Source organism: Schistocerca serialis, chromosome 6 (assembly GCF_023864345.2).
Source record: "Schistocerca serialis cubense isolate TAMUIC-IGC-003099 chromosome 6, iqSchSeri2.2, whole genome shotgun sequence".
In the NCBI taxonomy this organism is placed as follows: domain Eukaryota; kingdom Metazoa; phylum Arthropoda; class Insecta; order Orthoptera; family Acrididae; genus Schistocerca; species Schistocerca serialis.
Window position 1 is genome coordinate 213,862,477 of NC_064643.1, and position 144,179 is coordinate 214,006,655.

At 40.5% G+C, this 144,179-nt stretch overlaps 1 protein-coding gene across 3 annotated transcripts; it reads right to left on the bottom strand.

The window, feature by feature from the left end:
• Positions 1 to 8,044: 8,044 nt before the first annotated feature.
• On the bottom strand, positions 8,045 to 100,433 carry LOC126484327 (uncharacterized). 3 transcript variants are annotated; one of them, XM_050107772.1, is made up of 8 exons: positions 100,166 to 100,302; positions 75,686 to 75,827; positions 72,006 to 72,252; positions 62,011 to 62,141; positions 61,812 to 61,925; positions 20,423 to 20,541; positions 9,598 to 10,180; positions 8,045 to 9,450 (listed from the first exon to the last, which is right to left on the bottom strand). In XM_050107772.1, exons 3-8 carry the CDS (start codon positions 72,089 to 72,091, stop codon positions 8,519 to 8,521), a joined length of 1,965 nt encoding a protein of 654 aa, XP_049963729.1. In that variant the 5' UTR covers positions 72,092 to 72,252; positions 75,686 to 75,827; positions 100,166 to 100,302; the 3' UTR covers positions 8,045 to 8,518. The 3 variants fall into 3 exon arrangements, with proteins under 3 accessions (XP_049963729.1, XP_049963728.1, XP_049963726.1); XM_050107771.1 differs by lacking the exon at positions 75,686 to 75,827 and having other exon boundaries at positions 62,011 to 62,138; positions 100,166 to 100,433; XM_050107769.1 differs by lacking the exon at positions 75,686 to 75,827 and having other exon boundaries at positions 100,166 to 100,433.
• Positions 100,434 to 144,179: the final 43,746 nt, after the last annotated feature.

The window sequence follows — 144,179 nt, forward strand, 5'->3', positions numbered from 1 at the left end:
TACTTTAAAACCCCTATCAGGGAAAATCACAGAACAACCAAGAGCATTCCCCTGCTGGGATCCATCTGTATCAATAATGATAAAACTATGGTACATACTTAAAATAGACGAAAACAAAGTTGTAAAAACCATATCTGGAGTACAATTTTTCGGATACTGCATCAAGCTTAAAAGCACTTTGAGCCTCCGAAGACACCAAGGCAGCAGTGCGTTCCATCCCTAGGTGTGCATTTTCATGCCCGAGAGATCCAGATCCTTGAGGCAAGCCGTAGCGCGTATACCAAATAGGTGGGTCGCTTGGGGCCGATTCCTGAATAGTCGTTCGAAGGCGGGTTGGATCACTGAACTAAATGCTGATGACTGGGGTGAAAGGATACGTCGCTGAATCCAGAGTGGTGGTTCACCAGCCTCTGCACACAGACTCTGAACTGGGCTGATCCGAAAGGCTCCAGTTGATATCCGAATGCCCGCATGGTGGACAGCATCTAACATTCGGAGGTAGGAAGGATGGGCCGATCCATAGACCACGCTGCCATTGTCTAAGCGTGATCGAACAAATGCCCTATAAAACTGTAGGACCTGTCAGCTCCCCATGTTTTTCCACCAAAGCATTTCAAAATGTTCAACAACCAAAAGCCCTTTCTTCGTAGGTCTTTCAGGTGTGGGAGCCACGTTAATTTCGAGTCAAATAATAAACCCAAGAAGCGCACTGTGTCTTGAAAAAGTAAAATACGGTCCCCCATTGTAAGCTCTGGTTGGTTAAAACTTCAAGGGGCACAATTAAAATTGACACACACAGTCTTCTCAGGTGAGAACTGAAAACCAGTCGTCTGGGCCCAGATTTCCAGCCTCCTAATGGTCAGTTGTAGCTACCTCGTTGTCGTCGTAAGTTCAGAGGAACAGTGGAAGATTGCGAAGTCCTCCACAAACAAAGAGCATTTGACAGGGCTCCTGACTGCAGAGGAAATGCCATTGATAGCGATGGCAAACAATGTAACACTGAGGACACTGCCCTAGGGCACACCATTCTCCTGAACATAGCAATCAGATATGGCATCGCCAATGCGATAACGAAAACACCTGTCCTTGAGAAAAGACTGGATCAGAAGCGGCAGCCGTCCACGTAGTTCCCATTCATGAAGTTGGTGAAGGATTTTGTACCTCCAAGTAGTGTCATATGCTTTTTTGAGGTCAAAAAACACACAAGCTAAATGGTTTTGGCGTAAGAAGGACTCCTGTATCGCCATCTCCAGTAGAATTAAGTTGTCAAGAGTGGAATGGTAGCCCCTGAAACCAGACTGGGAGCGGCTCAGGTAACCTTGGGATTCGAGCAGCCACACGAGGCGGCGGTTGACCATTGGTTCGAGAGTCTTACCAATACAACTAGTAAGGACGACACTCCGATAACTGTTAGGGGCGCTCCGGTCCTTACCTGGTTTCCAGCATGGAATTAAGATTGCCTCCTTCCAAGTCGTGGGGTACTGTCCATCAAACCAAACCTGATTTAAACAAGAGAGCAGCTGACCTTTCGCTTCAGGGCACAGATGACGAAGCATGGTATAATGGATCTCATCAGGTCCTGTAGCAGTGTCTTTGTCTGCAGATAAAGCTGATTCCACTTCCCACATGGAGGATGTAAGGTTGTAGACTACTTCATTACACGAGAAAAAATTGAGCTTCCTCATCTCTGCAATCCGACAGAATACCTGAATAGCAGGAGCTTGTCTGGATGACTTAGTAACAGTAAATAAGTGTTCCGCTAAAACGCTCAAGCCATCTCTTCTGGCGTGTCCACCAAGACCCCATTATTTGACAAGGACGTCTTATTGATTCCCAAACCTGCGCAGTGGAAGTGGACCGATTAAGGCAAGTCATGAATTCCCTCCAGGAAGCCCTCTTCCGTTCTTTGATCACTCGCCTTGCATGTGCTCTCAGAGATCAGAAGACATGAAGATTGTCTGTAGTTGGTCACCATTTGAAGTTCTGAAGAGCTGTCCGTCTGGCCCTGATTGCCAATCGATAGTCGTCATTCCACCACAGTACAGGCTGTCGTCCAAGGTGGTTACTAGACCTGGGGATGGAGTCTGCGGCAGCCCTTTGGATCTCATGAGTGATAGGGGCCACCGCCTCTCGTGCACAATCCTTTTGTTCAAAAATAGCCTGTGCGCAGTGGCTAGCACACTGGACTCGCATTCGGGAGGACGACGGTTCAATCCCGCGTCCGGCCATCCTGATTTAGGTTTTCCGTGATTTCCCTAAATCGCTTCAGGCAAATGCCGGGATGGTTCCTTTGAAAGGGCACGGCCGACTTCCTTCCCCGTCCTTCCCTAATCCAATGAGACCGATGACCTCGCTGTCTGGTCTCCAATCCAAAAATAGCCTGTCGGCCTTTGTATCATCCACCTGCATGGTCTCCTGCTGGTCACTGTCCTAGGCGGCAGATGAATCCACACTGGGAGGTGGTCACTAGAATGTAAATCTGGAGCCACTTCCCACTGAACTGAATCTGCAATAGCTGAGGAGCAAAAGCAAAGATCAATAGCTGAAAAAGACCCAGTAGCTGTGGAAAAGTGAGTCATCTGACCCACGTTCAGAAGGCAGATATCCTCAGAATGGACGAGTCGCTTGATCAGCCGACCCCTGGAGCAAGTAGTACCCGAGCCCCACAGCACATTGTGGGCACTGAAGTCCCCCACAAGAGGGAATGGGCGTGGGAGTGCCTGGAAGAGGTCTGCCAGTGCATCCGCATCCGCCAGTGCGTCATTGGATGGGGGGGGGGGGGGGCAGGTACAAAGAACACACTGCGATAGTAAACGGCGAGAAAACTTTCACAGCAATTGCTTGGATGGTCGTGGCAAGAGGGACAGCAGAGGAATGGTACCTGTCATCAAGGAAACTAGCCACTCCACCTTTTGCCCTGCCTACAGTAGTGTTGTCTTTCCTGTATATGTGGTAGCCCCATAATGTAGGTGTGTCTGTGACGTTAAAATGCGTTTCTTGTAAGCAGATGCAGAATGGTTTATTCTGGACCAGCAGCTGCAATTCTTCCAAATGTGAGCGATATCCATTCAAATTCCACTGCAATACAGAAGTTCCTGTGGAAGCCATTGGTTAGCGATGGTGGTTCTTTCCTTTCTCCCTCGTAGGCGATGATTTACTGGGGAGGTCAAGAGGAATGATAGCCGGTTCCACGTTCTCTAGTTCTTCCGAATGGAATCCCATATCTTCAAGAGCATTGTCACCATCAGAAAGGGAGAGCGCTCGTCGATCCGAAGGCTTACCTATCGCTTTCTTGTACTTAGAACTACTTTTAGAAGAACTTTTTACTTTACTTACAGGAGGAGGAGGCTGCCTGGGTTGCTGGGATGGCTTAGGTGGCTTCTGAAGTTGGGGAGTGGTATGTGGCTTAGGTGGTAAGTCTACTGCTGCTGGCTTCCGAGCGACATCAGTTGCAAGTGGGGCGTTTCCCCCACAGGTACAGCGACAAGTGCATGTGCTTGTACTTGAATCTGTGGTCTGAGTTTGTGTGAAGGCATCACACTTAGCTATTGGTGTTTTAAGGGCTGATGCAAACGAAGTTGCAAAAACCGGTGGTTGCATGGCTTTGTTAGCCTCTTAAGCTTCACCATAGGGTATGCGTCTCTGTACTTTCAACTCTTGAATTTCTTTTCCTCGTTGTAAACCCCACACTTTCTGCTCCACACTGGGTGACCCCCAGAGCAGTTAACACATTTCAGAGGAAGTGTACAAGAAGTCACTGACCCGTGAGCGGAGCCTCCACAATTGCCACATGTAGCCTTCCCGTTACATCCCATAGTGGTATGGCCAAATCTTAAGACATTTATAGCAGCGAATTGGGTTAGGAACAAATGGGCGAACCTTAAGACGGATATAGCCGGCAAGGATATATTCTGGTAATTAAGGAGTACTAAACGTTAGAATAAATGTTGCCGATTTTTCCAATTTGTCATTGACTCTCCTCATATAATTCTGCACCTCTTTGACGCCCACATTCTTCCATTCTTCACGCAACTCCGCGGGGTCCATCTCCATTATATCGGAGCAGGTAACCACGCACTTACTACGGTTAAGGGTGTTAGGCAATTCAGCCTCGATTGGGTAGTCACCTAAGGCATTACATCCCAGAAGCTTAGATATTTGGGTGGAATTAACAGTTTCCACCAAAAGAGTTTCATTACATAGTCCTTTGACACTTTTCAGAGGCCCAGCAATACCTTCCAATGCCTTGTTAATAAAGAAAGGGGATATCTTCTCAAAGTTGCCCCATTTTGCTTGATTACAATGAAAGTGTTATGGCACACTAATGCCCTGTTACTATTACATTTCCATAAGGATACCATGAGACGCTAGGGAAACAACCGTCAACCCAGGCAGAGCCCTGCATGTCTGATTCAACTGGGGTGCAGCAGGTGCCCCAGAGGTTGCTCGCTAAAGACTGTTTCACCTCAACAGCCATTTACCTCCTCAGCAAGTAGCACACCTTGAGGTTGAGGGGTATTTCATAGAGGTGGGTACCTTCCTTGCAGTCCAGGCTGTGAGTTCAAGACCCCGTTCTCCAAAACACACAACATTCCACCGCTGCGCCTCACGGTGGTCGTTGAAGTATGACCAGAGTTTACGGTGACAGAGGACTGGTGGCACTTGCCAGTTCCCAGCTCAGGAACCCCGGGTCGCCAATCCCGTACTCAGCAAACAGATGCTGCGCCCCTGAGGAGTTCTGAATCTGTGTTGGTTATGTATCAGTAAGTCATTTCATAATGTTCCATTACAGTATATGCTCAAAAATCCTACGGAAAATTGAAGGTCTAAAAATTGTGTGTTCTCAATGTATGATACACCAAAATGTTTAGCAGAGACTAAAGTACACTACAGAATATAAAACAGAAAATATCAAATTTCATCTAGTTTGACATACAATGCCCCCATTAATAAGGGTTCAGCAATGAAAGTTACTAACCTCTTCTGGGGATAAACATGTGGACTTATGGGGTACTTCACTCAAAAGAATTTGGAATTCAGGAATCAACTGAGCCTATGTGTACACTTGTGAGAACAATATGTTTTACACAGATGTCCAGTCTTTTTCATCATTTAATATTAAATAAATAAACAAACAACAGCTATATTGCCTCAGGTAATTAGTAATAAACCCAAACCAAAAATGCCATAAAGTAACAAATGTAACTAAATTTAGTTGTATACTTTTCGTAAATAAATAAAATTCATACTATATTGTGCCAGGCATGAGAAACATTGCATCACTACAGCTTCCAGATGTCCTGTACCCTAAATGATATAACCTCCTCCCACGTTGGGAGCATTGATCCATTTTAATTCTCCTTCTCCTATTAGTGGGACAATCAAAACGCCTCTCATTACAGAACAGAACACACCTGCCGTAAGTAGCAACCCACTATAACCAAAATTTATTTCTTTTATGGATAGAAAGTTGAACACAATAGCTTATTCACTCCATCTTTATAATGTGAGGCTTCCTTCACCCCAGTGTTGCTGATAATCACTTTCTTATTAAGTTGTCACTTGTTATTTTATAGTACTTCCCATTCTGGAATTCCTTCTGGAGTTCCACAGTTTCACCTAGAGAATTGGTGGTAGTGTTAGCAGATTCAAATTTCTCTAGTACTTTTTGTACCATTAGCTCCATGAGATAATTCTCCAAATTAGTCATAAGTGTTTATGGCAGTAATTATTTCATCATATTCTTCGTTCTAATGCTTGTGCTTGGCCTTGCATACTGAGATTTGATTATGTACATTTTCCAATTCACAGTTTAAAAATTCCTGCCTTTGTTGCATCCTATCATTTACCTTTTTAAACTCTTCTTGAAGTTCACTCCTGACTAAATCACATTGTTTAATTATCTTCATTTGTAACTCCTCATGCAACTTTAATTAATTCACTTCTATCAGTACATTAGTAATTTTATCTACTTCTGTAGCTACCTTCTGTAATGCTTTTCCTGGTTTGTAAATGCTATTAGAACTCTACTTTGCTCGTTTTAATGTTATTACATAACTCATCTAATTTCTTTAATATTTCTGGTAAACCGCCTTCTGTACTGTGGGTAGTAACTGGCACACAGTATTGACAAAAAATCGCTGATTGCAGAAACAACACTAGTGCAAAAAAATTATATATCAATGATTGCAGAAACACCACTAGTCATGGATTCTGAGTTTGAAAAAAATTTGTTTCCCAGAGTATTCTGTTTTCTTTGTTAGTTCAATTCTTTTTGTGAGATACATTTTCAGGTAATATTCAAACACTATTTTCAATGATGTTATGATTAGATTATACAATGATTTTAATACTTTAAGTTGGTAGACGTGTTGTCCCTGAAATCACTTGCTTTCCACAAATATAATTCTGTGTTACTCCCCGGTTTATTTTAAAATTTACTGATTTCAACAGAAAAACTGTTATAGTGAGGTTCACAATATTTTCTGCACATCAACTTTATTGTTTCTCAATACCAAAACTGTTATTTTAAGTTTACTTAACAGCTTCTGAGCATCAACTTCTAACTAATAAACACAATCAATTTAATAGTGAACTTTATGAAATATTGCTTGTCCCCATGTTTCTTATTCACTATCAGGCCCTTTACTGTCTATTGAAGGCCAGTTGCAGAGTGCTGTACAAAATGGGGAACCCTATACGTACCTTTTACTGCTAAAAAAGTTATTTCCAAATTTTACACAATCTTTTTAATGTCCCTTGAATGGTGTGAAAGTGGAATTTCACTTTATTTAATACACGAGCTAGCAATAAGTTCCAGTGTGCACACACCTAGTGTTAACTTAAAAAAAAAAAAATACCCTTCTCGAAATAAGCTATATTGTTTGCTTAAAAGCTTAATTTTTCTTCCCGACCATTGCATTTCATATGTATGCAGCAATCCACAGAGTTAGTCTGGTGAGCCTTTTGGGAGTTAATGGTTTTTTTTTATTTGGATTTATTTTTTAATGGAATTATGCAACACAACTTTTCCACTTACAACAGAAAAATACATTTTTATGTACATAGACTGAAGCGCAACTCAAAATTTGTACCAAGCCCGGAAATCAAATCCGAGTCTCCTGCTTACTAGGCAGGTGCGCTAGCCACTAAGCCACCGTGGTACAGTGGTTCGCACAACTGCGCGGATTACCCTGGCATGCATCCCTCCTTGTGTGTAAGGGCAAATTTAAATTAGACTGGGACAGCAGTGAGAATCTGGATTGAGGAGAAAGGCGTGCCAGGGTAATATGTACAGTTGTGCGAACCTCTATGCCAAGGTAGCTTAGTGGCTAGCACATCTACCTAGTACGCAGGAGACCTGCGTTTGATTCCCAGTTTGGTACAAATTTTCACTCGCCGCTTCAGTCCAAATACATAAAATCATATTTGTATGAGACCAGTAAAGTCTCTCGAACAATGTCATTTCATTTAGATAAATATGTACTACATCAAATTCACATGATAGTTGAAAGCATTACCTCTCAGAGAAACATGTATATTATTCAAAAGTTGAAGCTGGTGGGATGGTCGCACAGACGGGATGGTGCAGAGTGTGACTGTTGTTGGCCTACATAGTAAACTGAAAATAAAATAGGATTGAGCTGCTGATCCCTGCCAAACTGAGGATATACCATAAAGCAGGATGCTCACCTCTACCATAGAGATCCTCAAAATCTTTTGCAGCAAATTGTTCAGTATGTAGAGGACTTTTAACTAAGGGTAATCTTTTCCATCACAATATAATTTTCTAAGGCTGAAAATAGAATTAAATACACCTTGCATTATGAATATCAACTACAATAAATTTCACATTTCTGACTGTTTTGTGTAATTTTGTAATTTTCACAAATGCAATATGTGGTTCAAAAAGCTGCTTTCAAAGCCAATGAAATACTTCTGCTAACAACTTGTACAATTATTTTTTAGAATTAGTTTGCATTTTATGGTTTATTTATGTTAAAGACAGAAAAAAACACTAATTATGATGAAACACTCACGATACTGAATTTCATTTCTATGTTTATTAATTTCTTTGACAAAAGCTAAACATGTATAATTTGTTGGAATTCCACTTTGGTGGGGGAAAAAACCATTAAAGAAGACTGTGGAAATTGGAAAACGAAATTTGTACAACTGAATAGCACAGTACATGTCTAATTCATAGATTTTCATGCATACATTACACCTACAAGACATTTATTTATTTACTATTATTAATTTTTTTCCTGTGGAACAAAATGCTTGACAATGCGTGGGACCTTCCACCAATCAGTGAAATATTCTAGAATAGTAGACATTAGCAAACACTTGCTTTTGATTGCACACAAAGAGAAAGTAATAAACAAAATGATTGTAGCAAAAAAAGTTTTATGTAAGTTCCATAATAAATTCACAGCCTTTCCAAGTCCAATACATCACTTTCCACCTTAAACAGAAATGCAGATCACAGGTTTTTTTTTACATTGTCCATATAAGTTCATCTTGAATTTGTCGTTTCATTACTACTTGCACTATTATTGAAACTAGTTTCTGAGGAGCTGGTGCTGCAGCTGCAAACTTCACAGTTGAGTTTCTGATACTCATCCCTTCGCACACTTGATGGAACTTGCTCTCCCGAACTACAGTTTCCAGAATTAGTAGTTTCACTTTCATGAATGTCTTTGGCTGCATCAATATCCAAGCTATTCTGATCAACTTCACTGTATTCTGATGGAGACGATACATTTCTGGCAGTTTTCTGTACTTGGGTGATACCTGTCACTGCCTCAGTTGCAGCGGATTCATTATTGCAAGGATATAAGATATCTTCATCCGAAGAAGAAGTAGTAGGCATTAATGGGAATGAATTACAAGAGATTGGTGGATGCCGGACAAACAAACAGTAGTCAGAGTCATCATCAACATCTTCATCATAGCTGTCACTTGCGTACGTCATGTCAAAGTCTCCATCATCAACAATATCCCAAAATTGCTCTGTTGATCCCTCATAAGACATTCCTTCCCAGTCTACCATGCTCCCCACATGTTCATATGTATACATGGAAGCACCAAATTGTAAACGTGCAGCTTCAATTTCAAAACGAGGAACTAACACAGTGGGAAGGTTTAATACAGATACAACTAATTCGTGAATGACAGAAGGACACAGCTTATGTATTAGGTTCCAATGATCCTTTATCAAATTTGGATTTACACCACAGTATTCTTTGCTACATTCTGACAGATCAGAATTTACGTCATCTGAACTTGATTCAAAAGTTGGACGAGCTTGTACAGTATCAGTTTCAATTAAGTCATCATCCCAATTTTCTATAGCATCTACAGCAGGCACTGTGACTGCGGTCTTCATTTCTTCTTTTGTTTCATCTTCTGCGCCTTTTAAATTTGTAAGCAACTCAAATGCCTGAGCTGAAAGAATAAATTGTACAATCACTACAGTGGCATGAGTATAATACATGGGAATATCTGACATCATTTTGAACATCTAGTCATGTTACAACAATAATCTGATACATACCACAAGCAACTACAAACAGAATATAATGTAATACTTACCCAATGGTTTCTCGAATAATATATGGTGCAAGATCTGCCGGACACACAATTGTTGCAGTCCTGCCTTTACATGTCCAAACAACAGTAGACCTATTTCTTGCATTGTTATTCCCTTAAGCAGCATTTCTTGTGCATCAAATTTAGTTTCACTAGACAGCAATTTCTCCAATTCTTCAAGTACATTTGGAGTGAAAAGTTCTGAGGTGTATGTATTATCAACAACAGGGTAAACAGCACATGCCATAACTTTATTCATCAAATTAACATTGAATGGCAGAGGTCTTTCTATAGATTCCAGTCTTGAGTGTGTGAAAACTGATGAATGATTAATGTATGGAGATGACTGCTGCAACAAAGGTGCATAGAGTGCAGAAACACCATTTGAGGTCGCCTCCACTCCAAAACCTCTGTTAGTTTGGTCTGCTGAAGGTAGTCTGTGCCATCTAGCAGCATACACTTTTGCGCGATGTCCTGGATCAGCACCTCTGTGTAATAAATCCATTGCCAACTGAGGAGAACCAGCCAGCATAGCACGCCACAATGCAGTTTCATTTGAAGAGTTCTGTGACTCTAATGAGGATATCTGAAATCATAATTTTGAACATTTGTAAGTACGTTATAGAACAATGATGCAGTAATAAATTGTTCAAATGGCTCTGAGCACTATGGGATTTAACTGCTGAGGTCATCAGTCCCCTAGAACATAGAACTACTTAAACCTAACTAACCTAAGAACATCACACACATCCATGCCTGAGGCAGGATTCGAACCTGCGACTGTAGCGGTCGCGCGGTTCCAGACCGTAGTGCCTAGAACTGCTCAGCCACCCCAGCCGGTGTGCAGTAATAACTGCAGGTAATTGACAAGAGGGGACAACAACATATGGAAAAGATAGACTACTGCTCACCACACAGAGGAGGCAATGATTTGCAGGCTGGCACAATGAAAAGGACTGCAAAAATATTTAAGCTTTCAGATAAAGACCTGCTTCCAAAACAGAAAACATACACATTTGCACAAAATATGTGGACACTGTCTCCAGCTGCTGTGTGAATGTGTGTGTGAAATCTTATGGGACTTAACTGCTAAGGTCATCAGTCCCTAAGCTTACACACTACTTAACCTAAATTATCCTAAGGATGAACACACACACCCATGCCCGAGGGAGGACTCGAACCTCCGCCAGGACCAGCCGCACAGTCCAAGACTGCAGCGCCTAAGACCACTTGGCTAATCCCGCGCGGCAGTGTGTGTATTCTACTTCAGAAGAAGCACTTCGTCTGAAAGCTTAATTTTTTTGCAGTCTTTTTCATTGTGCCTGTCTGCGACTCATCACGTCTATTTGGGAACAATCTAGCCTTTCCATATTGTTAATATGAGTGGTTGAGGAATTTTTCAATGAGTAATGGATACAACATTTTAAACAAAAAGTAATACAGCCAAGAACAGTTTAATATCCAAATTATATTCTCAAAAATGATTACATACACACTGCATAAATTATCAGTAATACCCTTATTTACCTAAACTTTGCTAGTCCATCAAAAATGCATCCACCAAATGAAGTTACAGTAATATATACACAATTTATTGTCTTCTCTTTGAAAAGAAATAAAAATGTATGGAAAGTATGAAAATTGTACTATATTACTGATTTGTAAAACTGTACTTGTGAATACAGCAGATTTGCTAATCTGTGTGAAGTATTACACCAACAGCTTAATGACAGATTCGTATAACATTAAAGTTGCTCATGATATCATTTACGTGCAGGACAGGAGCTTAATTTGAAGACAGTTTCTATAGAGTAATTGTTTCGGTGCTTTGGAGAATTTTTAACATTAGTGGGGCATATACCACATGTTCAAGTATGAAATGCGGATTTCAGACAACAGATGTTGCACCAATGCAGTTTCCGCTCTAAAGTTTTGACACTGCGTCATTTTGTTATCTCATCAACAAGTGACAGATGTGTAGGAGTGATAAATATGGGAAGTGTATGCATAGTGTTGCGTTGTTGTGTTCAATATGTTGAAATTTATGTCAAACAAAGATCATCTGCAGACAGGATTAAGTTTTTGTTTTTATTTGAAGAAAACTGCTGCTGAATCATTCCGATTACCTCGAGAATCTTATGGTGAACATGCTCCATCGCAAGATATGTGCGAACAATGGTTTCGGCACTTCAAAAATGGTGACTTTGATGTTGCAAACAAGGAACAGGGAAAACTGCCAAAAATATATGAAGATGTGGAACTGGAAGCATAGCTCAACAAAGATGATTCGCAACCACAAAAACAACTTGCTGAGCAATTGGGCATTAGTCAACAAGCTGTTTGCAATCAGCTACAAGAGATGGGAAAGGTTCAGAAGACTGGTAGAAGGGTACTACATGAGTAGAACGACAGGCATATGGAAAAGCACAAAAAACCGTGATATTTTGCTCACTCGGTACAAAAGGACGTCTTTTTGCATCATATAGTTACAGAGAATGAAAAGTGGATTTATTTTGACAATTGCAAGTGCAAGTGCAAGTGCAAGTGCCACCACTCACATCAACCGCAAGACCACATTGCTTTGGCAGGAAGACGATGCCTGTGTTTGGTGGGGCCAGAATGGCCTGTTCTATTATGAACTGTTGAAACCTGGAGAACGGTTATTACTAAATGTTACCAACAACAACTGACCGACCTGAACCATTCGGTGCTTGAATACAGGCCACAATACTGAAACAGGCAACACAAAGTCATTTTTCTTCATGACAATGCACCTTCACATGTTGGAAGCACTCAGCTGGGAAGCTCTACCCCATGTGGCTTACTCACCAGATTTTGCTCCTTCCAATTACCACTTGTTTCCATTGAAGAGTCATGCACTTGCTGAGCAGCACTTTCCTTCATATGAAGATGTGAAAAAATGGCTCAATGAATCGTTCACAGAAAAAGGGGAAATTTTTTACTGGTGTGGTATTCACAAATTGCCCAAAAGATGGGGAAAATGTTTAACAATTTTTTAAGACTTAAATCACTTAATAACAGCAAGTCTTCTGGTCCAGACTCTGTATAACAATTACACTCCTTTCAGCGTACACTGATGCAACAGCTCCATACTTAACTATCATATACAACCGCTCGGTCAATGAAAGATCTGTACCCAAAGACTCGAAAGTTGCACAGGTCACACCAATATTCAAGAAAGGTGGTATGAGTAATCCACCAAATTAGAGGCCCATATCATTAACGTCAATATGGAGCATGATTTTGGAACATATATTGTGTTCAAATATTATGAATTACCTCAAAGAGAATGGTCTATTGACACAAAGTCACTATGGATTCAGAAAACATCATTCTTGTGAAGCACAACTAGCTCTTTACACACACGAAGTGTAGAGTGCTATTGACAAGGGATTTCAAATTGATTATGTATTTGTAGATTTCCAAAAGGCTTTTGACACTGTACCACACAAGCGGCTTGTAGTGATATTGCATACTTATGGAATATCGTCTCAATTATATGGCTGGATTCATGATTTCCTGTCAGAGAAGTCACAGTTTGTAGTAACTGACGGAAACTTGTCGAGTAAAACGGAAGTGATATCTGGAATACTATAAGGTAGTGTTATAGGCCATCTGCGTTTATTATCGATATAAATTATTTAGAACACAATTGATCAATTGTTTTAGGTTGTTTGCAGATGATGCTGCCATTTATTGTCTTGTAAACTCATCAGAAGGTCAAAACCAATTGCAAAACAATTTAGAAAAGATATCTGAATGGTACAAAAATTGGCAATTGACCCCGAATAATGAAAAGTGCAGTCATCCACCTGAGTCCCAAAAGGAATCCATTAAATTTCAGTTAAATGAGAAAGCAGTCTAATCTAAAGACCATAAATTCAACTAAATACCTAGGAATTACAATTATGAACAATTTACATTAGAAAGAAAACAGAAAATGTCATGCAGACGGCAAACCAAAGGACTGTGTTTTATTGGCAAAAAACTTAGAAAATGTAACTGATCTACAAAAGAGACTTAATTTTGAAGGCCTCGTTGTCTTCCTTGTTCTGTCTTCGGTACATCTGTACTGCTCTATGTACTTGCCGAGGCAAAAATCCATTGTTCAAGATGACAGTCTGTATGTGTTCCAGTTTCGTTTGCAGGCTATCTGTCAGCACCTGGTATGGTATGGGCTTGGTGGATCAAGGTCTTTAGAATGCCATCATTTGTACAGGATGGTGGCAGCTAGTGGATTGGTCAGTATGAGTGGCCTTTTGAAACATTGAATGCCCAACTGTGCCATCACTCTTACATTGCAGAAAGATGTCTAAAAACAGCACGGAACCATCTTTGTCCACCTCCATTGTAAATTTTATTTCATCTTTGTCCACCTCCATTGTAAATTTTATTTTTTCATGTGTGGACTTCAGATCTTGAAGGAACTTCTGGAAATTGTATAAACCATGAGGCCAAATTATAAAGTTGTCACGAACGTATTCCCAAAACATCGTTGGTTTTAAAACAGCTCAGGTGAGAGCTCGCCCTTCAGATACTTCCATAAAAAGGTTGCTATCTTGAAAACAAAGGAGCCCCATGCTGACAGTCAGATTGTTCAAAACACGCATTGTCAAATCAAAAGTATGTCAAGGAGAGATGATGCTGAAACAGCACTGTAATGTCAGCTTCAAACCTATTGCCAGTGAGATGCAATGTGTCCACCAATTGTACATTTGTAAAAAGTGAAACAACATCAAAACTGACCAACAAATCGCTGATTTCTATCTTGAGTGACTGGAGTCTGCTGATAAAATAACACGAATTTTGTATATGACGGCACTTGCCTACAATGTGTTTAAGCAAATGTTGTAAAATTGTAAGTGGCTGCTTCCAGTTCTGCTCACTATTTTTTTATCAGCAAACTCCAGTCACTCAAGCTGGAAAGCAGCGAAACCAACTGTATTTGGCGATACTTTGTTGACACTTTTATAATTTGCCCTCAAGGTTCGGACAGTCTCCAAGAGTTCCAACATCAGAACATAATAGAAAAATAAAATTTACTATGGAGGTGGAGAAAGATGGTTGTTTGCCATTTTTAGACATCTTTCTGCAACATTAGAGTGATGGCACAATCTGACATCCAGTCTTTCAAAAGGCCACTCATTCTTACCTTAATTTACAATCTACTAATTGCCACCATTGTGCACAAATGAGGAGGTTCTACAGACCTTGATACACTGAGGTTGTGCCATCTCAGATGCCAACAGCCCACAAATGGAACTGGAACACCGGCAAACTGTCTTTTTCAACAATGGATATTTGTCTCAACAAGTACATAGAGTACTACAGATGTACAAAACACAGAACAAAGAAAAGGATGAGGCCTTCAAAATCACTGCTTGTCTATCTTTTATTGGAAATGTTTCAGCTAACATAGGCAGAACACTAAGAAGACATAAAGTTAAAGTAATCTTTCGACCGCCTTCCAAAAATATCAGCGTTTGTGGGATATATTAAAGACAACTTAAGACTTGTGTGAGGCTAATCTTAAGACTTGTGTGAGGCTAATCTTAAGACTTGTGTGAAGCTAATGTTTACAGAATTCCATGTGAATGCAGCAAATCTTACACAGGGCAAGATCGCATTACAGAATATCAGTGGCATATTTGTCTTCTCCAAGCAAATAGGTCCACTATCAATGAACACTGTTTTTCCACTGGTCATTCGATGAAACATAACGAAACAAAAATTGTGGCCCACATACATCAAACTTTTGGAGTCAATCATCACTGAATCGGTGGAAATACGACTGTCTGAATCCCTTTATGAATTGAGACAGCAGTTTTCAATAAAATTCTGCATGAGGCCAGATTATAGAAAAACTTAGTGCTCTGCATAATCTGTGGGTCTTTCTGTAATCTTACCATCCGAAGACAATCATTTTGATACCGGAGAGGCGGGCTTTCACGATGGAGGGCACATGGAGCAGTGCACAGACTTACAGCAGGAGTGCATGTGCTTAAGCAGTTCTTTTGAAACTTTATAGAAAAATACAAACAGTCCCAATGCTGCTCATGCCAACAGCCATAACCTTTTGATTGGGTTACAGAGTTTACCATTGTTGTTGTTGTTGTTGTTGTTGTTGTGGTCTTCAGTCCTGAGACTGGTTTGATGCAGCTCTCCATGCTACTCTATCCTGTGCAAGCTTCTTCATCTCCCAGTACCTACTGCAACCTACATCCTTCTGAATCTGCTTAGTGTATTGATGTCTTGGTCTCCCTCTACGATTTTTACCCTCCACGCTGCCCTCCAATGCTAAATTTGTGATCCCTTGATGCCTTAAAACATGCCCTACCAACCGATCCCTTCTTCTAGTCAAGTTGTGCCACAAACTTCTCTTCTCCCCAATCCTATTCAATACCTCCTCATTAATTATGTGATCTACCCACCTTATCTTCAGCATTCTTCTGTAGCACCACATTTCGAAAGCTTCTATTCTCTTCTTGTCCAAACTGGTTATCGTCCATGTTTCACTTCCATACATGGCTACACTCCATACAAATACTTTCAGAAACGACTTCCTGACACTTAAATCTATACTCGATGTTAACAAATTTCTCTTCTTCAGAAACGCTTTCCTTGCCATTGCCAGTCTACATTTTATATCCTCTCTACTTCAACCATCATCAGTTATTTTGCTCCCCAAATAGCAAAACTCCTTTACTACTTTAAGTGTCTCATTTCCTAATCTAATCCCCTCAGCATCACCCAATTTAATTTGACTACATTCCATTATCCTCGTTTTGCTTTTGTTGATGTTCATCTTATATCCTCCTTTCAAGACACTGTCCATTCCGTTCAACTGCTCTTCCAAGTCCTTTGCAGAGTTTACCATACACAAATTTATTCACATGTAGGAGTCTGAGATAGAGAATGAGACATTTGGTGAACAGCATGAACGTTCTACAGTTCACATTTCAAGTTCCCCCGCCCCAGTTCTACAACTGCCAGAATACTTTTGTCAGCAAGAGTGTTGCCCTGAAGGGAAATGATTGATTTTAAAAGATTTTTTTTAAAGTGATGATATGCTGATGCCTGATTTCTTCAAATTGGTGTACAATATTGATGAGTTTTTGTTTTCCCTTTGCAAAGTAACAAAGAAGATGAATCTCTTTTCCATTTCACACTGGTTATAACCTAAGTGGCAGGTGGAAGTGAACTCATCTCGTTTGGTACATGGTTTCCAGATAACAACAGCTGACTTGACTGTTGTTTTGCTTCAAGTGTGCAGTGATGGAACTATGTCGTATTCAAAGCAAACAGTCATACAGATCAGTTGCATTCTCCTTGAAAAGTTCCTAACATGGCTGTGAATTTAGTTTTCACTTTTACTTTCAGCCAGAATTCAACAAATGCTGTGCCATTTTGTATAAAATGTTAATTCTCCACGTGGAACATGTACCACACTCTGATATGCCTATTGCGTCAGCTATTTCTTTCACTTTTTTAAGACTTGCTTTATATGGATCATCTTCAAGAGATGCACAACACATCTGAATTCAGTTATTCATTTCATAACTGTTAAAAATAAAGAAGCAGAGTCCTTAAAACATGGAAGAAAGATCAACAACTATGAATGATAAACTGCAAAAAGAGAAGGGGAGGGGGGGGGGGGGGGGCGAGAATTTAATGATGTACTAGTACTTCAATTTATTTAAATGAAACCCTGACACCCATCAACTTTATTGTATAACACATACAGAGATAAGAAAGTTGTTTCATCATAGATTTTCCATTGCTTGAAAACATAAATTTCACTGATATCAGTGCCACTTCTGTACCTGGCTGACGGATTTTCATGTTTTCCTGGTACACGTGGTTTGTTTGGGTAATCCTTTGAACAATTAATCTGTGCTGCACTCGAAATCACATTTGCTGGATCATACTTTGATTTACAGCAGTGAAAGTCATCGATAAATGTTTTGCTATTAAAATCTTCCATTTCACCAACATGAATTCTACTCTTAAAATGACCTAACAGAAAGCAATCAAATGGGATGATACACACAGAACCACATCCAAAGCTTGTCACGTGACATGCTCATAAGGACAAAGAGCAGATTTCTGGAAAAGACTATTTCACTGCAAGTTCTCCAACTGCACAAAGCATATACCATAAAGTCAAAACATGAAGAATAAGTATGTGAAATGTCCAATACCTATATTGTATGAATGCCACATCAAATGACCATTTTTGGGATGTCTTTTATGTTTTATATGACACTTCAGAGAAGTTTGAAATCATGAAAGCAGGTTGTATATGTGGAAGAGACGGCGAGATAGCTCACACAGTTGTAAGACAGATTTCGAAACCAGATTTTAAAGTGCAAAACATTTTCAGGCATTGAGTGGACTCTCAGCATAATTTATGAATTGGAAATTAAAACTGAAGAGATTGCAGGAAGGTATTAATTCAAAGACATGGAACCTTGACACGAACTGCAAGGCTGCAGAAACATACACGACTAGAAGAAAGACAGGTTCTAGCTATAGGAAAATTAGAGACACCTTTGGAAAAAAAAGGGTAGTAGCTGTATGAATACAAAGAACTCAGATCGTAAATCAAAACTAAGCAAAGAACGGAAAGCTGAAAGGAGGAAGGAATAAACAGGATGGCTATCCAAAGGAAATGAACTTGAAGACAGTATTATAGAAATATAAGAGGAAATAAATGAAGATGATTTGGGATATACAACATGGTTAGAAGAATTTTACAAAGACCTGATTCAAAACAAGGTCTAAAGAGCAGGTGACAATCCTTCAGAATTATTAAGATTATTCCACTTGATGTGCAAGATATATGAGACGTGTGAATATTACCAAACCATCAGTTTAATAAATCATGGTTCCAAAATGGTGATACAAATTATTTACAGAAGAATGGAAAAATTGTTAGCAGCCAATATCGGCAAAGATCTGTTTGATTCTGGATAAAGTTAGAACACGTAGAGCAATACTGTCTCTATGACTTACCTTTGAAGATAGACTGAAGACAGGTGAACCTACATTTATAGTATTTGTAGACTTTGCAACCGCTCATGGCTCTGTTGACTCAAATACACTCTTTGAAATTCTGATGTTAGCAGGAGTAAGATACAGAGAGTGAAATATTATCTTGAGATGAAGGGAAGAAAAGGAAAACAGCAGTCGAGGAGAGAGGGGTATAGGATTGTGACTTCTCCCTGATGTTATTCAATCTGTACATTACTGCTTGCTGAAAGGAAACCAAGGAGAAATTTGGAAAGGGAATTAATGCTTGGAGATAAGAAATAGAAACTTTGCAGTTCGCCGGTAACATTCTAACTCCATCAGAAATGACAAAGGACTTGGAAGAGTAGTTGAATGGAATGGATTGTGTCTTTAAAAGAGGTTGTTAGATAAACATCAACAATAATTTAACAAAGGTAGTCAAATTAAATCAGGTCACACTGACAGAATTAATCAGGAAATGATACACTAAAAGTAGTTGATGAGTTTTGGTATTTGGGCAGAAGAATAAATGATGACAGCCGAAGTACAAAGGATATAAAATGAAGAGTGGCAGTAGCAAGAACAATGTTTCTGAAAACAAGAACTCTGTTAACATAAAATGCAAATTTAAGTGATAGGACGTCTTTTCGGAAGATATTTGTGTTCAGAATAGCATTGTATGGAACTGAAAAGTAGATGTCTACAACATAATTAGGCATAAAGATTTCATCTCTCTAGTGGATCTTGTTTTACTCGGGCAATTCTGTCGCACATGATGTTCTCTACTAATCAATTATGTTGTCATTTACTTCATCACTTATCTACAGAAATTCTGCATCCACTCTTCATTTCTAAGTGTTCTACAGTGTCCCCTATAAGAAGTATGAAATATTTATATATCATTTATGACTTTAAATTTTATGGCAACCAAACTTCATATAGTGAATTGTGTTTGTATGAAAATAGCTGGGCATCTCTAAAATTTGAAACACACTGTATATGTTCCTTCAGTTCACTACTTCCAATACAGTTTCTCTCAAACCACAATATCCAGGCTGCACAAGTCAGTCTTGAAGAGTTTCATGGCAGTCTTAAATTTCAACAGATCAGAATTCATTGCAAGGCTCTGTGGGCTGAAACTGCTTCTAAAGGCTAGTTAAAAATGGGTTTTAGCAGCCAATGTCGTCATCTTTATCAGGCGTTACTGCTACAGTTTACGATAGTTGTGGTGGCAACAGAAGTGAGTATAGTTTTCAGAGTTAGGCGTTAACATAAGTCACTTTGTACAATAAGCATGTGCTGTCAAAGAATTCATCTGATTACGGTTAGTCAAACAACCATCACAATGATTTTCCCTGTAGAAGATAATGTCATCTCTCTAGTTCCCTATCTAGAAGCCTGCCTGGGCAATTACAATAAGGTCCTACAATATGGAGGGATAACAGGAAGGACCTGACAGTGACAAGATATTAGGGAAGACATTATATCATTCTTCATATGGGATCCATCTAACATGTGAAATGCAGACCATTCCACCTACAGAGAACGAGTTCCATTAAACATTTCAATATCCCAACAGAAATGGAAGTACATCAATAACTGAATGTTACAGTTAAGGTGCTGCTTTTTTCATTTTTCCTTGGAGGTTTCTGTTTTTGATCCCACAGCATCCGTAAGTGTTAAGTGTGTATAGTGAAGCTTTCAGTAGTTGTGAAAACAATAGGGGCATACAAAGTTGCAGTATTATATTATTGACGTTCACTTAAATGAAAATATTGAGAAGCAAAGTACTCACATCAGGATTTTTGTCCCAAATTCTCTGCAGAATATCAAGAGCTGCATCACCATCAGCATATGATATTACGTCCATTAAGGGTGTAGTACCATGACCATTAGGAATGTTCAGGTTTCCACCTAAGTGAGAAAACACCACATAAATAAAAATTGTACTGTAAGGTTTCAGTAAAATATCTGTGTTCACATGGCAGCAGAAGACAAAAATTTTAAATTTCCATGTATTAATAAAGTAAAATATCAACTATATTCAACAATAGGAGTTTAACATCAATCTGATCTAGGACTTTTGGGTGATGCATCTCAATTTTTGTCATTAAAATGGTTGTGTAGATGATTTATCATGCACAGAAAGCATGAAACGAAAGTTAGCAACTGAATTTTTTTCGCATCTTTCCAGTGCCAGCATGTTTTGTAGTACTTTTTCCTTCTTCTGCACCTTTACTCCTTTCCCACAAGATACCCTTTCCCCTGCTTGAGAGCTACTGCAGAATGTTTGGTTTCTGGCTGGAGTGAGTTTCTCATGTAAGACACAAAATAAAAAGTTTCTGTAACATTTTAGTTTTTGAAAAACGGTAAAAGAGACATACATCTTACTAAACTTCAAGTGAGCTATTTTGCAGAAGAGCTAATTCTGAAAATTTATGTTATCTTAAGAAAATTAATATTGTTGATCACTGTTAACAATCCAAAAAATATCAATAACATTTCACTGTCAGATTTTCATGCTTTGTTTGCACTTTTTTTTGGTAGAATATTGTAAAGCACCCACATATACCCCAAATTAGTTTCCAGTGCAGAATCTTTCTTCTTTATTACATCTTCAAAGCAATACCATGCCTCCAGGCATTTCAAATAAATTGTCACACCATTGAGGTTATGTCTACTTCTTAGCTTCTTTGCCTGAAATGCTCATACATACCTTCTGGGTATCTTCAGCTTCACTGGACACGCCATTTTACACTTGTTAGCATAAGAGATCATCTTTTGTCACCTCTTCTAACACATGTTCACTGAGAGATTCGGAACTTTGATTATCTTTCTAGTGATTTATTTCCACTTGGAAACTTATTGCTTACATATCAGCTGTCGACCCAACATGGTACAACAATACTTTCTACAGAAATGTTTTGGTACTTGTATTGTACTGAATAAGTCAATCTTACATTAAATAGTTATTTACAGGAACAAATTTTGAAAATTGTAAACCCCCCCCCCCCCAACGCACACACACACACACACACACACACACACACACACACACACACACAGTGCTCAATGACCTGTGACTACAGTTCTGCAGGTTGACTGCAAGGGAGGGTTGTGTCAAGTAGAGTGGGAGAGGGGAGAAAGGAAATGGGGACCAAGAGGAGGGATTGGGGAAGGGTGGATATCAGCACAGAGGATGGCAACATTGGTATGGCATAGGAATGCAGGAGGGAGCTGCAACAGTTATACGGGATAGGAATGTGACCTGAACATTGGCACCAACGAGTTCATGCAGCACACAATGGCAATGAGTTAGAATAGATTGGGAAGCGGGTGACAGAACAGAGGAAGGGGAGTCTGTTAGCAAGCAGAGGAAGGAGAGTCTGCAGGGAAGCAGAGAAAGGAGGGGGGATGGGGGTGAGCAGAGGTGGTAGAGATTATTTCAGTGACAACATAGTAACCAGCTGAGGGGGCATCTGGGACTGATGGGTTTATTAATTTTGAGAATCACGAAAAAGGGGTGAGTGAGGGGTCAATACCCCAAACCATCTTCCTCCCAAATAAGGCCAAGAGAGTTCTTGTGTTATATCTTAACACCCCCTTGGTCCTCCCACCAATTCCAAAAACTAGCTGCAAAAGAGCACTTTCCTCTTCACCCAAGTATCATCCTGGAAAATCTTCATCAGAACTTGCGCTACCTATTATTGTGCATGGCAATGGGGAATAATCCACCCACAATCCTCCTCTCAGCTCCAAAAGCAATATCGCATTGCCCACTCAATCTAACAAAAGTCTTGGTCCATCTCTATGCCACCACCACCCCCAAGTCATATGGATCATATCCCTGTGGAAGACCCAGGTGCAAGACCTGACGTATTCACCCATCTTGCACACTCCACTCTAGTCCTGTCAAAAGTTTGTCCTATCCTATCAGAGACAAGGCCACATATGAAAGCATCTATATCATATCAGTTATGGTGCAAATTCTGCACAGCATTCTATGGGGGCATGACCAGCAATCATGCTGTGCACCTGAATGAGTGGCCACTGTAAAATTGCCAGCAAAGTCAAAAACTTGGTGATCGATGCTGGACACAATATGCTAGAGTTCAATGGCTGTCATCCCCCCCCCCCCCCTCCCACTCGAATCCAGCCAAGAGTTGTTGCAATACATCCTGCGTTCCTGTTATCCTCCATGCCTCAATCTCACTAGCCTCCTGCTCCACAACCACCTCCACCCTGCTCCAAGAAACAAATTACACCAAGCCAGCACCCACATTCTCTCCTTCTGTTCTGTCACCTCCTCACAATCCACTCTTTCCCGCCACTGTCTTCATGTACCGCACAAATCCACGGTGTTGGTGTGGGTGTGTCACATTCCTAACCCACTGAAAAGGTGCAGAAATTTTGAGACTTAAAACCCTGAACTACACATCAATGTATCACGCTAAAATTTCTGCCCCCTTGATGACGTATTTGAATGAGTAAACACGCAGAGTTATCATGTGATTTCTGGTGCTGATTCATGCTATACGATGTTGTTCTGCAAAACCATTCACTTATGCACTGTAGATATTTGTCTCTGTTTGGTTTTGTGCACGTTCTGTTTGAGGTGTTCGTTGGGCTACAGGCAATGTTGGAGAGCAGCAGCTGATGGTGTGACATTATTGCCATCTGCAACTCCAAGGAATATGCCAGACAGATGATTCCTGGAACACTAATGAACAATGCTGAAGAAGAGGCTGTCAAGCTTGGATGTATATTTTAAGCAGTCTCTTGTACGAAATCTGTAGATGGAGCTGTTTTATGATACATCACAAGAGACGTCATATGATGGGATTGAGTCTGGATAAAAAGCAATTTGTTAATGAGAGTTACCAGTTTAAGTAGAATAGGTAAATAGCTGTTTCATGTGGTGTACCCCAGATCAAGAGCTGTATGAGAGTACTACACAAGTGTCACGGTCAAAGTTTAAGGCAGTATCACTAACAAAGTCGTGCTGTACCCCCGCACATGGCAACCATCATTCAAAGAAAAAAAGAAAAAGCAGCAAGGTTACTAATGATTCACAGCAGTAAAAAAACTTATACTTCAAGATAAATACAACAAAAAATTGTTATTACAAAGAAATAACATACAAAAATAATAGAAGAGAATATTTAAATGAAGAAGATCGGCACTAATAGAGCTTTGTGTTTGTATTGCAGTATCCAAGTGCAACAACTGTAAAATGTTAAAACATCAAGAGACATTACATTAACATCTAGAAAAGTGACATAAATAAACTTTAAAATAGAATAATACAGTTTATTTGATATTCACAAAATATTTGAAAGTTAAACCGAGAATAAATTTTACTTAGCTGCAAATAAACAAAATACTGCAACACAAATAAACACAGAGACATTTAACGATGACTTACGGATGGATGTTGAACTTAAAAAACTGGGAGCATTATACATTAATCTGAGGGGCTCCTATAAAAATATATGAAGAAATAACCCAGCGAATAAGAGTAGAGCTTGTGCTATGTCATTAATGTAAATCCACATCACTACAACACAACACAGCTTGCATTATGAGTAACTGAGCACAAGCCGGTAATGGGCAAGAACTAATATGAGGGGACGCTTCCAGCAAGCAGTGATAACAGCTACAAGAACAAAGGTTGACATGATACAGTGAGCTGCTACCACCTGCCAATGTCAGTTCAACGCCCTCCCTGCAATGACAGCTATGGTAGACACAACACAGCTAGCTGCCACTGGTAGCAGTTCAAGCTATGACTGACAATAGCACTACACAACGAACATCCACTAACAGCAGTACTATCCAGTGGGTACAAACGAAATTTTAATTTACAAAGTGAACTGTTGAAATTTTGTGATCATAGGCCTACAGACATTTGAACACGAGATAGAAAAATTCTGTACCTTAATACAACAAAGTCATTTGCAACTGCTTATCATCAAGACATATAGTAATATACACAAATAGTTATGACACACACACACACACACACACACACACACACACACACACTTACTACATTTACTTCTTTTCCAATATTTTAATGAAAAATTAAATAGCTTATGAACACGACTTCGGCAGGAGATAATGCGGCAATTGAAAAATTTATGCAGATGGTACTAAACAAATTTTTCAAGACTGACCACAGATTTGTTCAAATAGAACACAACTTTAGCATGATGAATAACAAATTTTTACAAACTGAATCTAGATTAGATACAGTGGAGTCCAGAAGAGGGCACGTGGGCACATCCATCTCTCATCCATCTCTCAATTAAATCAGGGTGGACAGGTAAGAGAAACGATTAGTTATGGGTTTTCAACATGTGGCAGAAACAGTAGGAGAAAATCTAGATAGTCAACTAGAACACGTACACACACGCGTACACATCTGAATAGTATACATTAATAGCAAGCATCGAAGTTTTAGAGAAAGAGATGCTGGAAACTAAGAATATTTTACAAAACTACATTAATAAAAATATAAATGCTCTTTCAGTAATTATTAATCAACTGGAGTCACAATTAGGAGAGAGAGTCAGAGAACTAAAAAATAATAACTCAAAGAATTCATTTGAAGATAAATCTTCATCATCAATTAACACAATACCATTAGATGCAGGCATATATTACAAAATAATAATAACAATTGAGTTTACTGTAAAGGCCACACACACTAATAGTTTAAACATAGAATATACCACAAAGGAAATTAGAAAAGAATCTGAACAACTTTCAGATCAAAATTTAACACACCCTATTAGCAATGATGACTTTAATACAATACTAAAGCAACAGATCAAACTACAAATTTCCCTTTGGCAGTACATCAACTGTCTGGAGACATAAACACAATATTATTTCTAAAGTCATTCAAAGGAATGGACATATTATAACCAAATAAGATTTGTGTTACGTTTCAGCTAGAAGATTTCACAACATATCACAATTCTGAGGTAGCATTTAAGTCAAAGTATTGGAGCACGGGTGCTCACAAGAAGTTGTGGTTACTAGGCTCCAAATTACACAACAGTGGTAATTGGAAAGGACACAGAGAATTCGTAGAATGGCATCTCAACAAAGCAAAGTATTCAGATGACCTAATTAGGAAAGAACATTTACATGAAGTACTCATTAGTAGATTACCTTAGAAGATCAAAGATAGGCTTCTACAAAAAGATTGGGGAAAAGTGTCACCATTATCAGAATACTCAAAGCATATCGTTATGTAGAACAGTTATTTGACAGATGGCAAAATAACAATGCCAATAACAGTAATGGTAAACTCAAAATCACCCTGCATGGATGAAATCCAAAATGATGATTATTAGGAATCCGCCTTGATTGCAAATAGAAACTGGATGTTCTCAAAATCCAAAATATCTACATCTACATACATACTCCGCAAGCCACCATAAGATGCTTGGTGGAGGGTACCCTGTGCCACTACACTACTTGTCATTTCACTTCCTGTTCCACTCACAAATAGAGCGAGGGAAAAACGACTGTCTGTACGCCTCCGTACGAGCCCTATTTCTCGTATCTTACCTTCGTGATCCTTATGCACAGCGTATGTTGGCAGCAGCAGAATCGTTCAGTAGTCAGCAAATGCCGGTTCTCTAAATTTTCTCAATAGTTTTCCTGAGGAGAGCACTGTCTTCCCTCCATGGATTCAGATTTGAGTTCCTGAAGCATCTACATAACACTTACGTTTCGTTCGAACCTACTGGTAACAAATCTAGCAGTCCTCCTCTGAATTGCTTCAATGTCTTCCTTCAATCCGACCTGGTACGGATTTCAAACACTTCACGAGTACTCAACAATAAGTCACACCAGCATTATATATGTGGTCTCCTTTATGGGCGAACCACTCTTTCCTAAAATTCTTCCAACTATTCGCCTCACCTACCACAGTTTTCACATGCTTGTCCCATCTCATATCCTTCTGCAACTGTACATCCAGGTATTTAAACAACTTGACTGTGTCAAGCAGGACACTAGGAATACTGTATCCAAACATTACACTCAACTTCGACACCTTACCGTACACCACAGCATCAACACCAAACAACTGCAGACTGCTGCCCACCCTATCTGCCAATCATTTATGTATATAGAGAACAGCAGCAGTCCTATCACACTTCCCTGGGACACTCCTGGCGATACCCTTGTCTCTGATGAACACTTATAGTTGAGGACAACATACTGGGTTCTATTATTTAAGAAGTCTTTGAGCCACTCAGTATCTGTGAACTTATTACATATGCTTGTACCTTCATTAACAGCCAGCTATGGGGCACTGTGTCAAATGGTTTCCAGAAATCTAGAAATATGGAATCTGTCTGTTGCCCCTCATCCACAGTTCTCAGTATATCATGTGAGAAAAGGGCAAGCTGAGTTTCGCACAAGCGGTGCTTTCTAAAAACATGCTGATTCATGGACGTAAGCTTCTTAGCCTCAAGAAAGTTTACTTATTTAAATTGAGAATGTGTTCAAGGATTTGGCAGCAAACAGAAGTTATAGTGTGTTTAAAAATAGTTACAACTTTTGACATTTGGCTGACCGCAGGGGGACATGACGCCGTCGCCCAAGTAACACCAATAGTGAGCCAGTTTTCCCTACCATGCTGCCAGCGGATTGGCTGGTAACGTGCAACTGTTGCCACACCATCAATAAACAGTACCACATAGCTTCACACATTAGATGCATCATCATTTGTCAGCTCTCGATGTAACGTCGTGTTTTCTGGTGTTGAAGTGTTTTGTAGTCATCAGGTATTGTGAACAAGTGTTTTGCATCGGTGTTGCATTAATAATAGTGCAGTACATCTGAATACTACATTCTCAATAAAAGTGTCCTCCGAAAACATGTTCATGAGTTGGGTAGATAATCTTCTGATGCAAAACATTCCTCGGAATTCTACAACAGTAACTGACAAAATGGGTTACCACTCTGTTGTGATGCATAAAGCTCCAACAATGCCGTGAAGGAAAGCGAATATTTTGCGGGTACAAAGAAATGTTCCTTGAGATAAAGTGAACCTAGCGTGTATAAGGTGAAAATAATCGAACTTGTAGAGCTGTATAAGCCATAACTTTACGCTACTGGGTCGACAAACTGGCTAACGATAAAGGGAACAGTTTAATCAGGCTTCCTCTGTATCATGCTCATTTAAATCCAGTAGTGTATATTGGCGTCGGTGAAAAGTAATGTGGCAAAAACCAACAAGAAGTGAAGTTGAAATGTTGACAAATGAAGCCACTGAAAATGTTGCACAATTGGACTGGTCTTGATTTATCAGCAATAACAAGAAGGCGGTTCAGGGGACATTGATTTATGAAGGACTAATGAGTTTTGACGAATACATAACTTGTTGCCATGTTAAAATCTGCTTCTTTTGTCAAAACACGGCAGAGTTTAGAAATATTTTTCTCACTAACATTCTAATGCAGTTGGAATTGCGACAGAATCCTGAAATAGTGCATTCTTAAACTAACAACTGAGTGGTAATCAGGTCAATAGTCTATGAAACAGCCCATTCTTAGTATAAAAATAAACTTGTAACCTACTCACTTATATTGTCACAAAACCCACAGCAATTCTCATTTCACCAGTTATTGATGGCTCTCAATAATTACATTATTCCATTGAAAAAAATCTGTGGTCGCTTGAATATTGCAGTAGATATGGATGTTTCGCATATTAATCGTATGGCAAAACATTCTCGTCTTTGCGCGCTATCATTTGCCAAAATCTTGTTTGGATATCTCAAACCATTTATGAGATACGAGTAATTTATGAATATTTTATTGTAGTTTTTTCACTGACGTACAAATTCGTCACCAAGCACTTTTTATATTCATTAAATTTTCTCAAAATTGGAAACAGATGGCGATATCCTTACAAGTTTAAAGAAAAATTCAATATATCATCTACATTTAATATGCACCAACATGTAACCTATCATGCACCAAATACAAATTCATAGCAATACACATTTTTCACTGTAAACTAAGAATTCCTTGCAGTAATTTACCTACTATCGAAGTATCACAATAACTATGACCATTAACGAAATGATAGACGTTCATCAACAAGCTGATGAATCAAACTATAAAATGTATATCTAAAAACAAAGATGATGTGACTTACCAAATGAAAGTGCTGGCAGGTCGACAGACACACAAACAAACACAAACATACACACAAAATTCAAGCTTTCGCAACAAACTGTTGCCTCATCAGGAAAGAGGGAAGGAGAGGGAAAGACGAAAGGATGTGGGTTTTAAGGGAGAGGGTAAGGAGTCATTCCAATCCCAGGAGCGGAAAGACTTACCTTAGGGGGAAAAAAGGACGGGTATACACTCGCACACACACACATATCCATCCACACATATGCAGACACAAGCAGACATATTTAAAGACAAAGAGTTTGGGCAGAGATGTCAGTCGAGGCAGAAGTGCAGAGGCAAAGATGTTGTTAATGACAGGTGAGGTACGAGTGGCGGCAACTTGAAATTAGCGGAGATTGAGGCCTGGTGGATAACGGGAAGAGAGGATATGTTGAAGAGCAAGTTTCCATCTCCGGAGTTCGGATAGGTTGGTGTTAGTGGGAAGTATCCAGATAACCAGGACGGTGTAACACTGTGCCAAGATGTGCTGGCCGTGCACCAAGGCATGTTTAGCCACAGGGTGATCCTCATTAACAACAAACACTGTCTGCCTGTGTCCATTCATGCGAATGGACAGTTTGTTGCTGGTCATTCCCACATAGAATTGCACACAAACCCAGTCTCTCCCAACTACTCAGTCTCCCACTTCCAGCTCCACTCCCTCCAAAACCTCAAAATTCCAAGCAACACAATCTGGCACCACAACACCCTAATTCAGTAGTTAACCTTTCCTCCAAACCTCTCTCCCAATCTGAAACCTCTGTCCTATCCAAAGGCCTCACCTTCAGCCCCACTCCCAGATTCAACCAAACAGCCCTCGTCAAAGATTTACTGTCCTACACTCGTACTCTCTGCTGGAAGTATCACTTTGCCACGAAGAAAAATGATCCTAATCCTACCCCTAATGACCCAACTCCCCAAGACACTATCCAAATTGAACCCTGCCTGGAACAGTTCCGTCCTCCGTCACAGCGGGACCCACCTCCTCTTCCTCAAAATCACCCTCTCCAAACCTTCCAGGAATTTCTGACTTCCAGCCTTGCCTCTCAATCCTTCTTAAAAAACCTTAATCCTACTCCCAACATCACCACTGCTGAAGCCCAGGCTATCCGTGATCTGAAGGCTGACCGGTCCATCAACATTCTTCCGGCGGACAAGGGTTCCACGACCGTGGTACTTGATCATCGGGAGTGTGTGGCTGAGGGACTGCGTCAGCTTTCAGACAACACCACATACAAAGTTTGCCAAGGCAATCCCATTCCTGATGTCCAGGCGGAGCTTCAGGGAATCCTCAGAACCTTAGGCCCCCTACAAAACCTTTCACCTGACTCCATCAACCTCCTGACCCCACCGACACCCCGCACCCCTACCTTCTACCTCCTTCCTAAAATTCACAAACCCAATCATCCTGGCCGTCCCATTGTAGCTGGTTACCAAGCCCCCACAGAACGTATCTCTGCCTACGTAGATCAACACCTTCAACCCATTACGTGCAGTCTCCCATCCTTCATCAAAGACACCAACCACTTTCTCGAACGCCTGGAATCCTTACCCAATCCGTTACCCCCAGAAACCATCCTTGTAACCATTGATGCCACTTCCTTATACACAAATATCCCGCACGTCCAGGGCCTCGCTGCGATGGAGCACTTCCTTTCACGCCGATCACCTGCCACCCTACCTAAAACCTCTTTCCTCATTACCTTAGCCAGCTTCATCCTGACCCACAACTTCTTCACTTTTGAAGGCCAGACATACCAACAATTAAAGGGAACAGCCATGGGTACCAGGATGGCCCCTTCGTACGCCAACCTATTCAAGGGTCACTTAGAGGAAGCCTTCTTGGTTACCCAGGCCTGTCAACCCAAAGTTTGGTACAGATTTATTGATGACATCTTCATGATCTGGACTCACAGTGAAGAAGAACTCCAGAATTTCCTCTCCAACCTCAACTCCTTTGGTTCCATCAGATTCACCTGGTCCTACTCCAAATCCCATGCCACTTTCCTTGATGTTGACCTCCACCTGTCCAATGGCCAGCTTCACACGTCCGTCCACATCAAACCCACCAACAAGCAACAGTACCTCCATTACGACAGCTGCCACCCATTCCACATCAAACGGTCCCTTCCCTACAGCCTAGGTCTTCGTGGCAAACGAATCTGCTCCAGTCCGGAATCCCTGAAGCATTACACCAACAACCTGACAACAGCTTTTGCATCCCGCAACTACCCTCCCGACCTGGTACAGAAGCAAATAACCAGAGCCACTTCCTCATCCTCTCAAACCCAGAACCTCCCACAGAAGAACCACAAAAGTGCCCCACTTGTGACAGGATACTTTCCGGGACTGGATCAGATTCTGAATGTGGCTCTCCAGCAGGGATACGACTTCCTCAAATCCTGCCCTGAAATGAGATCCATCCTTCATGAAATCCTCCCCACTCCACCAAGAGTGTCTTTCCGCCGTCCACCTAACCTTCGTAACCTCTTAGTTCATCCCTATGAAATCCCCAAACCACCTTCCCTACCCTCTGGCTCCTACCCTTGTAACCGCCCCCGGTGTAAAACCTGTCCCATGCACCCTCCCACCACCACCTACTCCAGTCCTGTAACCCGGAAGGTGTACACGATCAAAGGCAGAGCCACGTGTGAAAGCACCCACGTGATCTACCAACTGACCTGCCTACACTGTGACGCAGTCTATGTGGGAATGACCAGCAACAAACTGTCCATTCGCATGAATGGACACAGGCAGTGTTTGTTGATAATGAGGATCACCCTGTGGCTAAACATGCCTTGGTGCACGGCCAGCACATCTTGGCACAGTGTTACACCATCCGGGTTATCTGGATACTTCCCACTAACACCAACCTATCCGAACTCTGGAGATGGGAACTTGCTCTTCAACATATCCTCTCTTCCCGTTATCCACCAGGCCTCAATCTCCGCTAATTTCAAGTTGCCGCCACTCATACCTCACCTGTCATTCAACAACATCTTTGCCTCTGCACTTCTGCCTCGACTGACATCTCTGCCCAAACTCTTTGTCTTTAAATATGTCTGCTTGTGTCTGTATATGTGTGGATGGATATGTGTGTGTGTGCGCGAGTGTATACCCGTCCTTTTTTCCCCCTAAGGTAAGTCTTTCCGCTCCCGGGATTGGAATGACTCCTTACCCTCTCCCTTAAAACCCACATCCTTTCGACTTTCCCTCTCCTTCCCTCTTTCCTGATGAGGCAACAGTTTGTTGCGAAAGCTTGAATTTTGTGTGTATGTTTGTGTTTGTTTGTGTGTCTGTCGACCTGCCAGCACTTTCATTTGGTAAGTCACATCATCTTTGTTTTTAGATATATATTTTCTACGTGGAATGTTTCCCTCTATTAAAACTATAAAATGTGTGAGAATTAGAGTTTATTACTGAATAACTTGTTTAAAAACACTGAACAAAGATCGTAAATCAGTCAGCTTGGATGGCGTTCTGTTCACGCAGTCAAGTGAGTGTGACAGGTTCCACACCGAGTAGGCCTGGCATTATGAAACTGTCACCTGCCGACGCGCCCAGCACACGCTGGCAACCACGCCTCCCTCCACTCGCTCCATTCTGAACTGTAAAAAGTTGCAACATATTTTAAACGCACTATAGGGTTATTGGTCTGTGATTTTGTGGGTCCGTTTTTTTACCTTCCTTATACACTGAAGTCACAAGTGCTTTTTTCCGGGCACTTGGGACTTGGCTCTGAGCGAGATATTCACGATAAATGCAAGCTAGGTAAGGGGCCAGTGCTATAGAGTACTCTTTGTAAAATTGAGGCCTGGTGATTTACTTGTTTTCAAAATCTTTAAGTTATTTCTCTACGCCAGGTATACTTACTTCTGTCCGATGGTCAAACGGCAGTATGTTTGTATGGTTCTCCTGCGCAAACGATATCTTGATCGTGACATTTAAAACTTCAGCTTATGTTTTGCTATCTTCAACTGCGACATTGGACTGGTCAACAAGGGACTGAATGGAAGCATTAAACCCACTTAGTGATTTCAAATAGGACCAGAATTTTCTTGGGTTCTCTGCCAGATTTTTTGCTAATGTATGATGGTGATAGTTATTGTATCTGCGCGCATAGATCTTTTCACAGACGTACGAATCTCAACTAACCTTAGCTTGTCGCCATTTGTGCGTCCCCTTTGAACCTAGAGTGCAACAGCCTCTGCTGCTTCAGCATCTTACGAATTTCGTTATTAAACCATGGTGGGTCTTTTCTATCCTTTATCCACTTACTAGACACACAACTCTCCGGACCACAATTTACAATCTGCTTAAACTTTGCCCACAATTCCTATACATTCATCTTACTGGTACTAAGTGATGCCATTTCACTAAGTGAGACATTCTAGCTGCTCATGGCAATTTTCAGAAAATGTGTGTAAAAGTATTTCACATGACTATCTGAATGTACCCTCCGCAATGAATCTATATACATCTCAGCCTATACTTGGCAGGTTAAAGTCACCTCCAACTAGTATTTAATGTCTGAGTATTTACGCTCTGTTGAGTGTGGACTTTCTTTAAATGACTCTAGAACCAACACAGAATCAGGTGGCTGATAAAAACATCCAACAATTAACTCAGTTTCACCTACACCTCTTATACTCGACCAGGCAACTTCACTGTCACACTCAACTTTGATCTTAATAGAGAAAATATTTGTGTCAGCTGCAACGAAAACTCCCCCTCCCGTGGCCTCTAATCTGTCTTTACGATATACATTCCACTACTTACTAAATACCTCAGAGCTTTCCACTTCAGGTTTCAGTGAGCTCTCAATCAAAGAATAATTTGAGTGCGAGAACTTTCCTGGAGGGCAGTAGTTTCGGGAGCTTTAATATGAATACTTTGATAGTTTGCTGATAATATTGTGATGCTCGAAGTGTCTTTATTCTGAATGGCATTTCCCTTGCTGTGAATTGACTGATGAATGTTCCTCAGAGCACCTCAAACTACCGCCTAGCCTAAAAAACCCTCGTGTGCGCTCCACAAGTACTCTGCTACCCGAGTAGCTGCATCATTTGTGTAGTGCACCCCTCATCTATTAGGAAGAGCCCTACAAATTCCCACATGATAATGCAGATCCAGAAATCTGCAGCCAAGACTGTGTCACACAGTCGACAAAGCCTTTGGTTGAGACCCTCCTATCAGCTCCAAACCAAAGGATTCCGATCAACTCTGGGAACGATGCGGCAAATTGCGAACTCAGCTTGCACCCCGTGGGTGAGGCCAGCAGTCTTCACCACCTCTGTCAGCCACCTGTACGAATTGATGTATGCTGGGGTGAACGCAACATATCTGCGAAATGGGGTGGTGAGTGGCATATTACACCATGCTGCAATACTTGCTGTAGTAAGCAATTATTCCGTACTGCTTACGTCCCACCTAGGAGATACTCTCCAATCCACTGACTCCCCAGTGAGTAGTTGGAAACTTGGTTGTTGGCATCTCAAAGAAGGTATGTTGGTCATTTGTCAAAAGCCAGAATAAACATGAGACTTTGGAGAAGGCAATTGTTTTATAACTTTGAGTATAGGCAACAGTAAAAAAGTAATGAACTCATTTGCAACAGAAAGTGAATACATGTATGACAAAGAGTAAGAGACCAAAATAATTCAGCAATAACTGGTATCTGGTATTCCATAATGACACAGGCATCACAACAGAGAAAAATGAGTCTGAAGCCAATATACCTGGGCCACAGTACTTCTGCAACTACTTCCAAGTGGCGGAAGGTTAAGTTTATAATCTACAGTGAACATAAAACACACACAGACAGACCATCACACATACGATACATTGCATATGTGGACACCACAACAGGACGAGTGGACGTGTCTGCATCAGCAAGTAATAAAATTTGATTGAGAAGACAATAATAAATCACAACTAGAAAGAAATTATTGTTTTATGAAGAAATTTTTCTGCAGAACTGGCAGTTTTGTCCACAGCAACCAGCCAACAGCTCTGATTATTACTAGCATTGCAGTTAAAACAGAAAATTCGTGGGGACTCAACTACTGAAGAGCAAATATTAATTCACAATAGCTGAGAATAAGTCTACAGTTGGGAAGATTGACCGTTCCGTGTCAGCATTCTGTGTCAACATACAACCACTGGTTACGGTTTGGTCAGCCATTCACCAAGCGACAGCCTTGGGAGGAACAGCAGAATAGTAGTTCACCCACTGTGTCACATTAGCGTCTCATCAGCCGTGCTACGTGGCAACATCATCACATACTTCTGGTGAGCTGTGTTTCACTCAAACTGATTTTTGTTGTCTAGCTGCGGTGCTGGGGTGTAGAGGACAGATAATCAGAGTGAAATTGTGCAATACAGTTTGTCGGTTTAAGTGTCAACACTGAGGCAGTTGGCTGCAGTGAAGGTTTGGCAGCAGAGTGTCGTCGTAACTGCCGTCTGCGTCATGTCTGCTGCGCAGCGAGCTACGTTAATTTAAGTATTAACTGTGTTTTTCTTACTTGTCACTTCTTCTTCCATGTGTTTTTGCTTTTAGGAAGCTTTAATTGTCGAGTGCTAGTGATAGTGTTCCATAGATTTTGTGTTCGTTTTCGATACAGTCAGAGAGAGTCCCTTTAGCCAACCATAGTGCCAGTAGTGCTAGTGTTTGTTTTCGATACAGTCCAGAGACAGGTAGTGATATTTTCATTGTTTTCTACAAGAAGTGTCTGGTAACCACAGTTTAGTCAACTATCAGCCACCTTTAGTGAATTAGCAGTCTAGTTAAAAGTTGATTAACTCTCTACAGTAAATTAATTTCTTAGGATGGATAGGATGTGTGACTGCTGTGTACGGACACAGGAGGAGCTGGCCACTGTTCGCGAACAGCTGAACGTGTTGATGGCCGTGGTCAGCCGTCTTCATGCTGCTGCCTCGGAGTGTAGCGGCAGTGGGGAGTCTGATGCATCGCATGGTACACCCCGGGTGTTACATGCTTCACCCACTGTCCCTGCTGTCAAGATATCTTCGTGGGTACCCTCTCCCCAAGGGGAGTGGCGGGTTCAGCGGCGTTCGTGGCGGAGGGTCAATGTGGAAGCTGGTCGTGTGGCATTGCCCGCTCTGACTGTGGGTGGACATGTGGCCGCTCCTTCAGCAAGGTCCGAGCAGGCACACGGGGGTAGGGGTTTATTAGTTATTGGGAGCTCCAACATTAGGTGGGTGATGGAGCCCCTTAGGGAAATAGCGGAAAGGTCAGGGAAGAAGGCCAGTGTTCACTCCGCCTGCTTGCCAGGGGGTCTCATCCGAGATGTGGAGGAGGCCCTGCTGGCGGCGATAGAGCACTGGGTGCACCCGACTGCAAATTGTTGCTCATGTCGGCACCAATGACTCCTGCCATCTGAGTTCAGAGGTCATCCTCAGTTCGTACAGGCGGTTGGCGGAGATGGTGAAGGCGGAAAGCGTCGCTCGTGGGGTGGAATCTGAGCTAACTATTTGTAGTATCGTTCCCAGAACCGATCGCGATTCTCTGGTTTGGAGCCGAGTAGAAGCCTTAAACCAGAGGTTCAGACTATTCTGCAGAGATCTGGGGTGCAAATTTCTCGACCTCCGCTATCGGGTGGAGAAAAGTAGGGTCCCCCTGAATAGGTCAGGCGTGCACTACACGTAGGAAGCGGCTACACGGGCAGCAGAGTACGTGTGGAGTGCACATGTGGGTGTTTTAGGTTAGAGAATTCTCTCCCTAGGCCCGACAAGACACCTCCTGAGACGCGGCAAGGTAGGAGTAGGCAAAATGCAACAGGGAATAACAATATTAATGTGCTAATAGTAAACTGCAGGAGCGTCTATAGAAAGGTCCCAGAACTGCTCTCATTAATAAACGGTCACAATGCCCACATAGTACTAGGGACAGAAAGTTGGCTGAAACCAGACGTAAACAGTAATGAAATCCTAAACTCAGATTGGAATGTATACCACAGAGACAGGCTGGACAGTGAAGGGGGAGGCGTGTTTATAGTGATAAGAAGTGCAATAGTATCGAAGGAAATTGACGGAGATCTGAAATGTGAAATAATTTGGGTCAAGGTCATGGTTAAAGCAGGCTCAGACATGGTAATTGGATGTCTCTATAGGCCCCTGGCTCAGCAGCTGTTGTGGCTGAGCACCTGAAGGATAATTTGGAAAATATTTCGAGTAGATTTCCCCACCATGTTATAGTTCTGGGTGGAGATTTTAATTTGCCGGATATAGGCTGGGAGACTCAAACGTTCATAACGGGTGGCAGGGACAAAGAATCCAGTGAGATTTTTTTAAGTGCTTTAGCTGAAAACTACCTTGAGCAGTTAAACAGAGAACCGACTCGTGGTGATAACATATTAAGACCTTCTGGTGACAAACAGACCCGAACTATTCGAAACAATTAACGCAGAACAGGGAATCAGTGATCATAAAGCGGTTACTGCATCGATGATTTCAGCCGTAAATAGAAATATTAAAATAGGTAGGAAGATTTTTCTGTTTAGCAAAAGTGACAAAAAGCAGATTTCAGAGTACTTGACGGCTCAACACAAAAGTTTTGTCTCAAGTACAGATAGTGTTGAGGATCAGTGGACAAAGTTCAAAACCATCGTACAATATGCGTTAGATGAGTATGTGCCAAGCAAGATCGTAAGAGATGGAAAAGAGCCCTGTGGTACAACAACCGAGTTACAAAACTGCTGCGGAAGCAAAGGGAACTTCACAGCAAACATAAACATAGCCAAAGCCTTGCAGGCAAACAAAAATTATGCGAAGCAAAATGTAGTGTGAGGAGGGCTATGCGAGAGGCGTTCAATGAATTCAAAAGTAAAGTTCTATGTACTGACTTGGCAGAAAATCCTAAGAAATTTTGGTCTTATGTCAAAGAGGTAGGTGGATCAAAACAAAGTGTCCAGATACTTTGTGACCAAAATGGTACTGAAACAGAGGATGACAGACTAAAGGCCGAAATACTAAATGTCTTTTTCCAAAGCTGTTTCACAGAGGAAGACTGCACTGTAGTTCCTTCTCTAGACTGTCACACTATTGACAAAATGGTAGATATCGAAATAGACGACATAGGGATAGAGAATGCTCAAAAGAGGAAAGGCCGCTGGACCTGATGGGATACCAGTTCGATTTTACACAGAGTGCGCGAAGGAACTTGCCCCCCTTCTTGCAGCGGTGTGCCATAGGTCTCTAGAAGAGTGTAGTGTCCCAAACGATTGGAAGAGGGCACAGGTCATCCCCGTTTTCAAGAAGGGACGTCGAACACATGTGCAGAACTATAGACCTATATCTCTAACGTTGATCAGTTGTAGAATTTTGGAACACGTATTATGTTAGAGTATAATGACTTTTCTGGAGACTAGAAATCTACTCTGTAGGAATCAGCATGGGTTTCGAAAAAGATGGTCGCGTGAAACCCAGCTCGCGCTATTCGTCCACGAGACTCAGAGGGCCATAGACATGGGTTCACAGGTAGATGCCGTGTTTCTTGACTTCCGCAAGGCGTTCGATACACTTCTGCACAGTCGTTTAATGAACAAAGTAAGAGCATATGGACTATCAGACCAATTATGTGATTGGATTGAAGAGTTCCTAGATAACAGAATGCAGCATGTCATTCTCAATGGAGAGAAGCCTTCCGAAGTAAGAGTGATTTCAGGTGTGCCGCAGGGGTGTGTCGTAGGACCGCTGCTATTCACAATATACATAAATGACCTTGTGGATGACATAGGAAGTTCACTGAGGCTTTTTGCGGATGCTGTGGTATATCGAGAGGTTGTAACAGTGGAAAATAGTACTGAAAGCAGGAGGATCTGCAGTGAATTGACGCATGGTGCAGGGAATGGCAATTGAATCTCAATGTAGACAAGTGTAATGTGCTGCGAATACATAGAAAGAAAGATCCCTTATAATTTAGCTACAATATAGCAGGTCAGCAACTGGAAGCAGTTAATTGCATAAATTATCTGGGAGTACGCATTAGGAGTGATTTAAAATGGAATTATCATATAAAGTTGATCGTTGGTAAAGCAGATGCCAGACCGATATTCATTGGAAGAATCCTAAGGAAATGCAATCCGAAAACAAAGGAAGTAGGTTACAGTACGCTTGTTCACCCACTGCTTGAATACTGCTCAGCAGTGTGGGATCCATACCTGATAGGGTCGATAGAAGAGATAGAGAAGATCCAACGGAGAGCAGCGCGCTTCGTTACAGGATCATTTAGTAATCGCGAAAACATTACAGAGATGATAGATAAACTCCAGTGGAAGACTCTGCAGGAGAGACACTCAGTAGCTCGGTATGGGCTTTTGTTGAAGTTTCGAGAACATACCTTCACCGAAGAGTCAAGCAGTATATTGCTCCCTCCTACGTGTATCTCGCGAAGAGACCATGAGGATAAAACCAGAGAGATTAGAGCCCACACAGGGGCATACCAACAATCCTTCTTTCCACGAACAATACGAGACTGGAATAGAAGGGAGAACCGATAGAGGTACTCAAGGTACCCTCCGCCACACACCGTCAGGTGGCTTGCGGAGTGTGGATGTAGATGTAGATTTAGATTTGTTATTGTTTGGTGTATGGAGGTAGTCACTTGAGGTATGTCACAACCTGCACAAGGTATTAAAGGTGCTTAGGGAGAAAATGACTTCAGAATTCAATAAGGCAGCTGAAGAATTGAATACAGACAAAGTAAATCTTACTACTTCACTTGATACAAACATCGTAGATATTGGAACAGAACTATCTGCAATGAATGTGAACTTCGAAAAACACATAAAGGAATCTAAACAAGAAAACAAGGAAATGCAAAATACAATTTCTATCTCACAAACAATGATAATGCTAATAACAACTGAGTTAACTAGGAGTTGTGGTTGGAAATAACTAAACAATGAGATCTTTTAAAAAACGAAGTTAACGGCCAATTTCAAGAGGTTAATGATGATACAACGATACTGAAGTACATTAATCAATGGGAATTTAAAGCAATTCATCAACAAATCTCAAACACGGGAAACAATATGTGAAAACAAAATAAGGAGCTATCAGATGATCTGCCTTTGCCAATCTGAATCTTTGTTTCAAGATTCTTTTTCCTCCGTTGTGGATGCTTGTGTCAGTGTGGAAAGTTATTTCAGATACCAGCTATTGCTGAATAATTTCGGATGCTTCTTCTTTGTTACACATGTATTCACTTTCCATTACAAACAAGTACATTGCAACTTCCCGGCACAGTAAAACTGTGTGCCGGCCTGAGACTCGAACTCAGGACCTTTGCCTTTTGTGGGCAAGTGCTCTACCATCTGAGCTACCTAAGTATGACTCACACCCTGTTCTCACAGCTTTACTTCTGCCAGTACCTCGTCTCCTACCTTCCGAACTTCACATAAGCTCTCCTGCGAACCTTGCAGAACTAGCACTCCTGGAACAAAGGATATTGCGTAGTTATGGCTTATCCACAGCCTGGGGGATGTTTCCAGAATGAGATTTTCACTCTGCAGCGGAGTATGTGCTGATATGAAACTTTCTGGCAGATTAAAACTGAGTTTCTGTGAAGTTTGGAAGGTAGGAGATGACTTACTGGCAGAAGTAAAGCTGTGAGGATGGAGTATGAGTCGTGCTTTGGTAGTTCAGATGGTAGGGCACTTGCCCACGAAGGCAAACGTCCCAAGTTCGAGTCTCAGTCCGGCACATAGTTTTAACCTGCCAGGAAGTTTCATATGAGTGCACAGACTGCTGCAGAGAGAAAATCTCATTCTCGAGTACAATGCATTTTTACATGACTAACTTATCTTCTTAGAGACACCAACAACCAATCTTTCAACTCCCTCAGGATTCTGTAAATCATAGTGCATCTCCTTGTGGCATCAAAAAGAGAACCAAGAAGCCTCATGAGAGTCTCTAATTGACCCACAAGTCACTGCTGGCTTAGTACAGGCTCTAGGTCATCTGCCTTTGGTTTCAAACATTCATGTTATCTTTCTTGTAGCTTTACTCAAATATGTGAAATCATTAACCGTCATAGTAAAGAATCTAAATTTGCACATATTAATAGATTTCATATTGTTCTTTCCATAAGTAATCATTCCAATGAAACTCAGATCCCAAGTCATCTAAACTTAACCTCTTTGAAAGTATCAAATAATTCATTAAATGACACTAAAATTACCATGCACATTATACGACTTGGTGGTAAAAGTCAGTAGACAAGTTAAATACAGCCAGTCATTATGAAACTGATGACCAAATTCTGTTACTTATTTATTGTTCTGTGGGACCAAATTAAGGAGACGTCTCCATGGTCATGGAACGAGTCAATACATGAAATTATAACATGATAGTAGAAAGAGATAAAATGAAATACAAGAAACGTACTCAGGCGACAATTCGTAAGTTTAAATAAAGAAAATCAACAATGTAACACTGGAATTTGCTTAATTTTTCAGCTCTTCCAGGAGCTCCTCAACAGAATAGAAGGAGTGAGCCATGAGGAAACTCTTCAGTTTAGACTTATGCCCATTCTGTCTGATCAAAATATCAGTTCTTGTTGAATTGTGGGTTCGAAACTGTAAAAACTGAGTCTTACTGTGATTTAGCATCAAATTATTTTCCACAAGCCACGAACTTATTTCATGAACTACATTATTTGATAATGTTTCAATATTACATACAAGATCCTTCACTACCAAGTTGGTGTCATCAGCAAACAGAAATATTTTTGAATCACCTGTAATACTAGAAGGCATATCATTTATATAAATAAGAAACAGCAGTGGCCCCAGCACCGATCCTTGGGGAACGCCCCACTTAACAGTGCCCCATTGGGACTGAACATCACTACCACTCTCAATATTGTGGAGAATTACCTTCTGCTTTCTGTTCTTAAAGTAAGAGGTGAACCAATTGTAAGCTACTCCCCTTACTCCATAATGGGCCAACTTCTGCAGTAATATTTTGTGGCCAACACAATCAAAAGCCTTCGTTAAATCAAAGAAAACACCTAGCGTTCGCAACCTTTTATTTAATCCGTCCAAAACCTCACAGATAAAAGAGAATATGGCATTTACAGTTGTTAAACCATTTCTAAAACCAAACTGTACATTTGACAGCAAAGTATGTGAATTTAAATGTTCCAGTAACCTCGTATATACAACCTTCTCGATAACTTTAGCAAACACCAATGGCATGGAAATAGGTCTATAATTGTCAACATTATCCCTGTCTCCCTCTTTATACAGTGGCTTCACTACAGAGTACTTTAATCGGTCAGGAAACCGGCCACTCCCAAAGGAAAAGTTACAGATATGGCTAAGTACTGGGCTAACATGCATAGAACAATACTTCAGTATTCTGCTAGATACCCCGTCATATCCATGAGAGTTCTTGGTCTTTAGTGATTTAATTATTAACTCAATCTCCCTCGTCAGTATCATGGAGGAGCACTTCAGGTAACAGTCTCGGAACATTTTTTCTACGAGTGCTATATGATTCCCTGTTGGGACTCGGTTTCTATTTAGTTCACCTGCTATATTCAAAAAGTGATTATTAAATGCTGTACATATATGCAACTTATCAGTAACACGGATATTCCCACTACGCACTGATTCTATATCCTCGACCTGTCTCTGCAGACCAGCCACTTCCTTTACGACTGACCATATAGTTTTAATTTTATCCTGAGACTTAGCTATTCTATCTGCATACCACAAGTGTTCCAACAACTCAATTGTAACTGTGCATCACAATCAAATAATTTTTACGAAATCAACTTATTAGCAACTAGTTCTGGAGAAAGCTGCAGTGAGCGAATATTCCATGCTGCTTACATCTTGCCTAGGGGATACGCTCTGACCTATGCAATCCTGGGGGGGTTGGAAGCTTGGTTGTAGGCGTCTCTAGGAAGGTATGTTGGTCACTGGTTGAAAGCCAGAATACATGAGACAATGCACAAGGAAAATGTTTTATAACTTGGAATATAAGCAACTGTAAAAATACAATGTACTCGTTTGCAATGGAAAGTGAATACATGTGTAACAAAGAAAAAGGTTCCAAAATCATTCAGCAATAGCTGGTTTCTTAAGTAACTTTCCATGCTGACACAGGTATCACAATGGATGAAAAGGAATCTAAAGCATATGTCGCAACTTCCTCTTTTAAATTTGCAAAGGCAAATCCTGTGATAGCTGTCACCTCCTACTCCTTTCAATTGCTTTATATCATTATCAACCTCTCACTAGGCCACAGTAGTCCTGCAACAATTACAATTGCCAGACGGTAAAGTTTACAATCCACGGCAACCATAAAATACACACAAATGGAGCAATTACAGACACACAATACATCACAGTATGGTTAGTGTTAGATGCAATAACTGCAAATGAAATGATAGAAATAGAAAGACACACACCACCCATAATTGAGGAATTATTGACTAGATCTCTGGGAGTTAAAACATAAGCGCCATGGATCTCACTGCTGGATATTGGCAAATGTCCCATAGTAAAAGATTCGAAAAATATATACACCATTTCTTTTTGGGAGGAGATACTATCAACTCAAAGTACTACCTTTCATTTTAAATGTGTCTGTGTCTGTTTTTATAGGAGCACTATACGAAGCTACAGGACAAGACCTCAGAGAGAAAGGGTTAATCTATGACGATGGCATTATAGTTATTTCCAAAACATAGACCAAAAATTGTGAAACCTTAGAGCAACTGTTCAAGACTCGAACTGCTATGTATAACCATTAAATTGCCAAAATCTCTCAATTTGGCAAGGAGGAAGTCAAGTTCCTAGGATATATTATTAACACATATGGACTAAAGCCTCATCCAACTCAGTTGGATGCCATAAAGCTATTCCTGCACCAAGAAACAAAAAAGCAAAGTAATATTTTGGGATGACGGGCTTTTGCCTTTGGGATGACGGGTTTTTACCGTAAGTTCATGGCAAATGCAGTTTTGAATACACGAAATTTGTTAGTGTTAGTAAAACAAAATATGTCCTGGAAATGGATTCAACAATGTGAAACATAATTAAAAATATACAGGTAGTTTATTGCATGTGAAATAACTACACCATCCTCATTTTACCATCCTATTTCAGTTAGTAGCAGATGCATTGGATTATGGTTTGGGTTGTCAGATTTTCCAGCAAATTAATAATGAACATAGGCCAATAGCTTTTGTGAGTAGGATATTAACACAGCAAGAAAGGAATTATACTATAACAGAGAAGGAAAGATTAGCAGAAGTGTGATCTTTTAGGAAATTTAAATATTTATTAGCTGGGAGCGAGATGATATACATAGTGACCATACTGCAATATCCTTTCCATTAAGAAGCAGATTATTACATTGCAAACTAACGAATGGATTTTATTTTTACAGGAATTTAAGTTCTATGGAGAATGTAAAAGATCACAACAACATAGTACCAGATGTGTTATCATGATTACCTACAGGTATGGAAACAACCAGAAATACAACGGGGAGAGAACAGTTCATAGTCTGTTTCCTTCAAAATAATAAATACCACTGGGAGATAAGACAATTAGTGAATAATATAGTAACTAAGCAAAGAAAAGATATATTCTTAAAGGTTCATACTGAGAAACTTGAAAATATACACTCACAAGAAGACGATAAGTGGAAAACACAAAAGGATGTCTTATTCCATAAGAATAATAGAATTAATAATACGGTGATGTGCATACCACAAAGTGCAGTACACATGCTAGCATGGTACACACATCTAGGATATGGATATTTAGGGAGAAAAAATGTATACTGCATATTTAAAAAAAAAAAAAAAAGCTTTAAGAATAATATATAAAGACAACGTAAAAAGATTACTTAAAACCTGTATAATATTTCAGACAGTACAGTCATCAACAAGTGAATCATGTACAGAAAGAATTATGAGGAACTAGGCAGACTGTGCAGAACGTAATTCAATAATAGACATTCAAGAAGGCTTGAGATGATCAAGAATTCTGAAGTAATTTTAAACAAGTTACGACATTCAGTTACAAAAATGTCACCTACCGAAGTAATAGGCTGCAAATTAGGAGACCCATCACTGAAATGGATTGACTGGCCAAAAGAGAACATGTTAAAAGCAGGAAGTAGAAACTAATATTAAGGAATTACTAACTAAGAAGGAGAAAAAAGAAAAAGGAGCTGGGAAATAGGAAACTGGTAAAGTTCAAAGTACGAGACCCAGTGTTTCTAAGAAGTCACAAACAAAGCTCAAAAACTGATAAAATAACAAAAAAGTTCCGCCCGTTATGTAAGGGATCATTTATTATCAAAAGTATGCCTCATCCTAAGGTAAGTCTTTCCGCTCCCGGGATTGGAATGACTCCTTACCCTCTCCCTTAAAACCCACTTCCTTTCGTCTTTCCCTCTCCTTCCCTCTTTCCTCCAGAAACCTAGTTTAAGGAAGTCACAACTTATTGATGAAAAAGAGACTGTTGTAATGGAATAGAGAGAAAAGAAAAAGTTTCTCGGCAGCACAAGCTTGACAGGAGGCTGAAACAATACTCACAAGAGGGAGTGGGAAGGGGCGGGGGTGGAGTATAGTGAGCTGAGCACCTTCATTAATGCACCTGAAAAGGATAGATCTTGAGATACTTTAAGTAATTTTAAGGCAGTTGCTCTACTCTGTGATCCGTTTACAGGTATTGAAGGACTCCCTATCAATGAGATGTTAAAAAGATTCAGCACTTGATGAAGTGTATATGGGACATATTATACCATCGAGAAACATTAGGAATAACAAGGGTGAATAAATGACAAAAAAAATCTTAAAGAAGTGAATACGACATAAGAGTACGAATGTGATGGAATAAAAAAATCACCTGTATGCAAAAAAAGCAAATTGTTCTATTGAAATGTTCTTAAAAATGATCACCCACTGCATGTTACTTATGCTGCTGGAGAGAATATGTGGAAGGTATTGCCCCAATAATTTTAAATTCTCTTATCTTCTAACAAACTTCTGTCAGTATTCAACATCTCAGATTCCTTTAGCCTCCATGTATTCACATAAAAATGTATTGATCATACTTCAGCTGAAACAGTGAAATACAATATTTTATGCTCTAAAAAAAGATAAACTGAACAACTATATTCATTTTGAAACTTCCAATTTATGGCTGCCCCCTTCACTACAAGCTAATCCAAACAAGCAAAGCTTCATCATCTGGCCTTAGTGGGCAATGGGGACTGACCAACTGCCATGTCATCTTCTGCCACTAACATCATTAAATGCAATATGTAGGGACCTGAGGTTGGCACACTGCTCTCTTGGCTGCTATTGGCTTTCTTGACACTGGAGGAGCTACTTCCCACTCTAGTGGCTCCTCAATGGCCCTCATGAGGCTGAGTGAATCCCTTACCAGTCCTCCCACCAAGAAAAAGTCCCTGGCAGAATGAGAATTGATAGATCCTCTGCATACTGACAGATAAGGCAACCAATGAGCTACGGAGAGTGATGGACCTGTTCCAACCAATGTCCACAGTGTTCTTGTGCATAAAAGAAATAGACCCTACCTTAATTTTCGGCTTCAGTCACACTTTAGTTGAGTCTGACTCACTGTTACTGTTGCAAACTCCACATTTAGGTACATCCTATCTAGTGCTGAACTTCTCTGTCAGCCCATCTACTTATTTTAACTTCATTTGAAGGTGACACATCCCACCAGCAAGTTTGCAAATAAATGAAGGATTCCAAACTATGTAAATTTTTGCTATGGTATCCTCTGAATTTAAGCTTACAATGAGCGAGAATGGTAATTAAAACATCCAAGAATGAACATCAACATGACAGTGAAGTGAGGAGAGAAGAAAAAGGCTGCCAGTACAGAAGCTTAGCATTTAACTTAACACTGATGAAGTTATTGGAGATTGGATGCAAGCTAAGATAGGACAAGGAGAGGGAAGGAACTGGCACGGCCTTTTTCAAAGTGACCATTATAGCATTTGCCTCAAGCAATTAAAAAAAAAACAATGGAGAAACTAACTTCACCACCTCCTCTGATGGAGAGAATAGTTCACAGCAACAAACAGACTACTCTGTGTACTACAACTACCTGGTAACTATGAGAGGCCTCAGCTGGAAGTATATAACATACCACTGGAAAAGTTATCAAATTATACTTATTTATGAGTATTGGTATTGTAGGAAGAATAGACCACACCTATGAAGAGTAAATGGAATAATCCTTTGTTCAAGCATCTGTAGCTGAGTGAAATCTTCGACAACTGCTGATATTTTGATGGATGAACATCCTGTCATTCACAAGACACACATGCAATGAGAGACTGCTGCACATGATAACGTAAAACTGTTGGTGGACAGGGTGACATCAACCAGAAACAAAAGACGGAGTGTGCAGATAGAGCACATATACTGTAGACAAGTAGTACCACCACAAATTAAAGAACCGATGCCATACATTATAGATATAACTGGTGAAAGATGAAAATTTGTGCCGGACTAGGACTCGAACTCAATTTCCCACTTATCACAAGCGGTCATCTTAACCATTAGGTTATCTGTTCACGCACTCCAGACCAACCCAAACATCCATATGTCACACTGTCTACATCCCTATACTACAGTCTCCTACATTCATTACTAAATGCTTGGAGCTATATTTTATTTGTAAGACTTGCTAATTTAAATTTCAATAGCTTCTTTAATACCAGTATCCAAATAACTCTAAGGGCTAATCAGAATCTCTGTGTTGTTATATTCCACAGGATGGGCAGTACAAAGCGAATGATCTACAATCACAGATTTGCTCAAGTGTTGTAAGCATGTGGAATGCTTATGCTCTATGTATCAGTCCTCCATGGTCCTGATGGTCTGACATATGTTGGACATGCCACGACTGCATGGGATAGGGTAGACATTTGTCTTCCATAAAGCAAGATCATTTTTTACAGACCCTAAAATGGCCCCAGTGTTAGATGTTGGTTGAAAAACACATCTTGCACTGTGTTTCTGTAGAACACAACCAATCCTGTTGGAAATTCTACCTATGTAATACGCAAAGCTACAGACTTAGGTGCCACTCCATTATTTTCATCATTCACCTGATTCACAGTTGGTCAACAGCATAACACACATCTGAACTATCTTTCACTATAACCATCCCAGTGAAAGCCAAATTACCCAATAACATTCCTGTAACATGTGCAGATGAGGTCTTGCAAGATCCAGGATGATGAGCTGAAATCGGTCTGCAAATTTAAATACCTGGGGTTGTACATACAGAGGGACGGAAGACTGGAAAGCAAGATACAACACCGAATAAATTGCGGTTGGAACAACTGGAGGAAAATGAGTGGAGTGTTATGTGACAAGAAGGTGAACATTGGGTTGAAAGGGAAAGTGTACAAGTCCGTGGTAAGGCCTGCTATGATATACAGGGCAGAGACATGGCCAATCACAGTAGCCCAGGAAAGGAAGATGGAAGTGGCAGAAATGAGGATCCTGAGGTGGATGTGTGGGGTAACAAGGAAGGACAGGATTAGAAATGAATTTGTTACAGGAGCTGTTAAAGTGGGACCCATGGGGAAAAAGATACAAGAGAGCAGACTAAGATGGTACGGATACTTACAGAGAAAAGGGGAAGAGTATATCGGAAACAGAGTTGTAGATATAAAGATTTAAGGAGCGAGAAGGAGAGGAAGACCGAAGATGAGGTGGAAGGATAAGATATTCGGGGACCTAAGGGAGAAAGGATGGAAGAAGGAAGAGGCAATGGATAGAGTACTATGGAGAAGGATCCAGAAGAGCAACGCCGACCCTACGTGACGTGGGACAAGGCGACGATAAAGAAAGAAAGAAAGGTTCCTGTAACATGTGGGCCAACTTAGCTGACAGACTTTCAGGATCCGAGATGACATGGGCCCCATAAGAATAGGTATCAAATATCCCTTGACACGATGCTGCATGTCCAATACTATAGACGGTAGCAAGGCAAATGTTACTTTGAGAGGAGAGTGACAAAAATACTGACAGTCACAAAACAAATACTTATAGTGAAGTTAACATAAAAATAAATGAAGACTGGTATTTCTGTGCGATTTATCAACATTATGACATGAAAAATATGATTAAAAGTTCCCTATTATGCAGCAGACATTGTAGACTAACAGCTGAAGTGGTCTTATCTTCAAAAGAATAAATTTTTCTCCACTATCTCCCCCACCCCTCCCCATCCCCATCCTTCAAAGTATCAGAAGCAAAACTATAAGAAGGTGTGTGTGTTGAATATAAATCGGAAGAAAAGAAAGTTCAATTTCAATTCTGAACTGAAAATCAATGACGGTGAGGAGGCAGATTTGTTATCTTTCAAGGCGGTTGTTACTAAGTACTCAGGCAACAAACAGGGCCCACCACAATATATTTCTATTGTAGCAAACACGTTGGAAGAATTGAAGATTAAGATGTTCACTGATCCTCAACATTCCTTCTTTGAACAGTTAACTCAATTTTTTTTCCTTTAAATTTGAGTGATAGTGATGAGAGACAAGGTAAGCACTTGCATCAAGGCATAAAAAAAGTGTTGGAAAGATGGCATCAGGCCAATGGAATATTAATATAATAGAAGACTAAATCTATGAATAGTAACCTCTAATGAGATTTACAACTGGCAATAAATCAGAGACAGCAATATCAGTTGCTTCCGGAAAAAGAAAGAATAAATAAATAAATGGACACACAGTTCCCATGTAATAAAGATTATTCTTAAATAATGTCATTGTCCATCATTCAAATTCCACATGTTTTGCTAATTTTCTAGTGTATAAAAGTACTACTCTGACAAAACTGCACATGATAGACATTGCAATTAAGCTATTTCCTGATGGAAAGTAAACATGATTTTTTTTCGGTTGCTTGCATTACTGCTGATATGTTCATCATGTTGTCATCCTGAAGACACTGACCTGGATCTCAGAGGGTTTCTGATTGTGTTCAATAACAAGCATTCTTATCTCTTGAGCAGATCAGGAATTAACTTGGTAATCCATACCAACTACAAAATCCTAATAGGACTTACAGAGATGGAATGTAAAGAAACATTCATCCACATTACGAAATGTATGACATGACAAAGCAACCATTCACCACCATTATTTAACTAGTAGTTTAAAGAAGCAGTCTATGAGAGACAGGAAATTGAGCAGTAATAAAAGAGTGAGTGAAACAAACATCAATTTAAGATAATGATGACATGGCTGTTCTGCTAGGAAGTATGGGAGATGTGTCAAACTGAATGGAAAACATATTTAACACAGAGTATGGTTGGTAACCTCCCCCCATGAACCATGGACCTTGCCGCTGGTGGGGAGGCTTGCGTGCCACAGCGATACAGATGGCCGTACCGTAGGTGCAACCACAACGGAGGGGTATCTGTTGAGAGGCCAGACAAACGTGTGGTTCCTGAAGAGGGGCAGCAGCCTTTTCAGTAGTTGCAGGGCAACAGTCTGGATGATTGACTGATCTGGCCTTCTAACAATAACCAAAACGGCCTTGCTGTGCTGGTACTGCGAACGGCTGAAAGCAAGGGGAAACTACAGCCGTAATTTTTCCCAAGGGCATGCAGCTTTACTGTATGGTTAAATGATGATGGCGTCCTCTTGGGTAAAATATTCTAGAGGTAAAATAGTCCCCCATTTGGATCTCCGGGCGGGGACTACTCAAGAGGACGTTTTATCAGGAGAAAGAAAACTGGCGTTCTACAGATCGGAGCGTGGAATGTCAGATCCCTTAATCGAGCAGGTAGGTTAGAAAATTTAAAAAGGGAAATGGATAGGTTAAAGTTAGATATAGTGGGAATTAGTGAAGTTCAGTGGCAGGAGGAACAAGACTTTTGGTCAGGTGAATACAGGGTAATAAATACAAAATCAAAAAGGGGTAATGCAGGAGTAGGTTTAATAATGAATAAAAAAATAGGAGTGCGGGTAAACTTCTACAAATAGCATAGTGAACGCATTATTGTGGCCAAGATAGACATGAAGCCCACGCCTACTACAGTAGTACAAGTTTATATGCCAACTAGTTCTGCAGATGATGAAGAAATTGATGCAATGTATGATGAGATAAAAGAAATTATTCAGATAGTGAAGGGGACGAAAATTTAATAGTCATGGGTGACTGGAATTCGAGTGTAGGAAAAGGGAGAGAAGGAAACATAGTAGGTGAATATGGATTGGGGGTAAGAAATGAAAGAGGAAGCCATCTGTTAGAATTTTGCACAGAGCATAACTTATCTAACACTTGGTTCAAGAATCATAAAAGAAGGTTGTATACATAGAAGAATCCCGGAGATACTAAAAGGTATCAGATAGATTATATAATGGTAAGACAGAGATTTAGGAACCAGGTTTTAAATTGTAAGACATTTCCAGTGGCACATGTGGACTCTGACCACAATCTATTGGTTATGAACTGCAGATTAAAATTGAAGAAACTGCAAAAAGGTGGGAATTTAAGGAGATGGGACCTGGATAAACTGACTAAACCAGAGGTTGTGCAGAGTTTCAAGGAGAGCATAAGGGAACAATTGACAGCAGTGGGGGAAAGAAGTACAGTAGAAGAAGAATGGGTAGCTCTGAGGGATGAAGTAGTGAAGGCTGCAGAGGATCAAGTAGGTAAAAAGATGAGGGCTAGCAGAAATCCTTGGGTAACAGAGGCAAAAAGGAATACAAACATCTCTAAAATGAGATCGACAGGAAGTGCAAAATGGTTAAGCAGGGATGGCTAGAGGACAAATGTAAGGATGTAGAGGCTTACCTCACTAGGGGTAAGATAGATACTGCCTACAGGAAAATTAAAGAGTCCTTTGGAGAAAAGAGAACCACTTGTATGAATATCAAGAGCTCAGATGGAAACCCAGTTCTAAGCAAAGAAGGGAAAGCAGAAAGGTGGAAGGAGTATATAGAGGGTCTATACAAGGGCGATGTACTTGAGGACAATATTATAGAAATGGAAGAGAATGTAGATGAAGATGAAATGGGAGATACGTTACTGTGTGAAGAGTTTGACACAGCACTGAAAGACCCGAGCCGAAACAAGGCCCCAGGCGTGGACAACATTCCATTAGATCTACTGACGGCCTTGGGAGAGCCAGTCCTGACAAAACTCTACCATCTGGTGAGCAAGATGTATGAGACAGGCGAAGTACCCTCAGACCTCAAGAAGAATATAATAATTCCAATCCCAAATAAAGCAGGTGTTGACAGATGTGAAAATTACCGAACTATCAGTTTAATTAGTCACAGCTGCAAAATACTAATGCGATTTCTTTACAGATGAATGGAAAAAAACTGGTAGAAGCCGACCTCGAGGAAGATCAGTTTGGATTCCGTAGAAATATTGGAACACGTGAGGCAATACTGACCTTACGACTTATCTTAGAAGAAAGATTAAGGAAAGGCAAACCTACGTTTCTAGCATTTGTTGACTTAGAGAAAGCTTTTGACAATGTTGACTGGAACACTCTCTTTCAAATTCTAAAGGTGGCAGGGGTAAAATACAGGGAGCGAAAGGCTATTTACAATTTGTACAGAAACCAGATGGCAGTTATAAGAGTCGAGGGGCATGAAAGGGAAGCAGTGGTTGGGAAGGGAGTGAGACAGGGTTGTAGCCTCTCCCCAATGTTATTCAATCTGTATATTGAGCAAGCAGTAAAGGAAACAAAAGAAAAATTCAGAGTAGGTATTAAAATCCATGGAGAAGAAATAAAAACTTTGAGGTACGCCGATGACATTGTAATTCTGTCAGAGACAGCAAAGGACTTGGAAGAGCTGTTGAACGGAATGGACAGTGTCTTGAAAGGAGGATACGAGATGAACATCGACAAAAGCAAAACGAGGATAATGGAATGTAGTTGAATTAAGTCAGGTGATGCTGAGGGAATTAGATTAGGAAATGAGACACTTAAAGTAGTAAATGAGTTTTGCTATTTGGGGAGCAAAATAACTGATGATGGTCGAACTAGAGAGGATATAAAATGTAGAATAGCAATGGCAAGGAAAGCGTTTCTGAAGAAGAGAAATTTGTTAACATCGAGTATAGATTTAAGTGTCAGGTAGTCGTTTCTGAAAGTATTTGTATGGAGTGTAGCCATGTATGGAAGTGAAACATGGACAATAAATAGTTTGGACAGGAAGAGAATAGAAGCTTTCGAAATGTGATGCTACAGAAGAATGCTGAAGATTAGATGGGTAGATCACATAACTAATGAGGAGGTATTGAATAGAATTGGGGAGAAGAGGAGTTTGTGGTACAACTTGACTAGAAGAAGGGACCGGTTGGTAGGAGATGTTCTGAGGCATCAAGGGATCACAAATTTAGCATTGGAGGGCAGCGTGGAGGGTAAAAATTATAGAGGGAGACCAAGAGATGAATACACTAAGCAGATTCAGAAGGATGTAGGTTGCAGTAGGTACTGGGAGATGAAGAAACTTGCACAGGATAGGGTAGCATGGAGAGCTGCATCAAACCAGTCTCAGGACTGAAGACCACAACAACAATAACAACAACATGGTTGGTAAGATGAGGGGGATGTTGCATAGTAGAACCAACAACTTAGGTCCTAATAAAACTGAAAATGACACAGTAGCAGAAGTGAGAGAGTTCTCCTGTCTATGAAGGAAGAGTACACAGAAATAGGAAATGCAAAGAATATATCACAAGTAGATCTGTGGGGAAAATAAAATACAACTGTCCTACCAGTAATAAACACTGAGATGGAATTGAGAAAGAGGTTCCTGAAGTGTACATCTGGAGCAGAGTGTGTTATGGAAGACAACATGGTCCATGCTAATAAGAAACTGGAAACATGTGAATAGTGAAAAATGTTGAATATTTAGGAGAAAGGTAAGTTACAAAATGAAGACATAGTAGATAGGCCAGTTAATAAAAGAAAGCTACAGATAGCCATTACAGGGTGTCTACAGATTTTCAGAGGATCAAATTCATGCTCTTTTCCTAACTTTTCTCATTACTTCTTTAGTTATATTCATGATCACTTGAAAATATGGGTGGTGCAATGACACGTACAGTTTATTATAAACCTGAAAGCTGGTTGAAATAAAATCTATTAAAATACAAATTGTTTTAACATCGTAACATAGGAAAACTTACAATTTTCCTTAAGAATCTATAACAATTCTGAAGGTACAAAATTTATGCCAAATATTAAACTTTGCAGTAAAATATCCAGTGTTTAAGTTTCTTAGCTAAAACTTGAACTTTCAACATCTAGAACTTCACCTGCTTCTTTTGTATTTTCAATAATCATTCATTTTTTTAAGCTCTTTTATTTTTTGAACTGATCTCCTTTTAAGATTAGGCGTTTTTGATTAAGCTTTCTTCACAGTTAGTGTCACTGATTTTATTATGTCTACATTAAGTTGTTTCTCACTATTAAGTAAACAACCTAATGATTCTACTGCAATGTAAACACTTCTTCCTGCAACAATTCCATCTTCTTCTAAGTTTACAACTAAATCTTCTTTGTTAACAGAAAATACTCCATCAACTACAGCACTTCCACAAAAAATGGATAACAGTTTCTGCATGAACTTGATGAAGTGGTGGTCCACACTTTGCATAAAATTCATCAGAAAGTGATCAAATGTGTCCTTCTTAGGGCTGAATTGTTTCAGTTGGTTTTTAGAATAGTCACAAAATTTAAAGTAATCTCTCTTCACTACATCACTGTTGATGGAGCCATGTTTTTTTGACAAAAATTTGTTGATGGAGCCATATGTTTTTTTGACACAAATTTGTTGATGGAGCCATATGTTTTTTTGACACAAATTCTTAAAATGCAACAGTCACTCAAGAACTTCTCCAAATGGAGCTCTGTGTAACTTGGGGTGCTAAACATGAGCCACGTTTGACTATCTTTAATTTCAAAGGACTCATGTCAGCAATTAACAATGTGGGAAAAGACGAATTGCTACTTACTGTAAAGATGACGTGTTAAGCTGTAGACAGGCACAATTAAAAGACCCTTCCACATGGCATTCTGGCCCGAGCAGCAGGAGCTGGAGATCATACATGCATGAGGTGCGCTTAATTGTGTGAATGAATGGTGTGTGTTTCTCTTTTTCTGACAAAGGCTGTGACTGAAAGCTTATGTGTAAGTGTCTTTTAATTGTGCCTGTCTGCAACTTAATGTGTCATATTTACAGTAAGTAGCAATCTATATTTTTCTACATTATTGATGTTCCTACCTGGAGTTTCCATTGTTCAATTCTTCTCAGCAGTTTCTAGATACAGACTTTATGAAACACCTGTGCACTCATTTCCGAAAATAAGGATATCCTTTTCTATGGAGTTCATGCTACGAGCAGTGGCACCACACCCAATATGTACATGACGAGTTGTTTTATGATTACATGCTTTGGTAACATCAATAGCAAGTAATGTGCTAGAATGTGTCACCATTTCCATAACAGTATTCTTTATGAACTGAAAAGCAATGTTATACATTAAGCTGAACAAATATTTGTACAAATAGGGGAAAAGAGAGTCCTTTGACTGGTATTTACTCTTTAGTTCAAAACTCTTTTAAAGTTCAGTTGATAATGACATAAGAAACTCGAGTTTTGCACAAAGGAGTTTATCTTGTAAGTGATATTTTAATGTTTCAAAGTTTCTACTTTCAGGTGGTCTTTAATGTACTGGGTGATCAAAAAGTCAGTATAAATTTGAAAACTTAATAAACCATGGAATAATGTAGATAGAGAGGTAAAAATTGACACACATGCTTGGAATGACATGGGGTTTTATTAAAATAAATAAATAAATAAATAAAAACAAAGTTCACAAAATGTCCGACAGATGGCGCTAACTGCTACCGTGACGGGTGAGAGGTACGCCGATATGTTACAGTATCGTATCATCCCCAGCCTGGCTGATAAACACCTGCTGGAACGTACGATGTTTATGCAGGATGGCAATCCATATTGCTAGACGTGTGAAAGATCTCTTGCATGCATTGTTTGGTGATGATCATGTGCACAGCCGCCAATTTTGTCATGCTTTCCCTCCCAGGTCCCCAGACCTCAGTCCGTGCGATTATTGGCTTTGGGGTTACCTGAAGTCGTTAAGTGTATTGAGATCGACTGACATCTCTAGGGATGCTGGAAAACAACATCCGACGCCAATGCCTCACCATAACTCCGGACATGCTTTACAGTGCTATTCACAACATTATTCCTCGACAACAGCTATTGTTGAGGAATGATGATGGACATATTGAGCATTTCCTGTAAAGAACATCATCTTTGCTCTGTCTTACTTTGTTATGCTAATTATTGCTATTCTGATCAGATGAAGTGCCATCTGTCGGACATTTTTTGAAATTTTGTATTTTTTTGGTTCTAATAAAACCCCATGACATTCGAAGCATGTGTGTCATTTTTTACCTCTCTATCTACATTATTCCATGATTTATTCAGTTTTCAAATTTATACTGACTTTTTGATCACCCGGTACTTCAGCAACATACTTCTTCAAATGTGGAGTAAGTTCTACAGCTCTCTTCATGACTTCAATATTTCCAACCCATCTTACAGAACAAAATCTGAGAGGAAACTTGGAAAACTCAGTGATATTTGAGAATGTTGCTTTCCTTGAAGGAAAAATCCTTCACAAAGTACCAGATCACCCTAAAAAATTCATGAACATTCCAACCATTTTTGTTATGAGCAGTTTTCAAAGCTCCATTCACTATATGAAGTGAAAAAGTGCCACAATGAAATATTTGGGCTCGTTATCTTCTTCACTGATTAGAAATGCTTTCAAATCACGCAAAATCTTCGAGTTCACATTTGGACCATTGATTGAAATCTGAATTATATTCTTAGGTGACAAATTCAAACAATTGAGACCCTTCAGGAAACTTGACTGTAAATCAGAAGACGTGGTAGAATTAAAAAACATAGATGTTAAATATCTTGTGGATATAGGCTGATTTTGTTGATCCCAGAAACGAACCACCAAATCCATCTGCCCCTTCTGGACATCTTTGTTTAAACTCTCATCATTGACACACAAAATAATCCAACTTTCCTGAATATTATCTAGGAGATTATGGAAATGAGGACCAAGTCCATAAGTAATTATGTATGACACCTTATCCTTGTGTAACGATGTGACTTACCAAATGAAAGTGCTGGCAGGTCGACAGACACAAACAAACACAAACATACACACAAAATTCAAGCTTTCGCAACAAACTGTTGCCTCATCAGGAAAGAAGGAAGGAGAGGGAAAGACTAAAGGATGTGGGTTTTCAGGGAGAGGGTAAGGAGTCATTCCAATCCTGGGAGCGGAAAGACTTACCTTAGGGGGAAAAAAGGACGGGTATACACTCGCACACACACACATATCCATCCACACATATACAGACACAAGCAGACATATTTAAAGACAAAGAGTTTGGGCAGAGATGTCAGTCGAGGCAGAAGTGCAGAGGCAAAGATGTTGTTGAATGACAGGTGAGGTATGAGTGGCGGCAACTTGAAATTAGCGGAGATTGAGGCCTGGTGGATAACGAGAAGAGAGGATATATTGAAGAGCAAGTTCCCATCTCCAGAGTTCGGATAGGTTGGTGTTAGTGGGAAGTATCCAGATAACCCGGATGGTGTAACACTGTGTCAAGATGTGCTGGCCGTGCACCAAGGCATGTTTAGCCACAGGGTGATCCTCATTACCAACAAACACTGTCTGCCTGTGTCCATTCATGCGAATGGACAGTTTGTTGCTGGTCATTCCCACATAGAATGCGTCACAGTGTAGGCAGGTCAGTTGGTAGATCACGTGGGTGCTTTCACACGTGGCTCTGCCTTTGATCGTGTACACCTTCCGGGTTACAGGACTGGAGTAGGTGGTGGTGGGAGGGTGCATGGGACAGGTTTTACACCGGGGGCGGTTACAAGGGTAGGAGCCAGAGGGTAGGGAAGGTGGTTTGGGGATTTCATAGGGATGAACTAAGAGGTTACGAAGGTTAGGTGGACGGCGGAAAGACACTCTTGGTGGAGTGGGGAGGATTTCATGAAGGATGGATCTCATTTCAGGGCAGGATTTGAGGAAGTCGTATCCCTGTTGGAGAGCCACATTCAGAATCTGATCCAGTCCCGGAAAGTATCCTGTCACAAGTGGGGCACTTTTGTGGTTCTTCTGTGGGAGGTTCTGGGTTTGAGAGGATGAGGAAGTGGCTCTGGTTATTTGCTTCTGTACCAGGTCGGGAGGGTAGTTGCGGGATGCAAAAGCTGTTGTCAGGTTGTTGGTGTAATGCTTCAGGGATTCCGGACTGGAGCAGATTCGTTTGCCACGAAGACCTAGGCTGTAGGGAAGGGACCGTTTGATGTGGAATGGGTGGCAGCTGTCGTAATGGAGGTACTGTTGCTTGTTGGTGGGTTTGATGTGGACGGACGTGTGAAGCTGGCCATTGGACAGGTGGAGGTCAACATCAAGGAAAGTGGCATGGGATTTGGAGTAGGACCAGGTGAATCTGATGGAACCAAAGGAGTTGAGGTTGGAGAGGAAATTCTGGAGTTCTTCTTCACTGTGAGTCCAGATCATGAAGATGTCATCAATAAATCTGTACCAAACTTTGGGTTGGCAGGCCTGGGTAACCAAGAAGGCTTCCTCTAAGCGACCCATGAATAGGTTGGCGTACGAAGGGGCCATCCTGGTACCCATGGCTGTTCCCTTTAATTGTTGGTATGTCTGGCCTTCAAAAGTGAAGAAGTTGTGGGTCAGGATGAAGCTGGCTAAGGTAATGAGGAAAGAGGTTTTAGGTAGGGTGGCAGGTGATCGGCGTGAAAGGAAGTGCTCCATCGCAGCGAGGCCCTGGACGTGCGGGATATTTGTGTATAAGGAAGTGGCATCAATGGTTACAAGGATGGTTTCTGGGGGTAACGGATTGGGTAAGGATTCCAGGCGTTCGAGAAAGTGGTTGGTGTCTTTGATGAAGGATGGGAGACTGCACGTAATGGGTTGAAGATGTTGATCTACGTAGGCAGAGATACGTTCTGTGGGGGCTTGGTAACCAGCTACATTGGGGCGGCCGGGATGATTGGGTTTGTGAATTTTAGGAAGAAGGTAAAAGGTAGGGGTGCGGGGTGTCTGTGGGGTCAGGAGGTTGATGGAGTCAGGTGAAAGGTTTTGTAGGGGGCCTAAGGTTCTGAGGATTCCTTGAAGCTCCGCCTGGACATCAGGAATGGGATTACCTTGGCAAACTTTGTATGTGGTGTTTGTGTGTCTGTCGACCTGCCAGCACTTTCATTTGGTAAGTCACATCATCTTTGTTTTAAGATATATTTTTCCTACGTGGAATGTTTCCCTCTATTATATATATATATATGTGTGTGTGTGTGTGTGTGTGTGTGTGTGTGTGTGTGTGTGTGTGTGTCTGTGTGTGTGTGTTTTCAGAACTTCTTGCTGATGAATGAGAGATGACTTTATTCATAGACCATTTCATCAGTAACTAAAAAATGTTTCAACCAGTTTGTTTTGGAACTCTCTTCTGCTGAAGTTTTAGAGGTTGTAGCAGGAGCAAGTCATGGTAATTAATTACTGCCATTCAAACTCTGTTCAGAAGAAACTTGTGACCGTGCTGATACTGTTTTTACTACAGCAAAAGGCAAATTGTTTTGCTCCACTGAAACTAATCAATGTACCAATGCTGAATGATCTTTTCTCTTTCGTGTACCTTACACATGAAAAGCCTCTGGCACTAATTTTTCGCACAAAATGCTTGACAAATGCCAAGTTATAGTCCATGAGTAATAATAATATGGCATGGGAAACATTTCAGCTAATTAGAAATTGATTTTACTCTGATTGTTCTTAACACCTTAAAAAGGAGATTGAAATTAGCATAATTTTATATTAATTATTAAAAGCCTTCCAGGAAATGTCTTTCCAAAAAGATGCACATTACAGAGTCAAACAGAAGTGGGTGTGGACAGAATTAAAGACACAGTTGTTCTAACTGATAATCCTCCGGCAACATATGAGATGGCAACGCAATCATGGGTGGAGCTACAATCTATGTGTTATTTCTATTATGCATTTACACCACATATATACCTCAACAAAGCCACACCTCCAAATTTTCCCATCTACACCTACCCCTCAAGATTGCCAAAACAAAATTGATTACCACCCACATGATTTCATTAGCTTTTCATCACTTTCACTATCACCTGTTAATTTTCATTATTTTTCATGACTTTCATGACCTGTAGATACCCTACACACTGCCTACTTTCTTTTTATGACAATACAATACGAAATATTAATATCCAAAGCACTGAAATCGAGATTGCAATGGGCTTTTGTCAGCTAATTATAGCTCATGTCGTGTGATCTTGCCAGCCAGTGACAGCAGATATTCAAACCATAGGGCACATGATGTCATCAGCCAATAGCAACATCACTGTTACATAATATGAACACACATATAGGAAAAGTTAATGGCTTAAATTAACGTACATATAGTATGGTTACAAGCAAAGCTAGTTTTCACACGTAAAATTGGTCCTTTTTCGCATGTGCTGTCTTTTAAGATATATCAAACTCAGATGTACCAGCAAAATTTTAAATAATGGCATAAATGGCTGGTCTCCTGGGCCTAACATTTTTCTATGTGGTTGGTCCTCAAAGTGTTAAGTTTTGAATGAGAGTCAACCGCTCTGTGATTTATGAAATTCATCGGACAGTCTCACATGTGACATAATTCATCTTGCTTAAAAGAAAATTTGCTTTGAAAGTAATTCTTCTCAAACCACCATTTGGAATATTTTCTCATGACCCGTTAGAAAATGTAAACAGTTGTGACATCATGCTCATCTGAAACAATATGTTGTCACAAAGTATTGCATAATTTTTATCCTAAAGCCTTTGACACATTTTGTTGCCAGCAAACGCTTTTGTGTGTGCTGTGTTTAGTTGTAAATGGCACATTTTCTTTGCAATTTAACCTTCATTTTGGTGTCTCTCTCTCTATCATTTATGTTTTATTGCTGCTTTATTATTCTGCAGTAGCTGGATAAATAATCTTTGTTAGAGTATCACTTCATGTCAGTCAAAAATTTTTTAAAAAAGAAACAATACTGAAAACTAAAACAATGAAAAATTCCCAGAATTCTAAAAAATTCCCAGGTTTTTTCCAGTTTTCTCTCGGTAGAAAAAATTCCCAGGTTTTTCCTGGTTGCCCCAGACCATGTGGTACTGGAAGGTGTGTGTATAAGGGGGGGGGGGGGGGGGGGGGCGGCAGGCAAGATTGTGAGCATGTGTGCACATGCATGCATGCGTGTGGATGGGAGAATTGTAACCAAACACTAGACTATAGAAAATATATTTTAGGGGCTATCAATTTTAATCACTAGATACACATAAAAACATTAGCATAAGATAAAAAGACAATAAAAATGACATCAAACACATCAAAAGAGTGATTTTTTTTTAAAACTGTCCTGCATTTTAATATAAGCAGAATAATTATTACAGTAACTAACAGCTGAAAATCCAGGATGGAATAATGACAATATAATAAAAGGATAGTGCTACTTACCATATAGTGGAGTGCTGAATCACAGACAGGCACAAAGAAAGACTGCTAAACAAGTAAGCTTTCGGCCAAAAGGCCTTCTTCTGAATTTGACCTCTGACTCTCTCTCTCTCTCTGCCGAGGCAGCCAGAGACAGTGGTTGTGTGTGTGTGTGTGTGTGTGTGTGTGTGTGTGTTAAGAGTCTTTTTGTTGTGCCAGTCTGTGATTCAGCAACTCCACTTTATGGTGAGCAGCCATCTATCCTTTTCCTAAATACTGTCAATAAGTAACAGCTGCTGATCTCAAAGAGTTTAAGATGCTGAAAAAGGGAAACTGATATCAATTTTACCTGCTTCACACAATTTCAGTGCCACTTCCATATCTGGGTCATTCTCAGATAAAACAATGTGGAATAATGTAGAGTTTGCTATGCCTGTTGTTACATTAGGATCCCCACCATTAGCTGAAACATTTTAAATTTACTTATTTACAAAGAATATTACACACACGTATTTAGCACAGAGACCCAACTACTTAAAATTTTATACCTAGGAATACATCAAGAAGCATGAGGAGCTGTTCACGAAGTTCACTGGCAGATAATTTCTCTTCACCATTAAGGCCTATTGTTCGTAATGGATTAGTGATGTCCTCTTCCTCTTCTCCTGACTCTAGGCTGCTAAAAAGAGCCCCAGTTTCTTTAAAAAGTAAGCTGTAACTCACACTAAATGCTAGCACATAAAAATTTAATAAAATGAAATAACAACATTTCTTTAAGTCATTTTAGTAAAAATAAACTTATACAGAGAACTGAATTCTGTGAGAGTAAAATTTCAAACTGAAAAGTGCAATGAACAATATCACGCATAATGTAATTTAACAATTGCTGATAAGGAATGAATGTTAACAGGAGAACACACGCTGAATAATGATAGTGCATTTATTACTAAATGCTGAAATCAAATGATATGTTTATTACACTTAGAAAGAAAAGGGTTCCAAAACAAAACTAAATTGCAAACTGATGCAAAACTTATAAGTAGGACTGAATGCCTAGTCAAGAGAGACACAGCACACTTAAAGGGGTGATAAGGCAATGAAAGAACAGAGTGAAAAGTGGAGGGGAGAGACAAATAGAGGTACACCAAAACATGTAGAATCAGTGTAAGCTGAGTCCATTTTTGTAGTACAGATCAAACACTTGCTGCCAACTTCTCCCCTGAAAGTTCTCAAGTACTAGTGTTGGAAAGAACAATTCAAAGAGCTTGCATGGTGAAACCGGGCCAGAGATCCGAAATGTTCTAATGTAAACGATTATGTGTATTTACTTTCAATACACTGCCTGTGTGTGAGACTGGTAGCAACTAAGCAGCAGTTTTACAGTTGGTTCTGTCCATACATTGCTGAGTACTCACATTCGAAGGACAAGTCCTGAATGTCTGAGTGAGTTTTAGGCTGCAAGTTTAGGACTGCTACGTGTCATAAACAGTGCTTTACAATAGGGTACTGTATGTTATCAACAGAGCCTATTGTGCAGTTTCCTTTGCACAACCTTGGGTAATAATTTTATGTAGAGATACACTTGGTAGCCAGACACTGGGAAGCCATTTTCTGTAATGCTATTTCTGCTTGTTGCTAACTTTCAGAAGCAAATTTATGTAGTGGTGAATTTATTACATCATCCAGCTTGAGAAGTTAATCTGCGTCAATTATAAAATTATGAGACAGAATAGCTGGCCAATACTTACATTCAGGAGGCAAACTTCTTAGTAATACCAACAGAAACACACAAAATCAAAAGTAACAGTCCCTGATTTTGAACTATTAGTTCTTTTCTTAGTAAGGAAAGTCACACAGTTAGGGGTGGTTACAAAGAGAGGGCTGGTCACTCAGATCTCATACCCCTGGATGAGAGTGAACTACCTGTACAAGGCCCAAGAATATAAAAAACAATTAATTGAATAAAATTATTTAATTGGATAGCGCAACAGTCTTATATGTGCGTTCTGCTGCCACTTGGTGAGTAGATTTTTCATCTATCCAATTAAATAATTTTATCAATAATTAATTGTTTTCATTAATAAATTGAATAAGATGTAGAAATAAATACAAATTAAAATATAATAAAAAATAATAAGAAAAAAGACAATAATAATGAAAAATGAGAGGGGGAAGGGAGGGTTAAACACAAAGAGATGTTAAAGCCCAAAAGATGTCAAGATGCAAGAATATGTTCAAAGGCAAGTTCTAATCTCTTGAGTTCACGGAAACTAATGTGTGAGATCTGACAACAACAACAACAACAACAACAACTACATGCATTAGGAGTGAGAGTTGCAGGAACATAAACGGAGTGCACTCAAACCACTTTTATTTACAACAAATTTATCAATTCTGGACCATGACTGAATTGAGTGTAGCTGTCTTTTGCAGACTTATTTAATAATTTCCTGAAGCAATTAACTCCTTCCCATGGCGTACTAACATTACAGGCTATTACTGCTTTCTTTTAAATAACCAAATGAAAACAGAACACCCGTTCAAAAGACTGAGAGATGAGATGGTCAATTCCCGTTTTGTGGAACACAATTGGGTGCTGCCAGATCCACAACTGCACTCACTCCCACACTTTCTTTTCTGAACAAAACCGATCTCCATGCATCCCTTTCTTCAGCTCACCAAGGATGTGAAAATCACACAGTGAAAGTTCCAGACTGTACAGAGTATGTTGTTGAGTTTGCCAACCAAATTGCTACAGCACAGCTCTCGTCTGATTGGTATTGCGGGGGTGAACGTTATTGTGCAACAAGAGGTTTCCGTCCAAGACCATTCTTGTGTGTTTTGACTACATGGCACGTCACAGTTTCTGCAAAGTGTCTTCATAGCACTGTGCACTGATTGTGGTTCTAAGCTAGAGGAGCTCAGCGAGCAGAGGACCCTTGCAGTCATAGAAGAGGGTCATCTTGACCTTAGCGGAAATTGTATGAACAGCTTTGGATTTCCTTGTAAGGGGAGATGTGGGCTGTTTCCACTAATGGCTTTGGCATTTGCCTTCAGGCTGTCAGATGGAATCATCCTGTTGCATGGTAACACCCACAAGCACACTGCCAATCCGATGAAGGCTATTCTTCAGCAATGTGGTTGGGAAATGCTGGAACACCCTCTGTACAGCCCAGATCTTTCACCATACAATTTTCACATCTCTGGCAACATGGTTTTATTGTCCCAGCTGATTGAAGCAACAAGATCATGTTTATTTCACAACAAAGAAAAAATTGAGTTTAAGAGGTATGATTAAACACTTCTATTTAAAACGCCAAAAACAGATCAAAGCTGAGTTGGATAAAGTTTACAGCACATCTGTTCCTGTGTTCGCAGCTCTTAGCAATTGGGTAAATGAGTTTAAATGGGGTCGTGCAGCCACAAAAAATGAACAGCATTCGTGATGTCCCGTGGAAGTGACCAACCCTGATATGATTTACAAAATCCATGATATAGTTTTGAGTGAGTAACAAACTGAGGTGTTTGAAATAGTTCAGGCCACAGGTATATTGCAAGATTCAGTGTTCTCAATTGTGTACAAAAGAACTGGATGTGAAAAAAATTTTGGCCTGATGGATGCTGAGTTTGCTCTCAGTGGAGAATACGCGCAACCACGTGGTCAATCCTGAGGCTGTTTTGGCATTTGCTGTCAAAATCCTATTGGGTTTCTGCATCGATACATAACTGTCGAATGAAAGATGGATACACCACTACAATCCAGAGGCTAAGGGACAGTCAAAACAGCGGTGTTTTGAGGGCAAATGGGCTCTGAAGAAAGTGAACACAGTGAGGTTGGCCAGTTAGGTGATGGCACGGTTTTTTGGGATGCACGCAGAATCATCTATCTCAATTACTTGAAAAAGGAGCAAATAAAAACTGTGTAGTATTATGCATTGCTATTGCACCAGTGGAGTGAAGAAATCAAAGAAAAACATCTTCATCTGAAAAACAAACAGACCCTCTTCCATCAGAATGAGGCACGGGTGTACACACGCAGTTTCAATGGCTAAAATTATGGAATTAAAGTTGAATTATTGCAAAATACACTGTGTTTGTTAAGGCAAAAAGTCAAGTGCCAGCATGACAGTCCAGAACAACAAAGAAGAATAGGCTGTGAGAAGAGGTCAGCCGATCGCATGCTGACCGACCTCCCTTCCAGGATGACAAAGTGATAGCAGCGGCTCCTATGTGAAGACAACATAAACACCGCACCTGATTGGTGGCGGCCCCAATTCTATAGCAGCTTCAAGATTAGTGACTTGGATAGCAGCATCAATGTTAGGCAGATTGATAGCAGCTTTAACAGTAGCCACCTCGATAGCAGTTCAGGAAAGACTTCTGTCAGTTAGAGATCAGTGGTCACTGCGAAGAGTGGTTATTTCATATGCTGCCATTTGCTTGCGACGCATCTGTTTAATTGCCAAAGTTAAGTACTGAATTTGATTACTTGTAATAAAACTCTTTAATATGAGTTGTTTGACTGTTTGTCTAGTGAACCAAGTATGCAGGATTCCTAGTCCCAACAAGACTGAAGACGGGGCTGGACGTAACAGTATTCACCGGCTTTGGCCGGCTGTGGTATTTTTCGTTATTTCTGTACATGGAAAAATGGCCAAGTGGATGATAGATCACACTGAACGAGGAGGTCATTGTCCAAACAGATACCTATTTTACAACTCTACCAAAATCTTACTTTTTGAACGTTTTAAAAAAGTTGGAGATATTCTTGGAAAAACATATAGAGTTAACAGGAGACTAAGTTAAAAAATTAAAAAATAATAAATCCTGAAATAATTAGTTTTGCTAACTGTTTCTAAGGACTTACTGAATGAGACTCGTACAAAGGCCGCCAAGCAGTCACGAAGAAAAAATGAACACAGGCAGGATAGTAATACAGAATAACATGTTGTGGAACACATACCTGTACAACAAGGGAGGATCAGAAAGTAACGCACAATAATTTTATCTCTCCTGGTATTGCAGCTGAAAAGTCAAAATTTCACAAAGATATAGTTTGAAGTGTGCACTACAAAGGGAATTTTGTTTTTATGTGCAGCTGTACCGAGAGAAGTCAGAACTATGAAACAAACATGGCACATATGTTTCTGTTGTCAACTTGTGAAGGGCAGCGAAGAGTAGTTCAATATTTGAGGGGCCAAAGGGCACAGAGTGAAATTCACAGGGGCACGCATGGCATGTATGGGGATGACTGTATGGACCATAGAAATGTCTCCAGATGGTGTGCATTCTTCTAAGATGGCCATGTAGAGCTTAGAGATTCATTATGCTCCAGGCAGCTGGTAACAGCTGCAACTCTACAGAATGTCAGAGCCATTGAGGGAGCAATTTTGAACGATCAGCATGTGCTTATCCTAGCAGTTCAACATTTCTTATCATGCAGCGTACAATACTGTTCACGACACGTTGAAATTTCATAAAGCTGGTGCTCGCTGAGTGCCTACAACCTGACTGACAACCACAAGAGCCCGTGAATGATGACAAGCTTGGATCACTTAACACTTTACGTTGCAGAAGGGTATGACTTTCTGAAAAGAATAGTCAATGGTGACGAGTCATGGGTGTACTGCTACACATCCAAATCCAAGCACGCCTCTATGAAGTGGAAACATGCCAGTTCCCCACTATGTTCTGGGATATGTATGTGTGTTATTGGTTAACTTTGATGAGCACCAGACCACTGTGAATGCTGCAGCTTACATTAAAGCGTCGGTTAAGTTGCGTCATGCCCTTCTTGACAAGTGCCACAACACTAATGCTGACAGTGTCAAACTTCTTCGTGACAATGCTCGGCCCCATGTTGCTGCTCCTGTTCGTGAAAAATCACAAAATTTGGGTGGGAAGTGGCCCAGAATCCAAAGTACAGTCTCGACCTTGCACCCACAGACTTTCATCTGCTTGGTCCCATGAAGAAATTCCTGGCTGGTGAACACTTCGCGACAGATGCGGAAGTGAAATCAGGAGTCTACAGATGTCTATACTCTGATCAAATGGATTTCTACAAGCAGGGCATTCTGAAACTGTTACCATGATGGGAGAAATGTCCTGAGAACGTTGGTGACATCTAGAAACATGAGTAAAAGGTGTAAGTCCATTTGCGATTTTTTTTGTTTTGTTTTGTATTAAAACTTTCTGGCAATAAAATTATTGTGCTTTACTTTTAAATCTTCGCCCATAGAGCAATCATAACTTCAATGTTAACTAAGTCATGGGAGTAACATGGAAAACTGCTGGGACAAGCACTTCAGAACTTCATAGGGAAGAACTAGAACTAGTATTGCAATGCAAGCTTGGTTGTTGTCATGCACTTGGGTTCAACTAAAACGAGCCTCTAAAATTGTTTTCACTTTCAACATGGGCATTTTTCTTTTCTTTGAGTTTACTTACTTTTTCATTTTCCCTTTCAGTGTTACTGTATTGTGCAGTTTCTGTAGCATTATTTTATTTGGTTTCACTCCTTGTCTCCATCATTCTCCCAATTAATTTTTTTTGTTGCAATCTATCTCATTCCCAGTCTCTCCTCTCTTCATCTCTCAGTCATTGATAATCCTCTCCACTACTGCTTACATTCTGCATTTCACAAACATGTTGCTGGCATTCCATTGTTGATTTCTACACTGCTCCTGTTTGACTATGCTCTCATACATTTGGTGTAATGCATGACCATTTTAATTAACCCCCAAAAATTCTGTTATTAGCAACCTTAAACCTCTCGATGGGGGAACTACCATCCTGGAAACTAATTCAATACAGTACTTTTCCTCCTCCATGTTTCTTGCTGCTGGGTTGTGCATTTCAGACTTTCACCCGCACTACTGCAGGAACCCTAAGAAAAATTGACACCTCGAGGTGTCAGGTATTCTGCCAGATATCAGCATTGATCATGTACAAAATTTCAACAATGTACTTGTCTTCATCAGGCGCTACCTGACACTGTTGATCGAGTGGAATGTATCCAGTATTTACACCTACTGGTTCCCAACCCCCACCTACCCCCCCTTCCATCGGCCTCAGGTGTTCCATCTGCGATCTGTTCTTGCTAGAAGCATCCTCAGGGATCCTATCTTCGGCCCAGTATATGTACACGTTAGCTGGTGATCCAGTTTTTCCTGTTTGCCTCCATAGTCAGTTCTTGGGATTCCATCTAGGGTCTCTTCCCCCTAGAAATACTCTGAGACATTCTGTCTTCCACACCTAGTGTTCCATTTTTGGACCAGTACGTCTGACAGAGATCTGGCATTCTGCTCTCAGTACAGTGCTTCTGGTGCTGTGTCTGGGTTTGTTCCCCAAATCCACATTCTCACTTATTCTCTTAGTTGAGTTCTGCTGCTACCGCCATTCCGTTTTTAGAGACTCTAGAGCTTTATTCCTGGCTTTGCTGAGTTGGTACCAAGTGCAACGAATCATAAGTTTTTCCACCAACTCTATCTGTGCTGACACTCTTATATGACTGACCCAGTCAATATCTGTGGGTCTGTGCCAGAACCTTCATTTTTCACAGATCATGTCAAGATTAAGTTCCAGAAAGTACTCGGCAATGGCTGATTTAGTTGTCTGTCTCAGTTGGATGTGCTGATGTTCTTTGCCTCTGAAGTGCGTATCCTAGTTCTTTGTCCAAAGTATGATACGCCACACTGGTATGGTATATTATAAATTCCTGGTTTGTGTAGACCAAGGTCATCTTTCACGTTTTCCAGTAGTCCTCTAATTTTGGTGGGTGGACAGAACATACCCTTGATGTTACGCTTCTTGAATCCTGGTGACTTTGGCAAAAATAGATCCCACACAGGGCAGGTAAGCCACAGCCTTTGCTTATCTTGCACTTCTTCTCTATCATGTGGCAGAGAGGCTTCTTGAAAAGTCTTCTGCATGTGTTTGATCGTGTTACAAGTTTTGCAGAAGACTGAGAGTAGATGCTCTATTTCTAATCTCAAACTGTCTTGGTCTGTCAAGATGTGTATCCTGTGGACCAATGTCTTTAGAACTCAATTTTTCCCTGCAGGGTGATGGCATCTGCTAGCCTGCATGTATAAATCAGTGTGTGTAGATTTGTTATACAGACTGTGGCCCAACACCCCATCTGGTCTCCTCCTGACAAGTACACCCAGAAATGGCAACTCCACCTGTTTCCACTTCAATAGTCAACTTTATATTTTGGTGGTGTGAGTTAAGACATTCCAGAAACTCAATGAGCCTCTCCCTATCAAGAAGCCACCTCCAAAGGTATCACTTACATACCTGGAGACTGTTGCGAATTCATATCTAGCTGCCTCTATGTCTTCCTTCTCAAATTTATCGAAAAACAGATTGGCAACCGCTGGAGAATGGGGGCTGCCCGTGGCTACCCTTTCTGTCTGCTCATAATATTGGTTCTCACACAGAAAATATGCTGAAGTCAGCGTACATCTGAATAGAATCATCACAGCACTGTCAAATTCCTCAGTCGTCAGTTCTTGTGAACTTTTCAGTGTACCAAGGTACACACGGAGACCACATCAAACCTGACCATTGTATCAGATTCCATGATATGTTGTAGTTCAAGATGTTGCAAGGAGTCCTCCAAGTTGTTGATGTGTTGAACACACTTCACCACATATGGGCACAAAAGTTTCTTCAAATAGTTAGCTGCTGGATATGCTGATGTGCCATGTTACTGACAATTGGGCGTAATGGCACACTTCTGTATACTTTTGGCAGTCCATACAGTCTTCGTGGAACTGATGCCCTAGGTTATAGTTGTTTGTTGATGTTGTCAGGCATGCCTATAGCTTTCAAGAGTTCCACGGCCTTTTTGTCCATTTTGTCAGTGGGAGTACATTATTGGGTCTATCAGAAACTGAAGAACTTTCTGATCATGATCAGTCTGCTGCATAATGAGTCTGCTGGCAAAACCACACTGTTACAGTTTTCCTGAAGCTTCTTCATGCCAGTCTCAGCACTGGAAAAATTCAATTAAGGCGGTTTTCTCTCAGTGATCACCCTACAGGTCTCCTGGCAGATTTCTTCTGCCACATTTGGTGGAAGTGTGTTGGCAACTTGTCCCACCAAACTGATTAAACATGAAACAGGCAAATTCCTTGAAAGTTGAGGCACCATATCACATCATCCCCAGAGCAGCAAAAAAGATGAAACATAAGCAAGCATAGAATTTATGAGGGGCAGCATTAGGGATACGTGTCACAGGCTCGATTTGGTGGCCAGGGAGCATGTACAACTTTACCTTTATGTGGCAGCCTCCTTGGCAGGTAAAGACTAGGAATGTGTAAATAGTGCCATCTGGTCTCTAGCAGAATGCACCAGGAAGTATGCCTCTGTGTGCCAGTATGAAAAGTTTGCCTGTATGTGTAAAAAGGCTCAGCAGATGAAGGATACTTGCATTGTGATTAACTGAAGTGGCAAGCAGATTGACAAAACCACCTTCAAGTTACTCAGCAGGGGCTTCAATTTCACAAGTACTCCTAGGGAAGTATCCATTCCAAGTTTCATCAGTACAGTAGAGCAAGTTGCCACACATTTTCACCAAAAGTGGCACAAGAAATCTGCAGGAAGACCTGTACAACAACTACTAAGACGAAACCTCCTATTTCGAACATTTCCAGTGATGAGAGGTTGGCAATCAGGAAGCTATGGGAAGAGAGCAGCAGAATCATGACACAGGGTACCTACTCAGCAAAGCCTGGGATTCTGCACTAGAGCTACTAAAAACCCAATGTGGCAGCAGCAGAACTCAATAAAGAGAAGAACTGAGAATTTGGATACAGGGAATGAACCCCAGACAGGGCACCAGAAGCACCATGATGAGAACAGAACACCACCTTGCGGCCAGGGGCACCAGACCAAAGATGGAACATCTCAAGACACTTCCAGTGGAAGGACAATACGGGGTGGGAGGCAATAGGCAATAAATACTGGTCCCACTCTAGTCGACTAGCAGCCTTCTCAGGTAGGATATGACAAAGACAAACAAGTCACACTGTCAACATATTATGCATGGATGACACTGATATCAATTTGTCAACAGATCACCAGGAAAGCCTGAAGAATTACTAAAAAAACTTGTAATGGTATCCCACTTTTCCACACTGTGTTTTTATGTTAAAGATTCCTTACTTTACTGTAGTAAGTATATTAAGTGGATAAGGTGGTACAACCAGTGTAATCAGTTCTCATGTCTTCAGCCATTTTCTCCGTAATATAAAACAGTCACACAAAATATAAATTTCAATAACTGCTCTCAGTGTACTGCCAATGACTGCCCTCAGTGTACTGCCAGTGACTACAACAAAATATCCTATAAACTTGAGTACTGCCAAACAGCTTGCACAGACTGATTCTAGTACCATCTAAAATGGGTATACATTGTGATTTTTCAGCATGACAGTCCAGCACAGAGGTGCTCGAATCTGACAAAAATGTAAACACACATTATAATGTGTGTAAAGAAACTGAGTGTAGCTTTTGAAGTAACTGTTAACTCACTTACCTTGCACTCTGATCACTGGAAATGAACACACTTTGTTGTAATACAACATCCCTTGTGCTACTAAGTAGGTTTATTAAGTATTCCATAGGACTTGGACTTGCTCGCTGAAGTTCCGATGTTGGTATGCGTAAGTTAGGATTTGCTCCACGTTCAACTAGTAACTTTGCTAAACCCAAATGTCTTTGATGTTTTCTAAACTCTGGATCTCCTGATAGTACTAGTGCCAATGGTATTTTCACAAAAGGGCCTGAAAACAAACCAATTACTGAAGACTTCAACACTGGAGTGAAAAAACTTACAACTAACACACATTCAAATATGTAGTCACTTTCACACTTACCGTACACAAGTACACCCCCTATGTGGATAACACATGAGGGAGGAGATGGAAAACATGAGAGATAGTAACCAAACAAACACTGTAGGTGAGAAATTTAATGGTGGTAAACTTCTTTCTACTTCTAACAGAAATCTAATTCCCATTTAAGAAAGCTCAATTCAGATTAAAAATCTCTGACAAAGTTGATTACACTAATAACATGTGTTGCATCTTTTAGAAAGAGAGAACTGCTCCTAAAACAAATGGCTACTAGAAGCCTTAAAATTATACTGTAAAGAGTGTTGTTGTTGTTGTGGTCTTCATTCCTGAGGCTGGTTTGATGCAGCTCTCCATGCTATTCTATCCTGTGCAAGCTTCTTCATCTCCCAGTACCTACTGCAACCTACATCCTTCTTAATCTGTTTAGTCTATTCATCTCTTGGTCTCCTATAAAATATTATATTGTGATCTTAGAGGGGAAAATAAAAGTATCATAAAAAAGTGAAAACCATATGGAACATCACCAGAAGCAAAATGAACTGAAGCACCTTTCTTTTATAATAGGACAGGTCAGAGTGATCTCTACGATTCTGGTCTCCACGGGTTTTCACAAAGAATTCAATAAACCATTACTTGTATCCCAGCTGGATCAAATTAGTTGCTCCAATACCAATGCTGTTTGATCAAAGTCCCTATATCATGCCATAGCCAATGATAGCTGGTGTGCACCTAGATTCACATGGGAAAATCAGCTGACCCCAGTTTGCCATGTCGGAAAGGTACTGCACTTGGAGTATAGTAATAGAAATTGCTGTTTACTTCAAGGGACACACTGCTGGCATGGAATTTTAAGCTACATGGTTTACTGCTCAGATTAATTACTAATCTTATTATCACAAAAACACTTCACGGACTCTTTGGTTACCTGTTCTCTATCCTACCTGGGAGTAGTGTAGTTTCACACCACCATAAGCACTAGTGTCACCAGATTCACTTTAATTTTGTTAACTGCTGCCCATAGTAAGAAGCTCCTAGAGCAGGAAGGTGTTTCCTGCAGCAGCGGCAAAAACCAGTTTGTACACACATTTAGTTTAGTGCCTTTCTTACACGCTTCGGAGAAGATTTGACTAACTGTTCATTTATGTGTTTTTATCAATTTATTGATTTGTTTCTAAGTTTTGTGTATTTTGTAATTTTTAGTGTCCTGTGATCTGACTTTGTAGTGTAAATTTCAGTGCTGGTTTTCAGTTTTCTTGTTTATATTTTATGTGCATCAGAACTTTAGTAGAACAGATGTACTCTGCCTACAATACCACAGTTAGGTAACTTGAGCCCCTATTGTTGTCTGCTTGTACTTTCTCAATTAGTGTTATTGCTTGGTTGCCACAGTACATTTTATCTTGATTTTTATGTAGTTTCTGTGTGACAGGGTTAGGTCCTGTGCTTACTGCTAGTGAATGGCAAACTGGCCACTGCCTGGAAACAGCTACAAGCTGTGTTGGCCATGGTTGACGGGTTTCAGGTTGTCACAATACTCTGCAGTGATTTGGGGACACTTGTAGAGAAAGCTGTAGCACCTCTGGTACCACTGGAATCCACATTGTCACAGTGTCTTCTGATGCACAGCAGTGATGGATCTGCATATCCCAGGAGGAAGGCAAATGTGCAAACTGGTAATACAGTTACTGCCTAATGCCTCAGCAACAGCCAAGAACGAGGTGATGTCCTATTTTGTTAATACATTTCAACCATCAAAATAGTCTCATCTCCTACCAAGTCTCGACAAACACAGGGGAAGGGCATGCTGTCACTGAGAGCTTCAACGTTAGGTGAGTAGTAGAACCCGCCAGAAAAATAGCAGACAGGTTGGGAAAGCACGTAAGTGTGCTGACAGTATGCTTGCAAGAGGTTTTGTCTAAGATCTGGAAAAGACTGCTGGTGTGTACTGATCACATTGTGTGCAAATCATAAATTGTGTCAGCACGAATGACACATGTTGTCTATGTTCTGAGGTCATCCTCATTTCATATAGATCGTTTGTTGAATAGTAATGACAGCTAGCCTCAGAGAGCTTATTGCTAGGATAGGCCTGCTATCATTTAAAATGATAATCCCACACAAAAACTTTGAAAATCCTGGACATCTGAATCAAATTGGATTATTTTCCTGGACACACACACACACAGTCTATAGATCATAAGTTGGCCGATGGCCACAAGGTACCATGGGGAGCAGGGACATGAGAGGGGGAATGTTTCCTTGCTTGCATTTCAATGCTGATAAAGCCAGCGGGCACATGCCTCATCCCATCAGATATTCATTAATATACTACAGTAACGAGGATTCGTGAAAGTGCATTATAGAGACGTTCATGTTCAAACATAGTACTAATTTGCAGCAAGGAATATGAATGTAAATTAAATCAGTTTTAATATAGATCAATGAGTAGAAACCAAATGACATTTAAAATACAGTATTCAGGTGTCTGTCGAGTGGGGAGGTGTCACGGTTCTCAATAAAAAAGCATGCAAAATACAGTGTTTTCCAAAATGATCTTTACAACTTTGATCAGACATATTTCGGAAGGGGGAGAAATAGAAATGTGCACTTTGCAGCATAATGTTCATACACAACTAAGGTTCTATTAGCTGCCTAATAGAGTTTAGTGTGTTAAGGACACCATATTATCTAGACCCAAATTTGGGACACATTAAAAAATTTTAAAATTGAAAAAAAAATCTTAATTAAATGTGAAAATGTAAACTCTCACTTTAATTTGTTACAAAAAGTACAATAATATATATTTTGTTAGTACCTTCTAAGATGGAGTGGGAGCAAACATATAATATTTGTCAATGTCTTAAGTTTTCTTCAGCATGTCTATATTCTTCAATAGCATGTGAAAACATTCAACTCAAGTTTCATCACAATTCAGTTCAGTCACTAACATCGCTTTTGTAGTTTCTACAACAAACTGTGGGTTGTCGCAGCTCAATACACTTAGGGTTGCCATACCTAGCTGGGACCTCGTTGGGACACTCTGAGATGGTGTAGAAATTAAGTAAAAAAATTATTTAATACAATTACTTTTTATTTAGAAAACAATTACATGGAACTTGTTGCAGCAGAAGTAGTTAGTACACTATATTTTTTGGAAGATTTCACCTTTTTCAGCAAGTTCCTTTCCCTTTTGCATATTAATAACACTCCTTGCAAGTCAGCTTGCAGTTAAGCTGGCACTGTAAGATTGATTCCACAGTCCCTGGCAGCAATTGATTTCTTTCATCAGTCCTCTGGGCTGACATCAGTGAAAATATTTCCACAGTGGTGTTGTGTGATGCAATAGAAAACAAATACTCACATAATTTCAGCAGTTGTCATATGTGTTCAGGATTTTTGGTCTCCTTAAGAAAGTAAATTCACTTTTCTTCCACAGAGTGTTTACACTTCCATTCTTTTGAGTCACGGTTGGTTTCTAAAATGCTCTTCGCATACATATATTCCTGAAAACAAATGCTGCCTGAAATACTCACACTATTTTCAGTCAGGTATATAATAGTCTTTTCAATCATCACCCAATCCAGGATTTCAAATAGTATCACCCAATTAAATACTTGATATTTATTAAAAGAAATAGCCCATTTCTCTAAGTAATCAAATGCTATAGTATACAAAGGCACTGTCTCTTCCTCGAATTTAGAAATCAGATTAATTGTTACGTGGTTAGGATTCACATTCCTTAATTTGTTCAAATTTATCTTGGTTTGCATGCCAATAAGACTGGCAGTCTTCCTTTCATTCACACATCTGAATGCCGGTTGATATATTTCTTTATGCCATTATTGAGACACTATTCTTCCCCATGCTTTTTATATTTTTTTCACACAGAGCCAAGTTTGACTGCAGACACATGAAGTAAATTTCACTGATCAGATTACTGAAAAAAAAAAAAATACCTCAAATTATTTTAGGTGATCTATTTTCGGCATCAAAAAATTGTTTTAATGGAATCCTAAGATTAAGAATTCTCTCAACGGTGGGCATAAGCAACAGTGAGATAGAAGAGGCTGATGACCGTCATCAACAAATAAGCAGAACTCTTCCAGCTTCCCTGTCCTTACTGTGTATACTGAAAAATAATTAAATATTTTCATGACGATTATTTTTATGTCGACAGTTAAAACTTCAGCTGTACTTTATATAGTATCGTGGAGAATATGGGCAGGGCATCCAATGCCTTCTATGTTTTTTCCTTGTTCTTTAATTTGGTGAAACACTATTCTGATGGCCGCGTCGATGATGCCCTCCAAAATTGATATTGGTATTGTCTCCACAAAACATGATTTATTTATCTAATGGCATTTGCAGTTGCCTTAAAGTGACTAGACAAAACTTTGCAACTGTCTCCGATGTTTTGTTATTCAACGATCAAAATTCCAACATTACCTATCGGATTCTGTCAACTTCAGTAAAGTTATGAACAACTAAAGGAATCATCTTTACAGCTTTGTGTACCTATGCCTTAAAATGAAACTTCTTGCAATTTTTTTGTGCATTTGGACATGGAGTGTGGTGCGTGGATATTTTAAACAATCGCTGTAGCTTTGGTCCTGGCTGTAGACTACTTTCCAGTGACTTTGGAGTGAGGACACATTGCGGCATTCAGTTTTACAGTACAGCCAAGAGAACTGAAGGACAGATGTTGCTTGACAACATTATAACCTTCTGTTAGTTCTGCAGCAGCAACGAGCAGTTGTTTCTGGTTACTTCTTTGATCGTGAATGTAGAAATTGGCTTTGATATCAATACTGCTGCGAATCTATTTGTATGATTCTTCATAGAAATGTGATGCCTCACATCTGCCTCACCTACGTCGAGTTATTTAGATCAAGCAGCTACAAATCTCACAACGCTTCCTGGTCCTTACAGCCTTTCTTGACAAAAGACCACTCTTTTGTGTAATCATACAAAAAGTGACACTTTCTCTTTCCATCCTTTGGCATTTTCATAGGTTATGATAAGTTTATGAGATGGTTAACAGTCAACAATAACACTTTAGTTGTCGAAGTACTAGTCACTATACACTTTGCGCCCTATATACCAGCAGTAAACACTTCAAACATTATGTTACTTGTTCGTATTACGTTTAGAAAGTTTAGTCCTCTCAGATCGCTTTCAAATGGGAACCGCGTGATACTTCCTCCTCGTGCTGTTTAAACAGTTCCTGTTCCGTAGTATTGGAGAGGTCTAGAAGCTGCTTGCATCATCAATACAGGATGCAATGTCATCTGTGAGACGACTGTGAATACAAACTTGTTGACATAAATACAACTAACTGAGGCTGCATTTACATGCTGCGCTAACAGATGATATTACTTCAGGATTTGAGCCAAGCTCGTAACAGCATGCTCCAAAATTGGGTCTTGTTGGGATGTCGGGGCAAGAAGGTGCATAGCGGAGACAGTCCCGATATATCCAGACAGATGGCAACGCTACATACACAACTTATTTGAGAAAATACGCTATCAATAGCAGCATACTAATACAGGTGAAATGGAAATCTAATTCAGGATAAATCGTTACATAATTTCTGATAAATCCAGGAGAAATAGGTGTCCCAAATTACTTGGGAAAATATTCGAGGGCAGAGAGAGAAAAACCAAGACTGACACAAGGGGGGAGGGGGGGGATGACGACGACGACAGGGATGGCGGGAACAGATGTTAACCTTGATTATGTGCGCCATCTTTAGCACACAGGACATCAAAGTGATATTCCAGCTCCATGTCTAGCCTAACATATTCTCATTAACGTGTGCTGTAGCACTATGACGTGAGCTCACAGTTCCTGCAGTCCCGCCAAAGAAAAAAATGTAATGGAGTTCCACAGGACCAGCGTGTCAGATCTGGTCTGTACTAACCATTTCACACACTGTCAAAATTGTGGGAGTGGAGGGACCAGTAAAAAACTTGAATGAAAAAAAAATTAAAAACAGCCTTAGGTGTGTTTGAACATTATGAAGCAAACTGCACCTTTCTAACTATTCCCATTTGTGATATATACGTAATCAAAGAAATACAGATTATTTCTAACAACCTGTGTGTGTACAGGTGAGCGTCTAAGCGAGCTTGCCGCTTGGTTTTTAGTAGACTAAAACGAAGTAACCACCAAAGGGCCAGTTCTCATTTAAAGAATTTACCTAAGGTTTATTACAATCTATTTACTTCCAATCAATGGAATTTCAGCAGACACGAAAAAAGGTCCGGGTTTACTCGGACAGTTGTATAAAAATCCCTCCACTACGCCTCGGGAAGCCCTCCTCAATACCATGACCAATCCGGGGAAACCCAGACACACTGAAGACGTAGTTGGTAGTGCAAAACTGAACTTGATGGTTCCCTTAAGGATATATGAGGAAGAAAGCAACCTTGCCTCGTTTTAGAGACAGTTTGCATTCCACTTTATGGAAAATGTCCAAAAATTAAAAATAATTTTAATCTAGCCTGTAACCAATTATTCAACCATTTATTTGTGTGAAAGGTAAATAATTTGTACATAAAACTACATCACCGGCTACATACGTACAATTAACATCCACGCACACAATGCTGTTTATATTTCAAAATCTGTGGAGTATAAATAATCCATTAGTGGTGTAGCCGAGCTCACACCACTCTAGCACCCTGGGAGCGACAACTGGACTCATCAGAATGCAGGTGCATTCAATTCTTAGCAGTAACAACAGATCATTCTGGTGCTGTTAAATCTTTATTGTTAACCGCACTCTTGTTATCGCTTGCCGTCAGTAATAGTCATTCTCATATCTGCAGTTACTTCTAGTTCAGCCCTTCGTCGTATTTATTAATAGTGTGTTCGCGTTTGGCAGCAGATAATTCAGAGGGTGTGGCATTAAATGAAAATATTAAGATATTAGGGTATGCAAATGATCTAAACATCATTAGCGATACGAAAGAATCTGTAACAGAAACTGTGAATGCATTAATCAAGGCTAGTGAAGATGTAGGTCTAAGGATAAGTGAAGACAAAACTAAATACCTGGTTACTACTAGAATGCCGACAGCAGTAGATCAGGAAATGTTAAGAGTTGGAGACATGCAGTTTGAAAAAGTGAACACATTTAAGTATCTAGGCATGGACATCACTTCAAGAAATGAGATTGAATCCGAACTGAAGAAGAGATTACGGGCAGGAAATGCGTGCTACTTCTCACTTGAATAGATTACTTTCATCACAGATATTGTGTAGGAATTTAAAGATGAGAATATACAAAACTATTATACTACCAGTTATGCTGTATGGGTGTGAGACTTGGTCTCTCACTGTGCAAAATGAAAAGCCGTTTCGAGTATTTGAAAACAAAATTTTGAGGAAAATTTTTGGAGCAAAAAGGGATGACATTAGCAGAGAGTGGCGAAAACTGCATAACGAAGAGGTTCACGAACTCTATTCAAGCCCTGACATAATAAGTATTATTAAATCAAGTAGGCTGCGATGGGCAGGTCACGTAGCTCGAATGGATGAGGGCAGGGCAGCGCGCGGAGTACTGGTAGGGCACTTAGAGGGGAAAACGTCCTGTGGGGAGACCAAGGCGTAGATGGAAGGCCAATGTGAAGGCTGATTTGAGGAGCCTAGGTATTGAAGGTGAATGGAAGGAAATAGCCCAAGACAGGGACAGATGGCGAAAATACATTGCTGCGGTAATGGACTCTAGAGTCCGGTATGACCAGTGTGTGTGTGTGTGTGTGTGTGTGTGTGTGTGTGTGTGTGTGTGTGTGTGTGTGTGTGTGCGAGCGAGCGAGCGCGCGCTCACGCGCGTTGTACTGCGTGAGCTTTGTGTTTGCCATCTGGAACAAAATGCCAAAATGCTCAGATGGGTGGTTTTTTACACAAAAACTAAAAAAGATGTTGTGGTCTGCACGATCTGTGAAAAGGAAAAACGTTTTCACGGTTCATCCGTAATCTAATGGACCACTAGGAAGCACCATCAGTTCTCAAACATTGTGTCTCTTGATAATTCGTCAGAAGATGGAATTGGCATTGCTGGCGCATGTCTACCTCTACCGTCTCTATGATGTGAGGCTAGAGGTGGCAAAAAATAACTTGACCAGCAAAAATAACCGGTTACTGAGAAGTAGCAGTTACTATAATAATCGCTCATCTGATCCTAGCAATTATTCTAACAAGGGAACATCCCCATCACATCCCCCTCAGATTTAGTTATAAGCTGGCACAGTGGATAGGCCTTGAAAAACTGAACACAGATCGATCGAGAAAACAGGAAGAAGTTGTGTGGAACTATGAAATAATAAGCAAAATATACAAACTGAGTAGTCCATGCGAAAGATAGGCAACATCAAGGACAGTGTGAGCTCAAGAGCGCCGTGGTCCCGTGGTTAGCGTGAGCAGCTGTGGAACGAGAGGTCATTGGTTCAAGTCTTTCCTCGATTGAAAAGTTTACTCTCTTTATTTTTGCAAAGTTATGATCTATCCGTTCGTTCATTGATGTCTCTGTTCACTGTAATAAGTTTAGAGTCTGTGTTTTGCAACCACACCGCAAAACCGTGCGATTAGTAGACGAAAGGACGTGCCTCTCCAATGGGAACCGAAAACATTTGATCGCAAGGTCACAGGTCAACCGATTCCTCCACAGGAAAACACGTCTGATATATTCTATATGACACTGGTGACAGCACGTGCGTCACATGACAGGAATATGTTGTCGACCCACCTAACTTGTACACTTGGCAAATGGGTAACAAGATTCTTCTACCTTGCCTGATTTAGGTTTTCTTGTAGATGTGATAATCACTCCCAAAAAAGTGATGAAAACATAAGTGTTTGTCACATAAACTGAAAATAAAAAATTAAACTTTTCACTCGAGTGAAGACTTGAACCAAGGACCTCTCGTTCCGCAGTTGCTCACGCTAACTACGGGACCACGGCGCTCCTGCCCTCATAGTGTCCTTGATGTTGCCTATCTTTCGCATCAACTACTCAGTTTGTATACTTTGTTTATTTTTTCATAGTTCCACACAACTTTTTCCTGTTTTCTCGATCGATCTGTGTTCAGTTTTTCAAGGCCTATCCACTGTGCCAACTTATAACTAAATCTGAGGGGGGTGCGATGGGGAGGTTCCCTTGTAAGAACTGCCAACAGTGCGTTTACCAAAGTGCGTACTACGTTTTCGCATCGCCTCAGACCACGGATAAACGAACAGAGCTGAAGGACTTACCAAGTATTCTATAGCTCATGCAAATAGCTGACGAACTGTGCGCCATCTGCTTCTCAAGCTGCGTACTTTGTTTTCATGCTACCTTACAACGCATAGTGACCACTAGAATTCGTGGGACCATGGAAAGTGTAAGTTATTTTTCCGAGGCAGTTATCACTGTCAAGCGCGCGTGATCTATGGAAATAATCGTCAGTGGATGAGCGTACCTGTAAGTTATTTTTCTGTGGCAGTTACTTCTCGCCCAAAATCCTTTTTCTCTGGAAGTTAGAGGCTACTATTACAGGTAACCTGGCAGTTGACAATCCTGTCCCGGATTCCAGTAGGTCGTAGCAGACGATATTTCCGGAGAGGGCAGATACTGGAGTTACGGTGCGTCGACACGATGCCTTTTTCGTGTTCATGCATGCGCATTTGTGCCCGCGTAATTTCCCGGAAATTGTGGCCGTACATAAAGCGCATTGCTATCCACCTTCACCAGGAATCTTTGCGCTTTTTAGCAGACGACGGGTAACTGGGGTCCATACTTGTATGTGTGTCGAGGTTGTGCCATACAGCGATTTATGTTCAATAATGTCTGTTCACTGCGACGAAAGCAAGCTTAAGATGTTTATAGACGATTGCGGACTAAGAAAAAAAGTCGTGTTTAAAGCCACTTCTGAACATTATTTCAATAAAAATTCGAGATGTGTTGCCCTGAGCGTCACTTATTTGATAAAAAGTTCCCGATCGTATTTCTGTAAACAATAAGATATCGTAAATTTCGATATAAGAAACTGAGATGAGAAGAATAAGCTAAAAATTTATGAAATGTGTATATGAAAACCGTGGACGAATATTCATGCTACAGTGACTTACAAGCACAACAACTGAGGAGAATGACATGTGAACAAAAGAAGTGATGGAGTATGTGTAGCTCTCAAACAAACTACTAAAAACAGAAATGAAGTACACTGACGATGCAAAAAAAAAAAAAACGAGACTGAAAAACACAATCACCGTCCTAGTGGATTTCTGCGTCTATGAAATTCCCAAATTCGTCACGTCCGAGGACGCTAATCTACACATATTTCATGATTAAGTACAAATGACGCATTGAAAGCAAATTCACAATTACATAACGACTAAGAACCTCCCTTAAGTACAGGGTGAGGCAGTGAAACGGCACGATTTCGATAGTGGTTGTCGGGCGCGGAGGGGGGTTGCGAGAGTGGGGGAAGTGACCTTGGGCGTCTAGAGTGGTGGAAGTTTCAGTAGCCATGGAGCGTTGGTCGAGTGCGCAACGTGCATATGCCGTAAAGGCATATTACAAAAACGCGGATAGTGTGGTTGGTGCTCAACGCGCCTTTCGTCGTGAATTCAACCTGCCGCCACGGGCTCCCGTGCCATCAAGGAAAGCCATTCTCCTTTGGGTTAAAACCTTTGAAGCTACTGCTAGCACAACAAAGAAAAGAGGCGGCAGCACAAAAACAATCCGGACACCCGAGAACATTAATCGTGTGCGCGAAGCGTTGGGACGAAGTCCGCGAAAATCCGCGAGACGGCACAGCGCAGAACTTGGTCTCAGCAATCGATCAGTAAGACGGATTTTGAAGAGTGACCTTCACTATCATCCATACAAAATTCAGGTAGTGCAAGCCCTTAAACCTAATGACTACAATAACCGTATACGCTTTTGCCAGTCAATGCTTAACGTTATTGAACGAAATGAAGAAAGAGTGCATAACTTATGGATGAGTGATGAAGCCCACTTTCATCCTAGTGGGTACGTAAATAAGCAAAACTTCAGATATTGGTCCTCAGATAACCCGCACGAACGTCATGAAAAACCTCTCCATTCTGAAAAAGTAACAGTCTGGTGCGCAATGTCATCTCGTGGAATCGTGGGGCCCTATTTTTTTGATGATGAAGATGGCAACACAGTGACGGTAAACTCTGGACGTTATGCTGACATGTTGACCATTTTTGGTCTGCCTGGAATTGATCGACATGATCCAGATGCTGAAACACTCTTCCAGCAAGATGGTGCAACAAGCCATACTGCTAATGTCTCAATGGAATTGCTCAGACTTGCATTTCCACGACGTCTAATCAGCAGGAATGGCGATTTCCCCTGGCCTGCCCGTTCACCAGATCTGACGGCACCAGACTTTTTTCTTTGGGGCTACCTCAAGTGCAAACAAAGTCTTCCAGGAAAATCCACCAAGAACAAAAGAAGACCTGAAGGAGCGAATTCGACAGGAAATTAACAACATTCCAGTACAGATGCTACGAAACGTCATGGGACAATTTCATCTCAGGCTTAGACAATGTGTGCAAAACCAAGGACGACACCTCACTGACACCATATTTAAAAAATGATTGTTTTTAAGTTAAATCTTTAATTTCCACTCTTGTACTTGAGATCCATGTTCAACTATTATGATTTTACTTGTAAATAAATCTTTGGTGGTTTTACAAAATCGTGCCGTTTCACTGCCTCACCCTGTATTTCTCAGTTTCAGGAACAATCACTTTTATTTTTATTTATTCATTCGTGTTTCACTGATTCAGTAGGCATGGGAACTGCATGGATGCGGAACTAGTCACAATTATAAATGAGAGCAGTACACAAACAAAATATGCTAATAATTACAAGCTTAGGCATTTCCTACAGTGAAAAACAATCAAATAATAAATTACAATTATCCCACATACAAGTTAAAAATTTAAGAGCTGAAATGGTCTGTTTTGAAAGGAGGAATAAAAATTCAAACGAGAATATAAGTCGCCAGTTAGTAGATAACAAAATTTTACTGCCAGCCTTATCGCTGCAGTTTCCCAAGCAGAAAATCTAAAATGTCGTCGTGACCTACACCTGAAATTCGCATACAAAACGTTGTCACCGCTTTGAGTTTCTAGTACCTATGTTTTTTTTAAAAGCTTCTTTACCTACAGTTGCTTTTGCGGTTTGTTTTTTCTGTCGCCTTTTCATCACAATAAACGTAACGCAAGCTCACAAGCAATAAAGGAGATTCATAGCAGACTGCTTGCGCAATGAGGATACGAGAACGCCCATGCGTTCTTTCCACCAAGTTTTGTGCTTGCCCTTTTATTCAGTGCGTCTGCGCACGAGGAAAGAGGCATCATTTGAACATACGTAACTTTAACCCTCGGAAGGGTGCATCGGTCTGAGATACCACAGCTGACGTTAGGGGTTTCGAACGGCTACTGGGCAAAAACTCGTTGTCAGCGCATCATTGTTTCCCAGTCAGTAGATTTTTTTGTTACATTCTCATCCCGTTTAAACTGGGCTCCCAAAACAGGATCTCCTAAACAAATTTCCCAATTCTCTATCTGGGCAGTCACGTGAACACTTGCAAAATCGATTCCGGAAATCCGCTTCTGGTTGCCGGTTTACCAACTGCACGATCGATTTTCGCTCCCATGTAAACTCAGCCGGTTTTGGAACGTGCTTGGGCTGCCAGGTTTCGTCTTCTTTTTAAAAATTTTCGGCTAATATGGACGGAGTGGCTTGTTGTACAGTGAAGGATAAGTAGAAATATATTACTGAAACTGTTTACACCTAGTCGAACTGAAGAGAAATAGCGATTGTGCTTACTAATTCATACACTGTATTATCTGTTTTCCAGGCGCCATATTTAACTGGGCTGGCAAATCCGCTTAACATGTAAACACGACAGCGAAAAACGGTTTTCGAAATTTGTCTTCAGGAAGATGTGTCACATGTAAACGTAGTGTCGGTCTTTGAGACCGTGTTCCGAAAATGCGCTTTCTCTTCCCGGCCTGACAGCCCTGGTGATGATGATGTTTGGTTTGTGGGGCGCTCAACTGCGCGGTTATCAGCGCCCGTGCAAATTCCCAAGCTTTTCTCAATCCAATCTCGCCACTTTCATGAATGATGATGAAATGATGAGGACAACACAAACACCCAGTCATCTCGAGGCAGGTGAAAATCCCTGACCGCGCCGGGAATCGAACCCGGGACCCCGCGCTCGGGAAGCGAGAACGCAACCGCGAGACCACGAGCTGCGGACAAGACAGTTCTGGTGTCACGTATTTGTCGGTATGTCTGACCGATGTTCCACTCTCGAACGAGCTCTTTTTTCTTTATCAGAACATTTGATCAATTTGATTGCAAGTTTTGCTATCATACTACGTTTGATATTTTTGTATTCACAGATGATCGAAAAACATGTTATAACTCGCGTTTTACGTTTAAATTTTAATTATTCAGTTTGTCATACCTTTGGCAAACTAGTCAGGTAATAGAAATATCCTAATTAGAAATTCTTTAAAAGAAACTTTTCCTGTTTTTTTTTTTTACAGATTCACAATGAATGGCTCCAAATATGTTTCAAAGCGGTCGAAAATAATTGTAGCTCTCGCACTTTCTCAAAATTACCTTGAAGAATCCGACTCGGAATAGAATTCAGATGAGTCAAATTCCGGATGAGGACCTTAGTATCCTATACCCTAGTAATAAAACAGATACTAACGGTGACTCTCCAGACGATGATTTCCGTGATGATGAAACTTTTGAGAAATTATTCAAGTATAAAATAGCTAATTTCACGAAGAAAACTGAAAGCAATCACAGCCTGACATGTTTTAGGTTCTAGCTCATCTAAGCGTTTGGACGATGACAATCAAGATGATAGTGTCTTCCAGTTTCTCACTACGGAAGAAACAAATTTTTCACATGGTCATCAGTTCCCATACGCGATGCGAACAGCAGCATTCAAACAACCTAAAAGTAGAGGGTGTACATAAAGTCTGGGAACACTTTCAATTATTTATTGCACAAGAACCAAACATTGTACAGATATCTATGACATCTGTACCATGTTTAGTTCTTGTGCGCTGAAAGTGTTCCCGGACTTTATGTACACCCTGTATGGCTATCCAAGATATAAGGTTCTATCATGGTAGGAAAAAAACCAGTGCCAGGAGAAGTGTGCTGCCTTTTCTTTACAACAACATGACAGACGACTTTAAAACATACCAACGAAAATTTGGCGAAATTGGGTTCTGCTAATGAACTACAAGAAGGCATAGCTCACAAAGACACCACTGTAAAGGAAGTGAACGCTGTAGAGCACTTGACCGCAAAAGCAAAGGTCCAAAGTTCGAGTCTCGGTGCAGCGCACAGGTTTATTCTGCTAGGAAGTTTTATATCAGTGCACATTCTACCGCATAGTCAAAATTTCATTCAATGAACAATGTTACTGAAGTCGCAGTTCTTTGCAGTATATTCAAATCTTCAAGGGAGCTTATGACCTCGTTCTTTCCCCTTCGGTCTTGGGGGCCAATTATTTACACATCAATTCTGGCAGATAAGACAGGAATATTGCTTACAGCATTTCGATTCGATGAATTGGGCGGGAGGAAACAGAGGGAGAAATATGATCCAGCAGCTGCCAATATGGACATACTTGACAAGGTACAGCGAAAGGCAAAAGTCCCGAGTTTGAGTCTCCCGGCACACAGTTTTAATCTGGCAGGAAGTTTCATATCAGTGCACACTCCGCTGCAGAGTGATTCTGGATACTTGACAAGTTTATTGGGAACTGCCAGCAAATTTATAGCCCTGGAACACATGTGACAAAGCTGCCACACATGAAATTAAGGTAGTGGGCCTGGCAGGTGTACTTGATGCACATATTTAGAATGCCTACACCTACTTTGGTGAAGGCTGTGATGGGGGCCACACTTTCTGTAACAGAAAAAGTTCAGCGTTCCCACTGAATCTTTACTCCGTCTATCCAAAGAGCTGCACGGCGCAAACTTGACAACTTCCTTTAAATGCTCAGAAATGTAAAACTGTGATTTACAAAATGCACAAACGTAGTCAGTTGTGCTACAATTACAATATCAAGTATTCACAATGAGAATCACACAACCCATACAAATACCTGAGTGAAATGACATTTTTAGATTCTCATATTGAGTTTTTTTAAATATAGTAATGTTAATGTATTATCACAAAAAGAAATTTCTGATTTTCTTGCAGCTTTTTTAAGTACCAGTAGTTTCTGAAGTGGTTTTCCTCCTTCATACATTTAACACTTTCATGACTGATTTCATTTAACTTATTCTTGAAACTCACTGCTGAATGTTTGGGTTCTGGCCTGAAGGAATTTCTCATGGAAGACATGTATTGGGTTGTTTGTCCTTACTGTTTGTTTTTGAAAAACAGTAAGATGTAAGTCCCACTGGACTTCAATTGGGCTTTTACAGTATATTCTGAAAATTTACATTACCTAATGAACAATACATATGGTTGATCAGCAATATTTCACTTGTCTGGCAGAATATTGTCAAGCACCCACTTATGTCCCGAGCTGCTTACCAGCTGAGTGGCTTTCCTCTTCATTATATCATCACAGTATTAGTGTTGAGCATACCCTTGTATGAAAGTAAGACATGGACAATAAGCAGTTCTGACAAGAAGAGGACAGAAGCCTTTGAAATGTGGTACAATAGAAGAAAGTTGAACATTAGATGGGTACATCGGATTACAAACAAAACTGAGAATAAAAAAGCAGAAAAGAAAAGAAAGGTACAACTAGAGCAAGAGAAGGGATCACTTGATAGCATGTGAGGTGAAAAGAAACTGTCAATTTCATGATGGAACAAATGGGGGGGGGGGGGGGGGGGGGGGGGGGGGGAGAAAACTGTAGAGGGACATGCAAGACCTGAATACCAAATGCATGTTCAAATAGAAGTAGGTTGTTATACTTATGCACAGATGAAGAGCTAACATGCTAGCATGGAAAGCTGCATCCAAGTAGTCTTCGGATTGAAAACTTTACTAACAAATAACAACATCTTCAAAGTGATACTACATGTCCAGGCAAGCTGAGTAACTTCTCAAGATGTTAAGCTTAGGCCTACTGTTTTAGTTGCTGAATCTGAAATGCTGACACATTTCTACAGGAGATCTTCAGCCTTACTGGATGCCCTGTTTGGTAGTCTTACGACCAAAAGTTTATCTGCTATCTCCTCTTCTTATACATGTTCACTCACAGAAAGAAAGGAAATATTTTAGTAATTTTCTCATCCTTCTAGCAATTTATTTCTGTCAGAAAATCTACTTCTTACAGATAAGTTGTTGGTCTATCAGAAATAGAAAAGGTACCACAATATTTTCGCTGAAGTGAACTGACACCTGTCATACAGTCAAATAAGAAATGTAATTTGGCAATGCAAGACAGTACCGTGAGATCATCATAAAACAAACAGACTTTGACAGCCCATTGGTATTGACTGCCCGCCATGTCATCCTCAACCCTTAGGCATCACCAGATGCGGATACGACTGGCCGCCATGTCATCCTCAACCTTTAGGCATCACCAGATGCTGATACAGAGAGGCATGTGGTCAGCATACTGCTCTCCTGGCCATTGTCAGTTTTTGGACCAGTGCTGCTACTCCCTAATTGGCCTTGCAAGGGCTGAAGTGCACACTGCTTGCCAACAGCACTCGGCAGACCCAGACAGTGACCCATCCATGTACTAGCCAACCCCGACAGCACTTAACTTCGGCGATCCGAGGGGAACCGACATTACCTCTGTGGCAATGCCACTGGCTGTCAGATAATCACGAATAAATAAAATTAAAAAAAGTTAAGCATATATGCAAGAAATAATTGTTTTGGTTATTGTGGTCTTCAGTCTGAACAGTGGTCTGATGTAGCTATGCACGGTACTCTATCCTGCGTGAAAAGCCTCTTCATCCCTGAATAAATATTGCAACAACCTACATTCATCCCCCCTCCCCCCCAATGGTATCCTTACGTTGTCATGGTCGTGGGGCTTGTGTGGTCAAATGATCCTGAGAACTATGCCTGCAGTAGCTTAGCTACCGGTAGGGCCTCCAGAGCTGGACAGGTTGAAGGTGATGATCCAGACTTACCTTGGTCCTCCAGACTGGGGGTTGGGCGTGGGTCTAACAACCCCACCTCATAAAACCAGTCATGTTACGAAAGCTAGAGAGAAGCCTCTGACACAGAACAGACACCCAATACAACGGACTAAGCATAGAAAAGGGCTATGATTTGAAATATGGAATGTACAGTCCCTGTACAAACCTGGGGCAGCAATAACTTTAGTTAGAGAATTGGAAAAGCAGAACACGTCAGTGGTTGCCCTGCAGGAAGTTCGATGGGAAAGTACCGGGACACTAAACGAAGAAAATTACACACTATTCTATGGGGAAGAAGTCAAGCACAGTTTTGGAACTGGTTTCTGCGTTAACAAATACATTGTGCCTATGGTAAAGAATTTTACTGCAGTGAACCCAAGAATCTCAGTTCTAGCTTTATCAGTGAAAGCCTACCAACTTACCTTTGTGAACTGTCATGCACCAACAGAAGAAAGTGAAGATCAAGTAAAGGATATATTCTATGCAGGGCTGGAGGATGTTGTGGATTCCATCCCTAAAAACAGCTGCAGAATTCTCATTGATGATTTTAATGCCAAGACTGGAAAGGAGACAAGCTTTACACCCACAATAGGCCTTCATAGTCTGTATGAAAATAGCAACGACAATGGACTAAGCCTAATTATCTTTGCTACGTCCAAGGGCATGTTTATCAGTAGCACTAACTTTCCAGATAGACAGGTGCACAAAGGAACATGGGTATACCCAGATGGAGAAACAGTCAACCAAATAGACCACATAGCAATCAACGCAGAAGCCAGGAATTGGATTATGGATGTAAGAAATTCCCAGGGGGCTGAGTATGGTTCGGACCATTTCTTGGTTAAAAGTCAACTCAGAGTCACCCTGAAACCAAACCAAAGAAGTAAACTAAAGAAAGTGGCATGGTTAGAAGTAGAAAAAGTAGCACAGGAAGAAACCAGAAATGAACTTCAAGTTGAGATTAGGAATCGTTTTAACAGTACTGCCAGAAACAGAGGACTCAGGTGTAAATCAGCAAAGGGAAGAAATTAGAAATGTGGTTACAAAGGCTGCAGGAGCAGTCACTGGAAAAACAGTGGCAAGGTAGAAGAAATGGTTCAATGAGGTCTGTGAACAGGGGGTCATCAGGAGAAAAGAAGCCTGTGACAAGTGGTTACAGTCAGCAACTGATCAGAGCAGTAAGGCAGAATCTGACAGTCCGAAGAAAAACATAAGCCGCTTTGCAGAGAGAAAAGAGGAAGTCTGTGAGTGGGGCTATTACAGAAGCAGAAGAAGACTTCCAGGGAAGTAGGACGAGGAACATGTACAGCAAGGTCAATTATCTGAGGAAAACCTATAAACCCACAGAGAAATTCATAAAAAATGCCAAAGGAGAGATGCTAACAAATGAATATCAAATTGCAAAGAGATGGGAAGAATATGTCAGTGACTTGTTAAATTGTGAAGACCCAATGACACTCTTTAACTTCCCCCTACCACAGACAACACACCCTGAATACCTACCGCCAACTGTAGAAGAGATCAGGAAGCAGATAAAATGGCTTGAAAAGGACAGAAGCCCAGGAGAAGATGGCATCCATGCTGAAATAATTCAGGAATGGGGTGAATACCTTGTCACAAGGATTCACAAATTAATAGAGACCATTTGGAACACTGAAAACTTTCCAGAAGACTGAAAGAATGCACTAATCTGTCCCATTCACAAGAAGAATGACCGAATGGCATGTGAAAACTAACATGGTATCGATCTGCTCAATATTTGTTATAAAAAACTCAAACTGTCTCCTAGACTGAACCCAACAATTGGCACACACCATTATTGGAGAATATCATGGAGGATTTCGACATGGGAGATCTACTAGCGACCAAATCTTTGTCCTACGCCAGATCGTAGAAAAAAGGTGGGTGTTTGTCCAAGAACTACACATGCTGTCTATTGACTTCAGAAAAGCATATGACTGCATTCATCGGGAAAGTATGCAGAGGTGTCTGGAAGAGTTTGTTTTTGCCAAGAAACTGGGATGCTTCACAAAGGCCTGCCTGATGTATACTACAGCAAAGGAAAAAATTGGAAATAAGGTGACTGAAGCATTCAAAATAAAAACTGAGCTATGGCAGGGTGATGGACTATCACCTGTTCTTTTCAGTCTTGCATCAGACAAGATAATGCGAGAGATGTCATCTAATGAACTCAGAGGAGTCCAGACCGGGGATGTGAACATCAAGTACTTCGGACATGCCGATGATATAGTGCTACTATCTGGGTCACAAGAAGAATTACTGGAAATGGCTGACATTCTGGAAACAACAGCAAGGAAAATTGGACTTCAAACCAATTGTGACAAGACGGAATACATGGTTCTACACCGTAGACATAAAGAAACTCAAGAACCACTTCCACCCTTACATACAATTGAAACTTCGTGTCGTCAAGTCAGGGAGTTCAAATATCTAGGCACAGTATTTAGAGATGAACTATCCAGTAAACTAGAAATACAGGCAAGCCTACAGGCCTTAATGCCTGTTACCATGGCCTTAATGCTTTCCTCAAAACCAGAAGTTTGTCAAGACATTTCAAAATAAACAACTACAAAACACTCCTACAGCCAGTAGTATTATATGGATGTGTCACCTGGAGTACAACCAAGCAGGAACTGAACAGACTGATGATATTTGGAAGGAAAGTCCTTCGGAAGATTTTTGGACCATTTTATGATAACAAGACTGAAAAACGGAGGATTTGTCACAATACAGAGTTGTATGATATTTACAAAGAGCCAAACACCATGGCTATAATGAAGACATGATGACTCCAGTGGGCAGGGCATGTTGCTCGAATGCAGGACAACGGATGGCCGAAAACTGTACTCAACACCAAGCCAACCACCAGAAGGCCCATAGGAAGACCTAGGGGTCAATCCAAATGAAGTGGTCCAATAAAAATTAAGTTGGTTGCTTGACCATTTTCAAATATTTTATATGTGATTACCCTATAATTGAGAAGTTCAAAACAGTTTTTTTTAACTTACCTTTCACCTTTACTGAATGGCAGCCATTTTTGTTTGTAAGTGCGCAATGATGTTTCAGTTTAGAGACGTTAGCAAAAATATGAATATCTCTGCACTGGGTTAACTTACAACATTGCAACTGACATGACTGTTTTTAGAAAAGTGTCCTCCACAACATGGTCTAATACACAAAATACCCTAAACTCAAAAATAACCAGCCAAAATAACCCTCAAAGTTTGGTATCCAAATTTTCATAAATCCACTTTTTAGGCCAAAAATAACAAACAAGGAGTGCTTTATGAGAGTCTATTTTTTTACCTATAGTTAGATATCATGCACTACTAGCCTCATATAGAGCAAGAACACTTCCAAATGTTTCCTTAATTTTTTATGAATTTTTGAAATTTGAAAATTTTCGTTTATTATAAAGTTTAGGGTCAGTTATCTCCGCTGGGACTGAATATCAAAATATGATTTTTGCATAGTTTGTACACCTATATGATAACAATGTATCAAAAAAACTTCAACATTGACATTTGACTGTGAACAAAGGTATGAATTTTTGAAAATGAGGAGATAATTCACATTACTCTACAACTGATATTATGGCTGTTGCCTATTCATGTGTGATATTGGTGGGATATAATCAATTATTACTGAAGTAAGGTACTGAATTATATACAAAAAGTGAAACCTCTCTGAAATTTACATTTATATTATTTTGACATAGGCTACTTAAAATAAATATTTTCAATTAACGCTCTTTGAGATGCAACTGTTCCTAAACCTGGTGGTGAATGTTAAGAACACTTATTTCTTCAGACAGCTTCTGTGATATAGAATAAGACCTCCCAGTTGCTGGGGTAAGTTCAAGCACTGAAAGTCTCCTTAAAACATTTTTCATTAGTATCCAAATTATGTCACTAGGAGATTTCTTGAATGATGTTCTTGGGCCAGCAGGGTGGTAAAAATGCACAAAACATCATTGTTTTCCAAACTTATTCTTTCAACCTCTGCAAGCCACCACTGTCCATCATACACACATGCCACTACGCCATTCAACGTTAAAGATAGAGATGTATTTTTACTGACATAATGATCCTCATAAATTTCGGTTTTTGGTATTACACAGAATTGAACTAAGTTTTCTGCAATGCCAAGGAATTTGTGAAAATGCCTTGTTCCTTTTATTGCTATACAGTTTTCAAATCTGGTTTGAAGTGAATATTATCCTTGCAAAAGACATACATGTCCTGTTCTGTGAGAATTTGGTCTATGGTTGATCTTTGTAGGCTGGCTTTACTTACTTCACGTTTGGTTGTACCTTCTACTCCATCACACGCATTTTTACCATGGCAAGATGAAAAAAAGTGCCATTCAGCCTCCAACCCATAAGTCTATTTTGTGGTTGCACCGATTTGAAAAATTCTTTTTGTTCTTCTACTGACTATCACTTCCATCTGAAAAGTATATCTGCTTCTCAACCTTGGGAAAATTTTCTCTTATGAAATTTACTACATACTTTTGAAACACATGTACAGCCAAAGTGTTGTGCTTTAAGTAGTCACTTACAAAGCAAATTGAAGAACTGCAAACTTCATGTTTCTCATTTTTAACATAGAGAATAAGTGGATGCACTGTTGCCTGCTCATTGACCCAGTGGTACCCTTGTATTGCATCCTGAATCACAAATGTAAAATTTTCTGCAAAATCAGATAGCACTATGCATTCAGTTTCATGAAGTTGTGCTTTTTTGTCCATCAAAAATTCAAAAACTTACTTTGGATTTTAGAAACATAGTGTAGACTTTTCGAGTTTTTGTAAGTTATCAATTAAAGATTCCAAGTACTCTTCCTGAGATTTAACCACTGTTGTCATTTCTGTCCTGTCAGTTGTGACCCACTGTTTGAAGGTAATACTGTCTGGCATCTCATCATCATATTCGTGAAACAATTCATTAATGGTTTCCTTACCAGGGCATTTATTACACAAACTCATCATGCAGTCATAACTGTTAGTGCCACAGACCATTGTTTTGCACTTGCAATCATCAGTTTGACATTTTGATGTTATAAACAAACACATACGGAGTGTGACCCTGAGGATCCAGCCAAAATACACCACTTAGGGCAGAGGTCACAAAATGTTGACCTTCCAATTTTGCATTCAGGATGAGAATTTTTGAAAGCTACATACAGTTAATTTAAATTTGACAGCACTAGTTGTTTCTGCTTTGTTACTTTAACTCCATTTGTAACAAGTCTCTTGCTATCTTTGCAACCTGGGCACATTCTACTATTTCCATCATCTTCAAAAAAACTGCTGGATCTTTTTAATTGTTTCTTCACTTATACCTACTCCTTTCTTCTTTTTTAAAACTGGAAGAATGCCTTGCTCTTTCACTAATTTTCAGTTTAGTTTAACCAAACAATGAGAAACGTTGAATTCGTGAACTATATTTTCTCTTGACCATGAGTCAGGGGGCAAACTTAAAATTTTAACATTTTCTTCTTTAGATGTCACTGAACACTTAATTTTTAATTTCTCTATTAAGCTCAAATATTCAGTGTCAGATGATACTGGTGGTAGGTTTTTTTCTTCTTTAGAAATAATGTTGGTATCTGTATTATTAAAGCATGATTCCAAGTCTTTTCTAATTTTGTCTGAAATTTGTTGTACCTTATTTTCAATAGCAGCTTTTCTTTTTCTGCTACTTAATTTTATTATTTTCGAAGTAGGAGATATGTCTAACTTAGAACAAGCAAAATCCATATGCTAACAGCTTCCTCATTAGGAATATAAATGTCATTAACAAGGTTACATTATTCTGGTTCTGGATTCATAACAAATATTTTTGAGTAACAATTTGGGCACAGGGAATTTCCAGGAATCACATTACACTTCACTTGGGAAGCTGTTTCACTCTCACATAAGAAAGACAACAAGTTTTTTGAAACTGAACTGTAAACTGTTTTGTGACACACTTCACTTGCTATCTGTCCAACAGAGCAGTGTTCATCCACGTTATTGCATTCCAGTTAATCTCTCAAAATTAATTACAAATTACACACAGGACAAAGCACATAACACATTCTACACTCACGATGAAGTATGTACATCCACTCTAACAGAGGTTTCAGAACAAACTGACTACAACAATGCCACACTCAGCAATAACGTTCTTCTACCATGCCACACCCAGCAATAATTAACTTCTTTATTGACAATAAACCTAAATGTAACTGGGAATTTTTATTACCATAGAACAAAAGCAAAAGCTCCTATTGTTTAATATTGCACTATTAAAAATAAATAAACTAAATGAATATTGGGTGATAGTGTTAACTAAATATATGTCACAATTAAATTTTATTAGAATGAAACAATAAACCATTTAAACAGGCAACAGCCATAAGATCAGTTGTCGAGTAATGTGAATTATTTCCTCATTTTCAAAAATTCATATCTTTGTTCACAGTCAGATATAAATGTTGAAATTTTTACAGTACATTGCTATCATATAGGTGTTCAAACTGCAAAAATCATAATTTTATATTCAGTCCCACCTGCGATAACTAACCCCAACTTAACAATAAATAAAAATTTTCAAATTTCAAAAATTCATAAAAAATTTAGGAAACATTTGGAAGTGTTCTTGCTCTATATGAGGCTAGTAGTGTATGATATCTTAAGACTCTCATAAATCACTTCTTGTTTGTTATTTGTGGGCCTAAAAAGTGGAGTTTTGAAAATTTGGACACCAAACTTGGAGGTCAATTTGACTGGTTATTTTTGAATTTAGGGTATTTTGTGTAACAAACAATGTTGTAGAGGACCAGTGCAGAGATATTCAAATTTTCGCTAATGTCTCCAGACTGAAAAATTGTCGCGCGTCTACAAATAAAAATGGCTGCCATATAGTAAAGGTGCAAGATAATTTATTTTAAACAACTGTTCTGAACTTCTCAAATATAAGGTAATCACATATAAAAAATTAAAATATTTAAAAATGGTGAAGAAACTGTCATTGGACCACTTCCTATGGATTGACCCCTAGAACTTGATGGAGTGACTGCATATCCAAAGTCCTTCAGAGAGTGGGACTGCTGGAAGGATGGCAGAAAGGAGCTGAAGACAGGCTGAAGCGGAGGCAATCTCTGACCGTGTAAAGTATAAGTACCTACATTCATCAGAATCTGCTTACTATATTCATGCTTAGGCCATCCTCTACAATTTTTACCCCTCAGCCACATGCACCAACTTACCTCCATTACTAAAGTAATTAATATCAGATGCCTTAGAATGTCCCCTATGAACATTCCTTTCTTAAAGTCAAATTGTGCTATAATTTTCTTTTTTCCCCCAATTTGATTTAATACCTCCTCATAAGTTATTCAGTCTATGCATTAATCCATTTGGCCTCCACCAAGTGTTGTATTGTGGACTGCTGAGTAAAAATCAAGATCAAATCTTCAGCATTCTTCTTTAGCACCACATTTCAAAAGCTTCTATCCCTTCTTGCCTGACCTGCTTATTGACTATGTTTCATTTCCTTATACGGCTACAGTAACACAAATACCTTCAGAAGAACTTACTGCATTTTAATTTATATTAAATGTTAACAAATTTCTCTTCTTCAGGAATGCTTTTCTTGTTATTGCCAAACAGCATTTTATATCTTTTCTAATTCAGCTATTTCACTGTCCTAATAGTATTCTTTTCGGACACTATCCCTTCTGTTCAACTACTCTTTTAAGTCGTTCTCTGTCTCTGACACAATTACAATGTCATTGGTGCACCACAAAGTTTCCAAACTTACCCTTGTTTTCTTGTCCAATGTACAAATTGAATAACACTGTGTGTAGGCTACAACCCTGTCTCACTTTCTTCTGAACTACCACGTCCCTTTCATGTCCTTCAGTTCTTAAAACTGCAGTCTGATTTCTGTACAAATTGAAAATAACCTGTTGCTCTCAGTATTTTATCCCCAATACCTCCAAAATGTCAAAGAGTATAGTCCAGTCAATATTGTCATAAGCTTTCTCTAAATTTATAAAAGGTATGTAGATCTGGCTTTCTTCAACATGGCTTCTACAAACGAGGCTACTTACAAAATACTTGTGCAACTTGTCTTACAATATTGTTGAAGTGTGTAGGATCCATATCAAATAGGACTAACAGGGCCATTGAATACAAACAATAGTGGACAGCACTAATAGTGGCAAATTTGATCACAGAAATACTGAAAAATCTGAACCATCAGATACTTGAAATAAAGATAACACTATCCCACAAAAGTCTACTTTAAGAAGTTTTAAGAACTAGCACTAAGTGAGGAACTTAGGAATATATGAGGGCTATTTATAAATTAACCTCCAACTGGTTGTTTTAAAAAAACTTGATAAAATTTATTTTTATGCCTGCACAATATGTACTTAAAATCTGACATTATTTCACACAGTCACCACCCATCAGTTTCCTTATTCCTTCATCAAAGAATGGTGGCACCTGATGCTTGGGCCAGTTGCAGACTGCATTCCTGCCAGCCAGGCCTTCATCTTGGGGAAGATTCGTAGCCTGCTTGGTACCAAGTTCGAACTATAGAGAGAATGTTGAGAAACACTTGTTTTTCCTTTGTTCAAATTACAGTATAGGGTTGCACACTGTCATACAAGAGTGTGGTTCCTTTGGTAATCATCCCACACTGTTTGTTTCAGTTTGATCTTCAGAGTTTTGGAAGAACAGTTTCAAGAATACACATAAACTGCCCATGTCTCACTCCCAGTTATGATTCTGCTCAGGAATCCCTCCTCCTCTCCAAGATTGCACTATAAGAATGCCAAGACTGATACCATTCTTTCAGCTTTTAAGCATCAGTTTGACATCTTGGTGTCTGTGGAGCACAAAATTTATGTAACCTATCTCTCTATGGCAAAACCAATAAGCAAAGAGATGACTGATGTAGCACAACCTTCAAACTCTTCATTTTCAACCACACAAGCTCCATAAAGCTGAAAGAATTTTTAATAGCCTACCAGGGGTTAGCTTATAAATAGTACTCTCTTTACAACCCCTTGTAAGTCACTGCTGTAGGACAATTACAGTACACACACAGTCATCTGAAACATCATACACTCTTCCCATGCGAAAGCAACAATAAAAAGCACCAATGTGTGTTTTAATAGGGAGTATGCTCTTCCATGCACTTCACTATGGTTTGCAAAGAACAGACGTATGAAATACCTGTCAGTCATATATCTATTGTAACACAGCTAGTTACTCAGTTTTGCTTGATGGTAAAACAATGAAAATGACAGCAATGTGTGTTTTAATAGCAAGTATACTCTTCTGTGCACTTAGTTCGAGTCTCGGTCCAGCACACAGTTTTCATCTGCCAGGAAGTTCCATATCAGTGCACCCTCCACTGCAGAGTGAAAATTGCACTCTGGCTAATTATGTAGCTTACTTCAAAACACAATGCAGTGAGAAAAGCAATGAAAGGGGAAAAAGACTATATTTTCCTATAACAGCTCCCATCTTTTATATCAAAAGTGAAGTACCTTCCTATCCAGCTGAAAATGAAGCTAACATCTACAAAACCTAATCATGCAGCTTATTTCAAATCGCACTGCAGCACTGTGAAGCATATTATGCTTACCTGCAGGCCAAGAAGCTGGCCATTTGACATGCCTTCACTCCCTGTTTTATGGAATTATTTTCTGGAGGAATGTAACCAAAGTAAAGAAAACTCTGATTTAGCTTTCAGTACAAGCTGTAAGTATGGTGTATACAGTACACAGCCACGAATCATAAGCTGCCCCTTAAAAGATCTAGAAAATCTCTCACTCACTTCCCAACACAATCTTTTCTTAGCGATACTTGCTGCAACTAATAAAAAGCAGTATCAGACGTAATGTTGTTTCCACAATCACTGTAATTTAAAAAAAAAAACAAGTTCTTTACTCTGTAGGGCTCAGAGAGGTGTTCTGTATTTTGATGCAAATGCCTTCAGCAACAGCCAATCAGTCATAAAAAGAATAAACTGAGCATCATCATAAATTCAATAGGCGATTACAAAACTTACTTTGTTTAGCTTCATAAAACTTTGATTATCTAATATCTAGAACAGAAGATTTTTATAGCTGAATAACAAGTAGGCCTACCAATGTTTCTGTTCACATAGTGCTAATTGTTGTTTTATAATAAATATCAATGTGCCCATGTAGTGACTAGGTACGTAGCAATAAGTGACAATTAGAAATGACAGCTTCACGTTGATATCATCACACTATAAACTGTATTTAAAAACCGTAAAATACTTTGTATTACAATCTAAGACTAAGATGTGTCCGCGTTTACTTACAAAGCATCTTAATAACTAATATAGTTCGTACACTCTAAACGCTACACAGTAGAATATAACTGGGATCTACGAAAAACCGAGCGGACATAATGTTGGGCAGTAATAGTTCCTACTCTAAATTTAAAGCCTAGCAGAAATTTGTACCAACAAAACACAGTTCAACTCACAGAATACAAACTGCAAAACGGCGTGATTGTTATGTTGATCAACAAACACCAGTATGACAACAAAGTGAACTGGTTTGCATGCTATATTGACATACAAATGAGACAAGTATTTTTCAAACAATACCTTCATCAAGATAGCTGCGGTCCGTATTTTCGAGAATAAGTTGTTGGGCAAGTTTAAACTGCCCTTCTTCAAGAGCTCTCGTAATTGGAGTATCATTAATTCCAATCTGCGCGTGATAAACAGGTATGGCACGAAAAACAAAAGCGTCAACCATTTTCTCTAAAACACTACGTCTTATTCAAAGCTTTCCCAGATTACATGACACAACCACCACACTTTGTTGTTAAACTTCACTGCGGTTGCGGTATACGAAAACCAAAGATCCTCTCCAACAGTTCGCAGCTAATACTAAACACAAAGTATAGATTATATAATTAAACGTCAAATCACATTGCAGTCAATTTTTGAGTTAAATGCGGAGATGAAACATGTATTTGTCTGATTTTCCACAGACAACGAAAACTTTTACTTGCTTACTCTAATCATCCATCTGCCAGGCGACTGACTTGATTCACTGTCATACCAGCTGGCATGACAGTTCAAAAACAGTTGTAAGACATAACAGTAAAGCACTGCAAATCTCTACAGGATCCCTTTGCTGCAACATTCATCCATCTCGCTTAGCTTCTTTCTATCAATTCATCTGGTACTCCAAACCCCCAGAGGATCGAAATAGGTACGTTTAAGCAGTTTATTATGTTGAAACTTCCTGGCAGATTAAAACTGTGTGCCGGACCAAGACTCGAACTCGGGACCTTTGCCGTTCGCGGGCAAGTGCTCTACCATCTGAGCTACCCAAACACGACTCACGCCCCATCCTCACTACTTCAATTGCGCCAGTATCTCCTATCCTACCTCCCGAACGTCACAGAAGCTCTCCTGCGAACCTTGCATTCCGGAGCGGAGTGTTCGCATATATGAAACTTTCTGGCAAGTCTTGGTCTGGCACACAGTTTTAATTTTCCCGAACGTTTCATTTCAGTGCACACTCCGCTACAGAGTGAAAATCTCATTCTAGTATATTATGTTCCTTACCCTGTATGACGAAAACCGAATACGGCAGCAAGAACAAGTAGGGATCCTGCAGTAGTTGTGCACTATAAAAAATACTCAATATTACTAAGAAAAGTTATTAAAAATTCAAAGAACATGCTCATATGTCAGAAAACAGTACTTCCGACAACAGACCTGAGGCTGTATGGAATGTAGTTAAGTGAGAGACAAGACAACCAGCCACAAACCAACACAACAGCACTCTTGAATTGAATGGAAGGGCTACAAGAGATGAGTCACAGGTAACAAGTAATTAATAATCATTTCTTAAACATAGTAGAAAGCATAGGGACAAATAGTGCAAGAGCAAAATCGTAACAGCATTGAAACTGTAACTTTCATAAAATCCAGCCATATGAATATATCACCAACTTCTCTTTCTGAAATTAAGAAAGTTACACATTATTTCAAAAATAAAAGCTCATCTAGTTTTCCTGGTGTTTCCAGTACAGTACTAAACATTTATTCCCACGTAATAGGTCCAGTCTTATTTGAAATATGTAATGCATCAGTAATTCAAGGCATTTTGGCAGGTAGACTGAAATATGCCGTTGCTGAACCTGTCTTTAAGAAGGGTGATAAGCGAAATATCAATAATTACGACCTGTCTCCTTTCTGACATCATTCCCCGAAATTTTTGAGAAGGCGATGTATTCTAGAATAGTATCTCACCTCTACAACAATATTAGCCTTAGGAAATTACAATTCGGGTTTCAGAAGGGTTGCTCTAAAGAGAATGCCATTTACATGTTCGATAACCAGATTTTAGAAGCATTAAATAATAAAAAAGTATTTATGGTATTTTCTGCGACCCCTCTAAGGCATTTGGCTGTGTGAATCACAGTATTCTCCTAGATAAATTAACATTTTATGGAACTGATGGTATAGCCAATCGATGGATAATGTCATATTCAGCCAAAAGAATGCAGAAAGTTGTACTTAGTAATTCAAGCAATGTAGTCCAGGCACATAATTCTGACTGGAAAGAAGGTTCCATCTTAGGTCCACTACTGTTCTTCATATGTGTAAACGATCTTCCATCTAGTATACAACAAGCAGAATTAGTTCTTTTTGCAGATGACACTAGTATTGTAATCAGTCCAAGCACACATACAGAATCAGAAGAAATGGTAAACAAATTTTTAAAACTATCTTTGATTGGTTTTCTGCAAGTGGTGTCATCCTCAATTTTAAAAAGACCCAACATATTCAGTTCTGCACATTTAGAGGTACTACACCAATTATAAGTTTAACACAGGGTGAGGATATAATAAATAGGGTGGAGACTTCAAAATTTTTAGGGATCCATATTTTTACAATTTAAACAGGAAAAAACACATTTTGGAACTTCTAAAGCAGCTTGGTTCAGCCACATTTACACTTAGAATCATTGCAAATCTTGGGAGAGACAAATCAGTAAGCTGAAACATTTTGCATATTTTCATTCAATAATGTCATGCAGAATAATGTTCTGGGGTAACTCATCATTAAGAAAGAAAGTCTCTGTTATGCAAAACCATGCTGTGAGAATAACACTTGGTGCTCATCCATAATTATTTTGTACTCATCTGTTTTAGGAGTTGGGCATTCTGACTACTGCTTCAAAGTATATTTATTCCCTCATGAAGTGTATTGTAAATAATCCACTACAGTTCCAGAGGAACAATGAGGTATATAATTACAATACCAGGAGGAAAAATGACATTCTTTACTCCATGTTAAGAATGCCTTTAGCACAAAGAGGAGTGCACAATGCTGCAACAAAAATTGTTAATCATTTACCCAGTGATATAAAATGTCTGAATGTCTGACAGACAGTAAAATTTGATATATATATATATTAAGGGAGAGAGTAAGGAGTCATTCCAATCCCGGGAGCAGAAAGACTTACCTTAGGGGGAGAAAAGGACAGGTATACACTCGCACACACACACATATCCCATGTGTGTGTGAGTGTATACTTGTCCTTTTTTCCCCCTAAGGTAAGTCTTTCCGCTCCTGGGATTGGAATGACTCCTTACCCTCTCCCTTAAAACCCACATCCCTTCGTCTTTCCCTCTCCTTCCCTCTTTCCTGATGAAGCAACTGTTTGTTGCGAAAGCTTGAATTTTGCGTGTATGTTTGTGTTTGTTTGTGTGTCTATTGACCTGCCAGCGCTTTTGTTTGGTAAGTCTCATCATCTTTGTTTTTAGATATATATATATATTATTATTATTATTGGTGTTTTGCCCTTAAAGAGCGCATTTGGACTAAACTACATGGCCAGTTCCTTTTGCTGCCTTCCTCGCTGCCCAAACTTCCCTCATTCGGTCGCTGTGTTTCTGTTTCCGGTCCTCTGTCCATGCTTCTTGTCGGCTTTGTGTCTTCGGCTTCATCTTGATTGCCTTTTTGGTTGCCCATATTTCTTTCATCTTCTGGCTGTGATCTTGCTTGCGTTCTTCGGTCCATTTTATGCCTGTTCGTTTGTCGCATTGTATCTCATGTAGTTTACTTTTCTTAATGATGTTTCTGAACTTTATTCTGTCGTTTATTGTGTCTGCTGTTATGTTGAGCTGGTTCAGTTCGTTTTCTACCTCTGCCACTCATTTGTTGTTTCTAGTGGTTACCCAGTCAAAGATCTGTTTGGTCAGCCTGTGTGATGGCATTCTGTATAGGTGTCCATAGAATTGTAGTCTGCGTTTTCTAATCTTTTCTGTGATTGTCTCCGTATGTTTGTACAGATCCTCTGTAGGTTTCTTGATCCATATTCCATTGTTGTTAGTTGCGCCAAATATTTTCCTAAGTATTTTCCGTTCTACTTTTTCTAACTGTCTGATACGTGTATGCCCTAGGATTAGTGTGGTCTCTGCTGCATATAGTGCCTTGGGGAGCACCACCGTGTCGTAATGGCGTAATTTGGCTTTTTGTGAGATAGACTTCTTGTTGTAATGATTCCACACTACTTTGTATGCCTTGTCCAGTTTAGTCTTTCTTTCTTCGTTTGAGTCTCTGTTATGTCCACTCATTTGTAGTGTTTCACCGAGGTATTTGAAGTTTGCCGTTTTGTAAATCGTGCCATACTTTGTGTTCAGAGATGAGAGTTTCTTTGTGCTCATAAACTGTGTCTTTTCGTAAGAGATCTGTAGTCCAGTTTTGGAAGCGATTTCGTGCAGTTTTTCAATAGCGTCTTTTGTTTCCTTTATACCTTTCGTGACAATCGCCAAATCGTCTGCAAAAGCCAGGCATTTAATCTGTAGGTTTCCTAAGGTTATCCCCTGTTGTGATGTTTCCCATTCTTTTATGACCTTATCTAACACCAGATTGAAAAGGAGAGGTGAGAGGCCATCGCCTTGTCGGACACCTGTGCGAATTTCAAAGGGCTCTGATAGTTCCCCACAGAACTTTACTTTGGAGGTCGTGTTGGTTAAAGTTTGCTCTATGATAGCCCGTGTTTTGTTGTCTACTTTGTATTCTGCTAGAATTTTGAAGAGAGTTTTCCGGTCGATAGAGTCGTACGCCTTTTTGAAGTCAACAAAGGTAATGATCAGGTTCTGTTTGTGTTGTAAAATCATTTTCAGGTTCCAAATTTGTTCCACACAAGACCGCCCTTTACGGAAGCCTGCTTGGTATTCCCCAATCAAATGGTCGGTTTGGCATTCTAGTCTGTTCAGTAAAGCTTTAGAGAGGATCTTGTATGTGACCAGTAGTAGGGATATTCCTCTGTAGTTGTTTGGGTCAGTCTTGTCACCTTTTTTGTGTAGTGGGTGTATCAGGGCAGTTTTCCAGTCGCCAGGAATTTTTATGGTCTTCCAGATGTCTTCCAAGATCCTGTGGATGTCTTTGGTTAGTTCTGGGTCTTGCAACTTCCAGATTTCCGCGATGATGCCATCTTCTCCTGGTGCTCTACGATTCTTGAGTGACTTTATTATTTCTTTAACTTCTTCTAGAGTTGGAGGTTCACTATCTGGATTGTATGTGCTCGTTTCTGTCATCATTTCTTTCATGGGGGGGTCCGTGTTGAGCAGTTTTTCAAAGTACTTTGCCAGAATGTCACAATTGTTTTTGGTATTGGTTTCTAGGGTTCCATCCGGTCTTCTGAAGCACAAGTTGGGTGGTTGATATCCAGTCATATTTTCTCTGAACGTTCTGTAGAAGTTTCTTGTATTGTTCTTCATGAAGTCCGATTCGATCTCTGTCAGTCGCCGTTTGTCATACTGTCGTTTTTCACTGCGAATGATTTTGCTTGATTGCTTCTGTGTTTTCAAGAAGTTCATCCAATTCTCTTGGGATGTATGGCTACTAAATTTTTTCCATGCACTGATTCGTTGGTCAATAGCTTGGTCACATGTGTGGTTCCACCAACAGTGTTTCCGTGTTCGTGGTGCTTGTGCTAGTTTCATGGCCTCTCGGATTCTTCGTGAAAGTTTTGTCCAGTCTGTCGTTTTCTCCATTTTAATTTTGTGTAATATTTGTGTCTGGTTTAAAGTAACATATTCTGGATCTGGTCTAACAATTTTGTTCTTCTGGAGCTTTTTCTTGGGCAAAAGACGAATCCTGATCTGTAGTAGGTGGTGGTCTGAGTCGAAGTAGCCTTTACGGGTGTCTATGTTCAAAATTTCTTTTTGTGAGTCTTTCTGCACTATTACGTGGTCGATTTGTAGTTCTTGCTTTCCGCTGGGGAATTTCCATGTGGTAAGTTTCCGTGTTGGTTTCTTGAATTTTGTTGACATAATGGCGAGGTCGTGGCTTTTGCAAAAGTCTATCAGATGTTTTCCGTTTTTGTTGGTGTCCTTGTGTGGAGTATGTTTTCCTGTGATATGTCTGTATATCTTTTCTTTTCCGAGTTTGGCGTTGAAGTCTCCCAGCATTATTTTGACTCTATGTGCAGGAATTCTTCTGATAGTTTCTTCCATTGTCGTCCAGAAGTCATCAATTTCGTCCGAGTTTTTCCTGTTGTAGTCATTAGTCGGTGCATGTGCGTTGATTATTGTGTAGGATTTATTGGCTGATTTCACTGTGATGGTGCTGATTCTTTCATTTGGTGACGAAAAGTCGATTATGCTGTCCGTGATGGACCTGTGTACTGCAAATCCTGTGCCAAAAAGCTTTAGGTTTTTCAGTTGTCTCGGTGGTTTTCCTTTGTATATTCTGAAATTCTCCGTGTTGAAATGGTCTTCGTCTGTGAATCGTGTTTCTTGCAGTGCACATATTTTGATTTGAAATTTTTCGAGAGTGTCTGTCAGTTGTTTCATCTTTCCTGTCTTCATCAGGGTGTTCACGTTGAGTGTGCCGATGTAGTGTTTGCGTTTGGTCTTGAGGGAGTTTGAGAAGCTCCGATTCTCCTCATGATGTCCGTGAGCCCCCGGAATCCGATGCTCACGACAATCCCAGTCTATTGACTGGGGCCCGGGGTAATGAGATTTTTCTCGTTGTACCATCATGACGTTTAGTAGTTGGATGTATGGCATGCTGCCGAGTACAACCTGACTTTCCAGATCAGGAGGTTGGTTGAGGCCGCCACTGACATGTGGAGCAGACGACTTTTGTAGCCGCCCACTGTGGGAACAGACGCTACTAGTAGTTTTGGTCTGCCCCGAGTATTTCATTTCCTCAGTACCACCTATATCTAGGAGGCATTCCCCTATCCGCCACCTGGGGAGGCGCTCGGTTGCGAGTCTACTAACCGCCCTGAGATATATATATATATATATATATATGTGTGTGTGTGTGTGTGTGTGTGTGTGTGTGTGTGTGTGTGTGTGTGTGTTTGTGTGTATATATATATATATATATATATATATATATATATATGTGTGTGTGTGTGTGTGTGTGTGTGTGTGTGTGTTTGTGTGCATGTGCGTGTGTGTGTGTGTGTGTGTGTGTGTTGTGTGTGTGTGTGTGCTTATTGTAATAAGTATTGTAGTAGTTCTATTATATGTTTACTACCTTATAAATAAAAACATTTTTTCTTAATTTTAAATTCAGTGCATTAATGCGTTTTTAATAAATGAGTGTTTGTAAAATGATTCTTTCATATAGTGTTCATAATTTGTTTCAGTTATAAATATTTGTCATGTAGAGGGTGTTTATAAATGAATATCGAGGGTTTTAATGCATCATAATATTTATTATAGTAAACTTACAGTTATAAATGATATGTCAAATGAAACAACAACTTCAACAGTTTTACCAAGAACCTTACAAATGTTCAATGTGAGGACCATTTGTCACATGGTACACATCAAGTCTATAGCCAAGTTCTTCCCAAATGTTGACAAGTGTGTCTTCAGCGATTGTAACAACAGCTGCTTCAATCCAGTTTCTTAATTCAGGGAGGTCTGCTGGTAGCAGAGGCACATACACACGATCCTTGATGATGCCCCAAAGCAAAAAATCGCATGGCGTTATGTTGGGTGAACGTGGAGGCCATGCAAAGCAAGCCTTGTCATTGGGCCCCTTGTGGCCTATCCAGCGCTTGGGTACAGTGAAGTTCAACCAGTTTCATACTTCACTATGCCTGTGAGGTGGCGCACCATCTTACTGGAAAATGAAGTTCTCTGGCTCATCTTCTTCCAACTGAGGGAAGAGCCAATGCTCTAGTGTATCAAGGTAAGAAGTGCCAGTTACAGTAGATTCACCAAAAAAGAAAGGCCCATTAACTTTCCACTGGGATACGGCACAAAAAAAAGTCACTTTAGGGGAATCTAGTTGCATTTGTACCACTTCGTGAGGACTTTCTGAGTCTCAGATGCGCATATAGTGAGTGTTAACATGTCCACTAAGGTGAAAGGACGATTCATCACCGAAGACAACATGATCCAGAAAATCTTCATCGTCATGAAACAACATTTCATTTGCGAAGTTGGCACATAATCCATGGTCTGCCAGATTAGAGCCTGTAATAACTGTAAATCGTAAGGACATAGATGTACATGTTTTCTTAAAACTTTCCAAAAAGTCGACATGGAAACTTGTAATTCACGACTAGCCTTCTGGACTGATTTCTTTGGGCTACGAGTGAACGATTCTCTCACTCGCTCAACAACCTCTTCACTAACTCTTGGTCGTCCTGTGGTCTTCCCTTTACAAATGCAGCCGGTATCTTCAAATTGATGATACCATCTACGAATGTTATTATCACTTGGAGGATCACAACCGAACTTCAACCAGAACGCACAATAACTACAGATTCGGTCTTTGCAAACTGCAAACCACAAAACGCTTTCTGTTCACTAGTCGCCATAGTCACTACTACCGCTGTCTAGTGGATTGCGGCGGAAACATTGCGTGCTGCGCATGCGCACTGGTGCCAAACACAACTGTTTGAGTTGCTATTTGATTTGACATATCAGTTATAATTGTAAGTTTAATGTAATAAATATTATAAAGCGTTAAAACCCCAATATTCATTTATAAACACCCTGTATTATTGTTTTTCTGACATTTTCTACATCCTGGAGGACCTCCTCACTATGGATCAATTGGAATGAAAGTAAATGTAATCTAATGTATTACTGTAATGTGCAAAGGTGGTGGGTAGCACTTACTAACTCACATCTGTATATCTTTCTGTTAAGAAAAGGAAATGTTCAGAATGTAATCGTATGTACAAATTATCGTTCCAAATCATTATGATCAATGGAACATGTTCCTAAGTAACTAACTAAGACATTGGCCTCAGGTTATGAATGATGGACATTAATCATTTGACCGACCTTTCAGGAAAATTACAGGATGATTCTCTTGTCAAGCACAAGCGAACACCTATACCACAGTAAAATGATTCTTGGAAGAAGAAATTACTACTAGTATATAAGTAATTCATGCTGGAAAAATTTAGTTATTATGCTGATAAGATTTTTTGTCACTCAACAATTGCGTTCCTTAAAATATTTAGAGGCAAACTTAGTAAAAGTGACAAGATGTGAAATGTATCCACAAAAAAAAGCCATGAACAAGGTTGTCCAAAATCACACTCCAGTCTCTCTCTCTCTCTCTCTCTCTCTCTCTGTCATGCATTAAAACACACACACACACACACACACACACACACACACACACACACACACACACACACACACACAGAGAAGCATACATACACACACATTACACCCAAAATAATCCATGTCATATCTGTCTAGAAAGAAAGAAAGTGATCAACAGTAAATAGTTCTGTATTAAACTATTATTCCTCATCTGCCTGAGGACTGGTCACTTACAGTGTCCCACAAGGTTCCAGTCAGGTTTTCTGTTTCTTCTTGTATATATTTAACACCTTACCAGATGTTATATTTGAATTCTTTGCCGGCTGTATGAATATTGTGATATACAAAAAATCAAATAGTTTTCAGAACAGTTGTTAATGAAATTTTCACAGACATAGTTAACAGTTTTAGTAAATATAATGTTATTAAACTTTGACAAAATTCATTTTATGGACCTCAGAATCTGCAAGAGGTTTGACACAACATAGGAATAAAATATCAGGATTTCTAAATGGAAGAGATTAGCATTTACTGTGATTACTATCATAATAATTTAATTCAGTTGAGGGCAGACTAACACAGAAATGCTGAAACATCTAGATATAGGTGCTTGAAAAACTTTGCACATTTAGTTTATTTTCTTTTCAAAATGTCGTATATTGTCATATTTTGGGGGGCAATTCATTACAAAGGTAGAATTTTTCAAATCCAAAATCTTCACAATATGAATCATTTGTGACGAAAATTCAAGGAAGTCCTGCAGAAACCGTTTCAAATAATGAACTGTTTTTCAGCATGTATTTTATTTACACAAATTGGTCATACATAATGTATCTTTTCTTCCAACCAACAGATTTGTTCATGGAATCCGTGCAAGGAAAAAGAACAATTAATATAAGACTTAAAATTATTTTCTTTGTTCTTAAAGTGTCAGATACATATATTTTCAATAAACTGCTAGTAGCTATAGATGTTTAGACACTAATAAGGCACAATTTGAAATGACTTTGAGGCATTTATTAGCAACTAACGCTAACTTTTTAGCAGAGCCTATAGATGTGTTATTATTAACTACCTTCTAACAATCTGCCCAGCTTCACATTGGTTACACCAAACTCTTACAACTGGATGACTTGTCTGCCATAGTGGTAATTATTTTATGAGCCACTGTGTAGAGTTATTATTAAAATTCCGAGAACAAAGGTTGATGATTGTTTATCATCACTATCATATAACTTAAACACCAGAAAAGTTTTAAGAATGCATTAACATTATCTGTTTCACATTTAATTGGCGTTTAGAGTGACATCTCGTAGGAATGATGGGATTTGTGAGCTACAGCACTAGTTGGGTCGCTTGAGCACAGTGTCGATCTGGCATAGCAAACTCAACTGCAAAAGAGTTCAACAAGAGTTATAACCACTTCTGGGTACATGACTCCAGCGCCAGTATGGTTCAAGTATATTGCCTGACAAAATAAGTGAAGTACCCTGTTTTGTGTGGTGTCAAGAGGAGGCAAACATGGCAAATGATGGATGCCCCTTAGGGAATGGTAGCAAGGGAAATGGAAAGGGGACCAGGAGCACTCAGTGTGTATACCCACTGTAAATGTTCAGAAGTGTAAAGTTGTGCACTTCACAAAACGAAAAAAATGTAGTATGCTATGACTATAATATCAGTGAGTCACTGTTGGAATCTGCCAAGATATACAAATACTTGGGTGACACATTTTATAGGGTTATGAAATAGAGTGATGGCATAGACTCCATTGCGCGTAAATCAGATGGTAGACTTCAGATTGTTGGTGGAATAAGTGGGAAGTGCAATCAGCCTACAAAGGAAATTGCTTACAAATCACTCGTGCGACTGGTTCTGGAACAGAGGTTCCCAAACTTTTTTTTTCTTGTAGACCACTTTCAAAGTTTTACTGTTTTCGGTAGACCCCCTGCTGCTACATTTCTACTATATTCACAAAACTCCTAAAATGTCATGGTCGAGTCCCAGCTCAAAATTTGGAGTGATAAAATAAAAATAGCACATTTTCGTGTGTCCTATTTATTAAAGTAATACTTATGATTATATACTTAATATGATTAAAAATAAACTTTGATAATGTAATAATCAACAATCGACAAAACATCAACAATCAACTCTAAAATGCAAATAAACAATTTAAAAAACAGTCATAATTTTAATGAGACATATGTATTTGATGAACTGACAGCAGATTATCAATATTTGACTGCTGTTTTGCAAGGAATAACCTCAAATCTCCCCATTCTGTGACCTCCAATCTGGTCCTTTTTTTGTTAATAGGTTGCTAACAACACTAAAAGACTTTTTGACAAGATATGACGAGGGGAACGCCATCAAAAATTTTCTCACAATTTTCCACAGCCCAGGATATTTATGTGGTATTTCTGCCTGCAGCCAAAATGTTTGATAGCCTGTTTTAAATTTCACCTTCAGCTCCTCATTGGTGCTAAGCTCAAGTAGCTCCTCTTGTAATACCAAAATCACCACTTCCGTTTCATCAAATGGATTTATGATCCATGCTGGTAGTTCCATCTTCAGAATATCTTCAAACCTATTTTTGAAGTCATCATGAAGAGTAATTAAATGTTGAGCATATGTCTGAATATCCTCAACTAGACATTCTGCCTGTGACAAGTTTGGAAACTGGGAGAATTCGCGCAACTAATATTTTGCTTCATATATTTCAATTTACCAAGAAAAGCCGAAATTGCATCCTTTGTTTTTATTAAGTTTAGGCTGTCCCCTTGTAGCTGCAAGTTAACGTCATTAAATTTGTTGAACAAATCTGTCAACTACGCTGTGTCTGCTTTAAATTTGATCAGATTTTCTTTTAAATCTGGACCTTTAGTTTCCAGAAATTGTATAGCTGATTCGAAAAGTGAGTAAAATCTCGATAAACATGCACTTTTCGACAACTAGTGTACTTCAGTATGTAAGAGCAATTGTTGAAAAACTTCATCATTTTCATAGCACACTAGTGCAAATAAGTGGGTATTCAATGCATTGCTTATTATTTTGTTAACTGCATTAATCGTAAATTGAAGCGATTGGTGCAATTTATCACTCAAATTTTTTGCTACAAGGTGTTGTCGGTGGAGTACACAGTGAATTGCAGTTAGTCCTGGTATCACTCTTTTAAGATATAGCCAAAACATGGCAGGAGCTCCATCTGCCACCACTGAAAGAATGTTTGTAGAATGGAATCGATTTTTCCTTAAAAAAACACTCAGGACATTAAATATTGATTTCAAAGTTTTCACAAATAGCACCTCTTCATGGATTTCTTCATCCGCAACAAATCGAACATATGCCAATAGTAGTGCTTCGTTATCAGGTAAAGTCGACTCATCCAGTTGAATAGAAAAATGAGTGGTTTCCCGATAATTACACAAGAAGCTTCAATATCAGAGGTCATTTCACCAATACATCTTTGTAGTGCATTGTTACTTAAAAGAATTCTTTTGAATATGTCAAATGGAGGTTTGTGCAGAACAGTTCTTAAAACTTCTTCAATACCAAGTAAAATTAACTGTTCTCTGATGGTGTGTGGTTTTCCAGATTTCGCTATAAGCAATAAGATATTGTAAGATACCTGCAAGCCATCGTCATTACTTAGAGATGTTGAAGCAAACATACTGTCCACTGTGGGTCTGTTTTCATATTTTTCCTTCAATGTTTGACATTATTTCAAATCCTTACCTATTTCACCAGGATGCTTCTTAGATGATCTTCAAACTTCGATGGTTTCATAGAGTCATTGCTCAAAACTTTGTTGCATAAAAGACATATGGGTAAGCGTTTGTCTGCCTTTGATGGAAGAAAACCAAATTTCAAGTAATCAACAATGTATTGTCGACATTTCTTGTTGGATTATGTCAATTTTCGTATCAGTTGTATCCTGTAAAGAAAAAAAATGTTTGTCTTAGTAATCATGAGGTGATTTTAACAGGATATGGCTATTTTAACAGAATAGAATAGAATTAATTATTTAATGAAAAAACCAAAATGCCAACAGAAAAACTGTTTTAATTATTAAAAGCAATAAACTGCTAAGACCCACTGTTTAATCATCGAAGCTTTAGCAGCCACAAGATTAAATAGCCGATTTTTAATTAGTGATCATAGAAAATATATACCTAATTCATGAGACCAATGCCTCATTTCATAAGCGTAGATTCTCTTTATTAGTGGACTGTATTATCATTTAGTTGAACTGCACTCAATAAGAGGAACACCTTATTGATTAGTACTGATTCTTATTGTTAATACAAACAATAAGACTGGGAAGCTAGAAAAGCTATTTATTATAAATTTACTATATCGCTAACAAATGGGCAGGTACTTACTTTTCTCGGCACTGGCAAACACTGACATCGATTCATTCACACTTTTATTCTCAAAATTCTGGAAACAAATGAGTAATGCTTTGTCCTTGGCATTTGTATTTATATTAGTGAAGCTTGCAAGCACAGCACAAGTCGTATTTTGTCCCTTTACACGTCTAAACAAGCATTCCGGGCGAGTGGGTGTGCGGGTTGCACTTTGCAAGTCTCTACATGTGTTTTACTGAATATCGAATATGCTTGTTTTCACAAGTAACAGTCGCTGACGTTCTTAAAATACACCAGGTACTCAAAAAAATTAAGGTGGTTAAAATCATAGTGGACTACCACTTACAACTTGTGAATCCCTATTTTTTTTTTTCTTTTCACGCCAACGTTAGCTCAAGTGTGTGGCACCCGTAGCAAATAAGACTAAACAGGGATATTGAATGTATACGGACAAGGGCAGCATGAGTGGTTACAGGTATGTTCGAGTCTTGGGAGAGTGTTACACTGGTGCTGAAGAAATTAAGCTGGCAGAATCTTGAAGATAGACATAAACTATCCCAAGAAAGTCGCCATAGACGTTTTAAGAACTGTCTTTAAATGGTGACTCTAGGAATATACTGGAATCCCCTATGTATCGCTCACATAGGGATTGTGAGGATAAGGCTACAATAACTATTGCCACACAGGGGCATTCAGACAATTATTTTTCCTACACTCCATATGTGAATGGAATGGGAAGAAAAGCTAATAACAGCATAACTTACTGTCAATAGGCCGCACCTGGCTGCAACTTGTGCACTCCGAAATATTGCACTGAAGCTAACCTTTTCCTATCTTAAACGGTGGTGCCGCTACATTATTCCCCCCTTCGGAAAGACCTGGTCCCCGGGTCGACCTCTAACGACTCTTAAATGTGTTTGGGTCGGCACGTTCTTAGGACATATTTACTACTACACTATTGGCCATTAAAATTGCTACACCAAGAAGAAATGCAGATGATGAACGGGAATTCATTGGACAAATATATTATACTAGAACTGACATGTGGTTACATTTCCACGCAGTTTGGGCGCATAGATCCTGAGAAATCAGTACCCAGAACAACCACCTCTGGCCGTAATAACGGCCTTTATACGCCTGGGCTTTGAGTCAAACAGAGCTTGAATGGCGTGTACAGGTACAGCTGCTCAGGCAGCTTCAACATGATACCACAGTTCATCAAGAGTAATGACTGGCGTGTTGTGATAGTCAGTTGCTAGGCCACCATTGACCAGGCATTTTCAATTGGTGAAAAATCTGGAGAATGTGCTGGCCAGGTCAGCAGTCGAACATTTTCTGTATCCAGAAAGGCCGGTAAAGGACCCGCAACATGCGGTCGTGCATTATCCTGCTGAAAAGTAGGGTTTTGCAGGGATCGAATGAAGGGTAGAGCCACGGGTCGTAACACATCTGAAATGTAACGTCAACTGCTCATAGTGCTGTCAATGCGAACAAGATGTGACCGAGACGTGTAACCAATGGCACCCAACACCATCACTCCGGGTGATACGCCAGTATGGCGATGACGAATACACGCTTCCAATGTGCGTTCACCGCGATGTCGCCAAACACGGATGCGACCATCATGATGCTGTAAACAGAACCTGGATTCATCAAAAAAATTACGTTTTGTCATTCGTGCACCCAGGTTCGTCGTTGAGGACACCGTCACGGCGCTCCTGTATGTGATGCAGCGTCAATGGGAACCGCAGCCATAGTCTCCGAGCTGATAGTCCATGCTGCTGCAAACATCATCGAACTGTTCGTGCAGATGGTTGTTGTCTTGCAAACGTCCCCATCTGTTGACTCAGGGATCGAGACGTGGCTGCACGATCCGTTACAGCCATGGGGATAAGATGCCTGTCGTCTCGACTGCTAGTGATACGAGGCCTCTGGGATCCAGCACGGCGTTCCGTATTACCCTCCTGAAACCACCGATTCCGTATTCTGCTAACAGTCAATGGATCTCGACCAACGCGAGCCGCAATGTAGCTATACGATAAACTGCAATCGCGATAGGCTACAATCCGACATTTATAAAAGTCGGAAACGTGATGGTACGCATTTCTCCTCCTTACACGAGGCATCACAACAACGTTTCACTGGGCAACGCCGGTCAACTGCTGTTTGTGTATGACAAATCGGTTGGAAACTTTCCTCGTGTCAGAACGTTGTAGGTGTCGCCACCGGTGCCAACCTTGTGTGAATGCTCTGGAAAGCTAATCATTTGCATACCACAGTATCTTCTTTCTGTCGGTTAAATTTCGCGTCTGTAGCACGTCACCTTCGTGGTGTAACAATTTTAATGGCCGGTAGTGTACTCAGAGAAAACTTAGATATGGTCTAGTCCTCTTAAAACACTTGACATGAGACAAAATGTAAAAATTCCTTACTAGATGACCACTCCACTTAATGCTCGATCAACCCCTTACCTACCTGTCTTACGCCCTCGGTAGCCAATCCACTGGGATTTGGACTACCGTCGGTTCCCTCTTGGAATCGGCTCTCCGCTGATCAGAATGGAACCAACACACAACAAAGTTAAGGCTGCAATGGCACTTGGCACAGAGGTGCTCAAAACAATCGTTATTTGTCGTTGCCTTTCCCTATTTTGAGCAACATGCTGCACAAGCTGCTCAGCTGAGATGCGCCCCTCTTGCTCTGAAATGAGCTGGTTTACGGATCTCAACAGACCCGACTCCAGAGTCTGATTTAACCAGGTCAGATTCTGCCTTGGAAAAAACTCTTAAGTTGATTCTGGCCAGTACAGCTGTGGCTGTGTAACATTCAATTGCGTGACTCCTGAAATTGACGCTGGCAGATGGAAGGTTGGTCCTATTATGTAACACCTAGTTCCATTGATTAAAATTCCGCTCCCCTCGAGCTCTATACGTTTCGCTTCGGCAAATACTCCCTTCTCAAAAGAACTTGCTACTGCTATAATTTTTCGTAGGTGGAGAAGATCCAGTGCATCCCAACCCGTTGCAAGCTCAATTTTGGCTCCATGATGTCCCTTGGACAGTCTATTTCTTTCCTCGTGGCTAAAAATAACTACGCCTTGCACATGTCCGGATTGGTGTTTATCAGCCTGGCTGGACATACTGTTACCTTCCCTCTATGGCAGCACCGTAATTCCTCCCTTGTCATTTCGCCGTACTGGCTGTTAACTGCCGAGATCAGCAATACCTCCTCAGTTTTAACTTCTACAAGCTTTCTCAAGGCTCCCCACTTCACTGGATACGGGTGGAGCGCAAACCTTGCATTTTCCCCATAACTGGGAATTGGATTAAAATATACACTCGTGCGCGGTCGATCGTTACCTTTACCGTTGCAACATAGTAGGAAAACGGCAAATTTCTCTCGCTGGGCTCCGTTATCAAATATAACCCTGATGGTAGTTCCTCCTGCGCCTTGCGTAACCCATGTAAATATTGGTCCGGCGTTAAGAAATCGGTACTTATCTGGCCTCGCAAAGCATGATGCAGTGCTTCTTGCAGTTTCGTTATCACTCCCTCCCTGTACATCCCAGACACGGTCAGCTATCCCCTGCAGAAGTCTAGTTAAGATCAGCCGGATATCTAGGACTTCGAGACTCCCCTATAAGGTTCACAGGTTACAATTTATTACGTCTTCTGAGGCCTTAGCATATTCCACTATCTGACCTGCTAATAAACGGAGTAACCGTGTGTTATTCAGGACTTCCCCTTCCAACGCCCCTATCTGGGTTGCGTGCCAAGCTTCCGCTGCTCTATTCCCCTCTGCAAGTAGCCTCACCGCTTCCACCGTGTTATTCATCTCGTTTATACCGCTTTCGCCCGCAGTTCCAAAGACTATTTCAATACCCCCCCCCCCCCCCCCGCGTTCAGCCACCCTCGTTTCCGTCTTACCCGTGGTACCGCTTCCTCCAGCCATCCTACCTGCTTCCGTAGCGGTCTCATTAGCCTCATGCAATTTCTTATACTCCATGGCTACTTCCTTCGGCATTCCCTTGCCCTCTGTGCACATTGCCTAAGCTCCTCAAACACCTCCTCAAGCCTCCTTGCTTCATTCCGAATTTCCCGTACGTTCCATATCAACCTTAGTGACCCCTGGTGACTTGACACCATCACATCTTCCTGCCTCGAGCACAGCACACCTCCATCCAGATGCTGCACCCGCAAGGCGTCCACCCCGATGATGAAGAGATGGATTACTGCCAACACTCCCCCTCTCAGTGACCTGAGGACAGGGATCACCATCACCTCTTCAAAAGACTGCTGGGCCCCTAGCAGGCTCACAATACTCGAAACGCATACAACATATGAAAATACAATGCCTAATTAATCTACACAAACCCATGATACATAACAAGAAAACAAACAACTACAAATACTCTACTATTTTCTGGATCGCAAAGCATACGGTACATCATGCTGTACTCTATCTTCCTGGTTTTCCCTGCGCTGAACACCTCTCTTCACTCTCTCTTTCTTCCTCTTCCCTTCCTGTGCCATGCCTGGAATCACATCCGGGCAACCCTTAAATGGCTGCAACTGCCCAATGTGTACTATCATTGTTCTAGATGGCAGCTGAAGCTTTTTAACGGAGGATGTGGTTTCAACTACTTGGTATGGCCCTTGATACCTCGTGACGAACTTCTTCGTTTTCCCTTTTGGTGTATAGGGGCTGGATAGCATTACCCATTGCCCTACTCTATACTGCGGTAAACCTCCTTTCCGCTTCACTGCGTCTTCTTGCCTTTCCAAAGCCTTCGTATTCGCCTTTTGTACCCGTTTCCAAACATCCCGAATTGTTCTCGCGAATTGACGTACAGATTCACCGGTCCTTCCTTTCTGTAGCTTCACTAAATCAAATGGTGACGGCATTTTTCGCCTGTACACTACCTCATACGAAGAAAAACCGGTATTGGTATGGACTTTTGCATTTTATACGCATACAGTATGCTTCAAATATTCGTCCCACTGACGGTGATGAAAATCCACATAAAAACTCAGCGTCTTCCCGATCGTTCTGTGTACCAGTTCTGTCCTCCCGTTCGCCTGTGGATGCAACGTGCTCGTCCTCAACTTCTTTACGTTCAACAATTTACACAGTTCCTTCATTAAATCCGACATGAAGTTGGTCCCTTGGTCAGTAATTATGTCTCCGGTACACCAAACTTCAAAATCCAGTTATTTACTAATGATTGCGCGACCATTGCTGCCTGTTGATTTGGCATAGCCACCATCTCCACATACCTCGAATAATGGGCTATCACGGCCAGAATGAATCTGTTCCCCGATGGTGTTCGACTGAAAGGTCCTCAGACATCAATTCCCAACGCAGAAAAATGGACATGTCACTTCCGGCAATCGTTGTAGCTGTATCTGTTTCCTACTTGAATCTGTTCTCTGCGTACATGGTATACAATTCTTGACTGATCCACATGCACTTTCCTACCTCTCCACCAATACCTCTCCACCACTCTCCTATTCGTCGCTCTGCTCCCACCATGACCAGATAACACGTGATCATGTGCTTCTTCTAAAACCTCATCTCTCAGCTTCGCTGGCACTACTACCTTTGGCTCTAACTTCGTTTCCCTGCACAGAAGACCGTAGTACATATTAAATTGTGACTCTCTCCGATACAATTTACAATCGTTGTCCGCGTCCTATAATTCTGGGGCCGGCCGGAGTGACCGAGCGGTTCTAGGCGTTACAGTCTGGAGCCGCGCGACCGCTACGGTCGCAGGTTCGAATCCTGCCTCGGTCATGGATGTGTGTGATGTCCTTAGGTTAGTTAGGTTTAAATAGTTCTAAGTTCTAGGGGACTGATGACCTCAGAAGTTAAGTCCCATAGTGCTCAGAGCCATTTGAACCTATAATTCTTTCCGTACTGCTAGGTCATAACCTATGATTTCTACTCAGTGAATCCGCATTACCGTGCTTCTTCCCAGGCTTGTGCACCACCTCGTAGTCGAATTCACTAAGCCTCACAGCCCACCTAGCGAGTCTAGTGGACGAATCCTTCAACCCCAACAACCACTTCAACTCAGCATGATCTGTCACTACACGGAATCTTCTCCCATATAAATAACATTTAAAATATGTGATTCCATAGATTACGCTAAGCATCTCCTTCTCTGTTGTTGAGTAATTCCTCTCTGCTGCATTCAACTACCTAGACACATAGGCTACAGGATGTTATTTCCCATAAATTTCATGCCTAAGAACACACCCTAATGCTTGATTTGATTCATCGCATGCTAGAATAGATTCCATTTCAAAATCTGGAAATACAAAAACCGGACTTGATGTTAACACTTTTTTCAATTTGTCAAACGCTTTTTGACACTCTTCTGTCCACTCAAATTTTACAACCTTCCGTAACAATCGCGTCAATGGCTGTGCTAAATCTGCAAAACCCTTTACGAACTTTCGACAGAAATTGCAAATTTCGACGAATGATTGCACATCCTAAACTGTTTTCGGCTCCCGAAAATCCCTTACAGCCTGTACCAACCTCGGATCTGTTCGCACTCCGTCCTTACTGATGATATGACCTAAATATTTCACTTCTTCCAACGCAAAATGACACTTCTCCAGGCTCAACGTCAAACGAGCTGCTCTTAACCTCATAAAGACGTCCCTTAACCGCTGTCTATGCCGCTCTATACTACTTGAAAACACTATAATGTCATCCGATAGACAAGACACTGCCGTGGTTTCAAACCCCTCAACACAGTTTAACAACCTCTGAAAAGTTGCTGGAGTGTTTCTCAAACCGAATGGCATTCTGATGTACTGGTAATGGCCTCCCGGAGTATAGAAAGCAGTTTTTGGACGATCCTCTGGAGCCACCTCTAACTGATGATAACCACTTGTCAGATCCATCGTAGAAAAGTACTGGCACTGTCCTAAGTGATCCAAAGTCTCCGATATGTTTGGAATGGGGTATGCGTCCGTTACTATGTTATTATTGAGGTATCGGTAGTAACAAACAGAACCTGTATTTCTTAGTTCCATCCATAGATTTTTTAGGCACTACAACAATGCCTGCTCCCCAGTATCTATTACTATGCTCTATAATACCGTCCGCAAGCTGTTGATCAATGAAATCCTCCACAATCGACTGCAAATACCTCAGTATTCAGTATGGTTTCCGGTAAACAGGTGCGTCGTTACCTGTTGGTATCCTATGTTGAACTAATGGAGATCTCGGTAACGGCCCTCGAGGGAAAAACAAATCCTTAAATTCCTACAACAATTCTTCCATGTGCTCTTTTTCTCTTCCTTTCAAATGCTTAACTTTCTTACGCAATGCAGTTCTATCGGCAGTTAGTGGTTGATCGCTACGCCTACCTCTCCAACACCAGTCTTCGTCATTTGGTACATCCAAATTCGCTACTAAAACTCCTTTCTCAAATCGCGTCTACAGCGCTAAAATTATCCACGTTCACGGGACTACTCGCCCATCATTTCCCTCTTATATGCGTACAGTACTACGTTGCACAAAACAACCTAATGGATCCAAAAATTCATTATCCTCCAATGGTTCAATAACACATACCGTACCCACAGGTAGATTTGACTTTACACTTACCCAAAGCGACTTCCCGGTGTCACAAGACACACACTCATGCGAATTAAGCCTTAATGCTAATGTACGCGGTTGAATTGGTTTGTTCATTATGTTGAACGCCCCTCGCGACAGCTCTGCATCGACAACAGTTTCCCCTAGCTGAAATAACATTCCACCAAGTTCCACAGCTCGTTGTCCAAGGTCAATTTTGGCAAGATGTTGATGCAAGAAATCTACTCATAGAATCACGTCGTAGCCCTCGCTTACCCATGGGACTACTTCCATGCATGCATCAAATCGGAGTTCCCCTACTCGAAAGTCAACTGTCACTGACCCCAAATATGTGACATCCATATCCCCCACTCCACGCAACCTATAACGTGGTGGGTCTAGCTTCCTTCGTCCCATTAAACTCTTAGTAGCCATTTTAAAGTTCTTAGTTCCTATGGTTCCTACCACTGAACATTCCACCTCTGCATACGTATTTCTAGCATTGAAATTAAACGTGAGCTCCCTTAGGTGGGTCTTGGACCCCCTCTGTCGTTTAACGGTTGTCCACCTCTACTAACTCCACTTCTCTATCCTTTACGCTGCTGATTTCCACCCCTTGCTCTATTCCTCGGTGACTGGGCACATTGCCTCTGCACATGTCCCGTACGACCACACTTATAACATTTTATACCTGCTGTAAACACTGCTTGTTTATCACATACCCCTGTTTCCACATCTATTTCGTCACGTCGAATTGCCAGCGCCGGTAAACCCCTCAAAAATACATCAAGTGCCCTTTGCTCGGCCTCCTGCAACAGGACACCATTTGCCTTATCACTCTGACCCAACTTATAAGTCTACTCGCTAATTTCTCTTATCCTGTCCACAAATTTCTCTACCGTCTTCCCCTGCCTCTTTGTCATTGTGCTGAACCTCTCCCTGAAGTACCGAGCGCTATTTTGTTTCTTGTACCTCTGCAAAAGCCCATCCTTCAGCTGCTTTAACTGTCCCACCTTCCTTAAGGCCTCAGAACACCTTACATACTTCTTCGCATCTCCCGTTAATCTAATCTTGGCTACATGTAACAACTATTCATCAGACCAGCCATTCATCACAGCTGAAGTTTCCAAGTCCTCCACAAACGAACGCACATCCTCAGATGCCTTGTCAGAAAACGGAATAATCAAACTTGTGGTGGTTGGATCAATCTCCTGCTGTGGCACTCTAGACAAAATCTACTGATCAAATGCGGTTTCCCGTTCACTCATAGATGTTAATTCACTTCTAAACAGCGTTTTGTCCGCTGTTAACTGTGCTACCTTTTCCAACAAAATCCGTACCGCTTCTGTTTCCTACACACCTTGGGTCCTTGACTCTGCCACTGTGTTGCTTTCGTTCCCAGTTAGTCTCGAAACAAAACATTAAAGTTCAAGAATAACCTGACTTCCCTGACTTCCTACAGCTCCATATCATCATACTCAGTATCATCATACACCAATACAAAACTAATCAAATGCCATGAAAAACAACATCTTACTGTCGCAAACACACACACTTATTCTGATAAAAAAAAAATACCTACGCAAAACATCTAAAATGGCCTGCCAGGAGCCATGCTCAAACCACAAATGAAAAGAGGAAGAAAACTTCCAACACTCAAAAAGAAAAATTGGTCAACAATCACCACATTTTGTTACTGTAATGCAGGTGGTGGGCTCAAACGTCATACTGTATAGATGATGCCCGCTATTCTGGCACCAAATGTAGAGGGTATGTTGGACATGGATGGAGATTGTCAAGATGCGCCATATTAAAACTCGTCCAAGTTTCTCAAGTGATTTATTATTTCCAGCTAGAGTGCCCCCATTCCTTTCGGTCTGTGTCACCGGGTCCCGCAATCCCACAATGCTGAGGATACCACTTCGCTGTCTGTGAAAAGGCTTGGCGCGAATGGCTGCCTCAGCAACCCATGCAACGCCCTGCGGTGTGTCGGCCTTGTATGGCCATGGAGTTATGGCGACGTCAGGATGTGTCTGCAGTCAACTCAGCGGCCTTCGTCCCTGCTGCCCATGAGAGCTGTAAGGCAGCATGCAGCATGCTTCCTTGTTGGTGTGGCTAAGATTGCGGCGACAACAAGGGCCCACTATCCAGTATCCGAATCTGCAGCCCTCGCTTCGGGATGCCCCGGAGTGGGTTGGGAGCCAACAAGACTGCCCACAGTAGGAAGCCTTGGCATGGCCTGCTGCTGGCTGGCTGCAGATCCTGCATTGGCCTCAGAGGGTCGAACCAGCGACCTGCTGTGGACTGGAATGCTGGCGCCCCATCTGCTGCTACATGTAGCTGGTGGTGTGACACGCCCCGCTGTCCAGGAGAGCTGTCACACTTGAATGCCTTGTTAGTGAACCGGCGCCTCTTTATACACGGCTGTGCACCTCTGTTTTGCTAATGCGCCACTCCGAGTCACATACTCATAATACCTGGGTTGAGCCAGTGGGCCCCTTCTGCCTGTAACTTGCGCCGTGCAAACCGCTGCATTTACTCTTTTCAGCAGGTCTCTGGCACTGTGGCCTCCATCCTACTTTGCAACCGTTGGTAGCGTAACTTTCTGTCAACAGGCCCATGCCAGGCTACAACTTGTGCACTCTGAAATATTGCACCGAAGCTAACATTTTCCCATCTTAAACGATGGTGCCACTACAGGTTGTTGAAGTTGAATGTAGCCTCGTTTATGATAATCCCTCCACATGGAGTACGACTAAGACCTGCTCTAAATGAACTGAGTGATCTTCAAAGTTACTGGAGTAGATCAAAATATCGTGTAAATACCTATAGTAGTGGGGGAGGCAGAAGAGGAACCCGTCAATGAATCTCTGCATGTCTGGGCCACATTATTCAAGCCATATGGCATATATAGATACTTGAAGAGCCCAAACATGGTAAGATGACGGTTTTTGCAAACGTCATCTGGCGCACTGGAATCTGAAGGAACACCCATTTACAGTCAATTATACAGAACACAGTGGCTCACACAAGTGTCTTAAGTAAAATGCATATTAGGAATTGGATAACTGTCATTAATTGTCCTGGAATTCTGAACACTGTAATCACTACAGGGAAAGTTTGATCCTGGAGGCCCACAGACTGTCTGACAGTCGCACAATACCATTTGGAGCAGTTCATCAATGGCGTTCTCCGTGATCTGCAAATCCGTTGGTTGTTGGTCGCGACATTGTTTGTTAAAACTTGGCGAACTTTCTGTTATAATGATGTGGTGCATTGTACCTTCTCTAATTAAGCATGTGACTGATAGGGAGCAAGAGGTGTGGGTAGTGGGAGGAATGTTTGTCAACACCTAGTGTTGCCTTGTGCTAACCTGGGCGTGACTGTTGTCCCATAGTGGTAGTGTTGACAGTAGGGGTATGGCTCCTTTGTCGTTAGCGGTGATGGCCAGCAGCCCATTTGATGTAACCAACTGCTGTGTGGATAAGAACCACACATGGTCATGTGTCCAAGCGAGTGCTGTAGCGGTGGTTTAGACACGGTATGTAGAGACTGTGCAGGATACGGCTGTCAGTGCACAGTGACCAGTTTTTTTGAGAAGCACTCAGTGAGTTTATTCGTTTGTTCGGAAGGGGAGACCACCATCGTTTGCCCACTTTCAGACAGTTGGCGACATACTCTGCCGACAGAATCGAGGTGCAAGCTTTGTAATCTTTCTCACACGATTTTACCGAAACTATTCGGTAAAAAAAAAAATCATTTTTGTGTTACTCATAGCTTCATGTGTTGACTTCATGATGACATGCCCATCAATTCATTAATAGTCATAGTTACTGTGAGATTTGCACTCAAGTAAGGCACTGTATGATATTTAAAAAAGTTTGCAACAAAAAATATGGGTCGCTCTGATTTTGCATTTGCTACGTATTACATCATGTGGTGCTGAGTAGGAAATTTATCTAACATATTGAATTTTTCTTTAGACTAATGTGGAGATCTCTAACAGTCACCAGTCTCGAGAAAATTGATTTTATGTAGCCTACACATTTGCGAACCTACGCCAGTGATAAAGCCACAATGAAATATCAGTAACATTCTTCATATCTCATAAATGGTTTGAGATATCGAAACGAGATTTTGGCAAATGATAGCACACAAAGGCGAGAGAGTTTTGAGATATGGTTATTGTGTGAAACTTCATTAGCTGCATGTTATTCCACTAACTACAGACTTATTCGATGAAAGAATGAACTTTTTAATGACCATTGATAACTGCTGAAACGAGAAATGCTTTGGGTTTTGGAACAACATAAGTGAAGACACTAAACACTGTTTTTTTGAATTTAGGCCGTGCTTTTTCATAAGTTATTATCCTTTTCATAAGTTATTATTCTTACTCTGCTATGTTTTAGCAAAATAAGCCAATTTTAAAATGACAAGAGAAATGTAGGTTTTACTCAAAATTCGCTACTCATGACGCTTCTCTGAAACTTACAAATGATTAAAAAGTCAGGGGAAAATAAATCGCAGCTTTTATAGAATTTTTCAGCGGAATTCTTTTTAGATACTAACCAAAGCACATGTGACAGTAGGTCTTTTTGGATAATCACCATGCAAGTGTATGAGCGGAGAGATTCCACTTAATATTTATAAAATATATGAGTGTAGGCTTCAGTTTAGCATGACACTTCTCCCATGCTTGGCATTTCCCATACAGTACCTGCCTGCAACCACCCACCACTGCCATTCTTCCTATGCTTGCCCAGCCAACTGTGTATCTGCTGGCAACATCATTATGTGTACATTCTAAGGGAAGAATTCTTTTATCATAGGATTCTGATTGCGAGTGACATTTGAAAATTCATTGATACGTCAAAGGGATGTTGTTTACAGTGTGAATGCAGTTATGGAGGGTCTCCACATAGGTGTCATCGAAGATGTAATGTTCTGATGGGCAGGCATGCCACATTGGGTCATACGTGTGGAGGGTGCGATGTTGGATGAGCATGCCGTGGATGAGATCCAGCGAAAACTGATGGACACGTATGAATTTGGTTCCCAGTACTAGATCTGTCTTGTCAGTTACACATATGTCCAATTCACACGAAAAGGTTGGTTGCCAGGTGAAAGATGATTGATATCATGCTGTATACCTGGTTCTTGGCATCGTTAGCTGAGCGTAGGCATCAGGTCGACGTCAGTTGAAATATTGACGTGCTATTAACTGAGATGTGCTAATGTCTTACACAGTATCCACTAGAAAGTACATTTGGTTGGGGAGGTCAGGGATGAAGAGACTCCATTTGGTGGCATCAGTGTAGTGTCCTGTATTTATGTGATACCAGAGTGGTGTAGACGGCTTTGTTCATTAGCATGAGCCAGAGTGTCTAATTTGGGACATAGTTGGCATTTGGGTAATATCTGCAGGGGCCCAGCACTTGCGTGTGACATGCCTGAACTAATGATGAACTAACAGACCAAAGGTTCAACGCCAGTTGTATATTATAATGAGACATCTGCCCATTGTGAAGGCATTCGTGATTAGAACAGAGTGGCGCCGGCGGCAGGTGCCACATGGCGCTCCCTTCATTGGCCATTATGGAAGGTAGGCAAGGTTCAAGCAGTGCAGACAGCATCATGTGCTGTGATGAGCACAGAGTGTTTGAGTGCTGTGTGTTAATGGCGTGGCGATGATTGATTACCATGAACAGATGACAAGCAAGCAGGAGTCAAGTATAATTTTTCCGATGCACCACTGCCAGTTTGCTGTATCCCTTGCTCTCTCAAATTGACGATTGAACACAGAATTTACGTCGCTATTAAATACTAAAGGATCGATGCTGACTTCTCCCCAAGCGTGTAACGCGGATCCAGTCAAAAAATGGATCTGCTCCTGGGACTCAAGTGTCTCCTTTCTGATGCACCACTGGCAGTTTACTGTAACCCTCACACCCCCACATTGACGATTTAACACAGAAATTGCGTCGCTATTAAATAATAAATGATCCTTGCCGTTTTCTCCCCAAGCAAGTGACGCAGCTGCAGTCAACATAAGGAACTTCTCCTGGGAGTCGAGTTTTTTTTTTTTTTTTCGATGCACCACTACAAGTTTGCTGCATCCCCCGCACCCTCACAATGACGATTAAAAACAGAAATTGCATCGCTGTTACATACTAAAGGATCCATGCCGACTTCTCCACAAGCGAGTAATAACCCTACGGTCAATGTATGGACCTTCTCCTTGGAGTCAAGTATCTCTGTTCCGATGCACCACTGCTAGTTTGCTGTATCTCTCCCACCCTCACATTGACGAATTGACACAGAAACTGCGTCGCTATTAAGTACTAAACGATACATGTCGACTTCTCCTCAAGTGAGTCATGAGGTTGCGGTCACCGTATGGATTTCCTTCTGGGAGTCAAGTATCTTTTTCCGATGCACCACTGCTACTTCACTGTATCCCTCGCCCCGCACATTGACGATTTAACACAGAAATATCGTCGGTATCAAATACTAAAGGATCCATACCGACTTCTCCCCATGAGAGAGACGCCGCTGCGGTCAACATATGGCTCTTCTCTTAGGAGTCAAATATCTTTTTTACGATACACCATGGCTAGTTTACTGTACCCCTAGCAACACACATTGCCGATTTAACACAGAAATTCCATTGCTGTAAATACTAAAGGATCCATACCAACTTCTCCCCAAATGAGTAACGCCTCTGTGGTAAACGTATGGATATTCACCTTGGAGTCAAGTATCTCTCTTCTGATGAACCACTGATATTCTTCTGTATCCCTCGCACCCGCAAATTGAGCATTTAAAACAGAAATTGATTTGCTATTAAACAGTATGGAATCCATACCGATTTCTCCCCAAGCGAGTAACGCGGCTACGGTCAATGTATGGATCTTTTCCTGGGAGTCACGTTTGTTTTTTTTTCCGGTGCATCACTGTTAGTTTACTGTATACCTCGCCCCTCACACTGACGATTTAACACAGAAATATCGTCGCTATTAAATACTAAAAGATCCATGCCGACTTCTCCCCAATCGAGAAACGCGGCTACGGTCAACATACGGATCTCCTCCACGGAGACAAGTATCTTTTTTTCGATGGACCACTGGCAGTATTCTGTATGCCTCTCACCCACCTTCGCATTGAGGTATTTACACAAAAATTGCGTCGATATTAAATACTTAAGGATCCATGCCGACTTTTCCCCAAGCGAGTAACGCAGCTACGGTCAACGTATCGATCATCCCCTGTCAGTCAAGTATCTTTCTTCCGATGCACCACTGCCAGTATACTGTATCCCTCACACACTCATATTTGCGTCGCTATTAAGTACTAAATGATCCATGGCCATTCCTCCCCAAGCAGGTAACGCCGCTACAATTAACGTATGGATCTTCTCCTGGGGGTCATGTATCTTTTTTTCTGATGCACCACTGCTAGTTTACTGTATACCTTGAACTTCACATTGCCGCGCGGGATTAGCCGAGCGGTCTTAGGCGCTGCAGTCATGGACTGTGCGGCTGATCCCAGCGGAGGTTCGAGTCCTCCCCCGGGCATGGGTGTGTGTGTTTGTCCTTAGAATAATTTAGGTTAAGTAGTGTGTAAGCTTAGGGACTGATGACCTTAGCAGTTAAGTCCCATAAGATTTCACACACATTTGAACATTTTGAACCTCATATTCACGATTTAACACAGAAATATCGTTCCTTTGGAAACTACAGGATCCATGCGTTCATCTCACCAAGCGATAAAACTGGCTACGGTCAACATATGGATCGTCTTCTGAGAGTCAAGTATCTTTTTCCGATGCACCAGTGCCAGTTTACTGTATCCCTCGCACCCTCACACTGACCATTTAACACAGAAATTCATTCGCTACTAACTAGTAAAGAATCCAATCCGACTTCTCCCCATGCGAGAAACGCGGCTACGCTTGATGTATGGATCTCCTCCTCGGAGTCAAGTATGTTTTTTCCGATGCGCTACTGCCAGTTTTCTTTATCCTTTGTACCCTCACATTAACGAATTAACACAGAAATATCGTCGCTATTAAATACTTAAAAATCCACGGCGACTTCTCCCATGCGTGTAACGTGGCTCCGGTCTAAGTATGGATCTTCTCCTGGGAGCCAAGCATATCTTTTCCATTGCACCACTGCCGGTTTACTGTATCTCTCACACCCTCACATTGACGCATTAATACAGAAATTGCGTCCCTATTAAATACTAAAGTATCCAAGCGGACTTCTCCACAAGCGAGTAATGTGGCTACAGTCAACGTATGGATCTTCTCCGGGGAGTCAGGTATCCTTTTTTGTGTTACACCACTGCAAGTATACTGCAACCCTCGCACCCTCACATTGAGAATTTAACTCAGAAATTGCGGCGCTATTAAATACTAAAGGTTCCATGCCGATTCCTCCCCATGCGAGTTACGCGGCTACGCTAAACGTATGGTTTTCTCCTGTGAGTCAAGTACCTTTATTCGAATGCACCCATGTCAGTTTACTGTACCGGTCACACCCTCACATTGTCGAACTAACACAGAAATTGCATCGGTATTAAAAAGTAAAGGATCCAAGCCGACTTCTCCCATAACAAGTAACGCGGTTTTTGTCAACCTATGGATCTTCTCCTGGGAGTCAAGTATCTTTCTTCTGATGCACCACTTCTAGTTTACTGTATCCCTCACACCCTCTCATTGGCGATTTTACACAGAAATTGTTCCGCTAATAAATAGTAAAGATTCCAAGCCGACTTATCCCTAAGCGATTAACGCAGCTACGGTCACTGTTTGGATCATCTCCTCACAGTCAAGTATCTTTTCTTACGATGCACCACTGCCAATTTACTGTAAACATCGCACCCTCACATTGACGATTTAACACAGGAACTGTATCGGTATTAAATACTAATGGATCCATGCCGGCTTCTAACTCAAGCGAGTAAAGCGGCAACAGTCAATGTATGGATCATCTCTTGGGAGCCAAGTATCTTTTTTTTCCGATGCGCCACTGCCAATTTACTGTATCCCTCTCACCCTCACTTTGTCGGATTAACACACAAATTTCGTCGCTATTAAATAGTAAAGTATCGACGCCGAATTCTCGCCGGCGAGTAACATGGCTGCCTTCAACATATGTATCTTCTCCTGGGTGTCAAGTATTTTTTTCAGATCCTACACTGCTAGTTTACTGTATCCCTTAGATCCTCACATTGACGAATTAACAGAGAAATTGCGTCCCTATTAAATACTAATGGATCTATGCCGACTTCTTCCCCAAGCGAGTAACGTGTCTTTGGTCAATGTATGGATTAACTCCTGGGAGTCAAGCTTTTTTTTCCCGATGCACCACTGCCAGTTTACTGTATCATTTGCATCCTCACGTTAATGAATTAACACAGAAATTGCTTCGTTATTAAATACTTAAGAATTCATGCCGATTTCTCCCTAAGAGAATAACGTGGCTACGGTCAACATATGGATCTTCTCCTGGAAGTCACGTATCTTTTTTCCAATGCACCACTGTCAGTTTACTGTATCCTTCGCACCCTCACATTGAGGAATAATTACAGAAATTGCGTCGCTATTGAATACTAAAGGATCCATGCTGAATTCTCCCCTAGCGAGTAACGCGGCTAAGGTCAATGTTTGTATAGTCTCCTGGGAGTCAAGTATATTTTTTCCGATGCTCCACTTCAAGTTTAATGTATCCCTAGCACCCTCACATTGACGAATGAACACTGGAATTGTATTGCTATTATATACTAAAGTATCCATGCCGACTTCTCCCCAAGCGAGTAATGCAACTACGGTCAGTGTATGGATCTTCTCCTGGGAGTCAAGTACCTTTTTTCCGATGCGCAACTGCCAGTTTACTGTATCCCTGGCACCCTCACATTGACGAATAATTACAGAAATTGCGTCGCTATTAAATGTTATGTATCCATGCAGACTCCTCCCCATGCGAGTAACGCGGCTACAGTCAACGTATGGATCTTCTCCTGGGAGTCAAGTACCTTTTTTTCCGATGCACCAGTGCCAATGTTCTGTAATCCTTGCACCCTCACATTGACGATTTAACACAGGAATCAAAAAAATGGTTCAAATGGCTCTGAGCACTATGGGACTTAACAGCTGTGGTCATCAGTCCCCTAGAACTTAGAACTACTTAAACCTAACTAACCTAAGGACATCACACACATCCATGCCCGAGGCAGGATTCGAACCTGCGACCGTAGCAGTCGCACGGTTCCGGACTGCGCGCCTAGAACCGCGAGACCACCGCGGCCGGCTAACACAGGAATCCATTCGCTATGAAAGTGTGGAGCTTTTCCTGGATGTCAAGTATCTTCTTTACTATGCACCACTTCCATTTTAATGTATCCTTCGTACCCTCACATTGACGAATTAACACAGAAATTGCATCGCTATTAAATAATAAAAGATCCATACTGACTTCTCCCCAAACGAGTAACGGGGCTGCAGACAACGCATGGATCATCTCCTGGGAGTCAAGTATCTTTTTTTCCGATACACCACTGCCAATTTACTGTAAACCTCGCGTCCTCACATTGACGATTTAAATCAGAAATTGTGTCGCTATCAAATATTAAAGGATCCATGCCGACTTCTCCCCATGCGAGTAACGCGGCTTCGGTCAATGTATGGATCACCTCATGAGAGTCAAGTATCTTTTTTCCAATGCACCACTGCCAGTTGAATGTATCCCTCGCACCCTCACACTGACGAATTAAGACAGAAATTGCATGGCTATTGAATAATAAAGGATCCATGCCGACTTCTCCCCAAGCGAGTAATGCGGCTACGGTCAACGTATAGATCTACCCGTGGGAGTCAAATATATTTTTTCCGATACACCACTGCCAGTTTACTGTATCTCTCGCACCCTCTCATTGACGAATTAACAGAGAAATTGCATCACTATTAAATACTAAAGGTTCCATGCCGACTTCTCCCCAAGTGAGTAAAGTGGCTACGGTCAACGTATGGATCTACTCTTGATAGTCAAATATCTGTTTTCCGACGCACCACTGCTAGTTTACTGTATCCCACGCACCCTCACATTGACGATTTAACGCAGAAATAGCGTCGCTATTAAATACAAAAGGATCCATTTCGACTTCTGTCGAAGCGAGTAACACTGTTCCGGCCACCTTAGCTAATTAACTGCTGGTACATTTTAGTTGATGTTTGAACGAATATTAGTGTTTGATACTGTATGTATGTAGGTTATCAGTCGCAGTTAGAAATATTATCCTCGCAGCTGTAACAGAAAGCACGCGTAACTTCGCCACAGCACTTTTCAACTAAAATGTTTACATTGTGGCATCTGTCCATTATCCTGTGAATGGCATGCCACATTCTAAAAAACCGCAGATCTACCTTTTGTAAAGTCAAAACCTGTATCTATATACTTAATAAAATTTTTGGTTATAAATATGTTGTTGAGTGAAGAAAAAACGACAAAGAGTTAACAATACCTTTTTAGATGATATCTTATTTATATATCTAAGTAGTCACTGGTTTAGATAACTAGCTTACTTACTGATAATTGAAAACACTAAGACAAATAATCTATTTATTTTTAGTTAACACTCTCAGTAATTCCTAGTAAAATATGAAGTCAAAAACAGAAGTAAGATCTACAAAGTTTGTTCATTTGGTTTCCTTTCTATTTTCTCAGCCATAATAGACAGAAAACATATAAAAATTGAGCAGTCTTTGTGTGATGAAAATTTATAAGTTGTGCAACATAGCCAATCACACTTTTTTGCAGTTTTCACGTATAATTCTCAGCACTCCTTACTTTTTTTAATGTTTTGTGCCGTCATCGTGTTTTCTGGCAATAGCCTCTTTCAGTCTTTCTGGGTCCCAAAGGCTATGAGGTTTGGCAAAAAGGTTTTCATTTGTAAAATGTAGAAATTTTTATTAAGCGTAAAATAAACCACATATAATTATTAATATAATAAGATGTTTTACTCTAAAAATTAAAAATACAGTTTTATTTACAAAGTAGGTATATGTATTTTGGCAGCATTCAGTAAATAAATTTTAAGTAATATATATATATATATATATATATATATATATATATATATATATATGGGAATACTGAATAATATTGATAATATTGTGTATTGATAATCATGAGATTGTGTGAACACCCTAAAAATATATGCTATGTCATTTGAATGAAAATACAGACAAAACAGAAATGTTTTCACTTATTTGAAACAGTTATTTGATTTGTGCAGCAAGTATCCCTAACAAAAAAATGTGAGCATATTATCGGATTTTATTGCAGCATGTAACCCAGTCTGTAGGGGAGAGATGCTACAGCTTATAAATTCATGACATTGATAGCCAAGATGGCCTTACTGTTAATCCAACTACTCAAACATTACGAAATATTTGACTGTTTAGCACTGACTAAGAACTAATGGTTACCCTGAAGAGGTTTTGAAGGTATATCTATAGACGTACTTAATTTGTTCCCCCATAACTTATGTACAACTTACTCAATCGAAACGTGAACAGTTTCATTATGCCCTGGCGTCCAGTGTGCAACTGCAGTGCCAATACTCTGTCTGTGTTTGCTGGAAGGATGCACAGCCACACAACATGTGACACCTCTCCTGAATTTACCCACAAGATGTTCAGGCACGTTACCCAGCAGTTTTGGCACTGCAAGGTATCACCAAGAGATGTCTTATTGCTCTTAAAAAGGAATTGGCTACTACAAGGAAAGCATATGTGGAAACCAGGGGAAATCAGAACACTAGATTGAACAATCTTAAAGGAGAAATCGCATCAACATACACAATCTCTGAAAGGCCACAAATGACATTGTAGCATTCATGATAGCAAACGGCAATATTTAGCAGACGATCTTAATATTCGAAAGTTATGCCAATTACATTCAAAGAAAAACCCTCTAAACCATGTTTCATACGAACAATATCGACTGATCTTGGTGACTAACTACACCAAAGACTTAAAATGAACTAAATAAGAGGAAGTCAGAAAGTCTTACGAGATGAAACGTTCCAAACGTTCCAAGTCCAGAAAATCTGTGATTAAGAAGGCAACCTGCGTGGATTACCGGAAGAATCTTCCGCTTCCTAATATTTCAGCCAATGAAGTATATTACCGCAGGCAACTATCATTTTATTTATTCAATATTAGTTTGCTTTTTTCGTAGAAATCTGTATTTTATGCATTTGATGAAACACTTTCCAAAAAAGAACCTGATGACATATCGCTCAAACGAGTCAAATGACGAATGAAATATAATTCCTTTACACTTTAAACACAAAGACACAAGATGCCATTTTTGAGCAAACAACTTTCACGACACTAAACAATTAAAACAGATAAAGGTAATGATTTGGGGAAGCAAGGATGGTGGACGTCGGTTTCAAAATGCTTGAGACACATCACAAGCTAAGTCCATTCCATTGTAATACGATCATATGTATTGCTTGCTTCAAAATAGTGTTTACAACATGGTTCAGGAACTTTACTTCGTGTTTCAATTGAATACGTGCAATCTTTCGCCCTAGCTAATTAGCTAGTAAAAATTAATTCATTTTACATTTACACATACACTCTTTGTCAGACGCCTAAGCTATTCACACGTGAAGTAATAAACAATTTTGCAATAGTCGTTTTTGGTAAGATATAATGCCAGACGGATCAGAGAAATACGAGGTTCGGTCAAATCAAAACCTTAAATATTTTTTAAAATATTATTTATTGTGCAGAAGTGGTACAAAACTGTATCACTTTTCAACATAATCTCCCCCACGCTCAATGCAAGTCCTCCAGCGCTTACAAAGTGCATAATTCCTTTAGAAAAAATTCTTTTGGTAGTCCGCACAACCACTCATGCACCGTGTGGCGTACCTCTTCATCAGAACGGAACTTGTTTCCTCCCATTGCGTCTTTGAGTGGTCCAAACATATGGAAATCACTTGGGGCAAGGTCTGGTGAGTATGGTGGATGAGGAAGACACTCAAAATGCAGGTCTGTGATTGTTGCAACTGCTGTACGGGCAGTGTGGGGCCTTGCATTGTCATGTTGTAAAAGGACACCTGCTGACAGCAATCCACGCCGCTTTGATTTGATTGCAGGCTGCAGATGATTTTTTAGGAGATCTGTGTATGATTCACTGTTGACAGTGGTCCATCTAGGCATGTAATGTTCCAAAATGACGCCTTTTTCGTCCCAAAATAGAGTCAGCATAACCTTCCCTGCTGATGGTTCTGTTCGAAACTTCTTTGGTTTTGGTGATGAGGAATGGCGCCATTCCTTGCTCGCTCTCTTCGTTTCCGGTTGGTGGAAGTGAAGAAGTGAACTCAGGTTTCGACCCCAGTAACGATTCTTGCAAGGAAGCCATCACCTTCTCGTTCAAAACGCCGAAGAAGTTCTTCACAAGCATCAACACACCGTTCTCTCATTTCAGGAGTCAGCTGTCGAGGCACCCATCTTGCAGACACTTTGTGAAACTGGAGCACATCATGCACAATGTGGTGTGCTGACCCATGACTAATCTGTAAACCTGCTGCAGTGTCACTCAGTGTCACTCGGCCGTCTTCCTTCACTATGGCTTCAACTGCTGCAGTGTTCTGTGGAGTCACAACTCGTTGTGCCTGACCTGGACGAGGAGCATCTTCCACTGAAGTCACACCATTCGCGAAGCTCCTACTCCATTTGCAGACTTTCTGCTGTGACAAACATGCATCACCGTACTGAACATTCATTCGACGATGCATTTCAGTAGGTTTCACACCTTCACTACGCAAAAACCGAATAACATAACGCTCTTCTTCCCTGGTACAAATCGCAAGTGGGGCGGCCATCTTTATACTGATACTGCCACGGTATGTGTGCACCTGCAGTAGGCTGCCACCTACAGGCCATTCTGCACGCTGTTTGTGGCACGCTTGCCAACTTACAGGATAACGGCGAAAAATTTCGATTTGTTATTACAAATGTTAGGTTTTCATTTGAATCACCCTCGTAGCTAACAAACTTCAAATTAAAGCGAGGTGGGGAGACGACTATTGAGCCACTTTGTGGGGGGTGTTGAAATGTGGCTCCGCTTTTGGGAATAATTTGGATCGATCACTGATAAAAGACCCATCGATTTCTATGCTTAGACTAACATGTGTTCCTATGAGGATATATCTAAGATGAACAGAAGTTTTTTTAGTAGGTTGAATACCTATAACATCCAACACGGAGGCTATGAGGAAACAAAGAAATTTTGCTGAAATGTGTCAGATATGGGTTAATCATGCTAGAAGAACCAAAGTACCGGAAGATGATGTATTGAATTGTTTGGAAGAAGACCTTCATGGTGCTCAAACTGCAAAGAAGTTTGTGCAGCATGTCTGTCATCCTCTCACTACACATCCACTACAGCGAATTTTCACATAAATTAAAAGAAGGTAAAAACTCCCGAAAGTCTAAACGAGAATTACAACTGTATTGCGTATTTCGCGAAGCTCGCACTCTTTGGGCCCAAGACTGCAATATAGTGACTGACAACCAAAAACGTATCAGTAAATTAAAGCAAGGTAATCGTTGTATTTGTCCTAAACCGCGGCAATAAGAAGGGCAAGGTCTCGTATTATAGGTGCAAGAAACGTCATCACAAATTTGTCTTTTTTGGCACTGATACCTCCACTCCCTCTTCTCGGCAAGTTACCACCTCTTGCCTAGGGAAAATAGACGCAAGTTCAGCAGATTTTATTATCTTCAAACAGCTCGAATTTGAGTCAGTGAACCCGCAGGATTAAGTACGAGGGCAGTTCAATAAGTAATGCAACACATTTTTTTTCTCGGCCAATTTTGGTTGAAAAAACCGGAAATTTCTTGTGGAGTATTTTCAAACATTCCCACTTCGTCTCGTATAGTTTCATTGACTTCCGACAGGTGGCAGCGCTGTACGGAGCTGTTAAAATGGCGTTTGTAACGGATGTGTGTTGCAAACAACAGGCAGTGATCGAGTTTCTTCTGGCGGAAAACCAGGGCATCTCAGATATTCATAGGCGCTTGCAGAATGTCTACGGTGATCTGGCAGTGGACAAAAGCACGGTGAGTCGTTGGGCAAAGCGTGTGTCATCATCGCCGCAAGGTCAAGCAAGACTGTCTGATCTCCCGCGTGCGGGCCGGCCGTGCACAGCTGTGACTCCTGCAATGGCGGAGCGTGCGAACACACTCGTTCGAGATGATCGACGGATCACCATCAAACAACTCAGTGCTCAACTTGACATCTCTGTTGGTAGTGCTGTCACAATTGTTCACCAGTTGGGATATTCAAAGGTTTGTTCCCGCTGGGTCCCTCGTTGTCTAACCGAACACCATAAAGAGCAAAGGAGAACCATCTGTGCGGAATTGCTTGCTCGTCATGTTGCTGAGGGTGACAATTTCTTGTCAAAGATTGTTACAGGCGATGAAACATGGGTTCATCACTTCGAACCTAAAACAAAACGGCAATCAATGGAGTGGCGCCACACCCACTCCCCTACCAAGAAAAAGTTTAAAGCCATACCCTCAGCCGGTAAAGTCATGGTTACAGTCTTCTGGGACGCTGAAGGAGTTATTCTGTTCGATGTCCTTCCCCACGGTCAAACGATCAACTCTGAAGTGTATTGTGCTACTCTTCAGAAATTGAAGAAACGACTTCAGCGCGTCCGTAGGCACAAAAATCTGAACGAACTTCTCCTTCTTCATGACAACGCAAGACCTCACACAAGTCTTCGCACCCGAGAGGAGCTCACAAAACTTCAGTGGACTGTTCTCCCTCGTGCACCCTACAGCCCCGAAGGACGCAATCCGTGGGAGGCACTACGCGGATGATGAAGAAGTTATTGATGCAGTACGACGTTGGCTCCGACATCGACCAGTGGAATGGTACCGTGCAGGCATACAGGCCCTCATTTCAAGGTGGCGTAAGGCCGTAGCATTGAATGGAGATTACGTTGGAAAATAGTGTTGCGTAGCTAAAAGATTGGGGAATAACCTGGTGTATTTCAATGCTGAATAAAGCAACCCCTGTTTCAGAAAAAAAAATGTGTTGCATTACTTATAGAACTGCCCTCGTAGATTTCGCTGCGTTCTGGATAGCGGTAAACAGCCGACTTCATTTCTAAGTTATCATTGATCTACTGTGTTTAAGAGCCATAGAACATCGCGGCCTAGCAGTCAGCGTCTTCGAAGTGCCATCTGCTACTTCAACGTGTCGTAGAATTCACTCCAAAGGGGATCTGGAAAGGACATACTCATTTTATCCGCACCAAAATATACTTCCCGATGTAAGGAAACTAGTGCGGAGCCGGAGCCCTCAGTAAACGGATCCAAAGGTGATACGAAAGATCTTACCATCGAGATCCTTATCGGAGCAGAGTGCTACTGGAAAATTGTCAGAGATTCCCGTCCAATTTGACTAACATCATCCATTGTATAGGTACCTTTCATTCTAATGCACCTTCCGATGTAAGGAAACTAGTGCGGAGCCAGAGCCTTCAGTAAGCGGACCCAAAGGATGTTATGAAAGATCTTACCAACGAGATCCTTATCCGAGCAGAATACTGTTGGAAAATTGTCAGGGATTCCCCTTCAATTCGGCTGACATCATCCATTGTACAGGTACCTTGCATTCCAGGTTGGATTCTTAGTGGGAGGCAGTCAAGCACAATGGCAAACCTTGTAATGGTGAACTACATCAGTTTGGGGTCAGCAACGCCAACGATGGCAACAAACGATATTCTATGAGATTTCGGAAATTTATTAATCGAGGGGATCGCAAAAGACCAAACAAGAAATGCAAATCCGAAAGAATTGGTCTTATTTCAAAATCCTTATTTCAAAATCCTACTGCATCAAAGACAAAAGAAAACAGGTTTCTTTCGCCAGAAAACACAATCAAATATGTAGTGGCACATTTCATCTTGCGCTTCATGCAGTAAAATAAGAAAAGTTATGTCTCATCAAATGGATGATTGCATTCAACGGTTCATCGTGTGAGGAGAATATGCATTCATTGAGACTCTTTAGAAAGGGGTCCTAATTTACACCTTGATATTCTGTCAATTTTACTGAGATTACGTCTATAGCCTGCGACCTTAATTACCGATACCAAACAAGCAAGAAAAGACAGGAATCCCATGAAGTTTATTTTGGTAGTCAATAATTACTGATCCACAAGGAAACTATATTACAACTGACGAAAGTGTTACTTATCGCTTCACCCGGCTGCCTTTGCTACTTTCAGAATTTCTGCAGCCCGCTTCTTCTTACAGGCAAGCTGAAAGAACTTGCTACAACGCACACAACGGATTCTTCTCAGGACACTTATTGAAATTTTTGTATCTGGTGCTATGATTAACTTGTATTACTAGCTTACAGCATGCATGGGACACAGCAGCCTATCAATGGCAAAGTGGGCTACAAATTTAAGCCAGCTGATTGTAGGTATAGTAAACACTACAGATGCTTGTCAATTTTTTCCGTTTATCCATCATTCCTCAGCTGCTTTGAAATTCGCGGAGGTGTATTCCGTCTTTGCTACTAAATGAAAAGTAATTTGTATTTTACTATACAAATTTTGCTACATTTATTTGTGAAGCATCTTCAGTGGCCTGTAATACATGTTTGTTTTATTTATGTGATAAATGCGTTATATAATAGATACATGTGTATAGCTACATTACATTTTTCTGTTGTAATTCTCTTGTTTCTCAGGTCAGAAACAACTTTTGCAGCTCAAGTTTCATGAGGATAAATTATGGTTTGGTGTTACGACTTCTGATGTTGTTAATCCATGTGGCCGTTCTGGAGAGGTATTTACTCGCTCTGCATACTCTACATGGTCGATTTTCGGCTTTTTTTTTTTTTACCAGATTTATTTCAACACTTCACTTCCACTGTGTACGAATGTGTGTGTTTACGTGTAGTGTTGCCAACAGTCACTGTGTCATTATCCTTTGTTTTTTGTTATTGTTGTGTTGTGTATGTGCAGTTTGACATTTGTTTTGCGTGCGTGCTTGTATAGTGTGTGTGTAATCAATGAGCTATTGCTTATATTGATAGGGCCACTAATTTTTGATTTTGTAGGTGGTTGGATGTGGTGTGTATAATTGTATCTATTGCTGTCGGCTTTCTGAAAATGTCAAATGTGTGCTTTTATCTGTCCTTATTGTTGTATTCAAGAAATGTATTTGCTCTTGTGTTTCTTTTTCTCCCCCCCTCTCCCCCCCTCTCACTCACTCACATAACAAATGAACAGATATCAGACCACACATACACAACAGAAGAAAAACAAAGGACGAAGGAATGACAACTGACAGTTGGTGACACTACACACTGTAAACACACACCTTCAATATACAGTGGAAAGTGAAAGTGAAGAGTTGAAATAAATGTCGAAAAGCCGTCGAAAATCGGACATCTGGAGAAAGCAGACCGAGTAAATACATCTCCAGGACAACACATGTGGATTAACAACATCGGAAATCGTAAGTAACCCTGAACGATAATTTAACCTCATGCAGCTTGTACTGAAAACGTTGTTTCTAACTGGAAAAACAAGGGAATAACAAGAGAAAACGTAATCCACTGGAATACACAGACTGATGGCTGGTTCAAATGGCTCTGAGCACTATGCGACTTAACTTCTAAGGTCATCAATCGCCTAGAACTTAGAACTAATTAAACCTAACTAACCTAAGGACATCACACACATCCATGCCCGAGGCAGGATTCGAACCTGCGACCGTAGCGGTCGCTCGGTTCCAGACTGTAGCACCTAGAACCGCACGGCTACTCCGGCCGGCTACACAGACTGATACTCTTGGTGTTGTTTTGTAACAATTTCATCTCCAATATCACAGCTTGTCCTGCGACAAAGCTAGAAGGACTTCAAAGGACTACCATATGGCTCATTGGGTCTACTGTCACCTCTGCCCCTCACTGCAGAAATACTTGAATGTGATAACCTCTTACCTCTTAATCTTGGCAAATGTAGACAAACATGGATAACAAGTTTGGCATCACGTTTGCACACACAGATGACCTGATGGACTGGTGTTTCTGAAGACATTGTATCAGATATCCATGTGTTTTCGACGCATCACAAAAGGTATATGGAGCTGTTCTTAGTGGACTATGCACCATTTTAAATGGACTAGCCTCCATCAAGAGGATAACTCTCTCACTGCTGGAACTTCTAGCAACATTTCTTGGGTCAAGATTACTTCATAATTTCTGTAAAGCCACAAGCTACGACGGAAGTTGTGCAACATCGTGGACTGATTCAACTGTAGCCTTAGGATGGATACTACTTGATTCTGATCGATGGAAGACCTTTGTCTGAAACTGTGTTACAGAAATAGAAAGACTGAGGAATCCATCACAGTGGAGTCACTGCCCTGGTGAGAAAAAGCCAGCTGATTTAATCTCCAGAGGTACCACAGCAGACAAACTTCAGCATGCTACTATATGGTTCCATGGGCCTCCTTGGTTTGCCATGATTTATGCATACAACACATCATTGGCTGCGAGAAAAGAAGAAATTAACAGACCAAGTCTGCATGGCAAAAGAGGAAAAACACTCCATATTTTAAAAGCTACATTGTAGAGTAAGTAATACAAACAGTTCTTCTTCTTCTTCTCAGTACGTCGATGACATCCATTTAAATGAAGTGTAGTGCCTCACCAAGGTGCACTGCTTTTGGTCTTCCTGATGACAGATCCTCTTGCGTCATGATGCGTGAGGATATGATGTAGATAGGGCAGTGAGGGAAGTTCATCATCGTCTGCTCACATAATAGTCACACAGGACACATCTTGGTTATCGCCTAGCCCCCATTTTAACATGGCTGTTTTACTTCGGCAAATGCCCAAGTGAAGATTAAGTGATCTCCAGTTTGGCCATACTAGGCTGTTTTCTGGGATCAGCTCCACTTTTGATGGCATGCAATCACTTTTAACTCTTTTCTGCCAGCGTTAAAGCTGACTTTGACTTCACTAAGGTAGAGGTGCTTGAGATGAAGCTTTTCCTGCTGCAAAGACGTCGAGCAACAGATTCATGACCGTGAGATGGGTGTCTGTTATTGGTTGACTTGGCTTCTATCGGATTTTGCTGTTACTATCCACCTGATATCAGGTGGAACTATTCCCGCCAGAACCTGGATCTTCTCGATTGGGGTTGGTGTCAAGCTTTCTATCATCTGGCGGAAGTTTACTGAAGACCAATATCAACCTGTTTCGAGTGGCAGGACTGATACCACAAAGGACAAAGGAGAAACCGAATAGCAAAAGGCGAGAGCCGATGTCTGAAGTACATGTGGACCTACTCCCCCCACCTTGTGCCTTTGAGTTTGTTAAGATATTATCTCGTGCTGCAACGTTCATTCTGACACAGTCACAATGTTGCCTGAATGTCAGACTCTTATCAAGAAGAACCCTAAGGTATTTAGGGGTACAGCTGTGACTGAGAGCAGTTCCCAGCCAAAAGACTTTTAACCTGCAGTTAGCATATTTGTTATGGAGATGGGGAGCCTTGAGTACTGTTTCGCTTGGATTTTGTTGTGGATTGGCAAGACAGCCAACCCACTATGAGAGGAAGCCGAAAGGCACGCGTTTTAGCTCACGCAGGCTGGCGTGAGGTCTGGAACAGGTCAAGGAAATGAGACTAACAAAAAACGTACGTAGCTGCTGGAATACTTAACTTTAATCCATAATTAGTGAATATCGCTCTTGACGGTACATGTTTTACAGCATCAATAGTAACTGGTAATGGCACCTTTCTAGGTCGTAGCAAATGACGTAGCTGAAGGCTATGCTAACTATCGTCTCGGCAAATGAGAGCGTATTTTGTCAGTGAACCATCGCTAGCAAAGTCGGCTGTACAACTGGGGCGAGTGCTAGGAAGTCTCTCTAGACCTGCCGTGTGGCGGCGCTCGGTCTGCAATCACTGATAGTGGCGACTTTCGGGTCCGACGTATACTAACGGACCGCGGCCGATTTAAAGGCTACCACCTAGCAAGTGTGGTGTCTGGCGGTGACACCACAGATTTGGCTTCAGGCTGTTGGCCTCGTACTTTCCCATAGCGTCAAGAGCAGACGAAAGTTGTCTTTCAACGCCTTCAGATGTTTTAGCTGGGTAGAGAGGATCAGATCGTTGGCATAAATAAATGATGTGCAAGCCTTGTTACGTGGTTAGTTGCTGAGTACAATTAAATAGTGTGGGAGGAAGAACACTTCCTTGCGGAAGACTATTCTTTGTTTGGCGCCACCGAATTGTGGTGTTTTGAAAACTAACATAGACATTTCTGCTGCCGTGCAGTTCTGCAGTGATCTTCAGAAAGCCGTAATCTTTAGCTGAGTTTTACACTTTTGGGAGAAGTTTCCTGATATTTACCGTATCTTAGGTCTCACTCATATCAACAAAGCAACACCGGTTCAGCCGGCCATTGTGACCGAGCGGTTCTAGGCGTTTCAGTCCGGAACCGCGCTGCTTCTAAGTCGCAGGTTCGAATCCTGCCACGGGCATGGATGTGTGTGATGTCCTTAGGTTAGTTAGGTTTAAGTAGTTCTAAGTCTAGGGGACTAATGACCTCAGATGTTAAGTCCCATAGTGGTCAGAGCCATTTCATTTCAACACCTGTTCAAATGGTTCAAATGGCTCTGAGCACTATGGCACTTAACATCTGGTCTATTCCGTGATGCACGTTCCTCTGTGAGAAATAAAACAGTGTTATATTAGAATCACAATGTTGTGTGTCCGTAATAGACGTCAAAGAGGCGGCCTGTCTTGCGATGTTTCGTAAAGAACTATTGTTACTTCTGCTTGAGGGAGACCACCCACGTAAGTTTAAGTAATTAAACACAGGCAGCATTATACTAGGTGTTCGTTTCTGTGTTTTAATCAACTGCCTTGTTAAAAATGGAAGTGTCTATCACTTAGATGTGCAGAAACCTTTTATATTTAATTAAAAGACCAAATTAATACATGGTAATGGAATAATTCAAGATAATGTGAG

Bases quoted from the DNA above. Each gene is read 5' to 3' on its own strand.
- LOC126484327 (XM_050107769.1), bottom strand. From the start codon at position 100,319: ATGGTTGACGCTTTTGTTTTTCGTGCCATACCTGTTTATCACGCGCAG. The intron at 61,926-62,010 runs GTATAAAATTTT...AAAATGTTTCAG, and splicing joins GCTTCTTGATGTATTCCTAG to CTAATGGTGGGGATCCTAAT. The intron at 9,451-9,597 runs GTAAGTATTACA...TTATTCTTTCAG, and splicing joins ATTATTCGAGAAACCATTGG to CTCAGGCATTTGAGTTGCTT.